At 36.8% G+C, this 144,179-nt stretch overlaps 2 protein-coding genes across 6 annotated transcripts; one reads left to right on the top strand and one right to left on the bottom strand.

The window, feature by feature from the left end:
- Positions 1 to 66,662: 66,662 nt before the first annotated feature.
- On the bottom strand, positions 66,663 to 84,922 carry LOC117330560 (carbohydrate sulfotransferase 11-like). Of its 4 annotated transcripts, XM_033888957.1 has the most exons (5): positions 84,835 to 84,922; positions 81,691 to 81,840; positions 72,691 to 72,892; positions 68,635 to 68,690; positions 66,663 to 67,606 (listed from the first exon to the last, which is right to left on the bottom strand). In XM_033888957.1, the coding sequence occupies exons 3-5, from the start codon at positions 72,830 to 72,832 to the stop codon at positions 66,755 to 66,757; spliced, it is 1,050 nt and encodes a 349-aa protein (XP_033744848.1). In that variant the 5' UTR covers positions 72,833 to 72,892; positions 81,691 to 81,840; positions 84,835 to 84,922; the 3' UTR covers positions 66,663 to 66,754. The 4 variants fall into 4 exon arrangements, with proteins under 4 accessions (XP_033744848.1, XP_033744849.1, XP_033744847.1 ...); XM_033888958.1 differs by lacking the exon at positions 81,691 to 81,840 and having other exon boundaries at positions 84,835 to 84,894; XM_033888956.1 differs by lacking the exons at positions 81,691 to 81,840; positions 84,835 to 84,922 and adding an exon at positions 81,095 to 81,192.
- A 4,309-nt stretch (positions 84,923 to 89,231) lies between these two features.
- On the top strand, positions 89,232 to 137,240 carry LOC117330558 (molybdate-anion transporter-like). 2 transcript variants are annotated; one of them, XM_033888955.1, is made up of 14 exons: positions 89,232 to 89,451; positions 111,256 to 111,400; positions 111,883 to 111,943; positions 116,913 to 117,020; positions 118,465 to 118,583; positions 124,214 to 124,350; positions 125,442 to 125,626; positions 127,497 to 127,567; positions 127,992 to 128,046; positions 128,163 to 128,265; positions 128,701 to 128,768; positions 129,227 to 129,306; positions 131,780 to 131,836; positions 135,283 to 135,396. In XM_033888955.1, the coding sequence occupies exons 1-13, from the start codon at positions 89,304 to 89,306 to the stop codon at positions 131,820 to 131,822; spliced, it is 1,323 nt and encodes a 440-aa protein (XP_033744846.1). In that variant the 5' UTR covers positions 89,232 to 89,303; the 3' UTR covers positions 131,823 to 131,836; positions 135,283 to 135,396. The 2 variants fall into 2 exon arrangements, with proteins under 2 accessions (XP_033744846.1, XP_033744845.1); XM_033888954.1 differs by lacking the exon at positions 131,780 to 131,836 and having other exon boundaries at positions 135,283 to 137,240.
- Positions 137,241 to 144,179: the final 6,939 nt, after the last annotated feature.

Genomic DNA, 144,179 nt, shown 5'->3' with positions numbered 1-144,179 from the left:
CTAAATCATCATACAACACTAAATCATACAACAAACAACACTAAATCATCATACAACATACAACACTAAATCATCATACAACACTTAATCATCATACAACACTAAATCATCATACAACACTTAATCATCATACAACACTAAATCATACAACATACAACACTAAATCATCATACAACACTAAATCATACAACAAACAACACTAAATCATCATACAACATACAACACTAAATCATACAACAAACAACACTAAATCATCATACAACATACAACACTAAATCATTATACAACACTAAATCATCATACAACATACAACGCTAAATCATTATACAACATACAACACTAAATCATTATACAACACTTAATCATGATACAACATACAACACTAAATCATTATACAACATACAACACTAAATCATTATACAACACTAAATCATGATACAACATACAACACTAAATCATTATACAACACTAAATCATTATACAACACTAAATCATTATACAACACTAAATCATGATACAACATACAACACTAAATCATTATACAACACTAAATCATTATACAACACTAAATCATTATACAACATACAACACTAAATCATCATACAACACTAAATCATTATACAACACTAAATCATTATACAACATACAACACTAAATCATTATACAACACTTAATCATGATACAACATACAACACTAAATCATCATACAACATACAACACTAAATCATACAACAAACAACACTAAATCATGATACAACATACAACACTAAATCATTATACAACACTAAATCATCATACAACACTAAATCATCATACAACATACAACACTAAATCATCATACAACATACAGCACTAAATCATTATACAACACTAAATCATGATACAACATACAACACTAAATCATCATACAACATACAACACTAAACCATTCTACAACACTAAATCATCATACAACATACAACACTAAATCATCATACAACATACAACACTAAATCATCATACAACACTAAATCATCATACAACATACAACACTAAATCATACAACAAACAACACTAAATCATGATACAACATACAACACTAAATCATTATACAACACTAAATCATCATACAACACTAAATCATCATACAACATACAACACTAAAGCATCATACAACACTAAATCATACAACAAACAACACTAAATCATACAACATACAACACTAAATCATTATACAACACTAAATCATTATACAACACTAAATCATCATACAACACTAAATCATCATACAACATACAACACTAAATCATCATACAACACTAAATCATCATACAACACTTAATCATCATACAACACTAAATCATACAACATACAACACTTAATCATCATACAACACTAAATCATACAACAAACAAGACTAAATCATCATACAACACTAAATCATTATACAACACTAAATCATCATACAACATGCAACACTAAATCATACAACAAACAACACTAAATCATGATACAACATACAACACTAAATCATTATACAACACTAAATCATTATACAACACTAAATCATGATACAACATACAACACTAAATCATTATACAACACTAAATCATGATACAACATACAACACTAAATCATACAACAACATACAACACTAAATCATCATACAACACTAAATCATCATACAACATACAACACTAAATCATTATACAACACTAAATCATTATACAACACTTAATCATTATACAACACTAAATCATTATACAACATCCAACACTAAATCATCATACAACACTAAATCATCATACAACATACAACACTAAATCATTATCCAACACTAAATCATCATACAACACTAAATCAACATCCAACACTAAATCATTATACAACACTAAATCATATAACACTAAATCATCATACAACATACAACACTAAATCATACAACAACATGCAACAATAAATCATCATACAACACTAAATCATCATACAACACTAAATCATCATACAACACTAAATCATCATACAACACTAAATCATACAACACTAAATCATCATACAACACTAAATCATCATACAACACTAAATCATCATACAACATACAACACTAAATCATCATACAACACTAAATCATCATACATTATACAACACTAGATCATCATACAACACTAAATCATCATACAACAATTCTCATACGAAACATAACACTAAATTGTCACTCAATACTAAATGGTCAAAATACATGGAATACATGACTCAATATAGAACATAGCGATGGCCATTGATCATTGGAGAATTAAGCCTAAAACATCTTTAAATAATAAACAACAGGTGAAATACAGTGTCCTTGGTATTTTGGAAAGTCAGAGCCTGAGTCACAGACAAACCATTTATCCAGTGGGGATGTTGTACACTGATCGTTAACAGCATCCTTACATAACTAAACATGACAGATTAGATGAGAGCACTCTCGGGCTAACTAGTTATTATGAAGATAAATTGAAATTTCAGATATAGTTTGACATGGCTGCTAGTATGGGTTTCAGGCTTTCCTTGGTCGCACTGGGATTGGACAAGCTTTTGATGAAGCTACTGATATGTCCAGCATCTCCAGACATTGAGAGTGCCAGTCAATTCCAACACTGGAATTGCCTTCAGTAGTATTTCCATACAAATTTATCAGATATCCCATCGCATTTATACAATTGTTTTTGATGGGATTTGCCAATACTAGAGTACAAAGGCAATACATCTTACAACAAACTCTTCAAGGTTAAGTGGTCCACATGTATTCCATAGGGAAGGTTAAATATTGTTTTGTCCTGTATAATGGCGTCAGGGTCAAACTTTTATACCTGGTCAGAATCAGACTCATTAATCAAGCTACAGTATCCTACTAAGGTATTATAGGAGACAGTGTGAAGCTTCCCTATGCAAATCTACCAAAACAGTCCAGCTGAAAGACAATCCAGTCCTCAGACGATACAGCCCACACACACCCCAAACACAATTCAGCCCCTACTCAATCTACCCCTCGGATAATCCACCCATCACATAATCCACCCCTTATATGATCCATCCCTTACACAATCTATTCCTTATATTATCCAATCCTTGCTCAGATAGCCCTTTCACAGTCCAACCCTCACACAACCCACCACTCACACAATCCACCTCACACAATCCACCCTCACATAATCCACCCTCACACCATCCACCCCTCACACCATCTACCCCTCACACAATCCACCTCTCACATAATCTACCCTCACACAATCCACCCCTTACACAATCCACCCCTCACACAACCAACCCCTCACACAATCCATCCCTCACACCATCCATCCCTCACACAATCCACCCTCACACAATCCACCCCTCACACAATCAAACCCCCACACAATCCATCCCTCACACAATCCACCCCTCACACAATCCATCCCTCACACAATCCATCCCTCACACAATCCACCCCTCACACAATCACCCTCACACAATCCACTCCTCACACAATCCACCCCTCACACAATCCACCCTCACACAATCCATCCCTCACACAATCCACCCCTCACACAATCACCCCTCACACAATCCACACCTCCACAATCCCTCCCTCACACAATCCACCCCTCACACAATCCATCCTCACACAATCCACCCCTCACACAATCTGTCCCCCACCCAATCCATCCCTCACACAATCCACCCCTCACACAATCCATCCCTCACACAATCCATCCCTCACACAATCTGTCCCCCACACAATCCACCCCACACAATCCATCCCTCACACAATCCATCCCTCACACAATCTGTCCCTCACACAATCCATCCCCCACACAATCCACCCCTCACACAATCCACCCTCACACAATCCACCCCTCACACAATCCACCCTCACACAATCCCCAACTCCCCCACACACCCCCCCTCACACATCCACCCCACAACCCACCCCCCCCACACAATCCATCCCTCACACAATCCACCCCTCACACAATCCACCCTCACACAATCCACCCCACACAATCCACCCCTCACACAATCCACCCCTCACACAATCCACCCCTCACACAATCCCTCCCTCACACAATCACCCCTCACACAATCCACCCCTCACACAATCCACCCCTCACACAATCCACCCCTCACACAATCCACCCCTCACACAATCCATCCCCCACACAATCCATCCCCTCCACAATCCACCCCTCACACAATCCACCCTTCACACAACCAACCCCTCACCAATCGCCCCCCCTCTCCCCACACCACCCTCCTCCCCCACACCATCCCCCTCCACACAATCCACCCTCACACAATCCACCCCTCACACAATCCACCCTCACACAATCCTCCCTCACACAATCCCACCCCCACAATCCATCCCTCACACAATCCACCCCTCACACAATCAACCCTCACACAATCCACCCTCACCACCATCCACCCCTCACCCCAATCCCCCTCACCAACATCCACCCTCACTACAAACCATCCCCCACCACCCCTCCACTCCCCCTCCACACATCCCCAACCCTCACACAACCACCCCTCCCACCCATCCCTGCCAATCCACCCCACCAATCCCAGCCCCTCACACAATCCACCCCCTCCAACCACCTCACCTCCACCACAGCATCCATCCCCTCACCACGCCCCCCACACAATCCACCCTCACACAATCCACCCCTCACACAATCCGTCCCCCACACAATCCATCCCTCACAATCCACCCCTCACACAATCCACCCTCACACAATCCCCCCACACAATCCAACCCTCACACAAACCCACCCTCACACAATCCACCCCTCACACAATCCACCCTCACAATCCACCCTCACACAATCCACCCCTCACACAATCCAACCCTCACACAATCCACCTCTCACACAATCCACCCCTCACACAATCAACCCCTCACACAACCCCCTCACCAATCCATCCAATCCCCTCACCCTCACCCCTCACACATCCACCCCTCAACAATCCAACCCACATCACACACTCAAACATCGACTCCCACACATCCACTACACAATCCCCCTCCGAGAATACCTTACACAATCAATTCCCTCCTGACAATCCTCCTCCAAAACAATCAACCCCATCATCACAATCACAACTCACTTCTAAGACCATCCCTCCCTCACCAATCCCATCCCCCGTTCACCACACAATCCCAACTCCCTCATCCACCATGGCACCCTCACCAATTTTCCCCCCACCCCTCACCACAATCAAAGCTCACACAGATCCGATCAGCCTCACAACATCAACTCACAGCATTACAAACCCTCACAATCCCCTCACACATTCTCCCTCCCGAATACCTAGCCACTATCCATAAACAACACCTCACACAACCACCTCACAACTTCTAAAGCCTCACCAATCAACCCCTCCCTCCCCCCTCAACAAATCCATACGCTTTCACACAATCCACCCCTCACATCCACCCTCCACAATCCTCTCTCCCTCACATCCCTCATCACTACATCCCTCTCCTCTCCATCCACCCCTCACACATCCATCCCTCACACCTCATTCCCTCCACCACCAATCAATTGCCTACACATTATAGATTTTATCCCCCATCATTAAAAATAAAACAACCCTCACATCCACTACTATCTCTCTTACACATCTTACTTCTTCACAAATCCCTTCACAAAATGCACATTACACATATATCGGCCTTCAACACAATCATTCCACATGAAAATTCTATACATTTGCATTCTACTTCCCTATCCATACACAATCCTCTTCTACATCCTCTCGTCCTTCTAACATCCATCCTCCTTCATCACACACAATCATCTGATTTCCTAATCCATTCTCTCCAATCAATCAACAAGCCCTCATTTCCCCTCCCGTTCCCTACACAATCCTCCCTCATCATCACCCCTCACTTCCACCCTACGCAATCGAATCCCTTCGACATTACACCTACTACACATGCCCCCCTTACATCAATGGCCTTACCTTTCCTCACACAAATCACATTCTATGACATTAACTTCCCTATTAGCAACAAACAAACAAACAACAACAGAAACTCCTAGCCTCTCTTCACCAATCACATCCTAGTCCCGCGAAACAAACATGTAACTGCTTAAAACTCTTCTCTAATTCCATATCTGCCATTGTCCTGCTTGCTCCTCCAAAATCCACCTCATCATTCATTTCATAACCTCAATCCTATCCTGGGCTAGTCCTTTCCAATCCAACAATTTACTGATCCATTTGATCAACTATCTTTCCGCTCATTCAACAACCTCCAGTTCAACTATAATATCTTCACAATTCTTTCCTGGTTTTTCCACACTATTAACAATGAACTTCTTGAATTCCTCCATTTCCTTCAGAATTAAAAAAAATTCAAATATCAACAAAAACATTTATACGTTTCATTTCTATTCTGTTCTCCTCCATCAAATAACCGCTTATCTTTTCGAATCTGTTCCTTTCATTCCTCCTGTTGTACATACATTAAATGATTTTTTTTGTCTTGCTTCTTCTCTGATTGTATTTCAATTGTCAGCCATGCGTTGTCCCACAGGTTTGGTAATGAATTTTTACCTATGATTCTATGCTCTATCCACAAACCTGTCGAAAAGAATTTTTTATTAAACTGCATCAAAACAATTCTAAATTCTATTCTGCTCTCGATTTTATAACTTTATTTCTACCATTGTTGAAAAACAACAAAATAAGCTCTTGTTATTCCTCTCTGCCCTCGCTCCTGTCCCCTCAACAGCTATAAACGAATATGATACATTCACGCTGCAATTGTCTTCTCTCCTCGCCTCCCCTCCTCCTCCCCTCCACATGCTCATCTTCCATTCCTCGTCCTGTGTCCTTTTTCCAGTTTTCTCATCCTCCCCCTCTTCCCCCTCTCATTGTTCTTTTTCCTCTTTTTTCAAAAGAAATTGGGAAAACTTTTTTTTCTCCTTTTTTAAATAAGAACATTTTTTCTTCATCATCTTATGTTTCCGTTTCAATTACACTGCTTTTTCCTTTTTGTAATTTCATGTAAGATTTGCTCCATAGTATTGTATTCCAGTCCACTGTGTACAGTTTTAAAGTCTTTATCTAATCTTCAACAACTACAAACCAACGATGCCTTAGATTTTTATCTAAAACATTCAGTACACTGATGTATTTTTCAACTTTTTGCTGAAAACCACATTATAACTTCAACAAAAAAAATCAAAAATCTTACAACGCAGAAAGTAATTGGGGGTTTGGAACTGGTTAGGGTTTTTGTTAAAAAAAAAACAAACATTCGGCCTTTTCCTATTGTTTCTTCCCTTTTCCTTTCCCCCCCCCCTTCCCTACAAACACTCCCACCCCCTCATCCCCACCCCCATTCCCCCTTGTTGTACATGTTGCTATGTACCCTTGGGACATGGTTTGTTTTTGATCAGCCTACTTCACTCTGCCGGCCCCCAGTCTCTCCCTCCCAGAATACTGCAGCTAGGGCCATTTCCTGTCGACCTGATCAAGTCCATGTATTTGATAATGACATTATATTCCTCTTGATTAGCAGTCACGAACAGCACATAAACGCATGACAAAGCAGAACCCTCTCTTGTTCTTAATTTCCAATCAAATTTTGAGTTTCAAAAGACAACTTTGACAGAGAAATAAACTATTCTGTTCTCTCAGCGTTTTGAATTAAGAACTTTTTTCTCTATTTTTAGTTTCCGATGCTTGCATTGATCACTAGCGTGTATATGGGCAGAAAAAGACAGGCTTGAATGATGAAACATTTCATGTTAAAGACCTTTGAGCAACACATAAGGATAACAGGGGGCTCAATAGTAGTTAAACCAGAATCCACACAATTGGGGCGAATAGGATTCAGGAGCCATGTTATTGACAAGTTGTACTTTATCTCAAATGCATTTTCAACAAAACACAACCCAGATTGCCAACTAATGTAAAATAATCTTAAACACAATCTCCAGTCTTAAACAACTGGAATGGTTTCTATTTTTTCACACTTCTGCTGAAAACCTCCACTTCCTTAGCTCCTGTTTAAATTTTCCATCAACAAAACATTCTCATTTACAGAGTGATCTGTCACCAACTCCAGCAAAGTAACTGGCCTGGCGATGTATAGGGGAGAAACTTGGTTGTGTGTTATGTATGGAGAAGGAAACAGCAACATCTCGGGCCAAATAGGTCCTGATTACAGTATCAACTGATATGTATTTCAATTCACAGCCGATTGATATGTGTTTGTGTGAATTTTCTGGAATGTGTTTGTCCACAGAATTTAGTAATCATTCAGAATCACTGATACAAGAAAGGAGGAAATCCAATGGAGAAAAAAGGCTAACAAACAGGCAGCTTAATTTACGACTAGTTCACAGGCAAAATTGGGGGTTTGGGTAAAAAAAAAAAAAAAAGGAGAAATATCAAAGATATAATAATTCCTAACCATAACCACCCTCTAATCAAAAACATTCATGCTCTTTTCCTTACATCAAAGCAATCAATGAAGTTTTAACTTTCAATCAAATGCTCAAAAACCATTTGTTACAGGATACTCATCATAGCTGTGTTTGACTGACAATTGGTCTTTATGGACCAGAAATAATAAAACATCTTTAGATATAATCAATACAATATGTTAACTTTATTTAGACTACAAAACCAGACTTTTAAGAGACTGTTTCTACTGTCATAGGTGAAAATATCAGACTAACAGCTGAAAATTCTGCATGTACTGACAGTAAGCAAAATTATCACTAACAAAGACTGTTATCACCAATCACCAATCACCAATCACCAATCACCTATCACCAATCACCTATCACCTATCACCAATCACCAATCACCTATCACCAATCACCAATCACCTATCACCAATCACCAATCACCATTCACCAATCACCATTCACCAATCACCAATCACCAATCACCTATCACCAATCACCTATCACCAATCACCAATCACCTATCACCAATCACCTATCACCAATCACCAATCACCTATCACCTATCACCAATCACCAATCACCTATCACCAATCACCTATCACCTATCACCTATCACAAATCACCTATCACCTATCACCAATCACCTATCACAATCACAATCAACCTATCACCAATCACCAAAAAATCAACCTATCACCTATCACCTATCACCATTCACCATTCACCACAATCACCAATCACCAATCACCTATCACCTATCACCTATCACCAATCACCTATCACCCAATCACCTATCACCAATCAACTATCACCATTCACCTATCACCTATCACCAATCACCAATCACCAATCACCATTCACCAATCACCAATCACCTATCACCAATCACCTATCACCAATCACCTATCACCAATCACCTATCACCATCACCAATCACCAATCACCTATCACCAATCACCTCAATCATCCTATCACCAATCACCTATCACCTATCACCAATCACCTATCACCAATCACCTATCACCAATCCACTATCACCATTCACCATTCACCAATCACCAATCACCTATCACCAATCACCTATCACCAATCACCTATCACCAATCACCTATCACCTATCACCTATCACCAATCACCTATCATCTATCACCAATCACCTATCACCTATATCACCAATCACCAATCACCAATCACCTATCACCAATCACCTATCACCTATCAACTATCACCAATCACCTATCACCTATCACCAATCACCTATCACCTATCACCTATATCACCTATCACCAATCACCAATCACCTAAGGCAACCTGTGTAAACACACCACCTGTGTAAACACACCACCTGTGTAAACACATCACCTGTGTAAAAGAGGCCACTAATGTAAGACACCACCTGTTTAAAAGAGACTATTTGTGTAAAAGACACCACCTGTGTAAAAGACACCACTTGTGTAAAAGAGTCCATGTGTGTAAAAGATATCACATGACGTATTGTGTAAAAGACACCACCTGTGTAAAAGAGACTTTTGTGTAAAAGACACCCCTGTTTAAAATAGTTCACCAGAGTAAAAGATATCACCTGTGTAAAAGAGGCCACTTATGTAAAAGGGGTCATCTGTGTAAAAGAGACCCTGGTGTAAAGTAGTCCATCTGTGTAAAAGAGACCCTTGTGTAAAGTAGTCCATCTGTGTAAAAGAGACCCTTGTGTAAAGTAGTCCATCTGTGTAAAGTAGTCCATCTGTGTAAAGTAGTCCATCTGTGTAAAGTAGTCCATCTGTGTAAAAGAGACCCTGGTGTAAAGTCGTCCATCTGTGTAAAAGGGACCCTTGTGTAAAGTAGTCCATCTGTGTAAAAGAGACCCTTGTGTAAAGAAGTCCATCTGTGTAAAAGACCCTTGTGTAAAGTAGTCCATCTGTGTAAAAGGGACCCTTGTGTAAAGTAGTCCATCTGTGTAAAAGGGACCCCTTGTGTAAAGTAGTCCTTCTGTGTAAAAGAGACCCTTGTGTAAAGTAGTCCATCTGTGTAAAAGGAACCCTTGTGTAAAGTAGTCCATCTGTGTAAAAGAGACCCTTGTGTAAAGTAATCCATCTGTGTAAAAGGGACCCTTGTGTAAAGTAGTCCATCTGTGTAAAAGGGACCCTTGTGTAAAGTAGTCCATCTGTGTAAAAGGGACCCTGTGTAAAGTAGTCAATCTGTGTAAAAGGGACCCTTGTGTAAAGTAGTCCATCTGTGTAAAGGGACCCCTTGTGTAAAGTAGTCCATCTGTGTAAAAGGGACCCTGTGTAAAGTAGTCCATCTGTGTAAAAGAGACCCTTGTGTAAAGTAGTCCATCTGTGTAAGAGACCCTTGTGTAAAGTAGTCCATCTGTGTAAGAGACCCTGGTGTAAAGTAGTCCATCTGTGTAAAAGAGACCCTTGTGTAAAGTAGTCCATCTGTGTAAAGGGACCCCTTGTGTAAAGTAGTCCATCTGTGTAAAAGGGACCCTGTGTAAAGCAGTCCATCTGTGTAAAAGGGACCCTGGTGTAAAGTAGTCCATCTGTGTAAAAGAGACCCTTGTGTAAAGTAGTCCATCTGTGTAAAGGGACCCCTTGTGTAAAGTAGTCCATCTGTGTAAAAGGGACCCTGTGTAAAGTAGTCCATCTGTGTAAAAGAGACCCTGGTGTAAAGTAGTCCATCTGTGTAAAAGAGACCCTTGTGTAAAGTAGTCCATCTGTGTAAAAGGAACCCTTGTGTAAAGTAGTCCATCTGTGTAAAAGAGACCCTTGTGTAAAGTAGTCCATCTATGTAAAAGGAACCCTTGTGTAAAGTAGTCCATCTGTGTAAAAGGAACCCTTGTGTAAAGTAGTCCATCTGTGTAAAAGAGACCCTTGTGTAAAGTAGTCCATCTGTGTAAAAGAGACCCTTGTGTAAAGTAGTCCATCTGTGTGAAGTAGTCCATCTGTGTAAAGAGACCCTGGTGTAAAGTAGTCCATCTGTATAAAAGAGACCCTTGTGTAAAGTAGTCCATCTGTGTAAAGTAGTCCATCTGTGTAAAGAGACCCTTGTGTAAAGTAGTCCATCTGTATAAAAGAGACCCTTGTGTAAAGTAGTCCATCTGTGTAAAAGGAACCCTTGTGTAAAGTAGTCCATCTGTGTAAAAGAGACCCTTGTGTAAAGTAGTCCATCGGTGTAAAAGAGACCCTTGTGTAAAGTAGTCCATCGGTGTAAAAGAGACCCTTGTGTAAAGTAGTCCATCGGTGTAAAAGAGACCCTTGTGTAAAGTAGTCCATCTGTGTAAAAGAGACCCTTGTGTAAAGTAGTCCATCTGTGTAAAAGAGACCCTTGTGTAAAGTAGTCCATCGGTGTAAAAGATACCCTTGTGTAAAGTAGTCCATCTGTGTAAAAGAGACCCTTGTGTAAAGTAGTCCATCTGTGTAAAAGAGACCCTTGTGTAAAGTAGTCCATCGGTGTAAAAGAAACCCTTGTGTAAAGCAGTCCATCTGTGTAAAAGGAACCCTTGTGTAAAGTAGTCCATCTGTGTAAAAGAGACCCTTGTGAAAAGTAGTCCATCTGTGTAAAGAGACCCTTGTGTAAAGCAGTCCATCTGTGTAAAAGGAACCCTTGTGTAAAGTAGTCCATCTGTGTAAAGAGACCCTTGTGTAAAGCAGTCCATCTGTGTAAAAGGAACCCTTGTGTAAAGTAGTCCATCTGTGTAAAGAGACCCTTGTGTAAAGTAGTCCATCGGTGTAAAAGAGACCCCTTGTGTTAAGTAGTCCATCGGTGTAAAAGGGACCCTTGTGTAAAGCAGTCCATCTGTGTAAAAGGGACCCTTGTGTAAAGTAGTCCATCTGTGTAAGACCCTTGTGTAAAGTAGTCCATCTGTGTAAAAGAGACCCTTGTGTAAAGTAGTCCATCTGTGTAAAAGAGACCATTGTGTAAAGTAGTCCATCTGTGTAAAAGAGACCCTTGTGTAAAGTAGTCCATCTGTGTAAAAGAGACCCTTGTGTAAAGTAGTCCATCTGTGTTAAAGAGACCCTGTGTAAAGTAGTCCATCTGTGTTAAAGAGACCCTTGTGTAAAGTAGTCCATCTGTGTAAAAGAGACCCTTGTGTAAAGTAGTCCATCGGTGTAAAAGGGACCCTTGTGTAAAGTAGTCCATCTGTGTAAAAGGAACCCTTGTGTAAAGTAGTCCATCTGTGTAAAAGAGACCCTTGTGTAAAGTAGTCCATCTGTGTAAAAGAGACCCTTCTGTAAAGTAGTCCATCGGTGTAAAAGAGACCCTTGTGTAAAGTAATCCATCTGTGTAAAAGAGACCCTTGTGTAAAGTAGTCCATCTGTGTAAAAGAGACCCTCGTGTAAAGTAGTCCATCGGTGTAAAAGGGACCTTGTGTAAAGTAGTCCATCGGTGTAAAAGAGACCCTTGTGTAAAGTAGTCCATCTGTGTAAAAGAGACCCTTGTGTAAAGTAGTCCATCTGTGTAAAAGAGACCCTGTGTAAAGTAGTCCATCTGTGTAAAGTAGTCCATCTGTGTAAAAGAGACCCTGGTGTAAAGTAGTCCATCTGTGTAAAAGAGACCCTCGTGTAAAGTAGTCCATCGGTGTAAAAGGGACCTTGTGTAAAGTAGTCCATCGGTGTAAAAGAGACCCTTGTGTAAAGTAGTCCATCTGTGTAAAGAGACCCTGGTGTAAAGTAGTCCATCTGTATAAAAGAGACCCTTGTGTAAAGTAGTCCATCTGTGTAAAAGAGACCCTTGTGTAAAGTAGTCCATCTGTGTAAAAGAGACCCTTGTGTTAAGTAGTCCATCTGTGTTAAAGAGACCCTTGTGTAAAGTAGTCCATCTGTGTAAAAGAGACCCTTGTGTAAAGTAGTCCATTTGTGTAAAAGAGACCCTGTGTAAAGTAGTCCATCTGTGTAAAAGAGACCCTTGTGTAAAGTAGTCCATCTGTGTAAAAGGGACCACTAAATGTGTAGAAGGGACCACTTGTGTCAAAAATATCCACATGTGTAAGAGAGAGCACTTTTTAGACTTCACAAAGCTCAGCATCCCATAATACAGTGACTATTCTATATCCACTAACAATATTTCAAACTGTTGTCTACCCTTCCTCGTAAACTACCTTTGTATACTACCACATACATCTTGTAAATGACCACAGCTCATCACTGGTCAATGAAAACTACACTGTAGATACTGTCCAAAGCATGGACACAGATTTATCAGCTGACAGACCTGGCTGGACAAATGAGATGTGTTTTGTGTCTGTGTTTGGCAACAAATGATACTACAGAGACATAAGTGATAAGGAATTGTCAGACAGGGTGGAAACAAACTGTGGGTTAGTCTATCCAAGAGTGGTGTCTTTGAAGGATGTCCTTGTCTGTGAGGGACACCATCCTTGGAGGATATCTGTGTATGTGAAGGTCACCAACATCCTTGAACTATGTTCCTGTATGTGAAGGTCACCAACATCCTTGAACTATGTACCTGTATGCGAGGGATACCCCAATTTTTAAGGAATATGTATTTGTATGGAAGGGATACACCAATTTTGAGGGATAATTCTCTGTTTGGAGAGATACCCCCAATTTTGAGGAATGGCTCTATGTGAGGGATACACAACTCTCTGTATGTAAGTGACATCCTAATCCTTCAGGGATCCTTTAGTGATGTCCCTGTATGAGAGGGATAACCCCATCCTTTAGTGATGTCCCTGTATGAGAGGGATAACCCCATCCTTTAGGGATGTCCCTGTATGAGAGGGATAACCCCATCCTTTAGGGATGTCCCTGTATGAGAGGGATAACCCCATCCTTTAGGGATGTCCCCGAATGTGAGGAATACCCCATCCTTTAGTGATGTCCCTGTATGAGAGGGATAACCCCATCCTTTAGTGATGTCCCTGTATGAGAGGGATAACCCCATCCTTTAGTGATGTCCCTGTATGGGAGGGATACCCCCATCCTTTAGTGATTTCCCAGTATGAGAGGGATAATCCCATCCTTTAGTGATGTCCCTGTATGAGAGGGATAACCCCATCCTTTAGTGATGTCCCTGTATGAGAGGGATAATCCCATCCTTTAGTGATGTCCCTGTATGAGAGGGATAACCCCATCCTTTAGTGATGTCCCTGTATGAGAGGGATAACCCCATCCTTTAGGGATGTCCTTGTCTGAGAGGGATAATCCCATCCTTTAGTGATGTCCCTGTATGAGAGGGACAACCCCATCCTTTAGTGATGTCCCTGTATGAGAGGGATAACCCCATCCTTTAGTGATGTCCCTGTATGAGAGGGATAATCCCATCCTTTAGTGATGTCCCTGTATGAGAGGGATAACCCCATCCTTTAGGGATGTCCCTGTATGAGAGGGATAACCCCATCCTTTAGTGATGTCCCTGTATGAGAGGGATAACCCCATCCTTTAGGGATGTCCCTGTCTGAGAGGGATAATCCCATCCTTTAGTGATGTCCCTGTATGAGAGGGATAACCCCATCCTTTAGTGATGTCCCTGTATGAGAGGGATAACCCCATCCTTTAGGGATGTCCCTGTCTGAGAGGGATAATCCCATCCTTTAGTGATGTCCCTGTATGAGAGGGATAACCCCATCCTTTAGGGATGTCCCTGTATGAGAGGGATAACCCCATCCTTTAGTGATATCCCTGTATGAGGGATAATCCCATCCTTTAGTGATGTCCCTGTATGGGAGGGATAACCCCATCCTTTAGTGATGTCCCTGTATGAGAGGGATAACCCCATCCTTTAGGGATGTCCCTGTATGAGAGGGATAACCCCATCCTTTAGTGATATCCCTGTATGAGGGATAATCCCATCCTTTAGTGATGTCCCTGTATGGGAGGGATAACCCAATCCTTTAGTGATGTCCCTGTATGAGAGGGATAACCCCATCCTTTAGGGATGTCCCTGTATGAGAGGGATAACCCCATCCTTTAGGGATGTCCCTGTATGAGAGGGATAACCCCGCATCCTTTAGTGATGTCCCTGTATGAGAGGGATAACCCCATCCTTTAGTGATGTCCCTGTATGAGAGGGATAACCCCATCCTTTAGGGATGTCCCTGTCTGAGAGGGATAATCCCATCCTTTAGTGATGTCCCTGTATGAGAGGGATAACCCCATCCTTTAGGGATGTCCCTGTATGAGAGGGATAACCCCATCCTTTAGTGATATCCCTGTATGAGGGATAATCCCATCCTTTAGTGATGTCCCTGTATGGGAGGGATAACCCCATCCTTTAGTGATGTCCCTGTATGAGAGGGATAACCCCATCCTTTAGGGATGTCCCTGTATGAGAGGGATAACCCCATCCTTTAGGGATGTCCCTGTATGAGAGGGATAACCCGGCATCCTTTAGTGATGTCCCTGTATGAGAGGGACAACCCCATCCTTTAGTGATGTCCCTGTATGAGAGGGACAACCCCATCCTTTAGTGATGTCCCTGTATGAGAGGGATAACCCCATCCTTTAGTGATGTCCCTGTATGAGAGGGATAATCCCATCCTTTAGTGATGTCCCTGTATGAGAGGGATAACCCCTTCCTTTAGTGATGTCCCTGTATGAGAGGGATAACCCCATCCTTTAGGGATGTCCTTGTCTGAGAGGGATAATCCCATCCTTTAGTGATGTCCCTGTATGAGAGGGACAACCCCATCCTTTAGTGATGTCCCTGTATGAGAGGGATAACCCCATCCTTTAGTGATGTCCCTGTATGAGAGGGATAATCCCATCCTTTAGTGATGTCCCTGTATGAGAGGGATAACCCCATCCTTTAGGGATGTCCCTGTATGAGAGGGATAACCCCATCCTTTAGTGATGTCCCTGTATGAGAGGGATAACCCCATCCTTTAGGGATGTCCCTGTCTGAGAGGGATAATCCCATCCTTTAGTGATGTCCCTGTATGAGAGGGATAACCCCATCCTTTAGTGATGTCCCTGTATGAGAGGGATAACCCCATCCTTTAGGGATGTCCCTGTCTGAGAGGGATAATCCCATCCTTTAGTGATGTCCCTGTATGAGAGGGATAACCCCATCCTTTAGGGATGTCCCTGTATGAGAGGGATAACCCCATCCTTTAGTGATATCCCTGTATGAGGGATAATCCCATCCTTTAGTGATGTCCCTGTATGGGAGGGATAACCCCATCCTTTAGTGATGTCCCTGTATGAGAGGGATAACCCCATCCTTTAGGGATGTCCCTGTATGAGAGGGATAACCCCATCCTTTAGTGATATCCCTGTATGAGGGATAATCCCATCCTTTAGTGATGTCCCTGTATGGGAGGGATAACCCCATCCTTTAGTGATGTCCCTGTATGAGAGGGATAACCCCATCCTTTAGGGATGTCCCTGTATGAGAGGGATAACCCCATCCTTTAGGGATGTCCCTGTATGAGAGGGATAACCCCGCATCCTTTAGTGATGTCCCTGTATGAGAGGGACAACCCCATCCTTTAGTGATGTCCCTGTATGAGAGGGATAACCCCATCCTTTAATGATGTCCCTGTATGAGAGGGATAATCCCATCCTTTAGTGATGTCCCTGTATGAGAGGGATAACCCCATCCTTTAGGGATGTCCCTGTATGAGAGGGATAACCCCATCCTTTAGTGATGTCCCTGTATGAGAGGGATAACCCCATCCTTTAGGGATGTCCTTGTCTGAGAGGGATAATCCCATCCTTTAGTGATGTCCCTGTATGAGAGGGATAACCCCATCCTTTAGTGATGTCCCTGTATGAGAGGGATAACCCCATCCTTTAGGGATGTCCCTGTCTGAGAGGGATAATCCCATCCTTTAGTGATGTCCCTGTATGAGAGGGATAACCCCATCCTTTAGGGATGTCCCTGTATGAGAGGGATAACCCCATCCTTTAGTGATATCCCTGTATGAGGGATAATCCCATCCTTTAGTGATGTCCCTGTATGGGAGGGATAACCCCATCCTTTAGTGATGTCCCTGTATGAGAGGGATAACCCCATCCTTTAGGGATGTCCCTGTATGAGAGGGATAACCCCATCCTTTAGGGATGTCCCTGTATGAGAGGGATAACCCCGCATCCTTTAGTGATGTCCCTGTATGAGAGGGACAACCCCATCCTTTAGTGATGTCCCTGTATGAGAGGGACAACCCCATCCTTTAGTGATGTCCCTGTATGAGAGGGATAACCCCATCCTTTAGTGATGTCCCCGAATATAATGATGTCCCAGCAATATTTGATGGCTGCTGTTTTTGTATGGGAGCGATAACTTCATCCTTGAGGGGTGTCCCTGTCTCTCAGGTTTGTCCTTGTCCTTAAAGGATGTCCCAGCAATATTTAGAATGCAAATTTTACAACAGGACACATGATAGCTTGCGTCCACAAGCAGGAAACCAAACATACCCAGACAACATACGTACAACTTAAGACAGACTCAAACTGACAAGAACTGACCGAGGTAGGGATGTAAAAATGCAGTCAAGTTTGACAATAGGCTTATAACAGAGCCTCCATTTGACACTGGAGTTTTACCAATTTCAGAAGTCAAATCACTATTTCTTAGATATCTGAAGGGTCAAAACATATTTCAAATAGCTATTTGCTTTCAAATCCATGAGTCCAATATTATTTTAGGAAGTCATAAACACACTCTCAAGGGTCTACTAGATGGCCTGTTATAATCGACTGTTAGTAATTAATCAATGTCCAGGGACGAAATCTTAGATCACATTAGTAACTAGGTATTAGTGTCCATTTTCTGAATGAATCATAGAGATAGGCTGACTGACAATACAAACACTTATACTCAACTTCACATCACGTCACCTTTAAGACGTAATTTTCTCTCAGCTTCGTACATCAATTAGAGATATATTGTTAACTACTGTAGGTGCTGCTTCTAGTATTTCCATTTCCTGACAAAGTGTGAGTGTTTTGTCTTCATTTTTCACTGATTAAACCAAGAATCAATGTCTCGAGCTACGACCACGTTATTGTTGGCAGTTAAAGTTCCTGTATGTTGTGACCATTTCAGAATTGTGATGTTATCAGAGGCATCAAATATGTAAGTGTCAACAACTTCTTTTTTTCCAAAAGAAAGAAATATTGCTGGCAATCTGATATCAGCATTTTGTCATGCAGCCATTGTACATTTGCTATTTTGAATCTAACGATCTACAATCAGAAAAACACCATTACAAACACAGTTACACAACATTTTCTGTAGGTTCTTTTCCAGTTTCTTATGATACAATGTCAAAAATTTAAATTTTCTTCATCAAAGATCTTAAAATTGTCCGTCTCTGTATAGATTCTTATAATTGATCAAGTGTCAAGAATGTTTTTCATCTTTTTTATCAAAGAAGGTTTTCTTCAATGGTGATCTCTTGTAAAACATGGTCAAGAGAATTGATTTTTTTTTAATCAAAAAGCTTCAATTTTTTCTGTCCATATACATATATATATATCCTCTCTTATGATTGTCAAGAATTCAAGGTTTTCTTCATCAAAAATCTTAAAACTTTCTGTCAATTTTCCATCACCAAAGAACAACTTGAGTGCTTTATCATAATTTCAATGACGTGACGCAGAACAAAAAACAACTTGAATGCTTTATTATAACAGTGTACTGACCATGTAAATAGCCAACTAAGCCATGGACAACGCACTACTCTAGTCGACCATGTCGAGATATCGATAGATCCTCAGTCCGGGACGTGTCAGTCTGGCTGTCCAGTCGGTTTGATGTTTGCTGATAGTTCTGTCCATTACTCTGCAGCACATCGAAACAACTTCCCAACCATAAAATCATTTTCAAGAGCTATATACCCAATTTCTATTTTTTCTTGCCATTTTTAGCTCACCTGCCCGAAGCGCAAGTGAGCTTATGCCGTGGCGCGGCGTCCGTCGTCCGTCCGTCGTCCGTCCGTCCGGCCGTCCGGCCGGCGTAAACTTTTCCATTCAAGCAACTTCTTCTCAATAACCAAAAGGCCCAGAGACCTAATATTGGGCCTGTAGCATGCTGGGGTGAAGGGCTACCAAGTTTGTTCAAATGAATAATGTTGACCTTCATTCAAGGTCACAGGGGTCAAAAAGGCTAAAATCTTTAAACGACTTCTTCTAAATAGCCAAAAGACTCAGGGACTTGATATTGGGTCTGAAGCATGCTGGGGTGAAGGGCTACCAAGTTTGTTCAAATGAATGACCTTGACCTTCATTCAAGGTCACAGGAGTCAAAAAGGCTAAAATCTTTGAACGACTTCTTCTCAATAACCAAGAGGCCCAGGGAGTTGATATTTGGCCTGTAGCATGCTGGGGTGAAGGGCTACCAAGTTTGTTCAAATGAATGACCTTGACCTTCATTCAAGGTCACAGGAGTCAAAAAGGCTAAAATCTTTAAACGACTTCTTCTCAATAACCAACAGATCCAGAGACCTAATATTTGGCCTGCAGCATGCTGGGGTAAAGGGCTACCAAGTTTGTTCAAATGAATGACCTTGACCTTCATTCAAGGTCACAGGAGTCAAAAAGGCTAAAATCTTTAAATGACTTAAAGTCTTCTCAATAACCAAGAGGCCCAGGGAGTTGATATTGGGTCTGTAGCATGCTGGGGTAAAGGGCTACCAAGTTTGTTGAAATGAATGACCTTGACCTTCATTCAAGGTCACAGGAGTCAAAAAGGCTAAAATCTTTAAACAACTTCTTCTCAATAACCAAGAGTCCCAGAGACCTAATATTTGGCCTGTAGCATGCTGGGGTGAAGGGTTCCCAAGTTTGTTAAAATGAATGACCTTGATCTTCATTCAAGGTCACAGGAGTCAAAAAGGCTGAAATCTTTAAACGACTTCTTCTCAATAACCAAGAGGCCCAGGGAGTTGATATTGGGTCTGTAGCATGCTGGGGTAAAGGGCTACCAAGTTTGTTCAAATGAATGACCTTGATCTTTATTCAAGGTCACAGGAGTCAAAAAGGCTAAAATCTTTAAACGACTTCTTCTCAATAACCAACAGTCCCAGGGAGTTGATGTTGGGTCTGTAGCATGCTGGGGTGAAGGGCTACCTAGTTTGTTCAAATGAATGACCTTGACCTTCATTCAATGTCACAGGGACCAAACAGGCTAAAATCTTTAAACGACTTCTTCTCAATAACCAACAGTCCCAGGGAGTTGATATTGGGTTTGTAGCATGCTGCGGTAAAGGGCTACCAAATTTGTTCAAATGAATGACCTTGACCTTCATTCAAGGTCACAGGAGTCAAAAAGGCTAAAATATTTAAACGACTTCTTCTCAATAACCAACAGTCCCAGAGACCTAATATTTGGCCTGTAGCATGCTGGGGTAAAGGGCTACCAAGTTTGTTCAAATGAATGACCTTGACCTTCATTCAAGGTCACTGGAGTCAAAAAGGCTAACATTTTAAAATGACTTCTTCTCAATAACCAAGAGTCCCAGGGAGTTTATATTGGGTCTGTAGCATGCTGCTGTAAAGGGTACCCAAGTTTGTTCAATTGAATGACCTTGACCTTCATTCAAGGTCACAGCGGTCAAAAAGGCTAAAAATTTTAACAACTTCTTCTCAATTACCAACAGTCCCAGAGACCTAATATTTGGCCCGTAGCATGCTGGGGTGAAGGGCTCGCAAGTTTGTTCAAATGAATGACCTTGATCTTCATTCAATGTCACAGGGACCAAACAGGCTAAAATCTTTAAACGACTTCTTCTCAATAACCAAGAGTCCCAGGGAGTTGATATTGGGTTTGTAGCATGCTGCGGTAAAGGGCTACCAAATTTGTTCAAATGAATGACCTTGACCTTCATTCAAGGTCACAGGAGTCAAAAAGGCTAAAATATTTAAACGACTTCTTCTCAATAACCAACAGTCCCAGAGACCTAATATTTGGCCTGTAGCATGCTGCGGTAAAGGGCTACTAAATTTGTTCAAATGAATGACCTTGACCTTCATTCAAGGTCACAGGAGTCAAAAAGGCTAAAATATTTAAACGACTTCTTCTCAATAACCAACAGTCCCAGAGACCTAATATTTGGCCTGTAGCATGCTGGGGTAAAGGGCTACCAAGTTTGTTCAAATGAATGACCTTGACCTTCATTCAAGGTCACTGGAGTCAAAAAGGCTAACATTTTAAAATGACTTCTTCTCAATAACCAAGAGTCCCAGGGAGTTAATATTGGGTCTGTAGCATGCTGCTGTAAAGGGTTACCAAGTTTGTTCAATTGAATGACCTTGACCTTCATTCAAGGTCACAGCGGTCAAAAAGGCTAAAAATTTTAACAACTTCTTCTCAATTACCAACAGTCCCAGAGACCTAATATTTGGCCCGTAGCATGCTGGGGTGAAGGGCTCGCAAGTTTGTTCAAATGAATGACCTTGATCTTCATTCAAGGTCACAGGAGTCAAAAAGGCTAAAATCTTTAAACGACTTCTTCTCAATAACCAAGAGTCCCAGGGAGTTGATATTAGGTCTGTAGCATGCTTGGGTAAAGGGCTACCAAGTTTGTTGAAATGAATGACCTTGACCTTCATTCAAGGTCACAGGAGTCAAAAAGGCTAAAATCTTTAAACGACTTCTTCTCAATAACCAAGAGTCCCATGGAGTTAATATTGGGTCTGTAGCATGCTGGGGTAAAGGGCTACCAAGTTTGTTCAAATGAATGACCCTGACTCGCATTCAAGGTCACGTCGATCAAGTATGCTTAAATCTTTGAATGACTTTTAGTGAAAAGCCAAAGTGCAGAGAGACATTATTATATTGGTCCTGTAGCATGCTTTCAAATAACTGCAGGATCCATATATGAAAAGATCACTGCATTGCAGGTGAGCGATTTGGGCCCATTGGGCCCTTGTTATGTCTTGAAACCTAACTTACAAATTATAATATATTATAGTTTTATTGGTGAGAGCAGAGCAAGAAATTTTCCTACAGACAATGTAAGACCAATATGATAAACAATTTCTCTCTCCTCTGACCATTGTCTGTCCAGTCTTCCTCAGTATAGGGACCATTGTCTGTCCACTGTCCTCCTCAGTATAGAGACCAGTGTCTGTCCACTGTCCTCAGTAAAGAGACCAGTGTCTGTCTACTGTCCTCCTCAGTATAGAGACCAGTGTCTGTCCAGTCTTCCTCAGTATAGGGACCATTGTCTGTCCACTGTCCTCCTCAGTATGGAGACCAGTGTCTGTCCACTGTCCTCCTCAGTATAGAGACCAGTGTCTGTCCACTGTCCTCCTCAGTATAGAGACCAGTGTCTGTCCACTGTCCTCCTCAGTATAGAGACCAGTGTATGTCCACTGTCCTCAGTAAAGAGACCAGTGTCTGTCTACTGTCCTCCTCAGTAGAGACCAGTGTCTGTCCACTGTCCTCAGTATAGAGACCAGTGTCTGCCCACTGTCCTCCTCAGTATAGAGACCAGTGTCTGTCCACTGTCCTCCTCAGTATAGAGACCAGTGTCTGTCCACTGTCCTCCTCAGTATAGAGACCAGTGTCTGTCCACTGTCCTCCTCAGTATAGAGACCAGTGTCTGTCCACTGTCCTCCTCAGTATAGAGACCAGTGTATGTCCACTGTCCTCCTCAGTATAGAGACCAGTGTCTGTCCACTGTCCTCCTCAGTATAGAGACCAGTGTCTGTCCACTGTCCTCCTCAGTATAGAGACCAGTGTATGTCCACTGTCCTCCTCAGTATAGAGACCAGTGTATGTCCACTGTCCTCCTCAGTATAGAGACCAGTGTCTGTCCACTGTCCTCCTCAGTATAGAGACCAGTGTATGTCCACTGTCCTCCTCAGTATAGAGACCAGTGTATGTCCACTGTCCTCCTCAGTATAGAGACCAGTGTCTGTCCACTGTCCTCCTCAGTATAGAGACCAGTGTCTGTCTAATGTCCTGTTTTCAAGTGGTATTTATGGAACAATTAAAAAAAAATTATTTAACCCTATTTCTTTGGAGAGGAAAAAAAACTTTCATGATGATTTTCATACCGGACTCTATACAGTGTTGCTCTGTGGTGAATTTTACAACTAAATATATCTGTGAAAATATTTAATACGATTGTATATATGTTTATTTAACACTGCATCAATACTCATTTTTCAAAATATCAACATGACCTCAGCCTTTCCCGAAATTGAAGATGGATATATACAGCATCCACAGGGGCATCTCATCGCACTGCACGGCACAACGGACATGAAAGTCAATATCATAAATAAAGATACATGATGATATAAATCTTTACCAAATCGACAGTGTGTCAACAATAGTTTGTTCGACTCGTAGAACCCATGGTGCCACCAATATGTGTTAGCACTGATTAATATTACAAATGATCCTTAGTCTGAGGCTGGAGCTAAGAGGTCTTGATTAAAGAGGAGAAACCAATACATCACCGATGACACGGCCATTTCTCTTGGATCACATAATAAGAATAGATGATTCAAGCCCCAGCGTTTGGACCAAGGGTCCGCACAACTCCAAAAGAGTCTGTAACTAATCACGGTATTTATAGTCGTGTGGAAATACCACCGCACAAAGAATTATTTCATTTCTAAATGGGAGCCCTATTCATCTTGTAGTATTTTAGGTTGAAAAAAAAAATCAATTTTCCTTTCAGCCACATCAAAGAGATAATGTCACCACTCCTTAAAAGAATTTCCCATTTTGTCTGTTTGTCTTCATAAAGAAATAAGTCGCGAGGTCAACAGCCTGGAGACAGTATAGAGTTTGATGGGGGATATGATGAATGGAGGCACAAAAGGTTTGTTCACTGGAATCACTCGAGATGTATCATCTTCACTTGCATCCTCATCTCATCCTCAGCTTCATCAACCACCCGCACAAATGTTCTGGACTGAACAGGATATCCCAGGATCACAAACGGCTGCATCAATAGGTAGCAAACCTTCATATCAGTTGTGTTTTTATTGGATTTAAAGTGGTATTCATGCAGCATCGTTGAATAAACATTATATCCTATGAAGTGTGTGTATATATAGATCAGGACTGATCATGTGTGTTCATGTTATATTGAACTTTCTTATAGATGATTTTTTTTTAATTGAGTCTTTTTTATCAGTTTTATGACAATTATATAAACTGAACCTTTTTGATCAGTTTTATGATAAATCTATATGAACTGAACATTTTTGATCAGTTTTACAATAAATTCATATGAATGGAGCCTTTTTGATCAATTTTACCTTAAATTTGTATGATTTGAACTTTTTTTGATCAGTTTTATGATAAATTTATATGAATTGAGCCTTTTTCATCAATTTTTCATTTCATAAAATGAAAGTGAATAATTTCATTATTTAATGACCATGAGTGTTAAATTCTATCTTTATAGAACCTGAGAATCATGCTTACAAATTGAGTTTTAGCGCTTTTTTCTACCAAGTGACGATTGACGGTAGATACATTTCTTTGTAATGAGACAATATTCCAATGGGAGCTAAAATCACATGATATTTCTTTGAAAACAATATAATACATATTGTTTTATAAGCACATATTGACTGCCCAAAATATAAAAGCTAATGTACAGTTCACTTGAATTGTGAATGTTATCGTATCATAGTCCATCTCTATACATACATATAATTTGCTCCCTCTCACAATAAATCCTGTCTTCAATAGTACACATGTATATTTATATATTCATAACAAGCATGCTGTGTATTGCTGAAGCAATACATGTCAATACCAGCCCTCATTAAACTTAAGTAACACTGACCTGGACCTTGACCTTAACCCGGACACCCTAAAACTCGAACTTGAGTTACATACCAACTTTCACCAACTGAAGCATGGCTGAGAAAAAAGCTGGAAACCTAAACATTAAAGGTCCGGGTTCAAATCCCAGTCCGTCTATTTCCCTCTCCTTTCATAGTAGATTCCAAATTAAATCAACCCACAGAGGCCAAATTAGGCTCTTGTGCATGTTTCGAAGGTCAAACAATTTTGTTGAAGGTGGGAGAAATGTAGTGGAATCAATTTGGGATAAATAACATTGACTCAAGGTTATAAGCATCTACCTTGAGTTCAGATGGCCGAGATTAGAATCTTTGTCATGCATTCTATTTTTCTCTCTTCAGCTACTCTTACAATAGATATACTTGATTTTCATTGAAATTCGTCAAAACTCGTATCAGCAAAGGTAAAAACAAGAAAGTGGAATTGGCAATGAATAATATCAGAGCTTTCACATTAGTATTGAAGTACATGTATTTGCAACAGAAGCTATGCCAATGTCTTGTATGGAACCTAGCAGAGACTGTGGCCTAATTGTTGCTTCTTTCAACAATCACCTCTGGTTGCAAAAAATCTCTAAGCCACTCAAAATTAACAGCTAACTCACCATTAGGTGCAAAACTGTTTGTGTACATTAACAGGGAATAGCAATGCTTGTGTTTACACAATTAGATGATTTTCTGTGGTTTAATCAAAATGGTTTAGTTTTGCAAATGAGGATTTGCTGCAACAGGAATGGTTGCACAGATGAGTGATATAACTTTGGGTAAAACAGCATGAAATTGGTTCTGAAGCTATTAAACATATTGACAACACTGAAGTAACATCCTCTATTAATTCAGCAAAATTTTCCTTGGTTACAAACTAAACTGTCACCAATGTTTCACAGAAATCTTAATTTACAGAGGAGAACATGAAAAGAACATTAAATTTCAAATCTCTGATGATCCTTTTTATAGCTAGACAGAATCTTAGAAACAAAATTGGTTCCATACAATCCTGATAATGAATATTCTAAACTATAAGGTTCAAATCTCATTGTTCTGCACTTTTGTGGAGTTAATAGGGAAGTTAAAATTCTGTAAATTCCACCACATACTGAATTTTTTGTTCAATAAATTTAAATTTTTAATGATATGTGTCAATTGAAGCATAATTTGTGGGATTTTCATAATCAAAAAGTTATAAAATTGAAAGTTACATGTCGTAAAATATCACTAGAGACCCTACAGGCTTAGTTCAAAACACTTTCAAAGATGTTGACATCCACAAGTTTTCATTAACTTTTTCTAGGCTGAACATTAAATAAAGCCTCTTTTTGATTGGCAGAAATGACAAACAACATCATAAACACTGTAGAATAATCCTTCAGCACGGGTCCCTACCAAAGTCATAACTGCCTGAAAATGGTCGTTCACGACTCGCACTCTAACAATACTGTATGGTCATCACACGAAGAGTATCTATTTTGTTCTACTGAACTAAAGGAACAACAGAGCTAGCCATGACCGTGCGTCCAGTTTAGCCTCTTTGTGCAAAGTTTTTTTAACAGTCACACCAAACCTTGACCTAAACATGTCACATATCGTATGTCTGTCATACAATCAATTCCAGTTACGTTATTACAAACATGCTCTATGAATTTATTTCCATTAATATCCATAAACTTCATTGGTCGATTCCCTGACAATGATATATGTAATATTTGACAATTAGAAATGTACTAAAAAAGTGTCAATTTTATTCCCACCGAAAATGTAAACTTTTCAATGACCTTCAACCTGTAGCTTTTATAACAACCTTTAGTGACCTTTTTAGTGACCTTGGGCATTCAACCTTAATTCTATTCCACAGTGAGCAATCATAGAAATTTGGTCCTAATATTCTACTTTACTTTGCAGAAAATAGATTTGAACCGTGAGACAGATGGAGAGAAAAGCGATATCATTAGTAAAAAGGCATTCCTTATTCTAACTTACTGTCAGACACCCAGCATCCCACACAATTTACCGACCATTTATCCTGGACCAATGACAAACGTCCAAGCCAGACAAAGCCCATGTGATAATACATACAATCCCTTAATTTTCGAAGACTTTAAAATGTCTTGGAGATATGCTACTACACTCGGCCAGATGGACAAGGCCTATCAATTACTGGAATATTTTCAATGCCACCATTAAGCATAATGCTTGATTACTCCCCACACTTCAATAGCCAATTCTCTGATTCATCAATTGAAGAAATTCAAAACTTTTTTTTCCGTACTTGTCAAAATAAAGTGTTATACTTTTTCAACCAACTACCAAGGGAATATCAGAAACAGAAACAGACCATTGAAGTAACCAATCTTTTTAGTCATAAGGTACTTTGTGAGAAAAAAAAAAAACAGTGAAAAATAAAACCAAAGAAATTGAAAGTAAAAAAATAAAGAATTGCTTTTCTAGTACGAAAGAATATAATTATATAGAACTAATAATGAAATAAGAATACTTAAGTACACTCAAGTTGAACAAATGGCTCCTGAACGGCACTTAGACATGAAATCATTTTAACAAAAAGGAAATTATTTTGTTGATGATGAAAATAAAAGAAATTCTTCCTTTTTAGAAAAGTCACTGAGATCTCCAAAGCTTAGATATCGGATTTCGTGCACTTTGCATGTGCATGAGTCACATTGCGCGGTATGTAAATGAAATATATATGCCATGCATCGCCTGATCTGTATAAGCACCAAGGCAACACGTACACTGTGCTTCGTTGGGAGACTTTATCATGCATGTTTCTGCGGAGTTTAAGATTCCAACTCGTTAGTTTTCACACTACGATCAAATCAAACAGAATATTTTTATTTGATTTTTTTTCTTCTTTAATTCAGAGATAAAAAAAAAATACCATGAATTCATCAGACCCCATTAAATTGCAGAAGATACATGATATCCAGTCAATATACTCCAATAGGATGTCATGAAAACCTTACACAGCACGGTAATGACGATTATTTTACTACAGTCTGCAAATATGGTTCTTTAACAGAGACAATCGCTAACGATGAATGGAAGGAAACAGTTAGTAAACACAATCATGAAAGCATCCTTATTTGACAGTTTTTTGTCCAAGCTAGAATTCCCTCGATCATAACATTGTGTTCGATAAAAATATTAAAACGAAACACACATTAATCTATCGACGAATTAAAACGAGACGTGCAGAGGGCCTGTATCATTTACCTGAATATTTAGAATATTTCATCAATAGTTCTATTACAAATGTTTCCCAATTTTGTGCTCTACTGAATCAATACCAGTAGCACAATGTATGTTTGATCGTCTGTTTGTATATATGGAACTTTGCTGATGTTAATGTCATGTTTATGATTTTAATTTTGTGTTCATACAAGAAAACCTAAAATTACACTGTCATTGTTACTGAATAGCAATACCTGTATGGTCCATGACTACTTTTACAAAGTTATTGCTCAAAAGTGTACTTGGCAAATTCCCAGAATATCTGAATGTATATATTGTAATATTTGATTTTTTTTCACTAAGCTCTGTATGAAAGGGGGTGGGGGTGGGGGGGGATTTGGAAAAAAAAATTAAAATGTAGCACAATGTCAAATCTTGTTTCCAGTGGTTTCTTGGATGCTCCATAACAAATCCAATGGGAAAAACACACTAATGAGATAAGATAAATTAAGACTAGATTTTGGAGCTATACCGTTCCTTTAAACAACACTCATCTTGGCATAAATTCCTTCCACTGTTCAGAATGAGTAATACTTTAAAGTTACACCTATATATCTTTCTTCTAAGCTCCTACCCTTAATTTAAGCCCCAGAATTAAGGGTCCCCTACAGACCCCCACCCTATGGAGTGAATGATGATCCATTTTCTGTAAAATATGTTGTTTTTAGTATTGTAATCTTGACCTTGGATCAATACATATGAATAATTTTACATTAAAACGGCAAACAGCTTTGTCAAGTCTCATGAATAATCTGCCAAGACGGGCCCACTGGCCACTTTAGTAATATCACAAGCCATTTTCTCAAACATATGATTCTTTAGTCACAATGAACTTGACCTTGGACAGATAACAAATGCTAAGTTATATCATGAGCTAGCAAATCTCATGGAAAGTACAGGTGGAATTCTATTTTTAGTAACAGTGTCCTTGACCTTGAACCCATCACTTTGACATTACCTTTTTCTTTTTTAAGATTGTTCTGTTAATCAAAGAGTTTGTAATTATTAACACCTGTACCCACCTGGCAGGTGAAATACACATTACCACACCAGGTGTTTAAATAAGATATTAACATTCCAACATTCTATCCTAATTAAGAACCCACTGTCTGAAATTATCCCCTATCAGCAAAGGTAATGTACTTGTTTAAAACTGTTAGCAATGTTACTTGTAACACTAAGTGTTAAATAGGATTTCTATAATTCTTCTGACAACCTTCCCAGCCAATTCGTCTTAGTAATCCGCTAAATTCCACACAGGAATACAGCTAGTAATAATTGCAGCTGGATGCAAAATGAAATTCATATTTTCTTTTTGTAATTTGGTAGAATTTCATGTTCTACATTAGGATCCGTACACCATGATTTGTAATAACTACAAGCTGCCAGTTACCTAGAGTGAGCAACTTGTGACATGAAGACATAAAAGTTTTTATCTGTAAGTTTACCAATTCACTGCCATCAATTGCCAGGACCTGACTCACAGTTTATCTACATCCCGTTATATAAGCCAACAAGTCTACTAACTTTACCATGGCAACCAAATGTATGGCAACTTCTACTCCACTTTGCATTGATGCTGAATTACTTAAATTGTTTCAAATGTACTCAAATGCTTTAAAAATGCTCAGAGATCGATGAAGCGCGGCACTGAATGAAGACAGAACACGCTTTAGTTTCCCATAGAATTCGACTTGGTGGTTATGTGGCCATATCCTGTTTAAGCCCTGTAATCAAGCCTAACAAAGGTCGTGGCTGTACACCACTGAAGCCTTGGTTAAGGTCAAGGTTATCCTAATGACAATACACACAATGACATGTCCCTTCCTACAGACAGTCAAACACTGATATGTCTTAGGAACAGGAACATTTATCTATCCAATACTTTCAATACTAACGCATTTATATTGGGCCTTAGTTGGCACACCTCTTCTCTATCCATTCTTCTACGACTTCTGTTTCATTGTTTTAGTAAAAAACTGCTTTGTTTATGTTCAGAAAATCCATACAAATTGAACTAACCTTTGAGCTTGAAACCTTGATATCTGACCTTTAACCTCTTATGCATTCAAAAACTTCTTTTTTATTTTTTTGGTGAAAAACTGTATTGATGTTAATTTACATTCATTTCAAAATTAAGCAAGAAAATGTGTAAGTGAATTATCATTTGACCTTGGGACTTAGATATTGACCATTATTAATAAGACCATCTATTGGAAGCTTCATGCAATCTTTATTGTCCATGGAGAGCAATTGTACTCAATTCCTTATATCAATTAAGAGAAATTATATATATACAAAGCAGATTTTAAAATTCATCTGACATTTTAATCATTAAAATACTATAAATGTTTTATTCTAGTCCTATAGTTCTAATTGAAATGAGAATTCTACCGAACTGCTGATAATACATGCATATTTAACAATCTTTAGTGAAACCTTCAGAAATATTCCTGATGTTTCATTCATAGCTCTGAGTAAAAATGAAGGTATATCTACATGTATTTATACCCTACACCAGGCCAATCATATCTTACATATGTCTGTTTCTGATAATACATTTAACATAATTGTACCTCAAGCTCAACCCAACACACCCTTGGAGACCGACACTGAAAGAATAGATTTGACAGGGGCACTGTTTCACCAATTAACAAAACCTTTTTCAAGGATGAAGTATGTAAAAGTTGAATTGTCCTGTTAAGACAATTAGCCCCAATAATGGATTTCCTCTGTTGTTCAGCATGGTTATGCTGCCCACCATAGTAGTTTCCTTATTGCCTGTCGACAGATATCTCGTTAAAAAAAAATATGCCAACATCTGTTGTTTGGTAAACCATAACCTCCATTTAGCTGGAATGTTACTTTCCTGAAAGAGGTTAGATAAAAATTGGACCTGGTGCGACATCTGACCCTACAAGGTCAGATTAAAGGTCACAGTATACCCCCAATTAGAGACTCTTCTGCAAGAGGCCCCACCTAGGTATCATTATACATATCTTATCTTAGCAGGGCCTAGGTCAGAGCTCAGATGACACTTCAACTGGTTAGTGGAGTAAAGTGCGGGACTTCGTATGAGATTTCTATGTCACACAGTGCCTGGGGGATAGAATTATTATACCACGATCCTCATATCTTAGTATCTGCTAGTTCATTAAGTCTTCACAAATTCAGGAAATGGAATACTGTGTCAGTTTTTATCATTGTTAGAGTCAATAAACAGTAATAGAATGCCAGGCGTTCATTTTTAAATGTCACCGGATTGCCAGTTCATTAAAAGAAATCAAGTGTGTTTGTGTTAAAGTTCCTGGAGGAAACAAGTGAATTGAGGAACAAAGGTACATTTTAACAGTGTGAATTAATTTAAACAACTGATATCATGACTTTGTTTGTTTTTAGGTTCTTAAGAAATCAAACAACAAAATGCCATGGTCACTCAATTGCCAGTAAATGACCTTCGGGCCTGGCATTCCTTGATTTCAAACTTCATGGTTACAACATCATTATGTGAAATGACTTATTTAAATTTCTTAATAATAACTTAATGATATATTGCTAACCTTACGTGAATAGATTTGATAATGAGACTAATGCATTGTCACTGCAGTGCTATTGTCTGAGACTCTTAAGTGAATTCATGTAAATCACCAGCTTTGGTAATTTAATCTTAAAGCATTATGATTTATTCATAAAGTAATTCCCTAACCCCTATTACAGAGCCCTGTTTACAATTAAAACTAGCAATACTACACAAAATTGATTGTCAAATGCTGACATCTCTTGATTCCCAGCGTAAGAGAAACCGTTTTCTCTGTATAAAAACTTAACCATGCAAAGGATATGAAATTATAAAGCTTGACCAGTACTCTGTCATGTATATGAAATTATAGAGCTTGACCACTGTCCATTTCCCCAATGACCCGATGCAAGTGTGGAAGCAACTTGATTACCTCCTATTAAATGAGAGGATTCTGATCTTGGAAAGCATACCAAAGGGCCAAGAGGGAAATTGTCCATTTTGATGCAACCTGAAGCGAAGACAATGAGATAGATCCCACAAGGACAGGGCTGACGATTCAATAATGTCCTCGCACAAGGCGTCCACACTGCCACATGATTCAATTCATCAAAGGGCGTGAGCAAAGGGTGTGAGGAATCGTCTGTATAATTCATTTACTCCCTACGACTTGACCTCCTCGTCAGAATGGTCCAAACATTTCTGCAGCACTCATGGAAGGAATTCACATCCGATTTATCCAAACAAACTCGGACGTGGAAAAAAAAGCAGGTTATCGATGGGTCAGGAATAAGCTCTGAGCTGGACAACGCTACACTTGGGCACATTTCATGTGGAAATACAACTTCTCCTTGACATTTAATTACAGTGACTAAATTAATACGCATTATCTATGAAATGAAACCAGACAGTATGGGATATGAACGACATCAATGAACATCAAACCAATCTTCCGCTCCACAACATCAACATGATATACATGTTTGATATCTATGAAGTACTAGTGCAGTTTCTGTATGACCTCACTCATTACAGATGAAATAATCAGCAAAATACTGATAATTCAGTTTAACCAGATATATATTTCACTGAAGTGTAAAGTAATTTTCATTTGACAATGGAGCAACAAGGATAAAATTTATTGCGATTTATATTTGTAAAATGCCCTATAAATTTATTGCAATTTGTTTTTGTAAAATGCCCTATAAATTTATTGCAATTGATATTGTAAGATGCCCCATAAAATTTATTGAGATTTATTTTTATAAGATGCCCCATAAAATTTATTGCGATTTATTTTTATTATTATGCCCTATAAAATTTATTGAGATTTATCTTTATAAGATGCCCCATAAAATTTATTGAGATTTATTTTTATAAGATGCCCCATAAAATTTATTGAGATTTATTTTTATAAGATGCCCCATAAAATTTATTGAGATTTATCTTTATAAGATGCCCCATAAAATTTATTGAGATTTATTTTTATAAGATGCCCCATAAAATATATTGAGATTTATATTTATAAGATGCCCTATAAAATTTATTGAGATTTATTTTTATAAGATGCCCCATAAAATTTCATTTGGTGGTATTTTCATGGAAACATATATTCTAAGGTGCCAATATCATTCATCAGATGATATTCTCAGAGCGGAAAAGTATTTTCTATGTAAATTTTCCCTAAGGTATTTATTTCATGTAGTGCATTGTTTCATTAGATATGACTTGTCATTAAACTCGGTTTTAAGCATAAGTCATGAAATTTGGTTTTATGTTAAGGATGTTTTGCGAAATGATATCATTTTCATGGTTATGTATTTTAATGAGAGCTAAGTATTTAAATAGGTCAATGTGTTTTGACAGGTTTCAACTTTCAAAAGGCAGTGATTTCGCTACTGAACATTTTTTAAATGTAAATATGGAAAATAATTCAGAACCAACTCCAGATAATTGCAGACGCATATCCACAATTATTTCTTGGTAATTTGATCTAGTTACGTCAATATGATCGGTCTATAAACTACCCTTGTAAGGAGGCAGACGTTCCTACCTATCCTTGCAAGACTTAGCCACCTGCGGTATCCTTAAGGTGAGAAATCCCTCAAGCATCTATCCTCAAGCCCAACATTAGCTAGACTAATTTGATAACGCTGTCTTTTTCATCTCATATTCACTTGGTGTTTAATCATCGCACCCACGGCCAGTATCAATCAAAGGCCTATTTACTGGGCAAAATTGTTTAAGCATCAGACCAGTTCTCCTGCAGTTTCAACAATCCTAACACTTCAATTTCACCACGGAGTCTGGTGAAGAAATATCTCTCTGTGTTCTAGTGTATTAACATTTATCGTGACTTAACATGTACAGTGCAAGAAGGATTTACGAATCAAATACAGGCAGTTCCAATTAAGATGGATAATCGAACCATCCTCTCAATACAGTCAAATCTCCCCTCTGTGTCAGCGTCCAGTTTAATCACATGTTAACATTCAATTACGGAAATAGCAAGTTGTTCTAAAATTACCAAGATATTGAGCTTGACGTAAGATGATTTTAAACCATTGCATTATTGGTTGTGATTTAAATAAACTAGGCTCTTAAACAGTTCACAGAGATCTGGCGCAAAGTTGTTATAATCATCCTGTTTTCTGCCTCATGATTCAAGACCCCTTGTTAAACAAGCGACTTAATTACTTGTGGCCAGCCAGCCAAAAGCTTGCCAAATTTTATGTCAGATTTTCTCTTTGAAAACTGAAACATTTCATAATACAAAATGTCTGATATTGTGAATTACGATGCGATCTCCATGGAAAAGCTTGCATTTTGTAATGACCTTCGGTGTCTTAATGTTCGGGCTGCAGGCACAATTCCAGAACGATATGTCAAACCGTTTCACAGTGAATTTGTTCATGAAGAAATAAAAAAGTACCAATGGGTAAGACTTATGAGAAATCCTACAATTTGTGATGTAAATGGCAGTGAAGTGTAAAATTGAAGCTATTCAATTTGATAAAAAAACTTCACAAATTCCTGGCAAAATAAACAATCAATCCAGTGAATTAAATAGGCTTCTTCGTTTACAGGCCTGTACAGATACCCGTTCACTCCAAATAACAATCAAGAGCTAAAATCATCAAAAACCACTAACGAGACAAATGTTACAAAATCCTTGAAGCTTTAAGTTAGATAACACCAAGATAACCCAGCACAAACGAAGCAAGAGTCCATCAAAGAGCATCAAGTCATCAACGGCCCTTGTGTCGGAGAAACACTTTGACAATTTTTTTTAGATTTTCAGCGTATCCAATGACAGGGCTAACCTGATCTCTGTGTCTTTAAGATAAAACATGCAGGTTTTCCAATAGCTTCCTGAGTTCTATATTTCCATGTTACGTGCTGTATTTTTTTTTTATTAAAACCTATATAACTGGCTTTTTACCAGAGCACTTTTGCCTAATGGATTAGGAGACTTGTGCAACAAATCTCTAAGTGATCCTCAAAAGCTACAATCCGTAAGTGAACATTTTTTAACCTGTTTAAGTCACAAGAACCACACTGAGTGAGTGTAAACACTACCTCAAGCAACACCATGACCATTTAAATCTTCAAACCATAGTGTACTGAAGTCACACTCCATGAACCAACAAACAGTGCAGCTACACTCCATGACCTACTTAACTCTTAAAGGGGATAAATGTCATGACCTAGATAATTCTAGAGACAGTGTTCTGAAGTAACACTGAAGTCATACTCCATGACCTAATTAACAGTGAAGCTACACTCCTTGACCTAGTTAATTCTAGAAACAATGTTCTGAAGTAACATTGAAGTCATACTCCATGACCTAGTTAATTCTAGAAACAATGTTCTGAAGTAATTTGAAGCTAGACTCCTTGACCTAGTTGATTCTAGACAGTGTTTTGAAGTTATTCTGAAGCTACACTCCATGACCTAGTTAACTCTTAAAGGGGATAAATGTCATGACCTAGTTAATTCTAGAAACAATGTTCTGAAGTGATTTGAAGCCATATCCCATGACCTAGTTAATTCTAGACAGTGTTTTGAAGTTATTCTAAAGCTACACTCCATGATCTAGGTAATTTGAAGTGATACTCTATGACCTAATTAATTCTAGAAACAATGTTCTGAAGTTACACTGAAGTAATACTCCATGACCTAGTTAATTCTAGAAACATTGTTCTGAAGTAATTTGAAGCTATACTCCATGACCTAGTTAATTCTATAAACAATGTTCTGAAGTAATTTGAAGTCATACTCCATGACATAGTTAATTCTAGAAAGTGTTTTGAAGTTATTCTGAAGCTACACTCCATGATCTGGGCAATTCTAGACAAAGCATTCTGAAGTCACACTTTGATCCCACTCCATGACCTAGTTTATTCTAGAAACAGTGTTCTGAAGTAATTTGAAGTCATACTCCACTAGTCAATACTAGAAACAGTGTTCTGGAAATAACACTGGTGTGCCCATTGAATTCCATAGATACCAGCTAATATTGAGTACGATAACAATATAGTCGTGATCTACAATCACCAAGAGACCTCTGGGTACGGGTCTGCTAATCCAGGGAGTCCCAAAAATGATAATGCCATTTGTTTTGTGTTCTTTATCTCATTACTGACATGAATGTGACATATATAGGCAATAAATATGTCATTATACATGCACGTATCCATCTGGTGGAGCCAAGAGCCAATCTATGGCATTATATCCAAAAGTGACCATGGTTCAGGCCTCTCCCACATGGACATGTTTTGTTTTCTTGTTACCGTATTTATACTGTAATCAGCCCTTGCCTTGTAATAAGCCCACTCATTTATTTCACAGTTCAGTAAAATCACTAACAACATCATTTTATTCTCTGTAACAAGCACATCCCCATCTTTGAGATGTTGGATCCCTGGGCTTGTTAAGCGGTCATAATAGCTCTGTCGGTTAAAGTGTCAGCCACGTAACCTCAGGGTGAAGATCCGAGGTGTGGGGTTTGACAATCCCTACCCATGGCAGTTTGTGTTTCTTGGGAATCTGAGAATAGGCTGTCATGGTTGTGTCCTTGGGCAAGACACTACACCCTTATTGCTCTGGATGGCATGCAACAGGACTCCTATATGTAGTTCAGTGAGGTAGTCACCAAATGTAGTTCAGTGAGGTAGTCACCAACTGCTACAAGGAGACCCTGCCTCTAAATGAACCTTGGCAGTTTATGAGGCGAAAAATACAGCAAACAAATAAGCAAACCCTTGGCTTATCATAGGATATATATGGTAAATAAGATACTGGAAGTGACTACTTACAAGTTTGATCCAGCTTGGGTTTTTCACTTCAACCATGGAGTCTGTAAAAATACATAAAAAAGGTTTTATAGAAAAGAGTTTACTCTATCAATACATGCCTTTTAAAGGAGTATACAAAAACATTGGTTTACGTGGTAAACATGAACATGTTATCAGTTCTGATGTTTGTCACTTTTATAGTGCAATCACACTGAAACCCCATACCTTGACACAGAAACACACTATACCAGGTGACATTATACTGTCAAAAGGGCAAACCATTTCTAATACCGCCAACTTAAAAACTGAAAGTCAAAGGACAGCAATGAAAAACCTCTATGTTAAAGACTTTTGGTTTGTCTTGGTCAGGACTCAGAAAGTCAGAACCAATAATCTGCCTCACCTCAGTGAAACCTAAATACTATAAAGACAAAAGAAAGATATTTTAAAGGGGAGGCATTAGGAAAGTAAAAAGGATTTAGGAAACAGAGAGAAAATACAGATATCGAATACTATATCGCGGGAAATTTAAGCAGTCATAAAATGGCGATTTGGTCATGAAAACTGAAAGTAAAATTTTGGCAGGTTAAAATTTTGCGATTTCCCTTAAATCTAAGGTTTGATTTGGTGTTGAGCATCTATATTACCTACCTGTATATATAGATAATTATATTATGCCCATACAAACTGACCAATTATATGATATTGGAGGCGAGTCAATGGTAGATGTACATACAGGGAACGCAGGTAAATCAGGGACTTATTACAACAGGTAAGGTATTGGATTATATATGCATGCCTGATTGGATCATCCTTGTCTACTTATGTTTGCTCGTGAAATTAAGTGCGGCATCAGTGCTTTTGTTTGGCCCATTTTACCACTGATTAGGTGTTTCCAAATTAATGAAGTGGAAAAAATAGAAAATTTTGTGTCTTTTACCTACTTTCTGACATTTAGTAAATGATAACATCGTGATTTCCGAAGCCATAAAGTATTTTCCGAACCTAACTAATATGAACGTTATCATTTCAAACATGTTACATCATCTTGTAGGCCTAGAGGCGTGTGATCTTTATTCTTTTCGATCTTGATTATTAAAACGTTTTGTAATAGATGTCAGTGATTTCAAGCACTAACATGATGCCGACATTGTAAAACCAAATACTACACAAACGACTGACTGCAAACAACACGAAGGTCTTGTTAGAATTAGTGATACATTAGGATACAGATAGTAATTATCAAAATCATATATTGATTTGTAAATTCTACTCAAAAATATTTGGACATACAACCGCCCGGTGCAGGGCTTGCTACACGGGAGGCTGTAGGCCACGGGAGGCTGACAAATAATGGGAACAAAAACACTTGGTATATGTCATACTAGTATAGCTATACATGTATCATAGTTCTTCACTAGCTATTGGTATATGCCAATCAGCATTGCGGCCGACATTTGCCAGGCAACAACCAACAATATGCACCACTCGTTACTATCGTGAGTTATCGGAGGTGAATGGCGTCAAAACAAAAACTATCGCTGAAAGTGAACTTTTCATGTCTTTTTAATTGGGGGTGTTAAAATTTGACAGGTTAAATTTTAGTGATCTACATACAGGCCCGCCAAATAACCAAATTAAAGCCCAACTAAAATTTCCTGCTATAAGGTACATTTACAAACATATATATTAATGTGTCACCAAACAGGTTCTGGGTACAAATGCAAATCCCTGCATAGGATTCCCAAATTAGTTGCCAGTGTAAAAGAAGAGAGTATATAAGGTTGTCTTTTGCCCTGAGAGTGAATGGTCGCGTTTTTCGAAGCCAGGTGTCACCGGCACTGGCAGGGTATTTTTCATTACTCCTTCCTATTGCACCTCTTACACACATGGTGCTGTGGATAACAGCAAATGCATCCTTTTCTCAATGCCTGCATGACCTGCAGGGGTGGAAATATGAAGGTTGAAATACTGATGACTAAATCTGGTCGTGCATAAAGCTGACATGTAGGGGAAGAAATACAAATGAGGTTTGTTATCGTCATGCATAAACTAAAGTTGTACTAGGCACTCCTTAAAATTTCTTAGGTTCTTAGATTTTTCTAAGAATTGATCTGTGACCTCTTTATTATAACCTTGACCTTGGAGTAGTGAGCATACAGAATTGCAGATCCAGCAGAGACTTTAGTGTATTAGGACGTTTCCCCTATTCATATCATTGCATATTTCTCTTAATAATGATATACATTTAAGCATTGAACTGCTTTCATTTGGAAGTTATGGGCTGATGAATGCCAACTGGACAAAGGCAAATTCAACATGAAGCGCTAGTGCGATTAATTAAATTTGCCTTTGCCCAGTGGGCATTCATCAGCCCATAACTTCCAACTGAAAGCAGTTCAATGCTTATATTTACATTTGACAATGATTTTTAAAGACTATATCCAGAAATTTTGCTCCAACGATGAGTGAACAAATGATTATCGTCCAAGACGGAACAGCCTTTTCAACATCCATCTTTCGCCATCGCCAACGTGACAATTATGACGTCACTATAATAATGACGTCATAATAAAGATTTGGAAGTTATGGACTCCTAACCTTCAAGTGAGTGTGGTAAAGTTATATAGTGGGGCTGCAGTGTAAATGTAAATATTATGTTTAAACAAACATATCCAATCCGAATTCCAAATTTTTATTCTCAGGCAAGCATCTTTAAGATTTGAACCAGGAAGCATTGGCTTAACAAGCATCTTTAAAACTTCAAAATAATCTCTGTAAAGATCCTGAAAAATGAAAGTCTTACAATCATAAAATTGTTATCACATACCAAATATATCAGCAGTTCATCTAAAGAGTCTGTTGCATTTTAAAATGTTAAAAAGTACAACACCCATTGCAGTATCACATATTACCCCGATTCTTATCAATGTCAAAACACGCCTATTTATATTATGAAAATTCTGTTTGAATGAGTCACCATGACAATGTTTGACAGGCATCAACCAAATTTATCAATAAGAATTCAAAAGGGTTGAAATTGTTATTGAGATAATTTCATGTGATGAAAAGAGGAAATCTTTTGTTTTAATTACTTTCAATTTGTACTGGAGATCTCCGAACCACTATGGATTTGTTAATTTCTTGGTTGGAGACCGTTCTGGTCTGATAAATCTTCTGTCAATCATGTGACAGTCTTAAATGCCCCCTCTCTAATTCAATGTAATGGATTACAAAACAAGGGAGGCAATCTTTTGTCGACCAATCAAATCTCCATTACAGTATTCAGATTTGTCCATGATCCCTTACGCCAGAGAAAGAAAGTGACAGAGAGATAAAAACCAAACTCCGTACTTCAATCAAAATGAAAATATTTTGTTCTTATCTGTCAAGAGTTTCAAAAAGACAAGGCTCTGTGACAAGTGATTTGATCCGAAGAGTCAAGGAAGTGGGGTCTCCACGAACGATAAAAGGCTTACAATGTAGGAGCAAGCATATCTTAAACTATCCCAGGCCTTTTGGTTATCAATCCCTAGCTCATGCCTGCCTTTTTACCGTGTTTGTATTTTGATCATGTGCTGATAAAGATTTCTACGGTTGTTATGATAGGGCAGGAATGCATTTTCAATGACGGAAACACTCTCAGCGCCATCTTTTGGAGAAACATTGTCCGTCATCCCTTTATATAACAACATTACGAGTGACATACAATGGAACGATCAATCACTTGTGAAAAAAAAAAAAAAAAATTTATCTGAATTCTGTAAAGGTCCAAGACAGCGTATTATGTGATACATATTTGATGACTATGGCACCATTACCAATTCTGTCAACAACTCACATCTGTAACCATTAGTGGATCCCATACTACATGTATTTAAAAGTACAAGCCACAAGAAGGTTGGACTTCTAAACAGACATTTGAAAAGTAGATACAGATTTTGTTGTATATATATATATATATATATATAATAGATATATACAATGTATATGCAAATGAAAACTTATGCAAATGAAAACTTTCAGAATTTCATCAAAGTTGATAAGCAAATTCAAAATTTCTTATATGAATTCAACAAATAAGGTAAAATAGGATTTAACATGAACTGACGTCTTACAATATTCTTCCTTTGGGAGCTCTCATTCGTTTACTTTTTTTTTTCTCTTTCTCATATGTAACCTCTTTCGATTTGGACTTCGGGGAATGTCTTGCCCATAATTCATTATATTATGTTGAGTGTATTTATTTCTTATGCAGATGATAAGCTTGGAATCGCTCAAGCTCGGGGGTCGTCCCCTTCTAAAAAGTCTTAGCAGAGCCGTCTGCTATAGCTACCAGCTGCTTACTCTGTGGCTTGAGATGGCTCAAGTTAAGGAGATCTCTCCTTTCTTTATTCAGTCACAGCTAGCTAAGCTTGTGAGGGGCTGCATGCCCACTAGTATCACTATTCTTTTAATTGTTAAGGTGTATCTTTTCTAGTAGGGAGTTAGATTTAATTATGTTATATTGTAAGTTGTGTTGATGTAATTTAGTGTAAGAATGAGCAGCCCCTAAGAATGCTATAATTGCCAAAAGTTTAAGTAATTAATATGAGCCTGAACAAGTTATTGGTTCCATTCAGTATTTTTTTGAACTTCCATACTGTTTGTTGTCTTGTGTATAAACTTAAGCAAAAGACTTCATAATTTAAGGAATACATTGAATTTCTTGAAAAATAAAATAAATTTTTTGGTTTAGACCTTTTTTTGTTGCAGCATGAGGTCAACTGGGGCTAACAGGCAGTAATCATATGCAGTCATCATCAATCTTTCTCCAGCAGTTTGAGAAATATGTATATGTATGGTGTTATGCTATGTATTTTTACCAATCTAATCTCTTATATTATGTGCGACAATATCATAAAAACTAACCCACTTTATTGTGACCATTGTAGAGAAATATGACATGTATCATGTTTCTATCCATTTCACAGCTGACTAAACACCAAATTAACCAAAATCTAAATGTCTGAACAAAAAAAAAAAAAACATTGTAACATATCTCAGATTTGATGAAGATTGAAATTTTCTTTCAATTTTGATACTGATTAATATTTTGAGCAGATGCCGAGGATTAAAATAGAAAAATTATTTTTTCTGAAGCACAGCTTATAAGTAAGAAGGGAGATAACTTCTACAACTCATACCAGACAGTGGGAAGGTCTAAACACATACTGCTAGATCTGAATCCTGTGAACTTTACTAAATCAATTAACAATCAGTAGTCAGAATTAAATAGATATTATACTGTTAGAAAATAAATTAAATGTAATAAAAAATATATACTTTAAACCAATAATCTTTTATTATAAAGAGATGTGTGTCCATTTCTAAAACTGAATTGCAGTATAACTACAGTTACATGTACAAGAATTCAGCAGAATACATAGTGTTGATCATTTCTGAATTTTTATCACAGATTTTCAAATTCTGCAGAACTTTAAATACTAAACTGGAAAATATGCACCTGTGCACCTCTAAAAATCAATATCAAAACCAATTTTGAAATTTGAAAACAAGAATCTCATGTTTATGTGTGTATCTCAACTTGAAAGTGTCTTTGAATGTGGCACCTAACTCAGGGAACATCTTAATTGACATCCAAGTATGAGATCTTGACAAAGATCTTTCACTGGGATTATCTTTATCATTATCTTTGGTCTTTGGGATGTCAGTAGTACATTTGTACGACAATTTCTCTAACATAAGATAAATTTATGTTGTTGTTTTTCTTTCTTTCTTTTTTTTTTTTTTAAATTTTGACATGAATCTGGCCAATCGCCCAAGCGCTCTTACTTACACCTGTAACACTAAGAAAGAATTAGAGCATGAAATCCAATCTAATGATATTGATAATTCAATATACATATGTATGTATCCATGTAAACTTGTTACACAATGTCACCAATGCATGCCTATTCTGCACGTGTTGTGAATGATAGTTGTGCTGTCCGCTAACCCCATATATCTGTTCAGTCCCCTCACTCCGCACCTGACCAGCTCCCAGCATGCACCTGGTTTCCCGGTCACTGTTCTATATCATTCATATACTTTGAAATTACATTATAAAGTAAGGCATGCTAAGCTATAAGTTGGTTATAACTATGTACCATTAAAAGTGTGGATGAACCTCCTGTCTTATCTCATTTCTCGAAAAAGGCTACAAAATGGCACCCATGTTAGGACCAGTATATTCCACCCATGTTAGGACCCAGTATATTCAACCCATGTTAGGACCCAGTATATTCCACCAATGTTAGGACCCAGTATATTCCACCAATGTAAGGACCCAGTATATTCCACCCATGTTAGGACCAGTATATTCAACCCATGTTAGGACCCAGTATATTCCACCCATGTTAGGACCCAGTATATTCCACCCACGTAAGGACCCAGTATATTCCACCACTGTTAGGACCCAGTATATTCCACCCATGTTAGAACCAGTATATTCCACCCATGTTAGGACCCAGTATATTCCACCCATGTTAGGACCCAGTATATTCCACCCATGTAAGGACCCAGTATATTCCACCCATGTAAGGACCCAGTATATTCCACCCATGTTAGGACCCAGTATATTCCACCCATGTAAGGACCCAGTATATTCCACCCATGTTAGGACCCAGCATATTCCACCCATGTTAGGACCCAGCATATTCCACCCATGTTAGGACCTAGTATATTCCACACAAAGATCTAAGGTTAGTATGTCTGTTTGTCAGATTCGACGAGACTCACAACATGACAGCAGAATAGAGAGTTGACTACAGGGCGTATGATTGCATTAAACCAAACCAATCCATTAAATATCAACTACCAACATTAACAGTTTGAGAATAGTTTTTTGTGTTTCATGGATTTAGAACTCATCTCAGAATATAGTGGAGATTCAAGTTATACCCCAGATATATATTGTAGAAATGATGGCTGATTGGTGTAAGTCATTTATGGCTAATTTCTGTATCTTGCCCGTAAGCACGCTTGACCAGAATCACATTTCCAAGACACGTAATTAACATAGCTATCCATCAGGCGATAATCAAATCTTATAGAAAGACATTGCCAGTAATGAAGCGTGAAAGACTGCATTTTTTACGATGGGTTTTGCATAAATATCCCACCAAATTTCCTAAATATTTGCAGTGTTCATTAGCAATGATGATTTCAGCCCCATCATCATCCAAGTTATATGGCCAAATAACAGGAGTTTTATGTAAATATCCAAGGATATTGTTGAGTTAATAAAATACAAAGTGAGTTAAGGGTCGCTAAGGTATAACCTCTATACCCATTCCTCTCACAAGTCAGGCTTTCAATTCCAACCGTGATAAATCTATTATCCAGGTCAAGATGTGTATAAATCTGTAACTACTAAACTGAGAAAGAGAAGGATGCTAAGACAAATTAAATGCTAAAAGTGATCATCTATAAGATAACAAACGACTCGATCCCTATCAACAAATTTGACATCTAGAATAACATGGATATGGACTATTCCATCGAAGTTACATCGTCAGAAATATTTATATTTATTTGAACAACATTTAAACTTCTGACTGACTTTGGTACAAAAGTGCTCATAATAAAGACCCCTAGACAGAATCAAGTACATGAATTAGAGCGGATGTTGTCAAAAATTAGGACAGCCGAACTGTGTTGTAAGTAACTATACTAGGGTCAACATGCCGTTGATTCGCGTACTACTAATCACCGAAACACAATTATTCTCTACGATATGGCTTATTTATGATGCAAAATAGAATCAGCGCAGCACAGGAAGCCGCTGTACCAAGCTTCGTTGCAGCAATACACCATACTTGATAGCAGAGCTCTATTTAAATCAATCAATACTATGCACAGGAAACTCAGGACCTGATTATTTCACATGAATTGCCTACAGCCTATTGCAGATATATAGTTTTATACAATGAGAAACAGTGTACAGTGAACCCTAATCAGACCTTATCTAGATCTTTATCAATCCATTTTAATGAAGTTCAAAGACATTCAATCTTACGTAGCTTCCAAATTTCATTTTAGATGGGATTTTGAAAACATTGTTTTAATAAGCCTTCGGCAACGCTATATCATTGCTATTCAAGTAAAACTATTTTTTTTTTTAATGTGAAAAAAAAAAATTTACATTAGAACATTGGGTTTCATCAAGGTAAAAATTATTCTTTTTACCCTGTCAAACTGATAAATTTTTAGATCTCAACAAAATATTAATGTTTGTCAGTAAAATGAATGGGCTAGAAGCTCAGGTGGTAAAACATATCAGACACATACAACCTGATCAGATGAAGATCAGAGATGTGTACTAAAGTTCCTCTTGTCAGCCGAGATCACAGAATGCCCTAGGTAAGCTGTTGAGGTTGTGTCCTTTGGTGGAAAGACACCTTTCCCCAATTTCTCTTGATTAAATGTGACAGGCTTACATTATTTTTTTCAGTGAGGTAGCCACCAGCTACTACAAGAGCCTGCCTCAAAATGGCCCAAGCATCATGGCTGTTTATGGGGCAATAAACCCACCAAAACAAAAAAACAAATCACTGGAAAGACAATCAGGCAGTATATAACGACACTGTCTATTTTATACTGGATACTATGTATCTATTAAGTTGACATTTAATCTTAATCTCAATGGATCTCAATAAATATTTTATGACATTCCTGAAACTCATAGATCATAGAGCTTACAAGCATGGACATTGATTTTCATCACTCCTTCTCATTTTATATCTTTATGTACAGATGTATATCTAATCAATACCAATAATCATCAAACCATTTTTGTTGAAATGTATAAAGTCTCTAAAAGCACGTACATCATAACAATGAATGGTTGCTGAGGTTTTTTTTGTTTTTATTGTAAAAGTCACAAGCTACACTTTCTACATACACATCGTTGATATTTTGTAATGTTTTGAATCTAATTCTGCAAACCCATAAAATTTTTACACATCATTCATCAAATTTATGCATATATGCATTAATCAAACATCGCATGCATGCAACCATCCACACAGATGCATTATTGAATGTAAATTAAGAAATCTATATTCTGACAAACACATCATATCATAAATATTTGATAGAATGCACTAATGTTCAAATATCATCCATCAGGTTATATATTAAGTCGAAATGTCTTCTCCGAGGGTTTTTCCATGGTATCCATATATATCCATTCCAACCCTGTAAAAATAAATCTTTGACATGTACACATGCATATGAGATCATTAGGATGCTCAAGTACAGAATCTGTATTACAACCAATTTCTGTACCTCATCGTTGAGGCCTTATTTTTGAGGAGGACAATTTACATTTTTTATCAATGAGTTGCTAACATGTAACATTTTAAAAAGTAGGTCACCACTTTGACTCCAATGCAAAGTCATAAGCCTCAAATGACCGTTTTCTACCCACCATTTGGATCCTTTTCCTACCATTTCTACCCCTTGGGGACGCACTCTGATACATTGTATGCATTACAATCCATTTTTTCTAATATATGTTCAATTAACTACATAATTACCGAGCGGTTTGGTAATAGGTGAACTTCAGCACAATCTTAAACAATAGACCCAGGGGATGTTCATTGATCAACTTTTTTAAATTTTTATTTTTAAGTACTTTTACTTTTGCCACGAAAAACTACATTTCTAAACATTGATTAAAGCTTAAAACCTAATTAATATATGCAATCAGGGCCCCTAATTAAAAGTTTTTTTCTAAATTACAATTTAATGTTTTTAAAAATATTGAATACTCAAAGTACCTTATCACTGTTATGAAAGATATTTTCCTGTATTAATACACATTTAAATTGATAATGATAACGTAAAACTTTCATCAATGGTTAATACTTCATTTTTTTGTATTCATTTTCCAAATTAAATGGCAATTAAAAATTCGCTGTTTTAGTGTTATGTATAGGCATATTGAAGCAATTTGGTAAAATCTGAACTTCTCATTTATACAGTTTAATCTGGTCTGGTATCATACAGGGTATCGCCTGACGTATGTCAAGATTGTCGAAAGTAGGGCATGTCATACACCATGATGTTAAAACTGTCACAGAAATATCTAAAGTTACTTGAAATTCCCCCATAAAAAATAATGAATGCCATCACAATGCAATATTTCTCATCACAGTTTGTTCATATTTGAGACAAAAGGTCAGTTGAGAACGGTAAACAACCAGTAAGTTTGAATTGGCATACTGTATACTTCAAACATGTGACTTTTAAAATGAAAACGATAATTTTCTAGCTAGTCATAGTTCAAATTGTTTATAATTCACAATGTTTTGGATAGTCTGAACACGTCAAATGAAGAACGTAAAGCAAGAAAGTATTTTGCCATTCACGTGTGTGTTCCTACAAAGTCATCCATCTAATTTTGAATAAAAATCGTCAATACTCAACAATACTGTATAAAGAAAAAATTCAATCAGAAAAAGGGAAATCTAGAAAACTTCATTTCCAGAATTCATTAATGGTAAATCTTTGGGGATTTCCCCTGCACTTAAGATGACATCCACACCACAAGGATAACTGTGGAATTCCGACTGAATCCTGTTGAGTCATGTTGCATGGCTGCTTCACTGCTTGCCATGATGGACAAAAAAAGGCCAACGGCACAACGCCGTCCTCTCTGAGGGGAAATAAAACCCGTCAACCACTCTCTACTGTGATTGTATTTGTCAGGCATGCCTCTCCACAGGGCAGGTGTCAGCAAAGTTGTGTCGCTCTATGATAGCCACCAGTACAGCTCCCGACTGACTCTGCCTGTCTACGAGAGAAAATCCAGGCAGAGGACTGGACAAGACATGACGGAAGAAATATCATAATTGACACATGGGTTACCCTTCATTATACACCCATCAGTCTTCATTTCTCAATGCCAAACTAATTAAAACCGACATTCTGTTGCTCATTTTAAAGTTCTAAGACAAACCTCAGCCATTCTTTAACCCTGTTGAACAAAACCAATTTGCAAAATGTCTTTGCAGGACTCCCCATACTTGTTCTGATGAAACACCAATAGATTATTTTAATCTTGTGTTTAAATTGTAAGATATAGGCAAGTGATTCAGTATACATCATGATCACAAATAAGAATAAATAATCTGCAACTTTGAAATAAAATTTCAAATGGTTACATATGTACTAATATGAATTCATATATTAGCTTATGCCCAATCAGATATTATGGAGACATGCTCCCTTGATAGCACAAAGTCTTTTTTTGCAATTCATTTTGCATGTAATACTAGCTGTGTACCGATAAGAATTTTTGAAAATGCATCTCACAAATTCGTTACCATTTCTTTAGTTAAAATCTCACATGTCAAGTTTCCATATGATAAAGGATTTATCAAGCAAAGTATAAGTTGTTGCTTTTTTTGTGAACAAGCTTCTGTGGAGTTAAAATGAAAAATTTCTCGACAAGTTTGAGAAATTTCATAAATTGGTTAATATTTTTATCAAATAATCATGAAATATTGTATAACTTGTGAAAAAACATGTTTAACCTTTCAAGACAACATACTGTTAAGATATAAATTCTGATTCTTGAAACAGAACCATGAAATTGTACTGCAGATATGCTGTAACTTAACAGCGATTTTATCAGTTGGATTTTTATCTTTCTGGCTTTTTTTAACTATTTTATATTGACTTGCCACCAGCCAGTCTGTAATATTTTGACTTTATGTGTTGCAAATACATAAAAACTTCATACAAAAACATACCTTATAGACTGAAAATATGAAAATCGGTGTGATAAGAAAATGAATTTTAGCAGGTTCCGGTGGTATCAAGTGTTTATAGCTTCATGTTGTAATCAGTAAGCACTCTGCACTTTCATTTAACAATTTGGAATGTCAAAATAGCTCGAGGGAAAAGCTAGTAGTTTGATGGCTGTGGTGTCAACATTTGCCATTTGAAGACATGAGGGACAGATTTCAGCAGTGACAGAGGTATAATGGTACTGCTGGTACCAGTTGACTTTTATTTATTGGCATTTTGTTCTGAACTTCACTTTTTTCTTTATTTTGTGGAGAAGAATTGGTACAGAATTGACAAATAATGTCTTCCATTGTAATTTACTGCTCAGAGTTTTGCACCGTTCTGTGTAAAATATCAGCCATGTTAAATATGAATCATTCTTGGTCATCTTTAAACATGGTAATCCTACACCTGACTTCAGAGCATCACTTTAATTAAATAATCCAGGAGGCTTCACTAATAATGCAGTATAGAGACTCTAATGTACAGAATGAAAACAAATGGAAAAGAGCTCAGAAGTTAAATAACTTGCTTCTCATCCATTTGTAAATTTTGACAATAAGATATGTTTGAATCAACAGCCAGAGTTACTATGAGGCGGGGTCTCCTTGTAGTAGTTGGTGACTACCTCAACAAACATACAGGAAGCCTGTCGCATGCCATCCAGAGAAATAAGGGTAAAGTGTCTTGGCCAAGGATACAACCACAACTGCACAGACAGACACGGTTCTCAGCTTTCGGAGAAACACAAACCAACTTGGGTAGGGAGCGTTGAATCAAGCACGTTTGACTTTCACCTGAGATTATGTGGTTGGCGCTCTAACCAACAGAGCTAGATTGACATACAACACTGTATACACAAACAATCTTCTGTCAGTGAACGTTGATTATATGAATCAGGTTTGTAAACTTCTTTAAAGAAACCAAACAGTCAAAGTATTAAGTATAGTGTTTATTACAATTTCTCAGATGTGACCCTTCCAAAAAGAGTCAACCGTACAGAGATTTCCCAGTACAAAGACTTCTATCTACATGGACTGCCTCCCTAAAGACTCCCTTCTATAACAACTCCCTCCAACAACTCGGTCTAATAACTCTTGCCGTAGACATCCTTCCTATGACTCCCTAATCTAAAGACTCCCTTCTATAACAACTCCCTCCAACAACTCGGTCTATGACTCTTGCCGTAGACATCCTTCCTACGACTCCCTAATCTAAAGACTCCCTTCTATAACAACTCCCTCCAACAACTCGGTCTATGACTCTTGCCGTAGACATCCTTCCTACGACTCTCTAATCTAAAGACTCCCTTCTATAACAACTCCCTCCAACAACTCGGTCTATGACTCTTGCCGTAGACATCCTTCCTACGACTCCCTAATCTAAAGACTCCCTTCTATAACAACTCCCTCCAACAACTCGGTCTTTGACTCTTGCCTTAGACATCCTTCCTACGACTCCCTAATCTAAAGACTCCCTTCTATAACAACTCCCTCCAACAACTCGGTCTATGACTCTTGCCGTAGACATCCTTTCTACGACTCCCGAATCTAAAGACTCCCTTCTATAACAACTCCCTCCAACAACTCGGTCTATGACTCTTGCCTTAGACATCCTTCCTACGACATTCTAATCTAAAGACTCCCTTCTATAACAACTCCCTCCAACAACTCGGTCTATGACTCTTGCCTTAGACATTCTTCCTACGACTCCCGAACCTAAAGACTCCCCCTAAAATAATGACCTTCCCTCCAACTTTTAGGGGGAGGAGTCTTTAGATTAGGGAGTCGTAGGAAGGATGTCAAAGGCAAGAGTTATAGCAACAACAACAACAACTCAGTCTCGCCTTCAAAGACATCCTCCCACTATAACTCCTTCCTACCAAGGGTTCCTCTTCAGGACAATAAAAACCATACTTAATTGTCCATGTAGGACACAACCAAGTTACATCGTCAGGATTTACATACAGAGCACTTGCTGCTGCGCTGCCCTCTTTGACACTTCAAATGCAGTCCGATACCTAGGGTGAGGTCGCGATCGCTTCCTATGAGTCATATCATGACACCCGTCCCAGACACTTTGAGATAGCATACAGAGTACTTTTACATCAGCATGGAATGCAATTGTTTAGGGAAAACAATGCACTACACAGCAGGCTGCTTCAAACAACTATCGCTTTAAGTCTCAATTTTCTTACTCAATGGTCCTGGGAAAACACACGTTAAAGGGAGATAACTCAATAACGGCATCCTATTACAATAACGATCTGTTGAGTTAATCTCCCATAAAAGCAAGTCATATTTGATATTTCAATTCAGCTTTGAAAATTAAATAAAGGGATGATTTACGTCACACCCTGATAAAGTCCTAAATCCTTTTTACATTTTCCAGCTCCTTCGGTGCAGATCCCTAATGGGTTCCAAGTTTTCATTGAATCCCATTTGTAAGCCAACACACCAGCAAATTTGTCGTGGTGTTCCAAAGTGTTAAAAACCTTGCACTGAGCCAGATGGAACGAGTGTTGATATGGCTGTGTTTACTCAACAAAATTCCGATTTTGACAAAATAATCTCCCTATGGAGGCATAGAAGTGACCTCAATTTCTGATCAAATCATATCGCAGCCACACCACCATGAATCATATCTCTATTAGGACCATCTCTTAATATCCTCTTGGGCCAACGAAGGCAGATTCCATCCCAAACTGACCTCTTCTATTTTCGTTTGACATGTTACAATATTCGATCAATTCTGAATGTCAGCGGAAGTCTGAAAGACCAACATTATTCATGTATTTTAATTTCTTCCTCATTCTCATACGTCGACAAGATAGCACACACAAAGCTGATCAATCTATACAGAAAACAAGAATACCAATGAAAGATTGCTTCCACCGGTCCGCAGTGATGTATCATTTCAATCCTGGTTGAATTCAATAAACACTTTTACAATAATGTTCTCTAATTAAACCATCCATTATACTTGTATCAATTTCAATAGCCTACAGCTTGGAGGCTTTAATGCATCAGGGGGAAAAAAATGGCCGCTATAAACTATTGGACTCTTTAAGGTCTGATGTATATGGCAGCTAGCTGATAACAAACGGCAAATTTAAATTCCTGGCTGACAATCACAGGTACAGTACATTAATATACATGTTATGTCTGATTTATCTAAAACACAGTTATGATCTCTGAATCTACAACATATATAAATGTAATAACGCTTTAGTTAACAGTTAGATTTATGTAGAGAAGATTTCTAAAAGTACAAATTTACAGCTACTGTTTTATGACCAAGCACTTAACAACCAACATCTGATAAAGTCTATTTCAAATATATTCAGGATCCCGATTTGTACTTATGGCTCTACTAAGGAATATGTATGCTGTGGGCCGATATCACAATCTAAGATCCAGAATACACATATTATAGCTTTCATATGCAAAGATCTATATCAGACTTGAATATGCAAACCATATACTGTACTTTGGGATATTTTGGATGTGGTTATATTTTGGTTTATTTGACGCCTGGGGTGAATGAGCCAAAATTAAACACACCAAAATTTCAGGAAAAAATCTTCGAAACAATATCCGGATTATAGCAACCGTCTTTCCATTCATTTACTACATACCCGTTACTAGCTTCCGCTATCTGTGTTGATGTGTGTTGGAATATTGTTTTTGGATAAAAACGCATCAATAAAGGTATGTTTTCATCTAAATGAGTCATAAATTTTATTCACGTTGTTTTCATATTAATTGTTGTATTAGCTGTGTTCAAGGATAAGTCGCGTCTCGATCGATCGATTAACTTGTGTAACTTACAAAGCAAAGACTGCATGTTTTCCTGTGCAACCAGGTGAGAAGAAATTCAAAAAGGCTTATATATATGTTCTCAGAAAATACCTATTCCAACAAAGGCTATATCTCAGGTAGGTGATCATCCTGTCACTTAGCCACATAGCTTTTAATTCCTGTGTACATGTGTCCACGCGACGTGGCTTCTAAACATTTAGACTTTCGTAGCGTAATGAACAAACATATCAATTACATAACTACAGCTAAGTGCCAAAATTTAACACACATGATGGTAAACGCCAAAATTTGAACACCAATATTTAACCAACTTATTTTGAGCAAAAAACGTCAAAATATCCCAAAATATGGTACAGCCTTGTTCCAGCTTTTATAAATCCTGATGGTGAAATTTGAATCAATTATAAAGCTTACTGAACATAACTCTAACAGTGTCATAGAAAGAGAGTTCAGCACAAATCTGATCAAACAGTTGAAGAGATGGACAGACAGATAGATGGATGGACAGGTGGATGGACAGAAAAGTGGATGGACAGTCAGGTGGATGGACACACAGATTTATGGCCGGACAGGTGGATGGACACACAAATGGATGGGAAAAGCATATGGATGGACAGATGGATCAACAAATTGATAGACAGACAGATGAATGGACAGACAGATTGATCAACAGACAGATGGATGGACAGATTGACCAACAGATTGATCAACGGACAGATGGATGGGCAGATGGACCAACAGACAGGTGGATGGACAGACAGATGGATCAACAGACAGATGGATGGACAGACAGGTGGATTGACAGACAGATTGATCAACAGACAGAGGGAGGAGCAGACATGTGAATGGACAGACAGGTGGATCAACAGACACATGGATGGACAGACACATAGATAGACAGACAGATGAATGGACAGACACATGGATGGAAAGACAGATGAATGGACAGATACATGGATGGACAGACACATGGATGGACAGACACGTGGACGGACGAACACATGAGTGGACTGACAGACTGATGGATAGACAGATATATCTAATACAGACAGGGGTAGAATAAGTTAACAAAGCAATAGGGCTAGCTGTAGAATTCAAATAAATTGTGAAAAATCCTAACAAGGTTGATGGATTGATGTTTGGAACTGTGCTGGAAATTCTTGTAACTAACAGATGCAGGGACTTTTTTTCATTCAGCTTAATGAATTTGCTTCCCTCTTCTAACTATGATGGTAAAAAACGCAACCATAACTGATTTGACATATTGAGGAATTTGTGAACTAACATATGTACTGTAACTGCATAGATAAAAGTACACAATTCAATCTATAGCTGGGGGCCTGAACAACAGCCAGAAGTAATAAATCGCCAATAAATATCAGTTGTGAGGGCCAGTAAATTAGAACATGCATTGAGGTTTTGTGGACACAATTTAACATCCCTGTCAGATTGGTGAAGAACATGTCACACATCGGAATGTTTATCCCTGTCAAAGAGTGCTTCCCCTTTGTTTTGTTTGGCAACATAGCCCGATTCCTCAGCTGATGAACAGACTCTATAACTAACTTCTACCACATAAACCTATACACTCGTCAACGCCTGTGTTTATCCTGTAACTAACAGCCATTTTGAGTATGAATTAGAACTGCTAACGAGTCTCCACCACCATTCCACAAACCGCAATCTCTACTTCATCTTCACGTTTCCCTTCCCACCAATTTTTTAACATCAAATTACAGTTATTAGGAATACAATTACTAGCAGTCATCCTTCTTAGCTCTCTAGTTGTATCAAACTATCTTCTACACAAATAAAAAAAAAACAAAGGAATTAAAACTAGAATATTTATGTTTTGAGATTCAAAATTCCCACCAGCATATAAAAATATTATCAGACCATAGATATTTTTTTCAGTTTAATGTGAAAAATGAATCATTATGCAAATAAAGCACGATACTAGGAGGTTTGGTCTGTAGCTAGGGTCCGATATCAATGACATGAACTAGCTCGTAAATATCACCTCTAACATCTCGGACAGTGTGTTTTTGTTGATTTTTTTTTTTTTTTTCAAATTCACCGATAACAGGTGCGCTTTGAATTCTCTGAAAGGTATATGTGCCCAAAACAGATAAATTCTCAACCTAGCTAGCACCATAAAAAAATATATTGTAAACTTTCTCAGACACTGAAGTAACAATTAATGACTACATAGCAGACATGAGAGTACATATGTACATATAACCTGATTTTTTTAGGCAGTCAATTGTTGTACCGTCCATCTTAATTCTATTTACTAGTATAATAAAAAAAAAATGCAATGGTCTTAATCAGATATTATTTTGATCAATTGCCATGTCTTATTTGTGAATTAATCTGATTCTCATCAGGCAGAACATTAACTGTTCTAATTGTGATAGAATTACAGAAATTACTCCAATTACAAATTCAATTATCACTTTATCCAATCAACTCATGTAATTGTATCTGTACCAGTATCAGTGTACAGGCGGTGTGGTATTCTGTGTCCAAATCACTTTACTAAGTCTGTACTAGACGGTCTCTACCTCAGCCCAGTGTACTGGTATCAGTGTACAGGAGGTGTGGTATCACTTTACTAAGTCTCTCCCTCAGCCCAGTGTACTGGTATCAGTGTACAGGAGGTGTGGTATCACTTTACTAAGTCTGTACTAGTCGGTCTCTCCCTCAGCCCAGTGTACTGGTATCAGTGTACAGGAGGTATGGTATCACTTTACTAAGTCTGTACTAGACGGTCTCTCCCTCAGCCCAGTGTACTGGTATCAGTGTACAGGAGGTGTGGTATCACTTTACTAAGTCTCTACTAGCCAGTCTCTCCCTCAGCCTAGTGTACTGGTATCAGTGTACAGGAGGTGTGGTATTCTGTGTCCAAATCACTTTACTAAGTCTCTACTAGACGGTCTCTCCCTCAGCCTAGTGTACTGGTATCAGTGTACAGGAGGTGTGGTATCACTTTACTAAGTCTCTACTAGCTGGTCTCTCCCTCAGCCCAGTGTACTGGTATCAGTGTACAGGAGGTGTGGTATCACTTTACTAAGTCTCTACTAGACGGTCTCTCCCTCAGCCCAGTGTACTGGTATCAGTGTATAATTAAAAGGAATTAAGTTTCCTTCCAGAATACCTTTTTGACTGCATTAGCAAATTTGAGCTGATCAACAAAAATATCAATTAAATATAGAGATTCAACAAATTCCAAAATCAATTCTTAATATGCAAATATTCTTAATTGATCCATTGACTTCAGTGGGCAATGACAATCATGCCATACAAGTACATTATTGTAAAACCAGAAAACAGGTGTCCTTTTTTCTAATACATGTATAGGTTGGTTCGTAGTTTCAAATTCCCACACACTGCAAAAAAACCCTGCATATCATATTTCATTGATTTCTTCAAAATCAACCAATTAATTTCTACTTAAAAGCACTTTTCAGTTCAAAACTAGCGATACACAATTAAACTGTCATGCCAGTTTCTAAAACAACAAAAGCACTTTAGATGGTGCAAAAGGTGAAAACCAGCAACCATGGTTACAGTACACTGAACAGAATTTATCAGTATCACCAACAAATGTTCCAGAAATGAGAATGTGTTAGGTAATAGAATTTCACAAGCCCAGCTCTTACAAATAATAGGAGAAAATGGCCACAAATGTAATTGTCCTCAAACGAATGGTAGATGATAAAAATCGGGATGTCTTATTAATGGGGTATATGATTCTGTGTTGTGATAGAACATGGCAATAGGCCTCTTTATTGGCAGTTTGAAATCGTCTGTACTTGTGTTAATCATTTGACAAGGATTCAATATATGTGCTTTAAGTGTTATTTATCTTATCACATTACAAACATAACTGAGTACCGATGATAACGGAGAGCTCTGGTGACAAGGAATCAGCTCTATCCAAACTGTGTGTATATATTTTGATTCTGGCCCTGTGTAACTGTTGATATATGTAACAGGAAATGGTCCATGAGGCTTGTATAGTGTTCAATACAGTCTCTCATGTCAGCTGACGGAGCGTGCTTCTTTGGCTCAGGAAGTAGATCCATGGATCATCACACTGGAGACCTGGTTTTAATTCTTTTCAGGGCTCTTGTCTTTTCTTGGCCTAGTATATATATCACAACAATGGCTACATTTACATACAGTCAAACTTTGATGTTTCGAAGTTCAAGGGACTAACAGAAAAACTTCGAAACAGCGGGACTTCGAATTATTCATGGTTGACAATAGATCGATGTTTTCTTGATAATGACCATATCTGTTAACGTTACATGTCCTCAGTGTCTTCGTGTTGATCGTCGCCTGTCAGGCTCACATCGAAAAGTTTAGTTAATGTATACCTCAAACAAAACAAAATAAAAATTCTTTTCATTAATTATACCTAAGCATTTTATTAATTAAACAAAATATGTATTGGTTACAAAACACTTATATCGCGTTTAACAGATAAAGCAAAAGAAGTACAATGCACACTTACGTAAGTCGTTAGGCTTTTCTGCTAAAGACACGTGTGTTTACGTTATGTGCATATAAAATACGGAATGCCGATCGGTTGGAGAATGCATGATTGAATGACAAATAATCGATTTACTTGGATATTTATGTATAAGTTTGAAACGTGACACTTTGAATATGAGTGAAGCCATCGCTAACTGTTTGTGTTTAAAATTGGTCCGGTTGTTTTACAGTTCCGTAAAATTTACTCACCGACCGCTGATTTCAATGGCGGCGGAGATTATCAGAGGCGACTATCGAAATGTTTTACCGGAGTGATTAAATGTCATGGCTTCTAAATACACCTTTTATCTATCAATTTGGTCTGATTATTAATTAACCCCATGACCGGGAGTGACAACACACACTATCGTTATCCCTATTGTCAGTCAGGGCATTTGGGGGAGAGGTGTGAAATCTTGCCGCAGGGGTCACGACAAACACCTGTCCAGTGGTCAGTACAGGTGAATTTTTTGTTCGAATCATGAGATGTCAATTACCTATAATATCATAGCTAACGGGTCACGAAAAAAGTTCGATACATCGAAAACTTCGATTTATAAAAATTCGAATCATACATAGTTTCGTTAGTAGTGTTATATAGTGAGAAAATTCGGGACCAAGCAAAAAGTTCGATACAGCGAGAAATTCGAATCAACGAAGTTTGAATCATCGAGGTTTGACTGTATCTAGTTCAGTTAACAATATGGTGTGCAAGGTTTGATCCTTGTATGTATTTCTCAGATGAGAGTACAGACCATCCTGTGTCATCATGGTTGTGTCTTCAGCTTAATTAGTAGCTCTGGATAGCATACAGAGTGTGAAATGCAAGGAGGTAGCCACCAACTACTACAAGAACCTTCCTCAAAATGACCATGGGATCATTCATTGGGCAATAAACCCTGCAAACTAACAAACTCTATTCTGCATCCATTGCAGTTCAGTAAAATCTGTAACAAATTCTTTTTCAAGTTTTTGAATTATAACCTACCCCGTCCCTTACTCTGACTAGCTGAATCAAAGTTGATGTGTAATTTGCCTCCTGGAATAGTACAGTACAACACAATTTAAGATATGCTTAACTAATATCAAATGGAAAGGAAGTATTTTCCAACTGGCATATCAAAGTAAGTTCTTCTCACTGTGGCACACATGCAGCTCATAATAACCATATTAAATTTGGGCTCAGACTTCAATATCACAGAACAAATCTATAACAATTATTGAAGATTTATCAGAAAAATCTTCAAAACATGCATAATGCTATAAATTTATTTTATTTTTTCAGTCTAATTCTGTCTGAGGACGGAATTAGAGGATTAAAGGTTGAAAATAATCCCCATTGGTGATGAAAATAATGCTAATTCACTTGTCAAGTGTGCATGTCAGATCTGACTCTGCCACCATGTGTCAAGCTTCTACATGACCCAGACATCGGAAGTCAAGCCTCCCGGAGACACAAATCTTCTTGGCTATTTCTTCTCCGGGAAATAACTAATTACTCTTATTTCAACACATTCCACTAAATTGACAATTTTACATAAATTTATTTCCTAACAAATGGGCTAGTTTGAGTTTCAGACAAAAAGCTAGCCCAGGACAATTTTAAAGAGTATGACTCATTCAATGATATCTGCAATACAATTCAATCATTTGTCAGTAATTTTTACACAGTAATAAGGCATAAATTTGATGATAAAATCTCAAAAAAATTGAAATGCTAAACTGTCAAGTTCAGACAACTACATGTAATGGTTTAAACTAAGCTGCATTCAACACAAATTAAAATAGAAATTTTCTTCAAAGCAATTATCACCAGAAATTTAGAAAAACAGAAATTCTATAACCTTTGAATTACGATAAGCAGCAAAGACAAAGAAAGTTGTGCAGAGAGAGAAGAGGAAGGGGAACGCTCACAGCCATCTTGATGAGGATCAAACTAAACATAAAAATAGGGCCCCTATCCGACTCACTACCCTATATATTCGTCCTCCATATTAACCATTAGACGCACAACTAAATCTTGTATGTGATTATGGTAATTCACCATCAGTCAAAAAGATCAACATATTTATGGACAATTATGAACGAAGTGGAAGACGTAACATAAACTCAATAACGAGTTTTTATCTCTAAAAGCACACCAATGCAGTCGCCTTCTTTCAGCATGGCAAGGCACAATTACAAGCCACTCTTGTACATAATTTCAATATTGGCGGCAGCGGAAAATTTGATTACGGAATGAGCACATGACAATCTATTTCATAATGTAATACTTTAGATCAACTACAGGACACCAATTCCCGTAAATTTAGGTTGTAAAATGCAGTTTGGCATATAATCTAGGCCCCATAATGTGCATTTTACGGGAGAGTGCTTCAGCCATACCTAAATGGCATTTCACCATTACGTATCACAGGCAAGCAAGTTCTAGTCACACACCCATCCAAGATAAAAATGTTAATTACAATTTTTATCGCAGGAAAATGGTCAGAACCCACAAAGAACTGTAGGGATAAACATCCACAGGGGGACTCTCATTCCAATCATCAACATCATTATCAGTCATTAATGGATACAAACAAGGTTGAATTCTGGGTATAATCAGAGTTATATGGAGGATAATTCTGCCATGTTTTGAAATCTGCAGTTGTATATTATGATTCAGACTAGAATTTCAGCGGAAGAAAAATTATTTTTATTTATCTTTTGAATCGATGGAACATAGTCCGATGAATCAGTGAAATACAATGGAAATTTCTGATATTATCAACGGGTAAAATCTGAAAAATAATCTATTTCACTGGTACACACACGATTTACCTGTATCAGGGTAAATGATAAAATCCCCACTCACTTTACTTTTTTGTGGCCCCATCTTGTGTAGCTAGCAATCTTAAATACTTTTTAACGATGTTTTTTGAGCCAATTGATGCCTCTTGATTTTTAAAGACTACCCTTAATCTCTACCATTTTTACTTTCTCAAACATATCACCTTGCAGTACGAGACTTACAATGTATGTCCGTTCTCCTAAACAGACCAAGAATCAGGGGTTCACATGGGCGACTTTAGCCTGATCTTTAAAATAGATTATTAATCAGGGGTTCACATGGGCTACTTTAGCCTGATCTTTTAAATAGATTATTGATCAGGGGTTCACATGGGCTACTTTAGCCTGATCTTTTAAACAGATTATTAATCAGGGGTTCATACAATGGGCTGCTTTAGCCTTTTTCTTGAATTGATCATGAATCAGGGGTTTTATACCCCTAGCTACGTTCACAACACAAAATGCTTACCATGATGGCACAACACACTGTCACAGCCATAACTGAATAAAAACACCATTCCAAATTACTTTACAAATTGAAAATTATTCTTCATTATTGAGGTGGACTTAACGCTGATATTTCCACAAACTATCAATTTGGAATAAATGAGTATTATGAAATCTAATGAGTCTTGATGTCTGCAGAGGCTGCCATGGCTAATCGATTACTAAGTTACGATATAGAATAACAAACTGGCTTATTTCCCTATAAAATACAAGAAGAGTAAAGTTTACACTAGTTGAACAAAGCTAAGATCACAGTAGTCAGCACTTGGTGATACACCTTACTTGATTACATGTGTGTTAGTGCTTATACCATTTCTAGGAGATAATTTCATGATAATACTGTAGTGATTGAAGATTAGGTAATTTTCTACAGGAAATTGTAGAATTTATTCAGCAAATGTAATACTATAACACATTATTGAATTCCTGCACCTCGGTGTGATTCAGATAGAAACCTAATGTATTGAAGCAGCTGGGATTCCAAATTGTTCACAACTAGAGCTGTGTATCGCAAGGTGGGTAGTGATACGATTTGTATCGCGATACAGGGGTCACAATACGATATGTATCACGATATATGAGAACCTGATGACCTATCAGATATCTGGTATTCCATCATACAGTAGTCATGTTTTGTTTGTGGTATTTCCAGAATATTAAGAGTCTTTGTCGACATTTGTTTTGAAAAACATATGTTTTGTCCGTTTCCCACAAAGTGTTCTTGAATTTAGATATTTGGATTTAAAAGAACTCCATGGTGTTTACTACAAAACATAAGCTAACCTTGGTCAAGGGAGATAACTACACATTTTCAAGTATTGCGATACAAATCAAGGATACACGATGCATCGATGCACCACTCTGCGATTCAATACATTAATGCATCGGTGAATCGTTACACTTATCACAACACCTGGATACATAACTTATCACAACACCTGGATACACAACTTATCACAACACCTGGATACACAACTTATCACAACACCTGGATATATAACTTATCACAACACCTGGATACACAACTTATCACAACACCTGGATGCACAACTTATCACAACACCTGGATACACAACTTATCACCACACCTGGATACACAACTTATCACAACACCTGGATACACAACTTATCACAACACCTGGATACACAACTTATCACAACACCTGGATACACAACTTATCACAACACCTGGATATACAACTTATCACAACACCTAGATACACAACTTATCACAACACCTGGATGCACAACTTATCACAACACCTGGATACACAACTTATCACAACACCTGGATATACAACTTATCACAACACCTGGATGCACAACTTATCACAACACCTGGATGCACAACTTATCACAACACCTGGATACACAACTTATCACCACACATGGATGCACAACTTATCACCACACCTGGACACACAACTTATCACCACACCTGGATACACAACTTATCACCACACCTGGATACACAACTTATCACAACACCTGGATATACAACTTATCACAACACCTGGATACACAACTTACCACAACACCTGGATACACAACTTACCACAACACCTGGATACACAACTTATCACAACACCTGGATATACAACTTATCACAATACCTGGATGCACAACTTATCACAACACCTGGATACACAACTTATCACAACACCTGGATACACAACTTATCACCACACCTGGATGCACAACTTATCACCACACCTGGATACACAACTTATCACAACACCTGGATACACAACTTATCACAACACCTGGATGTATAACTTATCACCACACCTGGATACCCAACTTACCACAACACCTGGATACACAACTTACCACAACACCTGGATACACAACTTATCACAACACCTGGATTCATAACTTATCACAACACCTGGATACACAACTTATCACAACACCTGGATACACAACTTACCACAACACCTGGATACACAACTTATCACAACAACTAGATACACAACTTATCATAATACCTGGATACACAACTAATTATAACACCTATCCACACTACCTATCACAACACCTGAACTTACCTTGACACAGTTCCGGTAACTAGACATGCCCCTGTGGTTTCGGTAGAACAGCTTAGCAGCCAATCACTTTCTCGTTAGACAATGTATGGCTGTATAAAAGTTGCGGGATTATACATTCAAATGCAGAGGCAAGAAAACTATCGTGTCTGAGCAGATATTCATCTCAATTGCAACTTACGACTAAAATTCATCTGACAGCATACCCACGTTTTCACTTCGTTCCGGTAGTATCTAAACCGTCATACGGATGCAATTCCGGACAATTACGTAACCTCAGAAGCCGTGTGCACTTTCTCGGTCGTGAATTACTAGCCTATGGGATTATTTTAAGGTTTTGAAGAAAGACAGTTGGATGGGACTTTTTTTTATAGGAGTCCAAACTGACCCCTTTCGACTGATATTTCTTTTTTTTTAGACAATCATCGGAGTTTTTTCAACGAATCATCATCTAGCTCACCTTCGCTAGTACGACGTTATGAGACCTTGGCCAGCGACGTTGCATTAAGTTTATGGAGTTATGACATTCATTAAATGACACTACCGAAAGGTTCAGACCAGTTACATTAAAAACCCAACTCCCCTGCGATCCTAGAGCTTAGATTATTGGTGCAGTATGTATGTTAATCCATTTGGAAACTTCCGAGTCTTTATTTCTGGCTTTTCACATAGGCGTATAAAAGTTACCTGTGGTTAAACGCAAGCTTGATTATTGATTACGCATTTAAGTTCCAGTTTCAACAGTGAGTAATTCTTATCACTTGAAAACAAGATCATGCTGTTTATTAAAGCAAAAAAACTTGACATCATTTACGCCCTCCAAAAGATGGATATTCTCGATCAGCGATCATTTTCAGGATGATGTTTATTCATTTATTTATTTATTTATCTATTTTCATAATTAAATTTTGGTGTTTCGACACATTCGATGTCATGTTATGCATTTTTGTGACAAGCGGTGTCTACGCTGAAAGCGGGTGTATCATATGCGTTGTTTATATGTAATCATATAACTAGAATCGATAAATGAATCGCGGCCGCTACACAAACTATTTTGACGATCAAGAAAAACAAAAAAAATATCAGTATTCGCGTAAAATACATCCATAGCTAATGTGTAATAAAGGTCAAAAATCGCAATATGTAATTTTTTTTTCATTCTGTATCCAAATACCATTTGCTATCTCCTTCCGTCAAAGAAGGGAGAGAACTTGTATAATATCATGAACAAGGGTAAGCAAAACGAGTTAGCTCCCTTTGACCACTAATGTTTAAGCTAATCATAACTTGCAATCCTCGACATCGTTCGGTTCGCCAATCGTTCTTTGATATCAAAGAAAGTCGGTAATTAAACTCTATCGATATTCTATAAAGATCGTTTCAAAATCATCAAAATTTATCAAATCAAAATACATATTTACCTCTATTTCCCTAATTAAATATCAAATTCCAGGAGTTGCGTTACAGAGAACTTTAAACTGTACTCAAAACTCATATTTTGGAGGATAAAGGATTGGGCTGACACGTAATGATAAGGATTACAATATATAATCATAAATTTATCTATCTGAAAGGGTTTTGTACTGAATTATCAATATTGACGTATACGTTCAATTTCTGGATTGTTTTTTTAATGTGTGCCATACCTGTACCATTTAGAACCGATAGGAAATTCGCCGTTCTTGATTGACCAATTTCTTATTGCAGTCATATGTCTTGTTTTTAAGGGATGCACGTCCATAGACACTATGAAGAAATGGTCGTCAACCTAAGTGATATAACGTTCCGCGTGCTCGACGCTCGTTCATATCATTGGTGGCGGATGAAGCAGAGACGCTTCCGCTTCCAGCTCGCCTGGTCTTATCATAAGGTCTCCATGTAAACCTATATTTGTTAATATTTCCTCCTGTATTATCGATTTAGAGTTTGAATTAAGATCTCGTTAATGTCGATATTCTCTTGTATAGTTTAATAGTCATGTCTATATGCTCTGATTGCGTGGATTTTTAAAACTACCTGTGTCATTGGATTTCCTTCTATCCAAAATCCGGAGATGATATACTGCTCTATTTAACTCAGTTTATTGGTAAGTCCAATTCAAAATCGGAGTTAAGTGCTGTCCAACATAGATTCTATTTAGTTTATAAGACCAATATTAAAGAGAAACAGAAAGATAAAGCGTTGCTATGGGGACAGCAATTTTGGTCTTTCTAATGTTATGTTCCATAAATACACAAGACACAAGAAAATCCTCGATTCTACAAGATGACAGGAACAATTCATCATTATAAATTTTGAGCTGGCATGATCAGATAATACCTCAGATAATTGGTCATAATTCCTCGGTCCAATTAATAGCAATATACACTAGCTCGACTTAAGTCCAATTACATGTATTGGTATATTCTACTGTGTTCATATATGCATGTTAATTTACCAATAGAATCAATTCGATTGTTTAATACGTAACGATATTATGCATAGTAGTGTAAAAGTGGAGAATATAAGGTCATCTTACTATCTCAGGAATTCCCCCCTTCCGCCAGCTAGTGAAAGGATGTTTGCCTTGCACGAGAGTGAAAGGTCGATAGTTCAAACCCGGCATGGATAGGGAAGTTTTCATCACTCGACCCTTCCTGTAACCGATTTGGTGACGTTGACCACTCCAAGTGAAAGGAGACTGAAGCTTCCTTGATTCTAGAGACCCTGGGTTGTGGTTGTCTTCGGGAGCGAAGACTTCGTGGAGGAGGGAAAAGGGTAACGGTGGAGAGCATAAGGTCACCTTATTAACTCTGGCTAGTGTGAATTTCCCTTTAGCCTAGTGGTAGGATGCTTGCCTTGAAAGCGAAAAGTCGTTAGTTCGAAACCCGGCATGGGTAGAGTAGTTATCATTAATCCTTCCTATTAATTAGCAGTACGTTAACTTCCATTATTTCATTTGAAGCTTGCTTGTTAATTAAGGCTTTCAGTCGGTAGGGATCAACTTGTTCCCTTCCTTAGTTCTCTACTATCCACCAGGGCTGCGCTCCACTCACAAAGGATCGGTCGTAACCATGTTTATTTATTTAATTACCTATTTATTTTCATTGGTTGATTTAGATACTCTATGTGTAGTGTACGTAAGGGAGGTAACTGAGGAGGCTGACGAAGGGGCTGATACTTTTTCTATTAATACCAACCAGAAGCAGACGCCTGTGGTGATTGGATTCCTGCTGTTTGGGGGGAATTATTTGCAGACAAAATATTATTGATAAAATCAGAGAGATCCTAATGTTTATACAGGATTGTCGGACATTGTTCTGTTATTGCACACACGATGGCGCTGTTGATTGGTGATTGGTTATGATAGGATATCGATAAAATCAGAGAGATATGAGTATGAGAGCTAGACTGGATTACCTGCCTTAGTACCATTTCTCTCCGCTAGGCTGCGCTCATGAATATACGAAGCCTAACGGAGAGTAGAAAAACTACGGCAGGTAATCCAGTCTACATGAGAGCTAAAAGGTTCACGCACATAACATCAACTGACATCTCTCATTAATAAATTCTTAACATAAAGTTCTACGCAAACTTCAACATAACCATCTATCTCAAACTTAAGTATAACTGCTTAATGATTATTAATGTTGTTGGTAGGTGTTACGTTAGATAAGGTCAAAAGATCATGAGTTATTTCCCTTGAATGTTGTGTGTACTTTATATGTGACGTCATAAGTTGCTGAGTAGATGATTCCAAAACTGATTAAACACGTGTAACCATTATCAGAGACTCTCTGATGTTGTTTGTCTGAAAGAGTAGCCCTCTTATAGCTTTTTTTGGAAGCTTTGACATGAAATATAACACAAGTGTAAAATGTGTGAAAGTTTATTAAACGATATATTTTAACAGAGACATATATATGTCTCTGATTATAACTATGGTATTTAGTTCGTGTAAACTGTCATAAATCTAAAGGGAACTTATAACCAAACAGCTGATAATCAGTCTTATACAGTTTCTGTAAACGTTTTCGGTAAAAACTTGGTATTTCCGAAAAATAATTTCCGAGTTTATCGTTTGTTTTTGAGGCGTTATAGAAGACCGACCTCTTTGGAAATGTATACTTGGAAAGACCGGTATGTTTAAGAATATAATTAGCATCCTCCTCAAGTGTAGTATATTTACCAATAAATCCATAGTTCACTTGACACGGATAACAAAGCCTGCTTTGTCTCTCCCAATGTTCGTTATACTCAAAACTGTCATCGTAAAAAGTCTTTCCGTGTACCAAATATTTCACAAAATCTAGAAATGTGACATCACCTTTTTTAACATTTTCCTTTATTGGAGAATCCGGGTAAAAGCGTTTCAAAATCTCCTTAGCTATCTTCTGGAAAGTTTTGTCCTCGAAACCAACTCCCGCAAATTTATCGCGATATGCCGAAAGCAGTCTTTCCATTGGTTCACGAACAAACATGAACTTCCGGTAGTTCCGTAATCGATGATAAATACCGGAAATGGAATAACCCGACAAGATACGAAGACGTTTAACATATTTAAAATGAACTTCATTGTGTTCAATATCCTCTGGACCTTTCCTTGTTTTGTTAAACATTCCCGTCATATGTAAGAAGATTCTTTTCCAGTTGGAGCATCCGACCTTGGGAACGTAACAGTACATAACTCGATATTTATCGTCCACGATGACGTTAGATAATCTGGAAACGTTTAACGTCATATTCATAGCACCGCTAGCAATCATGGCGTCACACTGAATGTCCAAATATGCCTTCCTCTGTCGTACTGAATTAATCTGAAATGAAAAATTCTTTATGGATTTCTACTGTCTTTGTATTTCGTATTAAGCATGTGAAATAATTTCGATGTTATACGTAACACATTTATGGTATGACTATGTACATGTATCTTGTTCCGATTTCGTTAGAATTCTTGAACCCCCACAAAGCAATGCCATAGATTCATTTAACGGATATTAACATAATATTATGGTGACCGTTAAGATAATACAATATGTTTACACAAATTCATTTCTCATTAATAGTTTACCATGAAGTGAAATAGAAGTCCTTTCAATGACAGTAACTATTTGTAAATATACATGTAAATACATGTCTACATGAAAAAAGACGTTGGTTAAGACAGAAAGTTCATGCTTTCGAACAATGGCTTAAATATTTGCACCGATAATTTACAAACAAATGCACATAGTTTGTTACATTGTTTTGGCGAAATGAAATACAGATTGTCCTTAAAGCCACATTTGTCTGGGAACATAAAGAACTATTCACTCTACTGAAAGGCCAATATCACCTCCCACTTACCCAACCAGAACTGACAGATAGGAATGTCACTGTCAAGATTTGACAGTGAAAACACCTTTTACTTGATAATTAAAGAAAATGTTAACTCCCGACCAATATTTATTTAAAACACACAAACACACCATCACCCTCTTCACACACTCAGAAATACACACCCTCGCCCTCATACACACACTCACACATACACACCCTCACCTCGCCCTCATACACACACTCACACATACACAACCTCACCCTCATACACACTCACACATACACACCCTCACCCTCGCCCTCATACACACACTCACACATACACACACTCACCCTCATACACACACTCACACATACACACCCTCACCCTCGCCCTCATACACATCCTCACCCTCGCCCTCATACTCACACTCAGACATACACACCCTCACCCTCGCCCTCCTACACACACTCACACATACACACCCTCGCCCTCATACACACACTCACACATACACACACCCTCACACAAAACAGCCTACTTTACCTGATTAGATAACGAAAACCGTTGGGATTTTCTCACTGGTTGGCTAGAATCTGAAACTAAATCAAAATAATATCAATTGCATCGTTTGTATTGATATTGTGTCAAGTTATTTTCACCAAGTATATGTGCAGCTGTTTATGGTATTGAGACATATACAAATGTATGCAGAGGAAAAGAAAAAAAAGAAATAAGTCTGATTTCCTAAAGTCGGAGATACTAACAACTATGTTTTAAGAACTAACAACAATTACATAATCCCATGCATATTTCTCACTCTTCTTTCATACCTTCCTCTCTATAGATATGGAATGAATTGGACGAATCCACTAAACATTCACCTTTACTAACGACTTTTAAAAGAAACATCCAATTTATTATAATTTGGGGATAGAAAGACTAGAAATACTCTAGAAAGACTATATATAATTTAGAAACACTATACATGTATATACATTAGAAAAGCTATAAATATCTTAGGAAAATTATAAATACTTTAGACATCGATGTACCCAATCAAATTATGACTTTGTTTGTGCTAACCTTACCAACAGTCGAGTTACAGCTATGGAAATCGCTGTGAGAGTGCGTATTATTTGTTTTAATGTAAAACAATTAAGGATTGAATCTTGATTTGGTCGATTTCATGGGGTCATGAATTGAGTTGCTCTTGAGACAAATTTAATGAACTGCGAAAATTGAGTTGCTCTTGAGACAAATTTAATGAACTGCGAAGCAGTTCATGTTGAATTTGTCTCAAGGGCAACTCAATTCATGACCCCATGAAATCGACCAAATCAAGATTCAATCCTTATATTTCAATTGGTTGTTTTTTTTCGTTATATACGTCTCTGTAGATATTAATGTCTCGAAGCTTGTGCAAGTCCAAATGCGGAAAAGCCCGAGGAGTTCCGGATTGTGCATGTCTAGTCGGTCGAGTAAAATAGTCTGCAATTTTAGGATTAAAAGCAGCATTATTTTGTCAAAATAGAAGTATCTAGCATATCTGGTCTTTCATAAAATGCAAGAATACATTATAAATTTGATAATTTTAATAATTAATCCATGTTTATGACAACAATGTAGAAAAAGTGAAATCGTTCCGCGGAAAGATTTTAACCATGTATTCATACGCACTGATCAGTGTTAATCTGGTCAAATTCATGAGCGAATGAAACAGATTAAGTTTGGTAGTTTCATTGAGTCAAACTTGAGTAGAAATTGAAATATTATGTTTAATAATAGTCTTACTTGGAAACTTGAACGTTATCTTTAATCTTAAAATGTTACTGTCTGGGTACATTTTGAAATGTTATTGTATGGTAGTGATCTATATACCGAAAATATCGACTAGTATTTTGAGACAAGAGCGTCACTATACATCAAAACGTGTTTAATAGAATATCGGAAGAGATCAACTAATGTTTCATTTATTTGAATGATCTCGTCCTTGGGTTTATATGTTTTAATCATACTCCACAAGAGATAGTCTGTGTGGTTCTATCCCACAGGGACTTGACGCGAGTTCCCAATCCATGGTCCATATATATATATATATTTATAGTATTAAGGTCAAGCTCCCCGAACGAGAAATTGGACAAGTATACTATTATATATATATATATATGACCCGTGCGTTGGAAATCCGTGCCAAGTCCCTGTTTTATTCCATATTAGATATCGGGCATAATTTCATGTGGCAATCACAGGGGTTTGTTAATAAATGATATGATAAATGAGATGGGTTGTATATGTGTAGGGATATATATATGTACGACCCACCCCTATATAATATCATTTGTAACGAACCCCTGTGTGACAATATAGTCATGTATGAACTATTTAACAACTTGCATTCAGAGTACTCCATGCAGATTCCTCGTTTAAAGGTTTATACAAAAGAAACGCAAGATTAAACACCATGCCTACATTCAATGTGATAGCTGATAATATGATATACATAATAAATATGCATCGCCTTTAGACTTCCTTTTATGACAACGAACTACATTATGTTACGCGGACTCATTCAAACGTGTCTTCTGTGGTACAGCGGCTTTGCTTTATGTATGAATTTAACGACTGTGCGGGGTTCGTGTAATTTTTAATGTAAAATGAAATATGTGTTTTGGAATGAATAAAAGATAAGATGACAATAAACCTGTATTCATGTAATCAAGCAAGAACTGTTTACTACGTTTTTGTTTCATTCCAACCTTTGGTTTGGATTTTCATATAGAGCTTTGACATTTTCATTTTTATTTTTTCTTTCGCGCCTATCTTTCCTATTCTACAAATGTATTTCTTCTGTCGACGACATCCTATAGTCACCAATCTTCAGTTTTGTATGTCAGATGGCAGAAAGTCGAAATAGTCAGAAAGAAATGTCAAAATCTTGATTTTAAAATTCGTCATTTTCAAGATTGGATATCAAAAGTCAAATACACGTGCATATCATAAACCACGTCACTATGTAAACGATTCAAAACGCGACATGCACATTGCGGCAAACCTCGAAGTGAAGTCCACCGGCTTTGATGTCCATACAGATAGGGTTAGAATAAAGTCGAGCCAAAAATTAACAAGAGGCCCAATGGGCCTGTATCGCTCACCTGCCTCTACACAAAATTGCAGTTGATTGAGGTCATTTCTACAGATACTATGCTGATAACAACTTTATTTAAATATCAGTGTAAGCCAGGTTAATTCATGTCAATATATTTTCCAGTCCTTCATTCCAGCATACTATTGGCCTAAGATCGGTTCTTGGCGACTCTTGGCTCTAAGCATGCTACAGACAGGCCCAATATCAAGTCCCTGGGCCTCTTGATTATTGAGAAGAAATTGTTTGAATATTATAGCCTATTTGACCCATGTGACCTTGAATGAAGGTCAAGGTCATCTATTTGAACAAACTTGGTAGCCCTTCACCCCAGCATGCTACAGGCCCAATATCAAGTCCCTGGGCCTCTTGGTTATTGAGAAGAAGTCGTTTGAAGATTATAGCCTATTTGACCCATGTGACCTTGAATGTAGGTCAAGGTCATTTATTTGAACAAACTTGGTAGCCCTTCATCCCAGCATGCTACAGGCCCAATATGAAGTCCCTGGGCCTCTTGGTTATTGAGAAGAAGTTGTTTGAATATTATAGCCTATTTGACCCATGTGACCTTGAATGAAGGTCAAGGTCATTTATTTGAACAAACTTGGTAGCCCTTCATCCCAGCATGCTACAGGCCCAATACCAAGTCCCTGTGCCTCTTGGTTATTGAGAAGAAGTTGTTTGAAGATTATAGCCTATTTGACCCATGTGACCTTGAATGAAGGTCAAGGTCATTCATTTGAACAAACTTGGTAGCCTTTCACCCCAGCATGCTACAGGCCCAATATCAAGTCCCTGGGCTTCTTGGTTATTGAGAAGAAGTCGTTTGAATATTATAGCCTATTTGACCCATGTGACCTTGAATGAGGGTCAATGTCATTTATTTGAACAAACTTGGTAGCCCTTTACCCCAGCATGCTACAGGCCCAATATCAAGTCCCTGGGCCTCTTGGTTATTGAGAAGAAGTTGTTTGAAGATTTTAGCTTATTTGACCCATGTGACCTTGAATGAAGGTCAATGTCATTCATTTGAACAAACTTGGTAGCCCTTCACCCCAGCATGCTACAGGCCCAATATCAAGTCCCTGGGCTTCTTGGTTATTGAGAAGAAGTCGTTCGAAGATTATAGCTTATTTGACCCCTGTGACCTTGAATGAAGGTCAAGGTCAATTATTTGAACAAACTTGGTAGCCCTTCACCCCAGCATGCTACAGGCCCAATATGAAGTTCCTGGGCCTCTTGGTTATTGAGAAGAAGTTGTTTAAATGAAAAAGTTGACGCCGGACGGACGGACGGACGGCCGGACAGACGGACGGACGACGGACGCCGCACCATGGCATAAGCTCACTTGCCCTTTGGGCAGGTGAGCTAATAAAACTGCATCACACAGCCGGTCCGTCCTTCGGGTTGAATTAAGAACTAAGACATTTTCGTGAAACTAATGTCATTTTACTTACCTGTACGTATATCATGTGATGACGTCATTGTCCATACTAAGCAATATATGGTCATCACCGCCCCAGCAACAACTACAAACATCAACAGCTTAGCCTTGGAAGCAGGCCTGTCCCACAGTCTGCGGAGGTATTCGTTGAACATACTGAGAGTGATTTCTCGTGGAGGTCAAGGACGATCTGTTTTCACGAATTTCTTGTCATTCTAGATATGAAAATGAGAAGAAATATTACAAGTCGTTATCTTAAAGAAATACATATATGTATAAAAAATAATAAAGTGAGTTTATTCAGAATATACAAACCAATTGATAATGTAATGCGATGATTTTATATTTATCAGTGTGACTTATTCTGGTGGTATACTTATTCGGGAAGTTGGTGATCAATATTCTGCTTTTAACTTTTCCTTATTTATTATTTTCTAACGTCAATTGCGGAACAGGTTGCATTAGCTTATATTAATCACTATCGTTGGCCCGGATAGGAGCGAAAGAATCGAACCCCGGTCACCTTGGCGAGAGTCTTGCTGTGCCATAGACGAAATTGAACTACCATTCTTACCCTAAATTAAAATGTTTTACCAACAATAAATCGTTACTGGCATTAGCCTGTACGAGCAATACAAACCACACCTATACCGTTTATATGGTGCAGTGGTGTGAGCTGCAGGTATTTCTGGTTAGTTTAGGTGCCGTACATCGTGAGTTCGAGGCCCGGTCAGGGCATGAGACATAAAATTGTCTAAGACCTTCGTCATTTATGTTACTATGTTAAATATTATATATACTAGTACTTATAAATTACCTATAATATTGTCGTTAGGGCTCTATTCTGTACTCATAAATACCTTGTAGTAGACAAAATCAACGGTACTTATAAACGACATATAATATTGTCGGTAGGGCCCTATTCTGTACTCATGAATACCTTTTAGTAGACAAAACCAATATGGCTGGGAATTATATATACGATTTCACTCAGAGGTAATTTAAAGTGCAGAGAACTTAATCGACAATAAAGTTAAATACTAAAAGAAGGTCTCTGTAAAGTATATGGACAAATATTAGCGCTGGAGTTCTTGCTACGTTCACACATAACACAATATAGAATGATTCGTATGTTTGCTTTTCAACTTAGCAAAATTTTCTTCAATTCAATACCGGGCAGCTATTGATTAAAGATCCATGTTATCTTAATATGAGAATAACCTCGTTCAGGAACTCTGCTTAGAAGTTATTTGAAACCTTTGTGCTATGCAGACAGCTATGTAACTGAATTAGGGTTTATACATTTTCAAGTACACATGAACTGATGACACAGTTGAAAGATACACACAATTTGATGACAATTAAAATGTTCATAAGTGAACATGTTGAAATAAAAATTTACATGTAACTTGTAAAATTGCTAATGGATGATTCACTTTAACTAAACAGTACAGACACAAATGGTGATGAACTGAATTTCATTTTAAGAACGACAATAAAGCTTCAGTTAGGATAGGAATTAATATAAGCTTATAGCTTGTTTTCCAATCCTACCGATAGCTGTGATCGTATTGTGATATAGTGCGTAAGTGTATTTGAATAAAATATCGCTTAAACAAAAGACGCTATATCAACTAATCAAGAAATGTCTCCAAGACCACTAATCTCGTTAAATCTTGTATATATTTGTAATTGTTTGAAAAGAAGGGGGTGCCAATTTAGGCCTTTCCTCGGCCAATCAGTGATAAGGCGAATTAATATATTGCAGGAAGATACTGTGACCTACTTTCACATTTTCTGAAAACAATGTGTTTCTAAACCCGACACCTGTTTAACAGAAACTTCAAAAAAATCATTTTTACTCCAATATTGAATTTGTATCTACACCCTGTGACATTTGACCCCCGAAATTTCTATGAGCAAAGGGAAAAAAATCCGACGTTTTTATATAGCATACCATATGTAGCTGACTTTAAAGTATCTTCCTGCAAAATATTAGCCTTATCACTGATTCGCCTCAGAAAGGCCCAAATTGGCACCCCTCCTTTCTATTCATCAATGACGACGGCCTTAGGAGCCCGTGATATCTATCATATATCATAAAACTGATATAAATGTAGGCACCTCTCAGGTACCATGAAATATCTTACACAGACTTAAAAGGGATGCTCGTGTGCACAATGTACAGTAAGCAACAACCTATTTAGTATTTACCCAGGGGTTTGGTTTGGTTTGGTTTATTTCGTTTAACGTCCTATTAACAGCTGAGGTCATCCCAATAGGAAAATAATTGTAACGGGTAGAGGATTGTCTTCTAATCGGGAACCTTCGGCAATTTCCGAAAATGAGAATCGTTACGGAAAGTGTCGAAGGTTCCCGATTGAATTATCTCCAAAACTAAATACCGGAAATGTTAGCAAGGCATTCGACATCATGCTCCAAAACTATGGGAATGTTTTGTGAGTACTCTTGTTCCTAATTTATGTAAATGACATTCCTGAAATAACCAGTTCAATGTGCAATGCAGACAAGCTCGATATACCATGGGTTACAAACACATACGCTCACTTCACGGATTATCGAAGTTGCTTTGCAGGTTGATGATGACATTGGGATAACTTTGTGGTCGGCATCATTATCTCATCGGGAAATCATATTTCCAACCAGGCTTGTTCGATGTAAGGCCAGGCGTGTTCGATGTAAGGTCAGGCTTGTTCGATGTAAGGTCAGGCGTGTTCGATGTAAGGTCAGGCGTGTTCGATGTAAGGTCAGACGTGTTCGATGTAAGGTCAGGCGTGTTCGATGTAAGGTCAGGCGTGTTCGATGTAAGGCCAGGCGTGTTCGATGTAAGGTCAGGCGTGTTCGATGCAAGGTCAGGCGTGTTCGATGTAAGGTCAGACGTGTTCGATGTAAGGTCAGGCGTGTTCGATGTAAGGTTAGACGTGTTCGATGTAAGGTCAGGCCCTTGCTCGTAGTTGGGCCGACATTTCCCACGGAATCAATATCAATGTCGCTTAATTAATCATCGGATTGAATGGTTTGGTTTGTTTTTGTTTAACGTCCTATTAACAGCCAGGGTCATTTAAGGACGTGCCAGGTTTTGGAGGTGGAGGAAAGCCGGAGTACCCGGAGAAAAACCACTTGCCTACAGTCAGTACCTGGCAACTGCCCCACGTAGGTTTCGAACTCGCAACCCAGTGGTGGAGGGCTAGTGATAAAGTGTCGGTACACCTTAACCACTCGGCCACCGCGGCGATTGAATAGATCGTTTATATATATATATTAGTAACAGAGATATTAGCATTGACCTCTGAACCCTAAAACACAAACTCATTCGGGGACTTTTCATACATGGCCTTAGCATATATGCATGCATACAGTCTGATCAAAATTCTTGTTAAAAGGAAATGAAGTCGCTAGAGTGATGTACCTTTATTATTGATGATATTTCACAAAATAGTAACGACGACCTTGACCGTGGAACTCTGAAAGTCGAAGTCCGAAGGCAATCAAAGTCGTTCATGGGGACATCGAGTTTTCAAAGTAATGACATAAAATCGGGTCATAGAGTACGCATAAGAGTTACACATTATGTCCCCAGCCATGCATTCATGTGGGCATAACAACACCAATGACAAAAATATATATGTTTGATATTAAACTTGCATGTTACAAAGTAGTAATGGCCCTTCTTGGTGAATTCGTTTTTTAGGTTAAGTGAACACAAGCTACCGTATGGCTCATTGTCAACTGTTACACTTACTAAATACAAGACATACTTACCGTAAGTATTAAAGTAAATAAAGTTTAAAAACTCAACCGCTTCTATTTATGTATAACTGCTACTTTTTCAAGCTTTCAACTGAACACTTATAGGTACATGTGGACGTGCGCACCGATCTGAGTCGCCCCACGGACTATAGGCCATGTGAAATGTCACCATTAGATGGCGCTTGTTAGTACCGAGGTCAAATAAAGACCCACGACAATACGAACAAACCGGACCTGAAATGACTGAGTGAACAATAGGCCAGTTGGACTGAAAGTCAACAATAGTAATTCTCTGTCATTAGAGAACTTGCAAGTTGGAATCATTAGCACCTTTGGTTTAGGTTTATTATTGTTTAAAGTCCTGTCAACAGCTATGGCCATTTAAGGACGGCTATTGACGTTCGGTAAGAAACGGAACAATGATATTAATACAACCTCCAAAATTTTACCTACCATATTTATACAAACTGCCTGAAGAACGAACAAACTACACAATACGATCAATTTTCAAAACCTTGCCGAAAATTATGTGATGCAGGTATCAGCATGCTTTGGAACTCTTATGAAAGGAGGTTCATATTATTTTAATGACAGCATACAGCCTTAATTTATTGTCAGAAGTACAATAATAAACTACACTCTGTTCCGTGAATTGGCTCTATAATATAGTATTGGTTACCACAAGACAATGCGTAAGTGATAACAGTTACTTGTGTTATTTTCAATGTTGATATAATGATATTTGAACTCATGTTCTTACCAAGTTACATGTATTTGCTTCTATAACAAGTCAAATTATATCTCTTTGTACAAACATTTTCTTGTCTACTTAAGTAGATGGCCTGCCCTGCTTAGGTTTAAATCACCCGTGAATTGGTGAAGTCCTAACGGATTATTTCTACACACAAGTACGTAATCATCATGTATATATCTACTAGATCGGCCGTTTACTTCAAGAAGATACTCAGGGACAGCATAGTCTTATCGATAGTGAATCGTAATACTCTGTCATAGACTTATAAACAACTCTAGTCTCTGATCCATCAATATTCCTTGACTTGGAAATTTCTTAGCACATTTGTCCAATAGGAAAGCATAACAGAATTTAAGGAGATTACATTGAAGTTGTGTTTGGCAAAATTTTAGCTAATCAAAGAAACCGGGGCTTGGTGTCGTTTTCACCCAATAATGATCTAGCTTTTTATGTAGCGTCGAAAATTATTCAGAGAGGTCAAAATACCGATTTATAAAACTAGACATGGAACAGATCCAATAAACTGAAAACTGATATAAATGTAGTCACCTCTGTACCATGAAATATCTTACACAGACTTAAAAGGGATGCTCGTGTGCAAATGTACAGTAAGCAACAACCTACTTAGTATTTACCCAGGGTTAATACGGATTCCGAAAAGGAAAATAATTGTAACGGGTAGAGGATTAGTCTTCTAATCGGGAACCTTCGGCAATTTCCGAAAATGAGAATCGTTACGGAAAGTGTCGAAGGTTCCCGATTGAATGATCTCCATAACTAAATACCGGAAATGTTAGCAAGGCATTCGACACCATGCTGCAAAACGATGGGAATGTTTTGTGAGTACTCTTGTTCCTAATGTATGTAAATGACATTCCTGAAATAACCAGTTCAATGTGCAATGCAGACAAGCTCGATATACCATGGGTTACAACAACATACGCTTACTTCACGGATTATCGAAGTTACTTTGCAGGTTGATGATGACATTGGGATAATTTTGTGGTCGGCATCATTATCTCTTTCGATGTAAGGTCAGGCGTGTTCGATGTAGCCTAAGGTCAGACGTGTTCGATGTAAGGTCAGGCGTGTTCGATATAAGGTCATGCGTGTTCGATGTAAGGTCATGCGTGTTCGATGTAAGGTCATGCGTGTTCGATGTAAGGTCAGGCGTGTTCGATGTAAGGTCATGCGTGTTCGATGTAAGGTCATGCGTGTTCGATGTAAGGTCAGGCGTGTTCGATGTAAGGTCAGGCGTGTTCGATGTAAGGTCATGCGTGTTCGATGTAAGGTCAGGCGTGTTCGATGTAAGGTCAGGCGTGTTCGATGTAAGGTCAGGCGTGTTCGATGTAAGGTCAGGCGTGTTCGATGTAAGGTCAGGCGTGTTCGATGCAAGGTCAGACGTGTTCGATGTAAAGTCAGACGTAGGTCAGGCGTGTTCGATGCAAGGTCAGACGTGTTCGATGTAAAGTCAGACGTAGGTCAGGCGTGTTCGATGCAAGGTCAGGCGTGTTCGATGTAAGGTTAGACGTGTTCGATGTAAGGTCAGGCGTGTTCGATGTTAGGTCAGGCGTGTTCGATATAAGGTCAGGCGTGTTCGATATAAGGTCAGGCGTGTTCGATGTAAGGTCAGGCGTGTTCGATGTAAGGTCAGGCGTGTTCGATGTAAGGTCAGGTGTGTTCGATGTAAGGTCAGGCGTGTTCGATGTAAGGTCAGGCGTGTTCGATGTAAGATCAGGCGTGTTCGATGTAAGGTCAGGCGTGTTCGATATAAGGTCAGGCAGGTTCGATGTAAGGTCAAGCGTGTTTGATGTAAGGTCAGGCGTGTTCGATATAAGGTCAAGCGTGTTCGATGCTTGTTTTAATGTCTGATGGTTCCGTTGGCACCACCCAAGTTCCCGCGTGAGAATATAATTTAAGCTGGATTTGACAATGATTTGCATGGCTTACCTTCCTGAAACGCTTATTCTTATTCTACTTATACGTTTTGCTATCATATATGTTTGCTCATATTTGCCCTCGTGTTATTGATTGTGTTGGTGTTATGATTTCGTATTAATGTTGATATTCTATATAGAGGTATATTAACACTTTCTGATGCAGACCACATACACGAGGAGATATAGTATGACAGTAGATATGGGATTGGATGATAAATACCTCCACTGGAAGAGGTGCAAGCCAATGACTAATATTTAAGCCATTTTGATAGCACTAGTACACCACAAAGACGAGCCACAAGTCAGCAATAACAGGCAGCTGGGACTGATAGCGGACAGAATTATAGAAATCAGTTTCCACATAAACATTGTAGTTCAGAACAAACAGGATAGTTGATTTAATATTTCAAATTTCCTATATTGTCAAATGCAATGGTCCTGAACTTATATAGAACATTCACAGGCTGCAAATAAGGTCTGAGACCTGTATGTGGAATCTGTCCAAAAAGACACACTACAAATTAAGTCTGAGACCTGTAGGTGAAATATGTCCAAAAAAACACACTACAAATTAAGTCCGAGACCTGTAGGTGAAATATGTAAAAAAAAACACCACAAATAAAGTCCGAGACCTGTTTGTGGAATCTATCCAAAGACAGACCACAAATAAAGTTTGAGACCTGTATAAGGAATCTGTCCAAAACCAGACCACAAAAAAAAAGTGGAATCTGTCCAAAGACAGTCTATATATAGACAAATTTAGACAACGAAGATCGAGCTGGAATGACAGTTCCTATAGAGCAAAATCATTGTTGATATGTACAAGTTTTTACGTGCTTGCACAACCAGGAACCCTCGTGGAAATTATCAAAAAGGAACATTTGCAGACATTCTCAAAAGGGAAAACTCGTGGACATTCTCAAAAAAACCTTATTCAAGCAAGATCTAGGTTAATGTCAGTTGAAAAATATTGAGTTATTGTTGTATATATCGGCACATGGAACTCCGTGGTTTTAACACTTTCGACATCACCAAGCAAGCCATTTACCAGGACGACACGAACGACACTACAAATGTATGTACTGGTCGTCAGCTCACCACGGCGTCGATTCCGGGTACTAGTAACTTAAACACTCGATACATGCATCACTAGTTCTAGCTATACGGGGATTTTATCTGTCAAGGTGCATAGCTTGTGAGAAAAAAATAATGCTCAGGGTCATATAACACTATGTAGACATCTCTGCATGGACGATGTACTTTTCAAAGTTGGCCATGGTAAAGGACAACATGTTGGACGAAAGGGCTTTACTGATCAGTAAATATTACAAAAATGAATAGCATCGGTGTATGAAAGGTGGAAGTTGTAAACAATTAATTTTACGCCAAACTAACATATCAAGAGGCGTGATGGTCAGCTTTAAGTTCACTCGAGGGTCATACAATAATGGATGCAATTTCGGCAGGGTTCTATTGATACATGTAAAAATAACTTACTGTTGTTTACTAAGTACGCTAAGATAAGGTGACAGCGCGGAACGAATTTTATAGAATTTTAAAAAAAAAAATACCGAATTTTGCAGAATTTTTACCAAAGCTAGTGAAATTTAAGCCAGCCATACAGTTCACTCCTAGTGATTTTTGTACAGAAGACATGCATAGCCGCTTGTATCTGGTAATTAATACCCAGAGTTGGAATCCATTATCGACGATATATATCGAGGATATTGGATTTTAACTCTAGGTTTAATTTACAGAGTGCCTATGTACACAGGATATTCTATATGGATTAGTATATATTCTTATTGATAGACCGTCAAACTCATGTGCTAACATCAAATATATAAGCACGGACTGATATTGATATACATGTCCGTGGTATAAGTCCGTGGAATAAGTCCATGGCTATAGTAGTCCCCTGGGAGTATGTATGTATATATGTACGTACTTACCTGTAGTCACTGAACTTCCAGACCATACCACATACTGCTAGGAACTACACCGCTATCACACTGTCACAATCGTGAAACCTTTCACAAAATTTAAACCCAGTAAACAAACTCTAATCACGGTGGTGAATCTATAACATCATATAATGGTATGTCCTATGGATATGTACTGAAAAGGGATAGTAACACTTGCAGATGACTGCGTTCTTTACAGAGAAATAAACCAATATAGCGACCACCAACAGCTGCAAGAGAACCTATATAATCTAGGACATTGGGCAGACAATTGGGGAATGAAATCATTTAAGAAAACAGTTCTACACATTAAATGGTGACATTTTAGAAAAAGTGAAACTAACTCATATCTTGGACTGACAATTTCTGGTGACTCACATTTGAAACATCACAAAAAGGGCTAGTTCGACATAAGGCTTTTTTAAACGAAACTTGAAATACTACCTACCGTCTTGCAAGAAAACCGCATATATATCCCTAGTACGATCCATTCTTAAATACGGCGCCATCATATAGGACCCATACACCAAAGAAGAAATTGACCAAATTGAAAGAGTACAGAGACTGACAGCCAGATTTATTACCAACAACCACAATAGTAGGGAGGAGGGGTGTGGTACACGGAGGCTGGACGATCTGAAGCTACCATCACTTCAAACCAGGCGGGCACAACAGTCACCTTCATGTATACAGTGGTGGAGGGAATGCTACCATCTATACCCCCTGATGAACACCTAAAAAAAAGCAACCAAAAAGAACCAACAAAACTAAGTATTTCGATAATTACATCACATCCAATATTATTGAGAAAAATGTCACCAAAAAATCAAAGCCTCTCGCAGTGTCTGCGTACAACTGTGAGCAATATAAGAATTCCTTCTTCGTGCGTACAGTCGTTGTATTAAAACCCGAAACGGATACTTCAACGAATCGTATATAGATGAATATAGAAATTCGGATTCAAATAAAAAGATGTTATATAATGTAATAATGATGTAATCAAAGCGGACCACTATCGTCTGTGAAAAGTTCATCGATATATCTTTAGTACGAGGGATAATTGATATGTTATGAGCCTCGAATTGAAGGAGGTATTCAAGGATGTTCTTTTTAAGTCCCACTATTCTCTGACTATAAAGGAGCCGTGTACCCAAGGACTGGTCTCATTTGATTAGTTTATATCGACGAGGTAGATAGGCGGCTTTTGCAAAATGGACAAAATCTGTGAAAGAGCAGTGATCCAATATTTGCATAAAAAGGTTTAACACCTAAGAATATCCATAATGATAAGGCAGCAACACTAGGGAAAGATGCCGCTTCATATGATACAGTAAAAAGGTGGGTGGCGGAATTTAAGCGCGGCCTGTCAATGTTGCAACCCCAGAAATGGTCAATAAAATTCATGATATTGTTATGACTGACAGACGAGTCACAGAAAGATGTATAGCCAGTAGAGTTGGTATTTCACAGAAAAGAGTACATTCCATTCTGACGGAGGTATCTTGCAATGAGAAAGCTTTCGGCCCGATGGGTACCAAGACTTCTGACAGATTGATCTTAAGCACTCAAGGCGTACATTATCGCGTGCTAATCTTAATCTTTTTGAAGAAGATGCTGCCAATTTTCTTCAGAGATTTGTCACCCCCGCCAAAGAAGGCACAGACTGTTCCATCAGCAGGGAAGGTCATGACCTCGGTTATCTGGGATGCAGATGGTATTCTGCTGACGGATTATCTCTAAAAGGGACAAACAATCACTTATTAGGCAGTTACGGGAAAATATTAAACTTAAGCGCAACAGAAAGCTCACTAAAAATATGTTATTTCATCAGGACAATGCTCCTGTTCACAAGTCTGCCATTGCCATGGTTGCCATTCACGATTCAAGATGTCTTCACCGTTCGATTTTACCTACATCCCAGGTTCATTTGACTTTTAAGACACCATGCAATGAAGACAGGGAGTATTTGATATAAAACATGACTTACTTTATTCAATGAGAGTACAACAACTACAACATGTATAACACTACAGAGTAAAACATCCACACTACATACACTTAAACTTCTACTATCGACACTACATACACTAAAACTTCTACTGTCCACACTACATACACTAAAACTTCTACTATCCACACTACATACACTAAAACTTCTACTATCCACACTACATACACTAAAACTTCTACTATCCACACTACATACACTAAAACTTCTACTATCCACACTACATACACTAAAACCTCTACTATCCACACTACATACACTAAAACTTCTACTATCCACACTACATACACTAAAGCTTCTACTATCCACACTACAACACTAAAACTTCTACTACAACACTACATACACTAACACTTCTACTATCCACATTACATACACTAAAACTTCTACTATCCACACTACATACACTAAAACTTCTACTATCCACACTACACACACAAAAACTTCTACTACAACACTACATACACTAAAACTTCTACTATCCACACTACATACACTAAAACTTCTACTATCCACACTACATACACTAACACTTCTACTATCCACACTGCATACACAAAAACTTCTACTGTCCACACTACAACACTAAAACTTCTACTGTCCACACTACATACACTAAAACTTATACTATCCACACTACATACACTAAAACTTCTACTATCCACACTACATACACTAAAACTTCTACTATCCATACTACATACACTAAAACTTCTACTATCCACACTACATACACTAAAACTTCTACTATCCACACTACATACACAAAAACTTCTACTATCCACACTACATACACTAAAACGTCTACTATCCACACTACATACACTAAAACTTCTACTATCCACACTACATACACTAAAACTTCTATTGTCCACACTACATACACTAAAACCTCTACTATCCACACTACATACACTAAAACTTCTACTATCCACACTACATACACTAAAACTTCTACTATCCACACTACATACACTAAAACTTCTACTATCCACACTACATACACTAAAACCTCTACTATCCAAACTACATACACTAAAACTTCTACTATCCACACTACATACACTAAAACGTCTACTATCCACACTACATACACTAAAACTTCTACTATCCACACTACATACACTAAAACTTCTACTATCCACACTACATACACAAAAACTTCTACTATCCACACTACATACACTAAAACCTCTACTATCCAAACTACATACACTAAAACTTCTACTATCCACACTACATACACTAAAACGTCTACTATCCACACTACATACACTAAAACTTCTACTATCCACACTACATACACTAAAACTTCTATTGTCCACACTACATACACTAAAACCTCTACTATCCACACTACATACACTAAAACTTCTATTGTCCACACTACATACACAAAAACCTCTACTATCCACACTACATACACTAAAACTTCTACTGTCCACACTAAATACACTAAAACTTCTACTATCAGGATTGGTCTTTCGTCTCTTGAACATGTATTGTTTCTATTGCGGGGCGCTGATGGTAGTGTATTGACGATTGTTCTTCTACCCTCAAATAGACAGAATTACAACACAGAATACAATGACTTTACAAATCCGAAACCATTGTGGCAAATTTGTGTCATTTGATGCAACAACAACAACTACAACAACAAGGAAAATTGTAAAAATTATCGCCCGTGCATGCCTGCTAAAATCGTACATTGTCTTCTCACCTTCACGACATCACGACTCTATCAATCTAAATAGTGGGACGTGTATTCGAGTCTCAACAGTTTGCCGAATTGGCTACTTTCCGAGGTTCTGTGGATCACTATACTCAGTGACGTACAGTACAATCTGCTATACCTGGCGTTTTATACACGGAAACGTTAGAAGATATATATCCTCATTGTTTACGGGTGTTTGGCTTGTTGAGAAGACCCTGCAGGTTGAGGTGGGGAACAAAATGACAGAAACGAGATCTTGACAGTTAGTGGTCTTTGATTAATAGACAATAAAATGGTATTGTAAAGTTATTGAATTGTCTGTTGTTAGGCTTTCACTTTCTCCCCAGTGACAATACCCAAAGTGACGTCACGGTCAAGTGACTCCGAAGGTAAACTGCATTCTGGTTAGAGCATGTAGGTGAGCTCATTGTATCCACTCAGCTGAAAGGATATTCTATACACCCCGATAAGTGATACTCCCGATTAGAATATTTTACTTCTGTAAATAGGATTTTTAAGGTAGAGCATGACACCATGATCTCCATATTCTATCACAGGTACTGGTAATAGTCTACACGGACCTTCCCGGATGTGTATATCACATTTTGAGACGTTTTGGGGGACTAGATTGAAATTATTATGAAATAAATTAATATTACACAAGGGGGATGTCATTTTTACAGAATTGGCTCAGGCGATAATTTTTTTGTTAGAAATAATGAACAGACAGAACTACGAGAGAGAAAGAAAGAAAGAAAGAAAGAAAGAAAGAAAGAACGAACACTGACATCTCAGCAAGGATCCCTTGTTGTGGCAATATATCCTCCATTATCATCAATCTGCCCATATACTAGCTGAAGCCAATGTTTGACATTTGAACTTAAAACATAAGCGTTGTAAAGAAAAATATACATTTTACATTTACTATAATGTGACTCAATGTGATTAAAACCTCCCCCATCCAGAACAAGGTTCATAGTCAGTGATCCACTTTGTCTTTGAACTTCGGACCCAAATGACCTTGACCTTTATTCCAGTGAGGGACTGCGATATCTCAGTTGGCTTGAGTGTTGGCCAAATAACATCAGATGAAGATCCCAGGTGAGTTGTTCGATACTCCCTTTCCTTGGCGGTTTGTGTTTCTCGAGTAGCTAAGAAACAGACACTTCAGAAAGACACTTAATCCTAATTACCCTAGATGGCCTCCCCTATGTTGTTTAGCGAGCTAGTTACTCTCTACTACAAGGAGTCCCCGCCTCAACACAACTCAATATATTAACGGGATGATAAACACGACAAAATATATCCCAGTGACCTCGACTTTAAATAAGTTTATTTCTTGTAAAATTCAACCAACATTGCTTCATAGTAATATTACAAAATGTCCATCGGTAAAAGTACATGTATACAAAACTGGACTGGACCTTGAGTCAGTGACCTTGACCTTAAGTCAGGTGGTTCCTTGTTAAATTCCAACCAACATTGCTTCAAAGTATCATAAGAAAATTTTCATCAGTGAAAAGCTACAAAAAGTGGCATTGCCCTTTGACCCAGTGGCCTAGACCTCTGACCCAATGATCTTTTCCTTTGGTCAGTTGGATTCCTTGTTTAATTCTGAACATCTTTGATTCATCATGTCATGACAACATGTTCATCAAAATTTGATCTTGACCTTGAACTTTAACCCTGTGACTTTGACGTTTAGTCCGTTGACTCTTCCTTTAATTCTAACCAACATTTCCTCAAAGTATCATGACAAAATATTCATCAGTGGAAAGATGAATCAAAACAACATTGCTTCACCATGTCGTAAAAGGTTCCTCGGTGAAAAACTTCAAAATTGAATCTTTACCTTTGACCCCCTGACCTTGACATTATGTCAGTTGTTTAATTCTAACAAACACTGCTTCAAAGTGTCACTACAAAATGTTCACTAGTAAAAAAAAAAAATACTTTTTTTATCTGGACCTCTGACCCGATGACCTTGACCTTTAATCAGTAAAATCTTTGATCTTATTTTATTATTATTATTTTTTTGACTGGGTATGCATTTTGGTAAACTAAACACATTGAATAAGCTTCATGTGAATCGGTCAATAAATACCAAAGTTATACGCAGGAGTAAAATTTATAGATGGTCAGACAGACGACGGCCGGCCGGACCGCAGAACGGACGGCCTGACGTCACATTATGTTGTAGAGTTCGAGATGAACTTTTCTAAATCACACTAGAGTTCCGCACCTTGTTGTGTAATGAAAACACCAGACGAAAGTGATAAAAATACTTATTAATGAGATTTATTCGATAATAAATAAATCTGTTTATCAAAGTAGATAAGTTTGGTCTTTTGGTTTCTTGTTACTAGACTACGATTTATCACTCCTTTGTCAATAGAATGACGTTAGAAAGATCTCCTTATTATAGCACTTGGAAATTTCAGACTGCAGGGACGCTGTGTTTGAGTGGTTGAATATAACCGTAAACCCACTCACCCTTCTTCAAATAATGTCATTTTGATGTTTTTTTGTTTGTTTTTGTTTTAAATCTTTTTGTAATGTCAGGTGATTGTATCGTCAACTGTTCAGATCGTCCATATCATGAAAAGATTTCCCCTGGAAGTTTCCAGTGATAGGCGAATAAGTGGTTGTCACCAGGAATAATAAGTATTTAGTTAATATTTCCCCATTATAGCTATTCGATATGACGGCTGACCACAGAGTCATTTCTGTATATAAGACAGATCTTGTCACATATTTATCTATCTATTTGAGGTGACCCCAAGCCCAATTTTGGTTGGTAGCCTCTTGGTTACGAAGCCATGTCCACAATGCCAAATATAACAGAGCTAAACATAAGATATTCAGTTTCTTGAACTTATGTATCTGCAAATGAATAATGGTTTTAAGTATATGTGAACTTAACTCTTGATTGCTTATCAAATCAATGTGATTTTGAGTATTGTTTGTTTGTTATCTCTTATAAGCGCTCCCGACCTCCAAGTGTAACAGTTAATTACTCTGCAAATAAGATCATTTAATATTGAATTCATGACAAGATTTACAGATATTGCAAGTGTGTGTGTTTGTTTGTTTGTTTTTTGTTTTCGTTGGAAAAGCATGTCAATTTTCATGACAATCGTTCCATCCTGCAGACGTGTCAGTGTATGAAGGGAGGTAACTCGTCAAAACTTGGCCTCTTAACCATCCTCGATACTATATAGATATGAAAACTGAAGAGAGCGGGCTTGTTCAAATATAAATATGTTTATTTGCTTTCCACTACATCGCACATTTTCTAAGAGCATACCACTTACAGAGGTAAATACGTAAAGTTCTCTTCACTAGGAGGGAAAAACCTTACTTGAAAGCATGATTCATTTATCATATTTAAAAAGAATTTCACTGAAGTTGAACAGTTGACGACAATAATGCATTTCTTTTCTTATTTTAATTTTATCATGTTTATCCACATGGACACATTTATTGAATGTGAACATAAAAATTTCATTGTATATTGAAGATTCCCAATTTTATTTCCAGCAATTTGATAATATTACTTCTTTTTTAAACAAAAGTAGAATAAGTATAACGCACTGTATTTGGAAAGTAAACGTTATGATATTCTACAACGATTAAATACTGATGTTACACACCATGTCTACATGTATTATTGTGGTAATAATTGAACAATAAAAGAGTCTTTGTTTATATCACCGCTATCCAGTAGAATAATTTTCTGAATATAATCAGAGCTCTACATATTTATGATATTATTTAGATCTTTAATACAATGCAAAACTGCTTAGTTGTTCATAGTGATCTTTAGGTCTGAGACGTGTATATCACATACAAGTCTCTGATTCAGCCAATCGGCTGGTGTTTCGCCTGAACCAAGTTCCTGAAGAAAATGTGTTTCTTAGGGTTGTAGCTATTTCCTGAGTAAATATTAACACATGGAATGAGTAATTTTTATATACGAGAATAAAGAGTGGGTTTTGGAGATTTTAAAAATCAAAAATATACACTCCTGGTATAGATAGAAAGACGTAGGATTCCAGGTGTAAAAGGGCGTGAATTCCCCAGGTATCAGGGTTACTGTCTTCCAAGTACTGGTGTGCTCTGATATGCTGTCAAAACTATCCAAATACATTGTTTTTCTGGTAGGAAAATCTTCAAACTTTGATTTGATATAAATTTCACAACATCTGAACTTCAAATAAGCCGTTTAGGGGATGTAGTCATTGGTAATGACAGAGACATATCAGAGACGTATATATTTGATCTCTGGACATAGATATATGTCTCTGGTAATAACATACAGTGAAATAATTAGTTGTGTCAGACCTTGGTTTTCATTCGCAGTTACTTCCCCTTACAACGGCCGACTTCCGGGATACGTTCAACACATTCAACTCGCACGATTTGCAAATGACAGCTTGAGAGAGTGGACGTGTTCGGGAATAACTTCTTATATAATGAATATATTTATATCAGGATTCGCTTTATTGAGTGTGCTATGTTTATCTCTATTTGTTTACACGCGCACATCCCTACCGTCTGTGGGAGATGCCAGCTTCAAGCAGTTTCAGAGAATCTACCTTGTGGTTTACATGTTGGCCATGGGTGAGTGCACAATTTGCAACTTATCAAGTTAATTCTTATTTACGCATGATATAATTTGTGGAAACGAGACTGACCGGGACAGCGACGATAGATATAGATTGAAATGTGTATTATACATTCATTGTTTTTCTCCAATGTGAATGAGAAAACTTTAAAATATTTTGTCAAACGATGTTTGTTGGTTTTCTCAATATTATTACAATTTCTACATGATATAGATTCTATATTGGCCTTGGGTTTTTACACAGACATGCACGTACGTATATGTAATCTACCATGCTGTTTACGTACATACCCAGTTGATGTAATCATTGTAATGGTGATAATTTTTATTTTTGAAAGTTTTTAAAAAATTTTTCTCACTGATAACATGTAAGGTTATCCAACGACAAATGTTAAAGGTCCTTTTCATCACACAGAGATGGCTGTTACATGTATTAGTTCTAAAGATGAGTGTACACAAACCTTTGCACTAGAGCCAACTAGGCGTGATCATGACCACTTAAACCCCCACCCAGGCCGTAATGGGACTGCCTTTACCTGCTGTAAAAAGCTACAGTTATCTGTAGATTGTATACGTAATTAATCTTATTTTGACCTTTAAAATTTGATGTTATATTTTCTGTTAAAATGAAGTTGTACTTAGGAAATATTGCCTGCTATTATCAGTCCAATTGTAAACATGGAGAAAATAACTTTGTCAGTGTATTTTGCTTTCATGGAACATATTTAACATTCAGTTTTGAATAATTCGGATTCTTGTGGATGCTATTTTCCTACAAGTAACATTTTGGGTTTGCAAAATTTAGTTATGAGTAAATGCATTTTATCATTGTGGATGCATGGTCGGAGTAATTCATACGTTATATTCAGATGGATGCATGTGTATTTTAAAAATATGAATTATACAATTGTTAGCTATTAAAGACATGATTATTCCCAGGTACATGTATTTGTTTCTCTGGGGCTTTTTAATTAACCCTTTCAACCCTAATAGAAAATTCAGTGAACTCTGTGCCATTCTTTCATAATTTGAAGTCCATTATGGCCAGTAGATCTAGAGGTGAAAGAGTTAAGACTCTTAAATCTCTTTCACTTTTCTCTCGATTATAAATGTATTTTAAAGTGACAGCAGTACTAGTATACCATTGCCTCATTGGTATTTTTTGTCGAAGGTAACTTGCAGTTAATTGGACAGACTCTGTAATGCATCTTTACCCAACTATGGACAGGACTCAACAGAAGACCCTAGTTAGCTCAACTGGCTTTTGTGCCAAGTGAGTTTAATTTATACTGGCATATATATATATGTTATGCCATGTTGCAGCATTGCCTGTCCATATGTGGCATCAACTTTTTTCATTTAAACAACTTCTCCAAGGATCCCTTGATAAGGACTGACAAAGTTTGCATAAAGAAATAACCTTGACTGATATTCAAGGTCACTGGATGGGTCAAATTTGTTTGAACTTTTCTGTTTCAATTTCAATTTTTCTATTTCCAATTTTTAAATTTCCAAATGCAACAAACATATATGAATTACAATATATACAAGTGAATATTGAAGCCATGTATGTATGATTGATGGTAGAGAACATAAAGTAAAATACAAAGTGACATTGTAGCAATGCATGTTGTTAACATACAAAAGAAATAGATCATCATTGTCACTGGCACAAAGCTGGAACATAGACTTTCCTTTAGAAGTAGCCTGAATTAAATACTATCTAAATACATATACTATAATAGCTAATTGTTTTGCAGGCAAATAATTGTAAATGTTTATAGACAGATGACGAAAATATAAGGGTTTAATGTATAAGGTCTGTGTAAACTGAACACAACAAAATAAAATGTGTTTCACCCTCTTGGCAAAGTCAGCAAAAGATTTTTCATTAGTGTAAAGTACATGATCTATATACGTCTTATTGTGTACCAACTTGACCTTTAACAGCAGCTGGGCCTCTTTATTTCCTTCATAATGGGATAAAGTTTCTTTTGAGCATTTTCAATGACAGCTGGCAATTGTTCATTTACACCGAAAGGTGTACCTTTGAGTTTAAAAGCATTCTCAAAAACCATATCATGCTAATGTTTATATATATAAATCCTGTAAAGTGTAATGATTGGGTGCTGTTTGCTTTCTCGATACCTCCTGAAGCAAAGTAAATTCCCAGACTATAATGTCAGTCAGCAATGCCCACAGCTATAGATTGATCCCCTTAGGAGGTGGTCTGTATTTCACCCAGAACCTATTGCAGAACCAAAACTAATGAATTAAAATTATATTTCATTGATCTGCATCTTCTGACAAACTAAAAGGCTATAAGAACATGATATTTGGCTGATAGCTGTATACATTGCTATGTTAACCTAGAATCAAGTCTCACAAAGTTTGTATATGTCTGAATGAGCCTAGAATCAAGTCTGACAAAGTTTGTACATGTCACAGTGGGCCTAGAATCAAGTCTGACAAAGTTTGTACATGTCACAGTGGGCCTAGGATCAAGTCTGACAAAGTTTGTACATGTCTGAGTGAGCCTAGGATCAAGTCTGACAAAGTGTGTACATGTCACAGTGGGACTAGGATCAAGTCTGACAAATTTTGTATGTGTCACAGTGGGCCTAGGATCAAGTCTGACAAAGTTTGTACATGTCTGAGTGAGCCTAGGATCAAGTCTGACAAAGTGTGTACATGTCACAGTGGGACTAGAATCAAGTCTGACAAAGTTCGTACATGTCACAGTGGGCCTAGGATCAAGTCTGACAAAGTTTGTACATGTCACAGTGGGCCTAGGATCAAGTCTGACAAAGTTTGTACATGTCACAGTGGGCCTAGGATCAAGTCTGACAAAGTTTGTACATGTCACAGTGGGCGTAGGATCAAGTCTGACAAAGTTTGTACATGTCACAGTGGGCCTAGGATCAAGTCTGACAAAGTTTGTACGTGTCACAGTGGGCCTAGGATCAAGTCTGACAAAGTTTGTACATGTCACAGTGGGCCTAGGATATCAAGTCTGACAAAGATTGTACATGTCACAGTGGGTTTAGGATCAAGTCTGAAAAAGATTGTACATGTCACAGTGGGCGTAGGATCTCAAGTCTGACAAAGTTTATATATGTCGCAGTGGGCCTAGGATATCAAGTCTGACAAAGTTTATACATGTCACAGTGGGCCTAGGATCAAGTCGGACAAAGTTTGTACTTGTCACAGTGGGCGTAGGATCAAGTCTTACAAAGTTTGTACTTGTCACAGTGAGTCTAGGATCAAGTCTGACAAAGTTTGTACATGTCACAGTGCGCCTAGGATATCAAGTCTGACAAAGATTGTACATGTAACAGTGGGTTTAGGATCAAGTCTGACAAAGATTGTACATGTAACAGTGGGTTTAGGATCAAGTCTGACAAAGTTTGTACATGTCACAGTGGGCCTAGGATCAAGTCTGACAAAGTTTGTACATGTCTGAGTGAGCCTAGGATCAAGTCTGACAAAGTGTGTACATGTCACAGTGGGACTAGGATCAAGTCTGACAAATTTTGTATGTGTCACAGTGGGCCTAGGATCAAGTCTGACAAAGTTTGTACATGTCTGAGTGAGCCTAGGATCAAGTCTGACAAAGTGTGTACATGTCACAGTGGGACTAGAATCAAGTCTGACAAAGTTCGTACATGTCACAGCGGGCCTAGGATCAAGTCTGACAAAGTTTGTACATGTCACAGTGGGCCTAGGATCAAGTCTGACAAAGTTTGTACATGTCTGAGTGGGCCCAGGATCAAGTCTGACAAAGTTTGTACATGTCACAGTGGGCGTAGGATCAAGTCTGACAAAGTTTGTACATGTCACAGTGGGCCTAGGATCAAGTCTGACAAAGTTTGTACGTGTCACAGTGGGCCTAGGATCAAGTCTGACAAAGTTTGTACATGTCACAGTGGGCCTAGGATATCAAGTCTGACAAAGATTGTACATGTCACAGTGGGTTTAGGATCAAGTCTGAAAAAGATTGTACATGTCACAGTGGGCGTAGGATCTCAAGTCTGACAAAGTTTATATATGTCGCAGTGGGCCTAGGATATCAAGTCTGACAAAGTTTATACATGTCACAGTGGGCCTAGGATCAAGTCGGACAAAGTTTGTACTTGTCACAGTGGGCGTAGGATCAAGTCTTACAAAATTTGTACTTGTCACAGTGAGTCTAGGATCAAGTCTGACAAAGTTTGTACATGTCACAGTGCGCCTAGGATATCAAGTCTGACAAAGATTGTACATGTAACAGTGGGTTTAGGATCAAGTCTGACAAAGATTGTACATGTAACAGTGGGTTTAGGATCAAGTCTGACAAAGATTGTACATGTCACAGTGGGCGTAGGATCAAGTCTTACAAAGTTTGTACTTGTCACAGTGGGCCTAGGATCAAGTCGGACAAAGTTTGTACTTGTCACAGTGGGCGTAGGATCAAGTCTGACAAAGTTTGTACTTGTCACAGTGGGTGTAGGATCAAGTCTGACAAAGTTTCTACATGTCACAGCGGGCCTAGGATCAAGTCTGACAAAGTTTGTACGTGTCACAGTGGGCCTAGGATCAAGTCTGACAAAGTTTGTACATGTCACAGTGGGCCTAGGATCAAGTTTGACAAAGTTTGTACATGTCACAGTGGGCCTATAGCTAGGATCAAGTCTGACAAAGTTTGTACATGTCACAGTGGGCGTAGGATCAAGTCTGACAAAGTTGATATATATGTCACAGTGGGTTTAGGATCAAGTCTGACAAAGTTTGTACTTGTCACAGTGGGTATAGGATCAAGTCTGACAAAGTTTGTACTTGTCACAGTGGGCCTAGGATCAAGTCTGACAAAGTTCGTCCTTGTCACAGTGGGCCTAGGATCAAGTCTGACAAAGTTTATACTTGTCACAGTGGGTGTAGGATCAAGTCTGACAAAGTTTATATATGTCACAGTGGGTTTAGGATATCAAGTCTGACAAAGTTGATATATATGTCACAGTGGGTTTAGGATCAAGTCTGACAAAGTTTGTACTTGTCACAGTGGGCCTAGGATCAAGTCTGACAAAGTTTGTACTTGTCACAGTGCGCCTAGGATCAAGTCTGACAAAGTTTGTAAATGTCGGAGTGAGTCTAGGATCAAGTCTGACAAAGTTTGTACATGTCACAGTGAGCCTAGGATATCAAGTCTGACAAAGATTGTACATGTCACAGTGGGTTTAGGATCAAGTCTGACAAAGTTTATACTTGTCACAGTGGGCCTAGGATCAAGTCTGACAAAGTTTGTCCTTGTCACAGTGGGCCTAGGATCAAGTCTGACAAAGTTTATACTTGTCACAGTGGGTGTAGGATCAAGTCTGACAAAGTTTATATATGTCACAGTGGGTTTAGGATCAAGTCTGACAAAGATTGTACTTGTCACAGTGGGCCTAGGATCAAGTCTGACAAAGTTTTCTACATGTCACAGTGGGTGTAGGATCAAGTCTGACAAAGTTTATACTTGTCACAGTGAGCCTAGGATCAAGTCTGACAAAGTTTATATATGTCACAGTGGGCCCAGGATCAAGTCTGACAAAGTTTGTACATGTCACAGTGGGCCTAGGATCAAGTCTGACAAAGTTTGTACATGTCTGAGTGGGCCCAGGATCAAGTCTGACAAAGTTTGTACATGTCACAGTGGGCGTAGGATCAAGTCTGACAAAGTTTCTACATGTCACAGCGGGCCTAGGATCAAGTCTGACAAAGTTTGTACGTGTCACAGTGGGCCTAGGATCAAGTCTGACAAAGTTTGTACATGTCACAGTGGGCCTAGGATATCAAGTCTGACAAAGATTGTACATGTCACAGTGGGTTTAGGATCAAGTCTGAAAAAGATTGTACATGTCACAGTGGGCGTAGGATCTCAAGTCTGACAAAGTTTATATATGTCGCAGTGGGCCTAGGATATCAAGTCTGACAAAGTTTATACATGTCACAGTGGGCCTAGGATCAAGTCGGACAAAGTTTGTACTTGTCACAGTGGGCGTAGGATCAAGTCTTACAAAGTTTGTACTTGTCACAGTGAGTCTAGGATCAAGTCTGACAAAGTTTGTACATGTCACAGTGCGCCTAGGATATCAAGTCTGACAAAGATTGTACATGTAACAGTGGGTTTAGGATCAAGTCTGACAAAGATTGTACATGTAACAGTGGGTTTAGGATCAAGTCTGACAAAGATTGTACATGTCACAGTGGGCGTAGGATCAAGTCTTACAAAGTTTGTACTTGTCACAGTGGGCGTAGGATCAAGTCTGACAAAGTTTATATATGTCGCAGTGGGCCCAGGATATCAAGTCTGACAAAGATTGTACATGTCACAGTGGGTTAAGGATCAAGTCTGAGAAAGTTTATACATGTCACAGTGGGCCTAGGATCAAGTTTGACAAAGTTTGTACATGTCACAGTGGGCCTATAGCTAGGATCAAGTCTGACAAAGTTTGTACATGTCACAGTGGGCGTAGGATCAAGTCTGACAAAGTTGATATATATGTCACAGTGGGTTTAGGATCAAGTCTGACAAAGTTTGTACTTGTCACAGTGGGTATAGGATCAAGTCTGACAAAGTTTGTACTTGTCACAGTGGGCCTAGGATCAAGTCTGACAAAGTTCGTCCTTGTCACAGTGGGCCTAGGATCAAGTCTGACAAAGTTTATACTTGTCACAGTGGGTGTAGGATCAAGTCTGACAAAGTTTATATATGTCACAGTGGGTTTAGGATATCAAGTCTGACAAAGTTGATATATATGTCACAGTGGGTTTAGGATCAAGTCTGACAAAGTTTGTACTTGTCACAGTGGGCCTAGGATCAAGTCTGACAAAGTTTTCTACATGTCACAGTGGGTGTAGGATCAAGTCTGACAAAGTTTATACTTGTCACAGTGAGCCTAGGATCAAGTCTGACAAAGTTTATATATGTCACAGTGGGCCCAGGATATCAAGTCTGACAAAGATTGTACATGTCACAGTGGGTTTAGGATCAAGTCTGACAAAGTTTATACATGTCACAGTGGGCCTAGGATCAAGTCTGACAAAGTTTGTACTTGTCACAGTGCGCCTAGGATCAAGTCTGACAAAGTTTGTAAATGTCGGAGTGAGTCTAGGATCAAGTCTGACAAAGTTTGTACATGTCACAGTGAGCCTAGGATATCAAGTCTGACAAAGATTGTACATGTCACAGTGGGTTTAGGATCAAGTCTGACAAAGTTTATATATGTCACAGTGGGTTTAGGATCAAGTCTGACAAAGTTTGTACTTGTCACAGTGGGCCTAGGATCAAGTCTGACAAAGTTTTCTACATGTCACAGTGGGTGTAGGATCAAGTCTGACAAAGTTTATACTTGTCACAGTGAGCCTAGGATCAAGTCTGACAAAGTTTATATATGTCACAGTGGGCCCAGGATATCAAGTCTGACAAAGATTGTACATGTCACAGTGGGTTTAGGATCAAGTCTGACAAAGTTTATACATGTCACAGTGGGCCTAGGATCAAGTCTGACAAAGTTTGTAAATGTCGGAGTGAGTCTAGGATCAAGTCTGACAAAGTTTATACTTGTCACAGTGAGCCTAGGATCAAGTCTGACAAAGTTTATATATGTCACAGTGGGCCCAGGATATCAAGTCTGACAAAGATTGTACATGTCACAGCGGGTTTAGGATCAAGTCTGACAAAGTTTATACATGTCACAGTGGGCCTAGGATCAAGTCTGACAAAGTTTGTACTTGTCACAGTGCGCCTAGGATCAAGTCTGACAAAGTTTGTAAATGTCGGAGTGAGTCTAGGATCAAGTCTGACAAAGTTTGTACATGTCACAGTGAGCCTAGGATATCAAGTCTGACAAAGATTGTACATGTCACAGTGGGTTTAGGATCAAGTCTGACAAAGTTTGTACTTGTCACAGTGGGCCTAGGATCAAGTCTGACAAAGTTTGTCCTTGTCACAGTGGGCCTAGGATCAAGTCTGACAAAGTTTATACTTGTCACAGTGGGTGTAGGATCAAGTCTGACAAAGTTTATATATGTCACAGTGGGTTTAGGATCAAGTCTGACAAAGTTTGTACTTGTCACAGTGGGCCTAGGATCAAGTCTGACAAAGTTTTCTACATGTCACAGTGGGTGTAGGATCAAGTCTGACAAAGTTTATACTTGTCACAGTGAGCCTAGGATCAAGTCTGACAAAGTTTATATATGTCACAGTGGGCCCAGGATATCAAGTCTGACAAAGATTGTACATGTCACAGTGGGTTTAGGATCAAGTCTGACAAAGTTTATACATGTCACAGTGGGCCTAGGATCAAGTCTGACAAAGTTTGTAAATGTCGGAGTGAGTCTAGGATCAAGTCTGACAAAGTTTGTACATGTCACAGTGAGCCTAGGATATCAAGTCTGACAAAGTTTTCTACATGTCACAGTGGGTGTAGGATCAAGTCTGACAAAGTTTTTATATGTCACAGTGGGCCCAGGATATCAAGTCTGACAAAGTTTGTACTTGTCACAGTGGGCGTAGGATCTCAAGTCTGACAAAGTTTATATATGTCGCAGTGGGCCTAGGATATCAAGTCTGACAAAGTTTGTACTTGTCACAGTGGGCGTAGGATCAAGTCTGACAAAGTTTATATATGTCGCAGTGGGCCCAGGATATCAAGTCTGACAAAGATTGTACATGTCACAGTGGGTTAAGGATCAAGTCTGAGAAAGTTTATACATGTCACAGTGGGCCTAGGATCAAGTTTGACAAAGTTTGTACATGTCACAGTGGGCCTATAGCTAGGATCAAGTCTGACAAAGTTTGTACATGTCACAGTGGGCGTAGGATCAAGTCTGACAAAGTTGATATATATGTCACAGTGGGTTTAGGATCAAGTCTGACAAAGTTTGTACTTGTCACAGTGGGTATAGGATCAAGTCTGACAAAGTTTGTACTTGTCACAGTGGGCCTAGGATCAAGTCTGACAAAGTTTGTCCTTGTCACAGTGGGCCTAGGATCAAGTCTGACAAAGTTTATACTTGTCACAGTGGGTGTAGGATCAAGTCTGACAAAGTTTATATATGTCGCAGTGGGCCCAGGATATCAAGTCTGACAAAGTTGATATATATGTCACAGTGGGTTTAGGATCAAGTCTGACAAAGTTTATACTTGTCACAGTGGGTTTAGGATATCAAGTCTGACAAAGTTGATATATATGTCACAGTGGGTTTAGGATCAAGTCTGACAAAGTTTGTACTTGTCACAGTGGGCCTAGGATCAAGTCTGACAAAGTTTTCTACATGTCACAGTGGGTGTAGGATCAAGTCTGACAAAGTTTATACTTGTCACAGTGAGCCTAGGATCAAGTCTGACAAAGTTTATATATGTCACAGTGGGCCCAGGATATCAAGTCTGACAAAGATTGTACATGTCACAGTGGGTTTAGGATCAAGTCTGACAAAGTTTATACATGTCACAGTGGGCCTAGGATCAAGTCTGACAAAGTTTGTACTTGTCACAGTGCGCCTAGGATCAAGTCTGACAAAGTTTGTAAATGTCGGAGTGAGTCTAGGATCAAGTCTGACAAAGTTTGTACATGTCACAGTGAGCCTAGGATATCAAGTCTGACAAAGATTGTACATGTCACAGTGGGTTTAGGATCAAGTCTGACAAAGTTTGTACTTGTCACAGTGGGCCTAGGATCAAGTCTGACAAAGTTTGTCCTTGTCACAGTGGGCCTAGGATCAAGTCTGACAAAGTTTATACTTGTCACAGTGGGTGTAGGATCAAGTCTGACAAAGTTTATATATGTCACAGTGGGTTTAGGATCAAGTCTGACAAAGTTTGTACTTGTCACAGTGGGCCTAGGATCAAGTCTGACAAAGTTTTCTACATGTCACAGTGGGTGTAGGATCAAGTCTGACAAAGTTTATACTTGTCACAGTGAGCCTAGGATCAAGTCTGACAAAGTTTATATATGTCACAGTGGGCCCAGGATATCAAGTCTGACAAAGATTGTACATGTCACAGTGGGTTTAGGATCAAGTCTGACAAAGTTTATACATGTCACAGTGGGCCTAGGATCAAGTCTGACAAAGTTTGTACTTGTCACAGTGCGCCTAGGATCAAGTCTGACAAAGTTTGTAAATGTCGGAGTGAGTCTAGGATCAAGTCTGACAAAGTTTGTACATGTCACAGTGAGCCTAGGATCAAGTCTGACAAAGTTTTCTACATGTCACAGTGGGTGTAGGATCAAGTCTGACAAAGTTTGTCCTTGTCACAGTGAGCCTAGGATCAAGTCTGACAAAGTTTATATATGTCACAGTGGGCACAGGATATCAAGTCTGACAAAGTTTGTACATGTCACAGTGGGTTTAGGATCAAGTCTGACAAAGTTCGTCCTTGTCACAGTGGGCCTAGGATCAAGTCTGACAAAGTTTGTACTTGTCACAGTGGGTGTAGGATCAAGTCTGACAAAGTTTATATATGTCACAGTGGACGTAGGATCAAGTCTGACAAAGTTTATATATGTCACAGTGGGCCTAGGATCAAGTCTGACAAAGTTTGTACTTGTCACAGTGGGCCTAGGATCAAGTCTGACAAAGTTTGTACATAAGCCCTCAGTGAGCCTAAGATCAAATTTAACAAAGTTTGTACATATCTCAGTGAGTTTTAAAGCAAAACACTGAAAAGAATGCCATTATTTGCAGCCCAGTAGAGCTTGAGAGTATCTTTTCAAGTGCAAACATGATTTTAATTGAAACTAAGTTCTAATATGCTGCACAAAATACAAGGTTGGGCATTAGTGTTACTGTTCTTTATACAGGTCACAGACATATGTGAGCAGATATCTTCTATCATATAACGTTGTATCCGACAACAAAATGGCGGCATGTGGCATACCTTCTTCTACTACTAAAAATCAGGCTGGTTTGAACAGACCATGATGTTTACAGCAAATATTGTTTGTCAATTAGATTTGAAAGAAGAGTTGTAATTATCATATTAAGTATTGGTGTTTTTTGTTATATATGTTGCACACTACTACTCCTTGAACTTTTACATTAGAAACCCAAATTATAATATATGATATTGTTCTGCAATTTACAGTGATTCCATCTCAGTGTTGAAATATAGCTCCCACAACATATATGGCTGCCAGTAACTTTCCTTATCAATAGGCCTAGATAGAGAGCTTTCTTAATCTGTTACTATATATATTCATATAGGTCATCATAAAAATATACTCAGCTTTATGATTTATAACATTAAAGAATCATTAAAAGAATTGTAATGGCTATAAAATTATTATGAATGACTGCATTCTAGATACAAAATTTACATTGTCAGAGGCTTGGCTTCAGAATTTTAATGTGTAGATATATAGATGGCTGAGTAAGGTGTTACTATGTATCAAACAATTATGTTTACCTGTTAATGGTTATTTATCAGAGTCTAAAATTAAAAAGGCGGTTAAAATAATTAAGTTTAAAACAGTTAAAACATCTGTCAGTAAATTTTTAAACAGTTTATTCCAGAAATATCGGTCTAATGTGTAGATCGATATGTTATATTTGAAGAGCATTAATTATTATAAATGCAGCACCATGCACATGTAGTTATTCTATTGCTTTTCATTTCCTACATGATAGGGCAGGTACCAGGGTATATAAATATAACTTTACATTTTGTATATCCACCTTCTGAAATTCTTTTGTAAATTTTTTCAGCATTACTATATATGCAGACATTATGATATAAATCAATATTTAGAAGAAACTTCAAAGGTAATTCCACAGATGAAAAAAGCTGTTGGACTTCATTTTCCATTACACCTTAATTGGTTGATGGTTAGACTGTGATTAGGTTCATTTCTATAATGCCATAATTCCTACAGTCTTGTAATACAGATACACATTACATGATAAGTAGGTCGCTGTGACCGTAATATTACTATACACTGAACAAAACACTTACAAGGTATCATTGTCTGTTCTATTTTACTGTTTTTAACTATCGACTGTCATGCTGCTGACAAAAACATCATTTTTGATGGAGCAGTATAGCTAATTTATATTTGTGTAATTATATTTCCATACTTGAAGTACTTAGCTCAGGATCTAGATCTATATAAGTAGAGAATTAAGGAGAAGTGCTTCGCTATTTCTAGTACTGTACTACTTGAGTTTGAATGTAATTGATATTTACCAGGCTAAGATTATTTCTAATTAAAACATAACTTTTGACATGTAATTCTGGATTAATCTAAATTTTAAATGTGACCTTACTTGGAAACAAAGCTCGACTGGTATAGTTCATATCTGCATCTCTACAGCTTCCGGCCTACTCCTAAACATAAATACACAATAGCATTTTAATCAGGTTTTGGATATAATTACTTTACTATATATATGTATGTCATGACTTGTTGGACAAAGAACGGATACTTTATCAAGTGTACAGTGTGAATTTCCTTCCTTGGAATGATTGAATTGAATGGACTAGACCGTCCGTACTAATAAAATTGATATTTTTTATTGTAAACAAGTCATATTGAATTGGTAGTATATGATTAAATATTCGGATTAAGAAGAATTTGTTGAGCATTGGATCTCAGGGCCTCCATAAACTTGTGTTAAAGGATAAGATTATAACCTTTTTACAAAAATTTAAGTGGGGAAATCCCCAAATTTTAAAGAACCAACGGCCATTCAGTGTAGTTTAGAAAAGTTACAGCAATCCCGAGATACTCAGCTTTATAAACCCTTTCATTGAAATGCCACATATAGTGTTGCATTATATATATTGGTGACAACAATTTAAAGTAAACAGGCCTTGGTGTAGATATGAGTGTTAACCAGGTAAGGGATCTGTTTGGGACGTTGAGGACATACTGGGTGGAGTCTCTTAGTGATTATAATGGCAGACTGATTTCAAAGCAAGACATTTATTTAAACCAGTAAGCAAAAAAGGAAAATAAATTTTCCTCTTAAAGTAGATCAAAACACTTTTCAAATAGATATATTAGTGTCTTTCAAAGGGTAATCTACAAATTTGATGTTTCAAGGCATATGATCATGAGAGCAAGCTGACTTTGAGAAGTCAAGGACATACGTATATATATATTCTAAAATATTTACTGATAGCCTTATTTTTGGCTGTTGATATGGTACAATCATTGTGTTTAAATGGATATATAACAGATAAGGAAGACAGAGTTTCGTAATGAAATTTGAACCAGGCCAGCTGGTAAATTTACAGAGGCTGTCATCCTAATTGGTCAACTATCACAAGGAGACAAAAACCAACATGGAACACTGATACTGCAGCCTCCTTAAAACACATCAACTACACACATGTTCCTTACACATAAGATAAAGGGAGGCAGTCCTTCAATTCAATGAGCACAGTTAATTATAACCAAACCAATACATGTCTTGTTCTGATATGTCACGAGTATGCCCCTTAAATTAACTAAGTCAATAACACTAAAAAGTTCTAAACTTCCTTTTAGTTACTGGGGTGGGGGCACACATGTCACTTTGACATAAACCTGCTGTAAGTTTTTTCTTGACATTTCTGTGTTGATGCATATTTAATTTTTTAGAGCATATAAATTCAAAATATCGGCAGTTAATGCAACCAGCTTTCTCCATTAAACTTCAAAATTATGTTATGAAAACAATATCCACTTTGATATCCTGGTTCCTGTTAGGTAAGTGACATTGCCATTGCTGGAATCTTTGATGGATTATTGCCTCAAGCAAATGTTTACACTTCCTGAATATTTTAATGTGTGGTCTTTCATCTTTCATCTTGGTTTGTTATGCCCCTGTCTTGAAATAGAGGGGGGGGGGGGGGGGGGGGGGGGGGGGGGGGGGGGCATATAGTGTTACCCATGTCCATGTCCATCCTGTCCCATCCTGTCCCGTCCTGATGCAATGTAACTAGCTAACCACAGGAACTGCTGATGTGATCCTCACCAAACTGTGTTTCGGGCACAGACATTTTCTAGTTCATATAGCTGATCTCTTTAATTTGACATTGGTGTGATTTTTAGCCCACCATCATGAGATGGTGGGCTATTCAAATTGCCATGCGTCCGTGGTCCTCCGTCTGTCCGTCCCTCCAGCTGTCTCTCCATCCGTCCGTCCGTAAACAATTCTTGGTTATCGCTAAACCTCAGAAAGTACTGAAGGGATCTTTCTCAAATTTCATATGTAGGTTCCCCTTGATGCCTCGTTATGCATATTGCATTTTGAGACCAATCGGAAAATAACATGGCCGACAGGCAGCCATCTTGGATTTTGACAATTGAAGTTTGTTATCGCTATTTCTCAGAAAGTACTGAAGTGATCTTTCTCAAATTTCATATGTAGGTTCCCCTTGGTGCCTAGTTATGCATATTTCATTTTGAGACCAATTGGAAAACAACATGGCCAACAGGCAGCCATCTTGGATTTTGACAATTGAAGTTTGTTATCGCTATTTCTCAGAAAGTACTAAAGGGATTTTTCTCAAATTTCATATGTAGGTTCCCCTTGGTGCCTAGTTATGCATATTGCATTTTGAGACCAATCAGAAAACAACATGGCCGACAGGCGGCCGTCTTGGATTTTGACAATTGAAGTTTGTTCTGCTATTTCTTAGAAAGTACTAAAGGGATCTTTCTCAAATTTCATATATAGCTTCCCCTTGTTTGAAAAGTACTAGAGGGATGTTTCTCAATTTACACAGATTAGTAAGAGGAAGGGAAAAATAGAGAAAAGATCAATCTGACATGGAACCTATAAAAATCGTTTTATGGTGGGCGCCAAGATCCCTCTGGGATCTCTTGTGTTGGATTTGTTTTGGCATGGAACCGCAATAGCTCAGTCACTCTTAGCATTGAAAAATGTAACCACAGGTGTTTCTCATGGAAGTTAGGATCACAGACCATCTTTATCCCAATCATTCTGGATAGTCTGTGATTGGCCTACCAGGTGTTGTTTGATGATGTAGCCACAAGCTACTACGAGAAGTCTCAGCATCAAAATGTCCATGGGTGGTCAAGGGGTGATCATGAGCATACCAGTTTTTTTTTTTATCAAAATCGTGAATTTCATGACCCTGGGGTGTCATGTTTTACCCTAGGGGAGAGAGTAAAATATACTGTTGTTTATATTGTGAAATCACATTTTTGAGCAATATTTCTAGAATTGCCATTGGATATAATTTGAATTTCTTAGTATGGGGTGGCAATGACATATTGACACTGACTTTACGGGGCTCAGAACCCAGGTACCTTAAGGACCATGCATATGCCTCTTGTACACAGGCAATATTCCTTCAGGTGAAATTCACATGAAAAAAATTCATGTGAATTTCACGTGAAAAAAATTCATGTGAAATTCACGTGAAGAAATATTGCCTGTGTATTATTTTATTGTGATTATTCTGGTTCCATCGAATATTGATCATTTTGTACATTCTAGCTGGAGGTCATACAATTTTCATGATAGTTTCGGCCATGTATACAAATGTACCCTGTGAAAAAAGGTGAATGTCTTCATAAACAACATCAATGTCAGATAGATATATGTGTGTACAGACTGATATATTAAGTGACAGTTTTAGTTCACATTGATGCCACCAAATGCTATTTTTGAATAAAGTTGGTCTGTCAAACATTCATGGTGTAGAATTCTCACATACTTCATAGGGTTATCCCGCGGTTGCTTGGGAAAAGATAAATCGATCTTACACGGGGTGGGTAAAGACACGCGCTATATGACGCTGCTCACAATAACGAAACGTCATCATTTTACGTTGAGTAACCAAGTCGTAAATGATGATGTCATTAATTTTGACGCACAATCCAAGGAGCATTGAAGATGGCGGGATGAAAAACTTTCATTAAAACTTACTTTGTTTGCAAGCATGCGCGAAAAATAATAAAACACGGGTCTTTTCCGCGAACAAGGATATCTCAACCCTCGTGTAAGAGTTTGGCTGACCACTAGCACTCGGCAAGCCTCGTGCTGACTGGCCAAACTCTTACACTCGGGTTGAGATATCCCTGTCCACGTAACAGACCCATGTTAGATTCTACTATTCCTACACAAATGCATCATCTGTGCATTCTTGGCATATGTTTTCACATCGGGTGGGAGATTGTTAATCATTGATGCGAGAATGTCTTGTTAAAGATGGCTCTCAGCCTCTGTACTAGACACTCTTATCAATTTACCTGTTGTAAAATATGGTGGAATGTGGTGAGTAATAAAGATGACAAGCATTGTGGGAGAAATATACATCTTAATGGAAAATCAATTTGTGTAAACCAGTACTAGCAGCTCATTGATATGTACATTAATTAAGGTTTATGGAAATAAACCAGGTTTATATTCAACAATAACCATACCCTCTCAGTTACATGATTATTTTAGTATTATGTGCGATACGTATACTGGTATATTAATCCAGTTTCCCAGATCGTTTGTTGTGACTGTGGTCAGTTTGATATATACAGAACCGGGGCCATAGACGAAATACATAATTAGGGATCAGAATGCTGACCGCTGATTGGCTGAAGATAGCAGTGGTCAGTCAGTCCAAGTTCAGCAGCAGTAGCCATTTTGTATGCAGTAGAATTGTGAATTGAAATACTTGATTGGACTAAAACAACATTTAATCGTTATCAATTGAAGTTCAACCTTCCGCTACACTTTTCGGTGGGCTCGTGTAAGTCTAGATTCTACTGTTTACACCAGACATCGTCGTTCAAGTTTGGTTAACTTCACGACAAGGTATGGCTGCACGACGAGGCCGAGCTGCACAAAGGAATGTACCTTGGGACAGTTCAAATCCAGCAAATTGGACGATTCAACAACTAAGGGACGAGTTAGAATCCAAATTCGAAATTTACGTGCCAACGTCTATGAGTAAATCTACCCTGAGAGCGCTATATCTGGAAACGGCAGGAAGACGGCGGGAAGCAGCACCTGTTTCGTCTCGTCGCAGTGCCACATTATGGGGCACTCAGCTTAATAATTTCTTATCAATCTGAGTTATGGCTATTCGCTCATTAACATAAAAAAAATGTGGTAATTTGATGACTATTCGCTTTACCCCATAATTGATTACATTGAATTCTCAAATATAGGCGTTCCAGATCTTCTTCCGGCTCTTGTAGTTTACAGCTACACCGAGTTGAAGATGCTGTGTCTTGGCATAAGCCCTCTTCCGGCTCTTGTGTACGTATACAGCTACACCGAGTTGAGGTCACGTCACCAAATACTGGTACCCCTCTTCCGGCTCTTGTAGTTTCGGCAACACACCGAGTTGAGGGCTAGCATATCATTTGAAGACTTGTTCCATACCCTCTTCCGGCTCTTGTAGTAATGCTTACATACAGCTTGCCTACACCGAGTTGAGGGTTATGAACAAGTTTCATATTATCTGCCCCTCGTCCGGCTCTTGTAGCTATTATACCACCATATATATATACACAAACTATGCTACACCGAGTCAGGGGTTAATAATATTTTTAGGTTAGTGTAAATAAGCTGAGTCTGCCCCATTCGCCAATTTATGTTTAAATTGTTTATGATTGGTCATATATTATGTTGGATCGAGTGATGGAATGAGTGTGTGTATATTGTACGTGTTAACATGTTGTAACACTTATATGTCATTTGTATGTAGTATACAGTACTCTTGACTTATCCATGCATATGATTGATATGTGATATGTTCTTATTATCATTAATAAATGTAGAATTAGTATCTGTCGTACAGTTATTTGTTTGAATATAAATCATATTATATACATTTTCATGTAATTACATGTACATTTTATAGTGATCATCGATATCCTCTATGATAGAGCTCAGTTATATATATCATTGGTGTAACATGTGTTTCTGAACAGCAGGGTTTCATTTTTTTTATGTGTAGAATATTGTCATGGTTTAATCAGAAGGCAATTTTATCACGTTTGAATGCACTGTTTATAATTAGATATGTATTACTAAGGAAAATGATACGTAAAAAACATAAAAATTGATTCGAGTCTGGGAACACAACCCTGTCTAGACAATCTCATGGGAAAAATAGACAAAACTGAAAATTAATAATTGATGACATGTCCATGTTTATTTCAGTTCAACAAAAGTCCTACATATGTTATTTAATTGTCCTTTAGTAAGCAGATTCTATATCAGTAATATACAGGTGTTCACATGTACAGTAACTAGACTCAGTATCAGTAATAAAGAGGTGCTCAAAGTTACTAGACTCAGTGCCAGTAATATACAGGTGTTCACAGTAACCAGACTCGGTGTCAGTAGTATACAGGTGTTCACAGTAACCAGACTCAGTGTCAGTAATATACCGGTGTTCACAGTAACTAGACTCAGTGTCAGTAATATACAGGTGTTCACAAAACTAGACTTAGTGTCAGTAATATACAGGTGTTCACAGTAACCAGACTCAGTGTCAGTAATATACAGGTGTTCACAGAAACTAGACTCAGTGTCAGTAATATACAGGTGTTCACAGTAACCAGACTTAGTGTCAGTAATATACAGGTGTTCACAGTAACCAGACTCCGTGTCAGTAATATACAGGTGTTCACAGTAACTAGACTCAGTGTCAGTAATATACAGGTGTTCACAGTAACTAGACTCAGTGTCAGTAATATACAGGTGTTCACAGTAACCAGACTCGGTGTCAGTAATATACAGGTGTTCACAGTAACTAGACTCAGTGACAGTAATATACAGGTGTCACAGTAACCAGACACAGTATCAGTAATATACAGGTGTTCACATGTACAGTAACCAGACTCAGTGTCAGTAATATACAGGTGTTCACAGTAACCAGACTCAGTGTCAGTAATATACAGGTGTTCACAGTAACTAGACTCAGTGTCAGTAATATACAGGTGTTCACAGTAACCAGACTCAGTGTCAGTAATATACAGGTGTTCACAGTAACCAGACTCAGTGTCAGTAATATACAGGTGTTCACAGTAACTAGACTCAGTGTCAGTAATATACAGGTGTTCACAGTAACCAGACTCAGTGTCAGTAATATACAGGTGTTCACAGTAACCAGACTCAGTTACAGTAATATACAGGTGTTCACAGTGACTAGACTCAGTGTCAGTAATATACAGGTGTTCACAGTAACTAGACTCAGTGTCAGTAATATACAGTTGTTCACAGTAACCAGGCTCAGTTACAGTAATATACAGGTGTTCACAGTAACCAGACTCAGTGTCAGTAATATACAGGTGTTCACAGTAACCAGACTCAGTGTCAGTAATATACAGGTGTTCACAGTAACCAGACTCAGTATCAGTAATATGCAGGTGTTCACAGTAAATAGACTTAGTGTCAGTAATATACAGGTGTTCACAGTAACCAGACTCAGTGACAATAATATACAGGTGTTCACAGTAACCAGACTCAGTGTCAGTAATATACAGGTGTTCACAGTAACCAGACTCGGTGTCAGTAATATACAGGTGTTCACAGTAACCAGACTCAGTGTCAGTAATATGCAGGTGTTCACAGTAACCAGACTCAGTGTCAGTAATATGCAGGTGTTCACAGTAACCAGACTCAGTGTCAGTAATATACAGGTGTTCACAGTAACCAGACTCAGTGTCAGTAATATACAGGTGTTCACAGTAACTAGACTCAGTGTCAGTAATATACAGGTGTTCACAGTAACCAGACTCAGTGTCAGTAATATACAGGTGTTCACAGTAACTTGACTCAGTATCAGTAATATACAGGTGTTCACAGTAACTAGACTTAGTGTCAGTAATATACAGGTGTTCACAGTAACCAGACTCAGTGTCAGTAATATACAGGTGTTCACAGTAACCAGACTCCGTGTCAGTAATATACAGGTGTTCACAGTAACTAGACTCAGTGTCAGTAATATACAGGTGTTCACAGTAACTAGACTCGGTGTCAGTAATATACAGGTGTTCACAGTAACCAGACTCGGTGTCAGTAATATACAGGTGTTCACAGTAACTAGACTCAGTGACAGTAATATACAGGTGTCACAGTAACCAGACACAGTATCAGTAATATACAGGTGTTCACATGTACAGTAACCAGACTCAGTGTCAGTAATATACAGGTGTTCACAGTAACTAGACTCAGTGTCAGTAATATACAGGTGTTCACAGTAACCAGACTCCGTGACAGTAATATACAGGTGTTCACAGTAACCAGACTCCGTGTCAGTAATATACAGGTGTTCACAGTAACCAGACTCAGTGTCAGTAATATGCAGGTGTTCACAGTAACCAGACTTAGTGTCAGTAATATACAGGTGTTCACAGTAACCAGACTCCGTGTCAGTAATATACAGGTGTTCACAGTAACCAGACTCAGTGTCAGTAATATACAGGTGTTCACAGTAACTAGACTCGGTGTCAGTAATATACAGGTGTTCACAGTAACTAGACTCGGTGTCAGTAATATACAGGTGTTCACAGTAACTAGACTCGGTGAAAGTAATATACAGGTGTTCACAGTAACTAGACTCAGTGTCAGTAATATACAGGTGTTCACATGTACAGTAACTAGACTCAGTGTCAGTAATATACAGGTGTTCACAGTAACCAGACTCCGTGTCAGTAATATACAGGTGTTCACAGTAACCTGAGACTCAGTGTCAGTAATATACAGGTGTTCACAGTAACCAGACTCAGTGTCAGTAATATACAGGTGTTCACAGTAACTAGACTCAGTGACAGTAATATACAGGTGTTCACAGTAACCTGAGACTCAGTGTCAGTAATATACAGGTGTTCACAGTAACCAGACTCAGTGTCAGTAATATACAGGTGTTCACAGTAACTAGACTCAGTGTCAGTAATATACAGGTGTTCACAGTAACCAGACTCAGTGTCAGTAATATACAGGTGTTCACAGTAACCTGAGACTCCGTGTCAGTAATATACAGGTGTTCACAGTAACCAGACTCAGTGTCAGTAATATACAGGTGTTCACAGTAACCAGACTTAGTGTCAGTAATATACAGGTGTTCACAGTAACCAGATTCGGTGACAGTAATATACAGGTGTTCACAGTAACCAGACTCCGTGTCAGTAATATACAGGTGTTCACAGTAACCAGACTCCGTGTCAGTAATATACAGGTGTTCACAGTAACCAGACTCCGTGTCAGTAATATACAGGTGTTCACAGTAACTAGACTCAGTGTCAGTAATATACAGGTGTTCACAGTAACCAGACTCAGTGTCAGTAATATAAAGGTGTTCACAGTAACCAGACTCAGTGTCAGTAATATACAGGTGTTCACAGTAACCAGACTCAGTGACAGTAATATACAGGTAAATGATTTGGTGTTGAGCCAGTTCCAGCTGGTGTTTCAATCATGATCATGTTCCATTGTGTTTCATCTATTGGCTTTAGTGAGTTTAAGGATTTATAACACAACACTAGTGATGTTTTTTTTGGCTCACAACGCATGATACATGCTGATAAATTAAAGAAATTTGTTTAAAGATTTTAGTTAACATTATTTTCATTCTAAAGTTCAAAATATAACAAAAAAAAAGCCTGTCCCTATCGAAATCCAATGCAATAACATTTGACTGAAGCAGGGATGATCTTTCTGCAAGCTTACTGAACTGCAGAAGACATTAATTGCTGATACTAATATGGTAAAATTATTTAAATGTTATCATCAAAGTAAATACATTTGTATTACTCTATGATGATATACTTGTCATGATTTTAGCTTTTACAAGTCTGATTTACTCTCTGTTGTAGCTGGTGACTGGCTCCAGGGGCCACATGTATATGCCCTCTACGACAGCTATGGTATGTCTGCCCATGACATTGAGGTCCTGTTCGTGGCTGGCTTTGGCTCCAGTATGGTATTTGGTACCATTGTTGGATCTATTGCAGACAAATAGTAAGTAGTACTACTTATATTATTTTGTTGTGTACATTTTACTTATCATCAGTTACATGCTAACTCTTGAGACATTTGTCTCATTATCGGACTTATAAAAGTAACATAATAACGTTGATTGAAGAAAATATATACGACTGAGTTAGTTGAAATGTTAGAACTTAGACTACTTGTTTTTTTAGTTTTTTATCAATAGCTTGAAAACACAAAAGAAAATATCTACAAATATTCCAGTTATATTGTACACTACTTACACTGTTGAATGGCCAGGAAACAATTTAAAAACAAAATAAAGATTTAAACTGTTCAGTCTATGACTTAACTAGAATGCTCAGTTTATTGTTTTCATTAAACTTAAAAAAAACACATCCAGCTATATGTTAATGTGCTCAATGTTAAATAATTTATAATGCTTTTGATGCATTCAGCAGTGCCATTTTATCATTCTTTTTGTACATTGATTTTGATTGTTTGTTGTAAAGTGGTCGCCGTGCCAACTGTATCCTGTATGGGATCCTGTATAGCGGAGCCTGTATCACCAAGGTCAGTAACGCTCCGGAACACTCATTGTGTATAGAGTCACTGAAGTGTTTGCTGTGATTTATTATTGTTATTGAAATGCTCTCATTTCACATTATTGAGGGTACAGGACACCTTTCATCTCGGGGAAAGAATCTATATTGCTTATGATGCATGACTGGATTTACCATATTTGATCTAATCATTAAATGAAGTTTTATTTCCATGTGAAAAAAAGGAATTTTGATTTGACTTATTTTTGCATTTGTGTCCGTAGATCTCCTACATTTTTTCAACCAATTTCATTAAAACTTGGATAGTTTTGTAATCATGATAAGAAGTTGTGTTTCCTTTGAAAGAATTTTGATTTTTGCTGTTTTGCAAAAGTGATTGCCCTTTGTTTATTTCAGTATTTGACATTTTGTTCGGAGGTCTCCTCCTACATTTTTTTAACAATTTCTTTGAAACTTAGTAGGCTTAATGATCATAATATGAAGTTGTGCTTGCCAGAAAAGAAACTTGATTCAATTATTTTTGCAAAAATGATTGGCCTTTGTTTATTTCAATATTTGGTTTTTGTCTGGAGATCTTCTTCATAATTTCACTGGTTTCTTGAAAGTTGGAATCATTTTCATGATATAAAACTATGTTACCCTGAAAAAAATTTGATTCAACTGGTTTTACAGAAGTTATTGCCCTTTGTTTATTTCTAGTACTTGAATCTTGTCTGGAGATCACTTTGTACAGTTTTCTGTTGATTTCCTTGAAACATGGTAGACTTTATAGTCATGATATTAAGTTGTGTTTAGTGCTGGAGTCTTTTGAGTACTTATTTTCCTCAAACTGTTAGAAAATTGAACATTGACTTATAAAAGAAAGGTGAGATTTATAGTATGCCAGGTAGCCACTCTCAAAGCGATGCAAGTCTTACTTCTATGTAAGATAATGGCATTCGATCGATGGGTGTTTATTGTACCTCGATCCCTGCAGTATTCATGTTTAGGTAAAGAGTAAGGGTGCTCTTTTGGAATATATATAATGTTTCTTATCTCACTGATCTGAAAGTATAAACTTCAGTATTTTAACCAAAGACTCCAGATTGTTTTCACTAGATAATGTACAATGTATGTACAGTACATTCCAGTTAATCGGGTAACGCTTAATCGGGTATTTCGTTTAATTGTGTAAAATTTGAAAATCCAAAACCATTTTCTCTTAAATCATGTTAAAGAAATTTGTTTAATTGAAACAAAATTATATGAATTATTGATATTTTTCACATAAATGCAATGTGCGCACTGGATCAAAAGACGATTTACAGGATCGGGCAGAATCAGGCTGCTCACACACAAGATGGGACCTTTAAATTATTTGTGATGTATTAAGTTTGGTTTTAAACTGGCACATTTAAAACATTATTGCTTAATTATAATAAAATGATATCAATTATTGAGTATTTTCCACATAAACATACTGCGCGCACCGAACCAAAAGACGATTTGCAGGATAGGAAGGATTTACGTACAGGATCGACCTTTTAATTATTAGTGATGTATTTAGTTTGATTTTAAACGAGCATATTTGGAACATTATTGACTAATTATAACAAAATAATATGAATTATTGAGTATTTTTCACATAAATGCACTGCGAGCACTGGACCAAAAGACGATTAACAGGATCGGGCGGCTCACATATTTTGTTACTATAACTAGTCAAATTGATAAAAAAAAAAAAAATGAACTGATTCCAACAAAGTGATACCAAATACTGACACATTTTCACATAATTGTACTTGGTCACGCTGGACGATTTACATGATCGGGCAGAATCCGACGGCTTACCGATGCATTGAAATTAGAAATACTCCAAAATTACAAACCAAACATCATTTACTAATTTTCTCTGCTCATGTTTACAATATTCAATCATCTTTTTTTCTAATGTTTCAGCACAAAACACATATGTTTTAACCTGAAAGCCATCTGCTACGATAATACATTGGTGTTGTTAGAACCGCATTGCCCAGGTCTCGGGATCGTGGACCCTGCTTTCTTGGAGACCCCCTTTTTTTTTTCTTCTTCTAATGACTACTTATTTTTGAATTGATCAATAATTAATTGATAATTTTCAGTACAAATTTATACACATTTTTAACTTTAACTGAATATCTTTTTATAAAGTAAACTCAAAACATTCACTTATCATACATACATACATACATACAGACATACAGACATACAGACATAACGTAACGTAACATAACGATATATGATCATTTTATCTTTATAAAGTGTATTTTCACGGATAATCTCAGGTAATATAAAAAGGTTCTATACAATACAATCTTTTGTATTTACGTGTCACATGTCAATATAACAAGTACGTACAATACGTAATCAATGAAATTTCCTAATTGTTTTAAGACGTTTTGACACCAGTCAGTTTGACAATTGAGAAAATGATTCAGATTCACATATGTATATTAAGTGTCACATTGAAAAGATTAATGACTTCGAACATATCATTTCATAATAAACATATATTGAGTGTATTTTTGTAAACATTAATATATCTATTAATGTAAAAATATTAACTACAGAAGTACACAAAGAAATATTCATAATTTTCGGTATGTCTTGACTTTCGAAATACATAATTCATCATTTACCTGATATATATATGTATATAACCTACTAAAGTTATAAGAAACACAATATATATAACATCTAACAAAGTAATTAATAATTAATTTTGAGATAGGCGATATATATATTTATATTACTTCCAAAGAATTGTACACGTAATAACAAAAGATTAAAATATATATCTATATATAATATACCAAAGCAGTTTACCAGAAATATCAAGTTAGGCGATATTTAAATATTAACTACAAAAGTATGCAAAGAATGGTTCATAATTTAATTTTGACTCCCTACTAAAGTTATAAGAAGCACGATATATATAGCATCTAACAAAGTAATTAATAATTAATTTCGAGTTGGGCGATATATATATTTATTACTTCCAACGATTTGAACACGTAATAATAAAATATTTAATATATATATATAACTGCAGCGCGTGCTATGTCGTGACATAGCATGCGCTGCCGTCACATCGTATTAACCCGCGATGTTAATTTGTTAAACCTTTAAGTTATATTATTTATTAATACATAACTGATAAGTAAAAGGTCCGATCCTATACGTAATCCCTCGGATTCTGCCCGATCCTTTAAATCGTCTTTTTAAGTCCCGCGCGAGCGAGTTCATTTTTGAGAAAAATGGCTATATTTTGTTTAATTTTGTAACCAATTTGTTAAAATTTGGTTATAATATGTTTGATATGACCATATATAATCCAACTAAATACAGAACTGATAATTAAAAGGTCCGATCCTGTACGTAATCCCTCCGATTCTGCCCGATCCTGCAAATCGTCTTTTTAAGTCCGGGCGAGCCTGTTAATTCATTTTTGAGAAAAATGACTATATTTTGTATAATTTTGTAATCACTTTGTTAAAATTTGGTTATAATATGTTTGATATGACCATATATAATCCAACTAAATACATAACTAATAATTAAAAGGTCCGATCCTATACGTAATCCCTCCGATCCTGTAAATCGTCTTTTGGTTCGGTGTGCGCAGTGCGTTTATGTGGAAAATGCTCAATAATACATATTAATTTGTTAAAATTATGTAATAATTTTTTTATATATGCCAGTTTAAAACTAAAATAAATGCATTGGCATAACATAAACAGTCCGATTCTACTCCGTTCCTGCCCAATTCTGCCCGATTCTGCCCGATTCTGCCCGATCCTGTAAATCGTCTAACCCCTTAACCATTACGGACCAAATCTAAGATGACGACGTGCATTTCGGCTTATTGCATAAGTCGGTTAATCGGGTAAAAAGTTCCCGCAAATAGGCAACCCAATTAAGCGGAATGCACTGTAAATGAAAAATAATTTCTGCCCAGAAAAGTGTTCCCTGTACTTGAATTTATCAAACACACCCCTTTTGTAATTTTGTAAGTGCACAATGTGCTTATTAGGTTAGATACAGTATATAATTCCCTCCAATTTTGTAAAGGGGAGGGGGGGGGGGGGGGGGGGGGGGGTGTTACAAAAATGTGTAGAGTACAATGTTAACACTTTGTCTGTGCTTCCATGCATGCATTCTTCCAATTGTACGTTCTACATCCTTCCAGGGTAACCTTGTGTACATGATATCTCATCTACCCCTGGACAGATTTAGTTCATATTCACACCATGACATCACAGCATGAAATTCTACACCTGATTAGATTTTCATGGACTGGTAAAGGTCAAAGGTCAAAGGCCAAAGGCTGCACTTGACCACTTTCAAAAAAGCTGGTGCATGAAATCTCTTCCGAACTATACAGAAGAAATGTTTTGGATTTATGAGCTAGGGAAGTTGGTGATATACCATCTTTACTTTGATTCTATTAGACTGAAAATGTTGTAAAGTTCAGAGGGCCGATAATTCAGCCTGTGTACATTAAACTGCAGATTAGACTGTCTTGACTTGTAGGACAATCAAAATCTAATTTACTCATACATCTGATAGTTTATGGTATACTACTATAAACTGTTTAAGGTTTGACATTTTTAAATTTATTTTATTGATATGCTCAGACTTTTAATTGTTAACGGTCATATTTTCCCGTGCTAAATACGAGCCTCATTGCCTTGTAAAACGAATTTGACCACTTTTGAATTTTCTTAAGGGTACCTAAAGGTACAGCCAACTGTATACATCAGTTACACATGTTTTGGGTCCCTTGCTGAAATCCTACTCTCCTTCAAATCTGAATGAAATTGAAATAAAACAGATTAATATTTATTGATTTACAGTAACTAACTCAAACCTCTTACTTTCTTTGACCTAAAATTTGAATTTTTTGAAAAGGTATTATTATTTCAATTTATTAACGTTAATATATTTGATCTATTTTGTAGCATTTTAACAACTTCCACATCCTGATGGTGGGCCGACTGTTGGGCGGTGTGGCTACTTCCATCCTATACAGTGCCTTTGAGTCCTGGATGGTGTACGAACATCATAAAGTAAGGAATTTCAGCCTCATGTGATACCCTGAAATCTTGATGATAAGCAGCGGCTATATGGAGTAGTTTCCTTGAAATCATGAAACAATTTTATCTTGCCTTTAACAGTATAAACAGTATACATCATTAACATAATAACTGAAGTTGTCTAGTGAAAGCTTTGTTCTATTTTAAACCTTGTCAGATAAGGAGGCATTTTGAACATGTTGCTGTTTGAAATTATTGTGTGATAATGTAATCTTGGTTCCATAAAGCTTATGTTATTGTAATAAGTTTATTTTATTTTACATTTTGTAAGTTCAGTATTCTAAGTAAAGTTGACTTCTTCAGTTTTGGTAAGTTAATGGTTTACCACCTACATGACTCCATCTATCACTAGGTTTGGTCCTACTGACTAAAGTCAGTGTTCTGACGGCTTTAATTGGTTACTGGTTTACCACCTACATGACTCCATCTATCACTAGGTTTTGTCCTACTGTCCAAAGTCAGTGTTATGTCGGCTTTAGTTAATTATTGGTTTACCACCTACATGACTCCATCTATAGCTAGGTCTGGTCCTACTGACTAAAGTCAGTGTTGTGTCGGCTTTAGTTAGTTACTGGTTTACCACCTACATGACTCCATCTATAGCTAGGTCTGGTCCTACTGACTAAAGTCAGTGTTATGTCGGCTTTAATTGGTTACTGGTTTACCACCTACATGACTCCACCTCACTAGGTCTGGTCCTACTGACTAGAGTCAGTGTTATGTCGGCTTTAGTTAGTTACTGGTTTACCACCTACATGACACCACCTATAGCTAGGTTTGGTCCTACTGACTAAAGTCAGTGTTCTGACGGCTTTAATTGGTTACTGGTTTACCACCTACATGACTCCACCTCACTAGGTTTGGTCCTACTGACTAAAGTCAGTGTTGTGTCGGCTTTAGTTAGTTACTGGTTTACCACCTACATGACTCCATCTATCACTAGGTTTGGTCCTACTGACTAAAGTCAGTGTTATGTCGGCTTTAGTTAGTTACTGGTTTATCACCTACATGACTCCACCTCACTAGGTCTGGTCCTACTGACTAAAGTCACTGTTATGTCGGCTTTAGTTAGGTACTGGTTTACCACCTACATGACTCCACCTCACTAGGTCTCGTCCTTCTGACTAAAGTCATTGTTATGTCGGCTTTAGTTAGTTACTGGTTTACCACCTACATGACTCCACCTCACTGTTTGGTCTCACCGACTATAGTCAGTAAGATAATTCATTAAGTGGCACATAATGTAGAAAATTGATCACCAATAGTTTATAGATGTTGTTACTTTAAAATAATCAAGTTATCAGAATGTTTAGTCTTCAAGCCTAAGACTTTCTTTAAACAAAATCTAATTCTCAATGAAATTTTCTTTCTTCATACACAGGGATTTTGATAACCTTTGCTTTGTACTTGAATACAGCGTGGCTTCAGTCAAGATTCCCTTGGAAATCTGTTCAGTCACGCAGTCCTTGGAAACTCTGTGGTAGCTATATTTGCTGGGCTCATTGCTCAGTTCTTTGCTGACAGATTTGGATTTGTGTAAGTATTGAATTAAATAAAAAATTTATCATAGTGTGTAACATATCACCGTTAAGAACATGTGTCTATGTACAATGATATCAGCTATTGAAATATATAACCGAAAAACTCTTTATATATAACAATTAGATATCACATATATATAAAACTCTGTATATCTAACAGTATGATATCACATATATATATATATATATATAAAAAACTATATATCTAACAGTTAATATCATCACGTATATATAAAACTCTGTATATCTAACAGTTTGATATCACATATATATAAAACTCTATCTAACAATTTGATATCACATATATATATATATATAACTCTGTTTATCTAACAGTATGATATCACATATATATATATATAAAACTATATATCTAACAGTTAATATCATCACGTATATATAAAACTCTATCTAACAATTTGATATCACATATATATATATATATAACTCTGTTTATCTAACAGTATGATATCACATATATATATATATAAAACTATATATCTAACAGTTAATATCATCACGTATATATAAAACTCTGTATATCTAATGGTTTGATATCACATACAGTCAAACCTGCTCTAACGACGCCCTGTATATAACGACTGCCTGTCTATAACGACCGGTTTTAAGATTCCCAGTGAGATTTTACTATATAACGACCCTCTGTATAGCGACTACCTGTCTAATGTGGCTAACGACCGGTGATTTCGGAACGGCGGTCGCTAATTTGTTTTCTATAGCGACCGATTTCTGTCAGCCATCTTCTGCTCTCGGCAGTCATCCCTCATAAAATCCCCGGAAAATTCAGACACATCGACTCTGGCTTGATTATACAAACAAAGGACCACCACAACCCTGGCCTGAGTATACAAACAAAAGACCCCTACCACCTGTTAGCCTATAATTACTGTAGCTGCCCTGGCCTGGGGCTCGGTAAGAGAGGAGTCGGGTCACCATGCGTGTCGGTATTACATTCCAACTGTGCACAGGTGGCTTCATTTGACACGGTCAGTTAGTTTTGTGATTACAACTAGGATACATCATTTCAATAACAAACACTGGTCATATCTGTCAACAAGATTTACTCACATGAAAGCCAATAATACCTTTCTTAATCGTAGCTGTCGGTACTAGCGTTTGTACTGCCGCCATCTTTAATTAGTCCATACTAATAAAAAGTCGTAAACTGACACAAATATCCGGATTTCAATTTGGGTCAGAAAAAAAAATATTTTGGTTTTAAGAGGTAAGACTATAACACAAAATAATTAGTAGTAACACAAATATAATTAATTTATTAATTATTGTGTATTCTTTTTCTTTATTTATGAAAGAAAGGGAGATAATTTGATAGATACATATAGCATTATTTCAGAACAAAATATTAAAAAAAAAATTATCCATAAGACCATTTTGAGTTATATTTTGTGTTTGGGTCCACAAATCATTAAATATCAAACCCTTCAGATTTATAAAGTTTATGCATTTATTTAACTTCTGACTGGTCTTCTGAATGCCCTGTTCAATGACAATTTATTTATGGCAGGTTTAAGTAAATTGGTTGGTGCAATAATTTTGACCTGTCTATAAAGGCAACCTGTCTATAGTGACCGTTTTTCTGCCTCCCCTTGGGCGGTCGCTATAGACCGGTTTGACTGTATATATAAATAAAACTATATATCTAACAGTTTGATATCACATATATATAAAACTCTATATATCTAACAATTTGATATCACATATGTATATAAAACTCTGTATATCTAACAGTAATATATATAATTAGATATCGCGGAAATATAAAACTCTGTATATCTAACAGTTTAATGTCACATATATATAAAACGCCGTATATCTAACAGTTTAATGTCACATATATATAAAACTCTGTATATCTAACAGTTTAATGTCACATATATATAAAACTCTGTATATCTAACAGTTTAATGTCACATATATAGAAAACTCTGTATATCTAACAGTATGATATCACATATATATATAAAACTCTGTATATCTAACAGTTTAATGTCACATATATATAAAACTCTGTATATCTAACAGTTTAATGTCACATATATATAAAACTCTGTATATCTAACAGTTTAATGTCACATATATATAAAACTCTGTATATCTAACAGTTTAATGTCACATATATAGAAAACTCTGTATATCTAACAGTTTAATGTCACATATATATATATAACTCTGTATATCTAACAGTTTAATGTCACATATATATAAAACTCTGTATATCTAACAGTTTAATGTCACATATATATATAACTCTGTGTATATAACAGTTTAATGTCACATATATATAAAACTCTGTATATCTAACAGTTTAATGTCACATATATATATATAACTCTGTATATCTAACAGTTTAATGTCACATATATATAAAACTCTGTATATCTAACAGTTTAATGTCACATATATATATAACTCTGTGTATATAACAGTTTAATGTCACATATATAGAAAACTCTGTATATCTAACAGTTTAATGTCACATATATATAAAACTCTGTATATCTAACAGTTTAATGTCACATATATAGAAAACTCTGTATATCTAACAGTTTAATGTCACATATATATATAACTCTGTATATCTAACAGTTTAATGTCACATATATATAAAACTCTGTATATCTAACAGTTTAATGTCACATATATAGATAACTCTGTGTATATAACAGTTTAATGTCACATATATATAAAACTCTGTATATCTAACAGTTTAATGTCACATATATAGAAAACTCTGTATATCTAACAGTTTAATGTCACATATATATATATAACTCTGTATATCTAACAGTTTAATGTCACATATATATAAAACTCTGTATATCTAACAGTTTAATGTCACATATATATATAACTCTGTGTATATAACAGTTTAATGTCACATATATATAAAACTCTGTATATCTAACAGTTTAATGTCACATATATAGAAAACTCTGTATATCTAACAGTTTAATGTCACATATATATATATAACTCTGTATATCTAACAGTTTAATGTCACATATATATAAAACTCTGTATATCTAACAGTTTAATGTCACATATATATAAAACTCTGTATATCTAACAGTTTAATGTCACATATATATATAACTCTGTATATCTAACAGTTTAATGTCACATATATATAAAACTCTGTATATCTAACAGTTTAATGTCACATATATATATAACTCTGTATATCTAACAGTTTAATGTCACATATATATATAACTCTGTATATCTAACAGTTTAATGTCACATATATATATATAACTCTGTATATCTAACAGTTTAATGTCACATATATATATAAAACTCTGTATATCTAACAGTTTAATGTCACATATATATATATAACTCTGTATATCTAACAGTTTAATGTCACATATATATAAAACTCTGTATATCTAACAGTTTAATGTCACATATATATATATAACTCTGTATATCTAACAGTTTAATGTCACATATATATATATAACTCTGTATATCTAACAGTTTAATGTCACACATATATATATAACTCTGTATATCTAACAGTTTAATGTCACATATATATATATAACTCTGTATATCTAACAGTTTAATGTCACATATATATAAAACTCTGTATATCTAACAGTTTAATGTCACATATATATAAAACTCTGTATATCTAACAGTTTAATGTCACACATATATATAAAACTCTGTATATCTAACAGTTTAATGTCACATATATATAAAACTCTGTATATCTAACAGTTTAATGTCACATATATAGATAACTCTGTGTATATAACAGTTTAATGTCACATATATATAAAACTCTGTATATCTAACAGTTTAATGTCACATATATAGAAAACTCTGTATATCTAACAGTTTAATGTCACATATATATATATAACTCTGTATATCTAACAGTTTAATGTCACATATATATAAAACTCTGTATATCTAACAGTTTAATGTCACATATATATATAACTCTGTGTATCTAACAGTTTAATGTCACATATATATATATAACTCTGTATATCTAACAGTTTAATGTCACATATATATAAAACTCTGTATATCTAACAGTTTAATGTCACATATATATATATAACTCTGTATATCTAACAGTTTAATGTCACATATATATATATAACTCTGTATATCTAACAGTTTAATGTCACACATATATATATAACTCTGTATATCTAACAGTTTAATGTCACATATATATATATAACTCTGTATATCTAACAGTTTAATGTCACATATATATAAAACTCTGTATATCTAACAGTTTAATGTCACATATATATAAAACTCTGTATATCTAACAGTTTAATGTCACACATATATATAAAACTCTGTATATCTAACAGTTTAATGTCACATATATATAAAACTCTGTATATCTAACAGTTTAATGTCACATATATAGATAACTCTGTGTATATAACAGTTTAATGTCACATATATATAAAACTCTGTATATCTAACAGTTTAATGTCACATATATAGAAAACTCTGTATATCTAACAGTTTAATGTCACATATATATATATAACTCTGTATATCTAACAGTTTAATGTCACATATATATAAAACTCTGTATATCTAACAGTTTAATGTCACATATATATATAACTCTGTGTATATAACAGTTTAATGTCACATATATATAAAACTCTGTATATCTAACAGTTTAATGTCACATATATAGAAAACTCTGTATATCTAACAGTTTAATGTCACATATATATATATAACTCTGTATATCTAACAGTTTAATGTCACATATATATAAAACTCTGTATATCTAACAGTTTAATGTCACATATATATAAAACTCTGTATATCTAACAGTTTAATGTCACATATATATATAACTCTGTATATCTAACAGTTTAATGTCACATATATATAAAACTCTGTATATCTAACAGTTTAATGTCACATATATATATAACTCTGTATATCTAACAGTTTAATGTCACATATATATATAACTCTGTATATCTAACAGTTTGATATCACATATATATATATAACTCTGTATATCTAACAGTTTGATATCACATATATATATAAAACTCTGTATATCTAACAGTTTGATATCACATATATATATATAACTCTGTATATCTAACAGTTTAATGTCACATATATATAAAACTCTGTATATCTAACAGTTTAATGTCACATATATATATATAACTCTGTATATCTAACAGTTTAATGTCACATATATATATATAACTCTGTATATCTAACAGTTTAATGTCACACATATATATATAACTCTGTATATCTAACAGTTTAATGTCACATATATATATATAACTCTGTATATCTAACAGTTTAATGTCACATATATATAAAACTCTGTATATCTAACAGTTTAATGTCACATATATATAAAACTCTGTATATCTAACAGTTTAATGTCACACATATATATAAAACTCTGTGTATATAACAGTTTAATGTCACATATATAGAAAACTCTGTATATCTAACAGTATGATATCACATATATATATAAAACTCTGTTTATCTAACAGTTTAATGTCACATATATATACAACTCTAACAGTTTGATATGTGATATATAATTTGTTGCAGCGCTCCTTTCGATGTATCCCTTACCGTCCTCACACTGATGACCGTGGTCATCGTGTTTACCTGGAATGAAAACTTCGGTGACAAGACCAGCGACCTTTCTGACAGCTTCAGCAATGCCTTAAAGTCAATAAAAACAGGTGAGTCCTATGTCTGTTGTGTTTGATTATCATAACAACTATCTATATAAATTGATCCCTATTCTTGTCTGTTCCAGATCACATGATCTATATAAATTGATCCCTATTCCTTTTTGTTCCAGATCACATGATCTATATAAATTGATCCCTATTCTTGGTTGTTCCAGATCACAGGATCTATATAAATTGATCCCGTTTCTTGTTTGTTCCAGATCACATGATCTATATAAATTGATCCCTATTCTTGTCTGTTCCAGATCACATGTTCTATATTAATAAAATCTATTACCTGTAACCCAATCTCGATCACTTACAGGTAATAGATTTTTTTTCTCGCACCTCTTACATATATCTAGTTGTATAATAACAACCCATCTATATATGCGTTTAGAGTGTAAGAGTATCCCGTCTGGGGCCTCCCGGTTCAAAGCCGATTAACCACTTCATCTGCGCTTCGAATCCAGTCCTTTCGCGTAAAAATATAGTTCGGTTATATCAAAGAAGAAAAACAATGATCAATCGGTACATATTATTTTAATAATAAACAACAACCAACCAAACAATGCATAGTAATTAAATACATGACAAAAACAGTTTGAATGCACATATTTCTAATAAGATTGGTTAACTTGCGCGGATGAATACATGAATGGGTTAAAATTCCGCCAAAATTCACGTAAAGGTACCAGACAGATCGGACGAGATAGAAAAATCTAGCACGGGCTATCACGTGAGATTTCCCTGTCCGAGGTGCGAGAAAAATTGATCCCTATTCCTCTTTGTTCCAGATCACATGATCTATATAAATTGATCCTGTTTCTTGTTGGTTACAGATCACATGATCTATATAAATTGATCCTGTTTCTTGTTGGTTACAGATCACATGATCTATATAAATTGATCCCGTTTCTTGTTCCAGATCACATGATCTATATAAATTGATCCCTATTCTTCTTTGTTCCAGATCACATGATCTTTATAAATTGATCCTGTTTCTTGTTGGTTACAGATCACATGATCTATATAAATTGATCCCGTTTCTTGTTCCAGATCACATGATCTATATAAATTGATCCTGTTTTTTGTTCCAGATCATAAGATCCTTTGTCTAGGCCTGATCCAGTCATTGTTCGAAGGATCTATGTATATATTTGTGTTAGAATGGACCCCAGCCTTGACCCCAGAAACCCATCACCCTGCCACAGGCACAGAACGCCATTTATTGTCCTCCGGCGACACCAGTATTCCTCATGGACACATATTTGCTGGTTTCATGGTAATGAAAATTTTGAAAAATTGTTTTGATTCATAAACAGCAATGGCGATTTCCAGTACTATTAACATTATTCCAGTACTGTTATGGACTTACAGGTTTGACAACACAATATATAAACAATGTTTAAACACAATTTAAGAGATTACTATTATATGAATAACATTACCTTATTTATCCAACATGAGTCCTGCCTGATAATAAGCATACAATATCCAACAAATGGTATTTTTAGCTCACCTGCCCGTCGTCCATCCTCCGTCCGTCCGGCCGGCCGGCCGCCTGTCCGGCGTCAACTTTTCCATTTAAACAACTTCTTCTTAATAACCAAGAGGCCCAGATACCTAATATTGGGCCTGTAGCATGCTAGGGTGAAGGGCTACCAAGTTTGTTCAAATGAATAAAGTTGACCTTCATTCAAGGTCACGGGGGTCAAAAAGACTAAAATCTTTAAACAACTTCTTCTCAATAACCAAGAGTCCCAGGGAGTTCATATTGGGTCTGTAGCATGCTGGGGTGAAGTGCTACCAAGTTTGTTCAAATGAATTACTTTGACCTTCATTCAAGGTTACAGGGGACAACAAGGCTAAAACTTTTAAACGACTTCTTCACAATAACCAAGGCCCCCAGGGAGTTGATATTGGGTCTGTAGCATGCTGGGATGAAGGGCTACCAAGTTTGTTCAAATGAATGACCTTGACCTTCATTCAAGGTCACAGGGATCAAATAGGCTGAAATCTTTAAACGACCTCTTCTTCTAACCAAGAGCCCCAGGGAGTTGATATTGGGTCTGTAGCATGCTGGGGTGAAGTGCTACCAAGTTTGTTCAAATGAATGACCTTGTCCTTCATTCAAGGTCACAGGGATTGAATAGGCTGAAATCTTTAAAAGACTTCTTCTCAATAACCAAGAGTCCCAGGGAGTTGATATTGGATCTGTAGCATGCTCGGATGAAGGCCTACCAAGTTTGTTCAAATGAATTACTTTGACCTTTATTCAAGGTAACAAGGGGACAAAAAGGCTATAACCTTTAAACGACTTCTTCTCAATAACCAAGAGTCCCAGGGAGTTGATATTAGGTCGGAAGCATGCTGGGATAAAGGGCTACCAATTACAAGTTTGTTCAAATGAATGACCTGAACCTTCATTCAAGGTCACTGGGGTCAAAAAGGCTAAAACCTTTGAACGACTTATCCTCAATAACCAGGAGTCACAGAGACCTAATATTTGGCCTGTAGCATGCTGGGATGAAAGGATCCCAAGTTTGTTCAAATGAATGACCTTGGTCACATAGTTCAAAAATGCTAAAATCTTTGCACGACTTCTTCTCAATAACCAAGAGTCCCAGGAAGTTGATATTGGGTCTGTAGCATTCTGGGATGAAGGGCTACCAAGTTCAAATGAATGACCCTGACTCACATTAAAGGTCACGTCGGTCAAGTATGCTTAAATCTTTAAATGATTTCTTAATGGCCAAAGTGCCGAGAGACATTATATTGGCCCTGTAGCATGCTTTCAAATAACTGCAGGATCCATATATGAAAAGATCACTGCATTGCAGGTGAGCGATTCGGGCCCATTGGGCCCTTGTATTGTTAAAAGTCCTCCCCTTGAACCTACAAAGTACTGTAATGGCTCCTGGATTGTATTGTAAGTTAAACATTTACCGAATTAACCTTTCCTCCTTTCCTTAATAAGATGCCAAACCATAAAATAAACATATGTAATTTCACTATCCTGAATAAGCCTACTCCCAGAATCAGGTGAATTACTGGGCTAATACTTGTAGTAGATTAACTGTGGTACCTTTCTCTGTGGTAGAGCTATTATGTTATATAGATAGTATCTAATTGACGGTAATTTCTTGTTTCAGGTATCCATTATGATAGGATCATCATTGTTTAAAATCCTCTCTAACTATACTAATGTAGAGTCTTTCATGAGGTAAGTTACCAGTCTTGTTGATATGGAAAATATGGCCCCGGTAACGGTTTAAAACAAAATAATTAAGGAATAATATCCTTATAGGGTCCATGCCTATTATCGTGAGGAACATATTACCATGACTTCAAATGGTGCGAGATATTGAAAGGTCAATATTTATATGTGATCAGAAGCTTTAGTTTTTATCATGATCCAAATGAAATAAATGATGTACTATTTTTAAAAAAAATGTCATAGATCATTGATGTAGATTATGCTATCCTCTTTCATATTATAATACAAGATGGCAGCCAAAAATTTTCCATCTTGCATAGGGTCATATCTGGGGATAAGCCTACCCCCACTTTTCCTTATTTTCAGGGCACTAGCCCCATGGGCTTATACCTGGTTAAATTCGGTAAATAAACTTTTTGTTGTTTTTCAGATTTGTACTATTTGTAGCTGCTATTTCACTGTCTACACCAATCATTTTTAAAGGGGTAAGTATTCAAGAAAAAATTATCACTTCACATGGATATTTTGACAGGTTCAAATTTTTGTAGTTTTAATGATAATCTTTGAATTCAGAGATAAAACTTTGTAATTTCTTTTTCAGAACCAGCTGTTTGTATTTATAGGCTTCTTAGTATTTGAGACATGTGTAGGAATATTTTGGCCATCGTTGGGTCAGATGAGAGGAAAATATGTACCAGAAGCAAGTAAGTATACATATATGTACTTATCGATTTCTTTGGTTCCTTGTTATGCATGTTCAATTTTGAGACAGATGGGGGGGAAATGCCACGGCTGGCAGGCAGGCAGCCATTTTGATTGTTTGACATTTGAAGTCCGTCAACAGAAAGTATTGAATGGTTATATTTCTGAAATTTTATATTTACTTCCCCTAAGTTATAAATTATCAAATTTGAGATTGGTCGAATTAACCAAATCGCCAACAAACGACCAGCAATGTTGGATTCTGTCAGGTGAAGTTGGCTAGTATCATCATGTCTTTGGATAAAAAAGTCTATTGGACTGGTAATTATTGAGAGGAAAGAAGTTGGCTCCTTCTTTCTTGGATGGAAAAATGTTTATAATCTTTTGTAAAGATCTTATTAAAACAACGTATTATAACATAACGGTTTTTTTTTCAGCTAGAGCAACCATAATGAATTTTTTCCGAATACCACTGAACTTCATAGTCGTTGTGATACTCCTACAGGTAATTCTTATGAAATATCATTTAATATGATGTCTTTTATTATTACAAGTGATGATAATATGGAACACAAATTACCTAAAACATAAAGCTAACCATAAGATAATTAACATCCCTTTAGAAAGTGGCCAGGAACTTACTCTCTTGTTCAATTTTTGAGGATGCTGATACAGGGTAGCCATGAAGAATTATAATTGTATCTGTTAATATAACAAACACAAAACACATTGACTGCAACATACCTGGTAACACATATTTGATAAAATGAACACTGTTTAAAAAGGATTTACACTATTTAAAAGGGATTTACCAGTAAATAATGTCAATATATTCATTTGGAAAACCATCATTTTTATACGTCTACAATTGTGTGAATTTTACTGAGTTAAGTTACTGAAATTTTTGTACTAAATTGAAATAGTTGGAGCTTTATCTGTAAGTGTTGTCATCGTCTGTTTCAGGCCCTGCCAATGAAGACAATATTTCAGTGTTGTGTAGTGTTCCTCATCTTAGCCACGATGTGTCAGCAATGGTTGTACAGGTGAGAATCCTTACAAAATATCTTCTACACATAACACCAACAAACCTCATCAGACACTAAACAACCTCATCAGACACCAACCAACTTCATCAGACACCAACCAACTTCATCAGACACCAACAAACCTCATCAGACACCAAACAACCTCATCAGACACCAACAAACCTCATCAGACACCAAACAACCTCATCAGACACCAAACAACCTCATCAGACACCAAACAACCTCATCAGACACCAAACAACCTCATCAGACACCAAACAACCTCATCAGACACCAACAAACCTCATCAGACACCAAACAACCTCATCAGACACCAAACAACCTCATCAGACACCAAACAACCTCATCAGACACCACACAACCTCATCAGACACCAAACAACCTCATCAGACACCACACAACCTCATCAGACACCACACAACCTCATCAGACACCAACAAACCTCATCAGACACCAACCAACTTCATCAGACACCAACAAACCTCATCAGACACCAAACAACCTCACCAGACACTAACAAACATCATCAGACACCAAACAACCTCATCAGACACCAAACAACCTCATCAGACACCAAACAACCTCATCAGCCAACCTACTCTTAACCAAATACTTTGAACATCTGATATCAAACAACCTAATCAGACCAGTCCTGTGAACGCCTGACACCAAACAGCCCTACCTTAACATTACCTTCTTCAATGAAATGCTTTACTAGATACTCCATGGTTGTATAGAGGAAGAAAAATCTTGGGGAAATGATTTTATTTCATTTCAGTACTAAGCACTATTATATATGATAACTGAAAACTATATATTATTTCAATTGCACCATCACCTTCTATGTTAAATTAAAGTGAGGCCTCACCTAATTAATTTGTATTTCTTTGGATTTTATATTCTATTTCTTTTTGTATTATGATTATATAATGTTATTCTCCTGAAAGTTTTTTTTTCACAATGAAATAGAAATGCAAGTATGTGGCATTTTAGATTCTGTTGATTTTTAAAAACTATGATAATAGTTATATCCATTTTGAATTGTATGTCACCAAACACAACAATAGACTTTGAGACATTCATGAAAGATGTTTTCATTGCAGAGAAATGTCTTTGTTATTGCAGAACTGTGTAGGATAAGGGATTAAGACTATTATAACTCTATTACATTATGGATTTCAGTATTTAGGTGCAAATAAGTACAAATTAATTTTGTGTGGCCTAACTGCTGCTTTGCTTATTTTTAATGAAAAGTGGTCCATTAAGTAATGTGTAAATACATATATTCATTTTTTCTTTATTTCATGCATGCTCTTTATTAGTATTTTCCTAGTGTGTCGGGTGACAAATTTCTATCCGTATGTTATGTTTGTATCCCTTACTAAAGTATTACATGTAAAGGGGAATAACTCCTGGGGGTTTGTTCTCTAACAGCGTCATTACATCCCTTTACACAATCTTTAATTAGTACTGTAGTGACCATATTATGTGACTTTCAGTTGAAGTATATATATTGTACATAGTAAAACACACTTAAATCCTTCTCCTGAGTTGACTAACTCAGATTTAATGTTAGTACTGACTAACTCAGATTTAATGTTAGTTCTGACTAACTCAGATTTAATGTTAGTTCTGACTAACTCAGATTTAATGTCAGTACTGACTAGAGATCATTGTTAGAAGAAGGCTAGGTTAGTACTGACTAGTTCAGATTTAATGTTAGTACTGACTAGTTCAGATTTAATGTTAGTACTGACTAACTCAGATTTAATGTTAGTACTGACTAACTCAGATTTAATGTTAGTACTGACTAGTTCAGATTTAATGTTAGTTCTGACTAGTTCAGATTTAATGTTAGTACTGACTAGTTCAGATTTAATGTTAGTTCTGACTAGTTCAGATTTAATGTTAGTACTGACTAGTTCAGATTTAATGTTAGTACTGACTAGAGATCATTGTTAGAAGAAGGCTAGGTTAGTACTGACTGTATAAGACTTTGCAAATCAAAAAAGAAGGGGAGCAACTCCTGAAGCAAGGTCTCCAAATTAAATATTATCTACTCCTTTCGTCTGTAGCTGTTTGCAAATTGTGACATGTTTTGGCCTTTAAGGCAAGTCATCATCAGGGCACAGAAACAGATTTGCTTGCTTTTATTTAAGAGAGCTCTTTACACCACTCGGTATCATCTTGAAAGCAAGATGAACCATAACACACATATATTGATATATTGAAGTATATTTTTCATTTGGATATCAAAAAAGGATATGATTGAGCTGTAAATCTGCTGTACCTATATGTAGTTTTAATGAAATCTTGGTTACAATGCACACACCTAACCTTAACAAACAGGTACAATGCAATTTTGTCTGTGACATTATTAAATGAAATTTGCACAGAAAAGCACCTAATCCTTTCTTGACCTTTGACCCTATTGCATTACCATATAGCTTTTGTTATTACTATGTTTCAGTATGACAAAAATAAGGGAAACAAAGGATGTTTTCTTGGCTTGATCACCTCAACTTGGGTAATTCTACAGTCTTTATGTCTGTGACCTGTCCAATCCAGTTCCTACTGTCATCTCAAATTCCAAATTTTAAATATGGAAAATGTTAAGCAGCCAACTGTTAATGATTGATTTCTGATTTAAATTGTTTGCATGTTTAATGATGTCAAAATATTTAAAAGAATCCCAAATATGTAATTAGTAACCCAGAAAAAAATGTAATACTGTTGAATATGTTTTCTTTGAACTTAAAACATCAGCTTAAAAGGCACCAGAAACAAATCTGTGAATGTGATACAGGCCTTTCGGACATTTTCTTTGAAATATAACATTCAATTCACTTGCAAAATTAAGTTTAACATTCAATTCACTTGCAAAATTAAGTTTTGGAAATCAATATTTTCATATATATTGCAGAAAATATATAGATTGGAAAATAAGAAGCTTAACTCTATTCATTTCTTCTATTGATAGGTTTTCCCCTAAAAATGTTCCACTTGTCAGCTGGCTAGCTCTGATTTCCTTCAGGATATTAGTTTTTCTTGCACATTAATTGAAATTTTTGTTGAAACTGAATTTGTATTAATAAGGCTTCACTCACATTGTACTTGCTTTTCCACTTAAACCTATTGCTGTAGATTGCACCTAGTAGTTAACAGTATAGACCCTTCATGTGATTTACTGTTATAACTGTGATGTAACTAGCAGTTACCAAGGTTTCCAGGGAGTTTATCTGTACCCATTACTGTCACAAGTTTTGGAATATTTCGATTATAAAAAATAGAACACACAAAAAAAAAAAAAACTTTGAACAAGTACATTTTGTATTAACAAGCAATCACTACTGACAATGGTGTTGAATTTTAATCTTGAATGTCATTATATAATCTTTGTAGTTATACTAACATAATCATGATCTTTTAACACTCAATATATATTGTTTGATGTAGTATTTTGATAACTTCTAAAAAATGCTTCAACTGACAAATTCTCAATGGTACTTTTCTGGATTTAGATATCGGATGTAACATTAAGTCTCCTCAGTCCGTGTCCATAGCTCTAGTTACTTTAGTTCTTAAAGATTTGTCATCAGGTTTTAAACAATTATTAAACAGGATGAGTTTTACAGTTTGTATACCCAGAAATGACCTATCCCATAATATTCCAATATAATCAGTATAGTGCAATTGACCTCGGATTCTGAGTAGATTTTCTTAACTTTTGTTGTATGGATTATTTTAGAAGAATTCCTGTTTCATTGTACAAAGAAAAAAAATGTTCCAAAATGTCTCCTTGATGATACAATACTTTAAAGGTTTAATTCATATTACAAGATGGCAAGGTCACATAACCAAAGTCACTATTACTATTCATATTGTCTGACAATGAAACATGAATTTTTCATACAAATGCATTATTTCTAGTTGATAGAAGTTTAATTCATTGTTAGCTCTACTGTACCTAATTCTTTGTTTGTTTAGAAGAGGGCTGATGTCTTATGTATTTGTACACTTTTCACAGAGGAAGTTTTAATGATAAATCTTGTTTATTTTTCATGAAATCCATCCCTAATGTATCTTTAATTCCCACCTTTTAACTTCCCAGTAATCCACTAAATGTTTGCTATCAATATAAAATCTAATATACTGTTATATAAGATTATGCCTGCAATGACAAAAAGTTATTCTGCTTTGTATGATGTATGCCCTCTCAAGTTTCTCTTTGTGTGCTGAGGTGTAGTAAAACTCTTGACAAACTGCCAACTTTTTGTTCCATAAAACTTTCTGATATAGCTCAATAATTCACACCAATATAATTGCCAGCTTGTCTGGCTTAAGGTAAGTGTGGAGCCTGTGGTCAGTTTCTTCTGTCTGACCATCAAAACATTTTTATTAAAAAAACTACTTCTCCCTAACAGCTGGAAAGATTGTAACCAAGATTTACATTAACTATCATAGGGCAAGGCAACCATTTCTTACATAAATGAAGTTAATTTCCCCATCATAGCTTCTTGGATTGTCATCATGTGCTGTGTGAATGAACACATTAAACAGACATTTGTACAATGAATTATGTTGAAATCTTCCTTATGGGATAGAAAGGTGGGCTCCACCTGGAAAGTAGGGGGTTCAAACTTCAAAATAAAGAGACATATGCAACCCTAGGGACATGAAGAATTTTGGGGCCCAATAAAGAAATAGCATGGAAAATAATTGATGGGTCATATTAATGATATTTGGATTTGTTTACATCTCGGCTCTAGACCATGTGGTGGGTGAGTAACAGCCTAGCAACCCAGGCTACAGATAAGCCCCGCCTCCCTCCTCCCCCTCTTTAATTGCTGTCCGGTGGGATATTAAACTAGGTCGTTCTTGGCCTTTAACCCTGTTACTATATGTACACATATAGTCACGTTACTAGAATTTCTGTTGTGTATTTGTATCTCCCACTTACACCGAAACAGGGATATCAATTTGGGTTTGTCTATCCCTCTGTCATGCTTTGTTTCCAAGCAACAAATGTTAAAGGATTTTTCTTCAAACTTGGTAACAATGTTTAAAGCCTTGAGGGCTTAGCCAAGTGCAATTGTCAGTTTTGCTAGACTTTGAGTTATATTGCTCCTTGGTAGATTAAAAACAACCTTTTTTTGCCATTTCTATGAAATAAGTCAAATAACTAGAAGAGTTATCGACAGATTTTCTTCAAACTTGATAATAAGGTTAAATGCATTAAGGGCTGGGTCAAGTTCAATTGCCATTATTGCCGAACATTATTTGGCAGAGTTATGGCCCCTTGATTAACAAACAATTTAGTTTTCTGCTGTTTCCATGCAATAACTCCCATAAATATTATCCGATGATCATCAAACTAAGTAACAGAGTTATCGTCCCTTGGTTCCATGAAATTTATCATTTTGTCGAGCTGACATGTTTACTCCTTAAATCAAAAATGTTTACCTACAATATGTCAGGAAAGCGGGGGATATAAATTTTGTTTTATTATTTTTTTCCCCCATTTTCTCTTTGTATATTGGTATGTTGTCACAAGGACTTGATACTAATGCTTATACTGGGCTATATACGGACTGGGGTATATATGGACTGGGGTATATGGACTGTGAAGTTTAGATTTTCCTCCAAGTCCTAGTAAATGTTTCCACCCAATCTTTATTTGAACATTTTACTGGACAAATTGTGATAGTATATTGGGGCTGTATAAGTATGGCAGTATAAAAATGGAGTTTTACTATATCGTCAGTCCAGAAGAATGGCAGTATAAAAATGGAGTTTTACTATATCGTCAGTCCAGAAGAATGGTCTGCTTATATATAACAAATCAATCAGTCACAAAAATGTCTCTTGAAGATAATGCTTTGCTTCAATTTGCATGTTCATTTGATGATGCCCTGCAATGATTTGATCAATCTGTAATATCAGTGTAACATTAACACTTCTTTATCTTTTCAGTTTGTACAGAAAATCACAAATGTCTGAAAATATTGAAAATGGCAGTCAGATGTCTAGTGAGAAGACCACAGATCGACCTTTGGTTGAGCACAAGACACCTCTTCTGGATGTGAAAGCAGAAATGGTGTGAAAGGTCAGGTGGCAGCCATGAGGTCACCATGGTTACCATACAGGAAATTGTACCTCATGTTGATGAGGAATGAATGGCGACATACTTGAGGAAGATTTCAAGAAAAACATAGCTGGTATTTGTGTCAGGTGTAGGGATAAAATTGTCTTATCTAAGAAAAGAGTCATCGACCATTTGACTAGGTAGAAATATTTACCTAGACTGTTTACAAATAGAAATATTTACTGAGACTGTTTACAGACAGAAATATTTACTGAGACTGTGTACAAGTAGAAATATTTACCGAGATTGTTTACAGACAGAAATATTTACTGAGACTGTTTACAGGTAGAAATATTTACTGAGACTGTTTACAGGTAGAAATATTTACTGAGACTGTGTACAAGTAGAAATATTTACTGAGATTGTTTACAGGTAGAAATATTTACTGAGACTGTTTACAGACAGAAATATTTACCGAGACTGTTTACAGACAGAAATATTTACTGAGACTGTTTACAGATAGAAATATTTACTGAGACTGTTTACCGACAGAAACATTTACCGAGACTGTTTACAGACAGAAATATTTACTGAGACTGTTTACAGGTAGAAATATTTACTGAGACTGTTTACCGACAGAAACATTTACCGAGACTGTTTACAGACAGAAATATTTACTGAGACTGTTTACAGGTAGAAATATTTACTGAGACTGTTTACAGACAGAAATATTTACTGAGACTGTTTACAGACAGAAATATTTACTGAGACTGTTTACAGACAGAAATATTTACTGAGACTGTTTACAGACAGAAATATTTACTGAGACTGTTTACAGACAGAAATATTTACCGAGACTGTTTACAGACAGAAATATTTACTGAGACTGTTTACAGATAGAAATATTTACTGAGACTGTTTACCGACAGAAACATTTACCGAGACTGTTTACAGACAGAAATATTTACTGAGACTGTTTACAGGTAGAAATATTTACTGAGACTGTTTACAGACAGAAATATTTACTGAGACTGTTTACAGACAGAAATATTTACCGAGACTGTTTACAGATAGAAATATTTACTGAGACTGTGCACAGACAGAAATATTTACCGAGACTGTTTACAGACAGAAATATTTACTGAGACTGTTAACAGATAGATATATTTACTGAGAATGTTTACAGGTAGATATATTTACTGAGACTGTTTACAGACAGAAATATTTACTGAGACTGTTTACAGATAGAAATATTTACTGAGACTGTTTACAGACAGAAATATTTACTGAGACTGTTTACAGTTAGAAATATTTACTGAGACTGTTTACAGACAGAAATATTTACTGAGACTGTTTACAGATAGAAATATTTACTGAGACTGTGTACAGACAGAAATATTTACCGAGACTGTTTACAGACAGAAATATTTACTGAGACTGTTAACAGATAGATATATTTACTGAGAATGTTTACAGGTAGATATATTTACTGAGACTGTTTACAGACAGAAATATTTACTGAGACTGTTTACAGATAGAAATATGTACTGAGACTGTTTACAGACAGAAGTATTTACTGACTGTTTACAGGTAGAAATATTTACAGAGACTGTTTACAGGTAGAAATATTTACTGAGACTGTTTACAGGTAGAAATATTTACAGAGACTGTTTACAGGTAGAAATATTTACTGAGACTGTTTACAGGTAGAAATATTTACTGAGATTGTTTACATGTAGAAATATTTACTGAGACTGTTTACAGGTAGAAATATTTACTGAGACTGTTTACAGATAGAAATATTTACTGAGACTGTTTACAGATAGAAATATTTACTGAGACTGTTTACAGGTAGAAATATTTACTGAGACTGTTTACAGACAGAAATATTTCTGAGATTGTTTACAGACAGAAATATTTACTGAGACTGTTTACCGACAGAAACATTTACCGAGACTGTTTACAGACAGAAATATTTACTGAGACTGTTTACAGGTAGAAATATTTACTGAGACTGTTTACAGACAGAAATATTTACTGAGACTGTTTACAGACAGAAATATTTACTGAGACTGTTTACAGACAGAAATATTTACTGAGACTGTTTACAGACAGAAATATTTACTGAGACTGTTTACAGACAGAAATATTTACTGAGACTGTTTACAGACAGAAATATTTACTGAGACTGTTTACAGACAGAAATATTTACTGAGACTGTTTACAGGTAGAAATATTTACTGAGACTGTTTACAGGTAGAAATATTTACTGAGGTGGTATACAGACATTGCCCTCTTCTGTACAAATCTAAATTTCTAACTTTTCAGGGACCATCCTGTTGTAACTGTTTAAGGTTCTGATTTGTTTTGATGTTTAAAGTGTTAAAACTGACAGTAGAATGACTGTTAAGAGATTGTGTGTAATTATATGTGACAAACAATTATTGAAGCTGTTAGAATTTTTACATTTGTGGATGTGAGAAGACTTGGTAGCATTGTTTGATAGTAAGTGTTAGGGAGTATTTACAGAATCTGTGATGTTGATAGAATTTTCTTAAAGTACTAGAATATGTGCCTTGACAAGGTTTAAAAATGTCCACCGGATAATAGGCTATTTTACTCAAGATATAACAGATCTTCTCCGCCGAAACTATGTGGAATATTGAAAAAAATATTCATTGCTTGTTTTAAAGTTGAAAGAACTTATCATAGGAAACAGTGATCTTTGGTATGTAAATCATTGTCATTTTTTCATAGTTTGTTCCTGGAGTATCATAGATATGGTAGGTACCTAGTTAACTACAGTGAATTATTCCTGGAGTATCATAAATATGGTAGGTACCTAGTTAACTACAGTGAATTATTCCTGGAGTATCATAGATATGGTAGGTACATAGTTAGCTTCAGCAAAATCTGCACTAGACCTGCTGTGGTGTCATAGGGATCAATTTTATAATAGAATTTTCATTAGTAATTCTTGAAATCAGTTATAATTTACGTGTATTAGTTAATATTAAAGTGTTTTCTTAACAGATGTCTTTTCATCTCAATTTATTACAAAGTATTTTTAAAAAAATTCAAAAGTATTAGAGACTTTATCACTATTTATGTGATATCAATATAAAATGTAAACTTTATTCTCTCATACTTACAATGGGTTTCATCAAAAATCTATTAACCAGCATGTGGCATGATGTATTGGAGAATTTAAATACCGATATCCTGATGGTTGACAATGATTTGTCTCCCTTGGAGTAGAGAATTTACCTTATCGGATAGATTTCTAAATTGATTTTTATCGTATTTATCCACAAATAAGCCCTTGTCCACAAATAAGACCCCTTCATTTTTGCAGAATAGTGTTAAGATATTAAGCTCAATGTGGTTCACAAATAAGGCTTACTCGGAGGCTTCATTGGGGATAAATACAGTACTAAAATTTTACTCTAGGGGAGGGGGCTTCATTAGGGATAAATACAGTACAAAAGTTTTACTGTAGGGGAGGGGGCTTCATTGAGGATAAATACAGTACAAAAGTTTTACTGTAGGGGAGGGGGCTTCATTGGGGATAAATACAGTACAAAAGTTTTACTGTAGGGGAGGGGGCTTCATTGAGGATAAATACTGTACTAAACTTTTACTGTAGGGGAGGGGGCTTCATTGAGGATAAATACTGTACTAAACTTTTACTGTAGGGGAGGGGGCTTCATTGAGGATAAATACTGTACTAAACTTTTACTGTAGGGGAGGGGGCTTCATTGAGGATAAATACTGTACTAAACTTTTACTGTAGGGGAGGGGGCTTCATTGAGGATAAATACTGTACTAAACTTTTACTGTAGGGGAGGGGGCTTCATTGAGGATAAATACAGTACTAAACTTTTATTCTAGGGTAGGGGGCTTCATTGAGGATAAATACATTGCTAAACTTTTACTCTAAGGGAGGGGGCTTCATTGAGGATAAATACATTGCTAAACTTTTACTCTAAGGGAGGGGCTCCAGGCTTCATTGAGGATAAATACAGTACAAAGGCCATGTAAAATTAATTAGTTGGTTCTCAGGCAAATTTAAAAAAAAATTAGATGAGGGAGGGAGGTATTTTTTTTAGCATTTAATTGAGTACAAACATTTTCTTTTTTATTATTTTTCATTCACATCAAAATGAGGAATTTTAATAAATGCTTTGAAGCAACTTCTGTGTTCATTGATTTCAACAAAAAACAACAAAATTTTCACCAAAACACCCAAGTATATTCCATGGCAATATTATTGTTGATCCTTTCCGAATCTGCCCTGATATCAAAGACATCGTCCACGTGGAGACGTTAGCCATTTGCTTCAACCAGGTCTCTTAAGCGCTTGTAACCGCTTTTTGTTCAAACGCTTGAAATATTGACAAGACTAAAGAGTGGACTTGAATGTGGAACAATTTTTCCAGATTTTTTCCCCTGAGTTTACAGGTGCATTAGGGCAATTTCATTTTTTTTGGGGGGGATGCGGGTGGGCCTAAGAACCATTTAGTTAATTTTTTATGGCCTAATTTTTTTTTACAAAAAGGGAAGGGGCTATATTGGGGATAAATACAGTACTCATCTCCATTGTTGTGAAAAGATGAAAATCTACTTTATCAAACGGATTTATAAATTGATCGATATTTATTTCATTGTTGTGAAGCTTTGGAAATGAATTTTTTAAATTTGATTTTTATATGGATACAGGATGTATCAGTTCCCTGGCAGGAGACTAGATTTATAATTTATCCATTTGTTTAACTTGATAGGGGTATGTCACATACACATATGTATACTTACAGGTGCTAAATTTTGTTTGTCAGTATCTTTTGGGTGACAATATTGCATAATAAAGTCGGGTCTCCTGCTCGATTTAATACAGAGTTATAGCCCCTTGTTTGAGGCCTTATGCTCCGTTTCATACAGAGTTATAGCCCCTTGTTTGAGGCCTCATGCTCCGTTTCATACAGAGTTATAGCCCCTTGTTTGAGGTCTCGTGCTCCTTTTTATACAGATTTATAGCCCCTTGTTTGAGGCCTCATGCTCCGTTTCATACAGAGTTATAGCCCCTTGTTTGAGGTCTCGTGCTCCTTTTTATACAGAGTTATAGCCCCTTGTTTGAGGTCCCATGCTCCATTTCATACAGAGTTATAGCCCTTTGTTTGAGGTCCCATACTCCATTTCATACAGAGTTATAGCCCTTTGTTTGAGGTCTCTTGCTCCGTTTCATACAGAGTTATAGCCCTTTGAGGTCCCATGCTCCATTTCATACAGAGTTATAGCCCTTTGTTTGAGGTCTCCTGCTCTATTTCATAGAGTTATAGCCATTTGAGGTCCCATGCTCCATTTCATACAGAGATTATAGCCCCTTGTTTGAGGCCTCATGCTCTGTTTCATAGAGTTATAGCCATTTGAGGTCCCATGCTCCATTTCATACAGAGATTTAGCCATTTGTTTGCCAAAACCTTGTACAGAGTGTACAGATATAAAAATATTCGGAATATATTGGTACTTTATACATCTTTGTTTTCACATCATGATTTGTTGTGGTCATTGTGTTTATTGATTTAAATATTATTTATTAATTCAAAGTGCTCTACTTAAAAACATTTTAAATGATTATTTGTTAAATTTTCTTAATTTCATACATAACTATTTTTCAATGCATTTGTACATATGTAAAATTGCTTGTTATGTATTAAATTTAAGTTTTTATCAATAATACAATGTGGTACGTCTGTGAAATGAAATTTTCCTGACAAATGGCTTACCTGTACAATTTACATCCTGTATGTAAACATTTCCTTGGTCATTGGTTCTAAGCCATCGTCTGTGTTCCTCCAAATCTGTTGTCAGATTTAACAATCTCTTCATTTAAACAAAACTGTCTAACTTATACACATAAAACTGTATCAAATCTAACCGAAGTATTATTTTTCATTTTGTTTATATAACTTTGCTAACAGGAAATCAAGTCCCATATGCAAAATCAAGTTATTATATTTTATTTCATATATAAATTACTGTATAATAGTATTAATAATTCAATTAAGACCTGAACCTTTTAAAAAATTGCTGTTACTGTTCTGAAACTTTCGTGTGTAATATTTTTGGGGGGTTTGGAGCTTTCAAATTATTTTGTGGATGCAAACTTTATCAGTTAGCCCATGCACCAATAATATAACAAAATTGCATTAAAAAAATGTGCATTGTATTTATATTTGTGGTTCCATATAGCAACCACATAAACAAAAGTTTAAACACAATTCATATTATAACAGTACATGTACATTGAGTTATAAGTGAGAAGCATTTATTACTTTACAACAATTGTTTAACAAGTTCTATCAAATTAGAATAATCACACTTGTTGGCCCAAATAGAAAAGAGGGAGGGGTCTCTTATACTGTGGGAGGAAACCAGAGTAGCCACAGAAAAAAGCATGTGGTCGAGCACAAGACTCCGTACATTTTCATGTCTAATCAGGGAATTAAATATCAGTTTCTGAGATAAAAGGCGTATTACCACTGCGCCACCCGACCATCCATAATGTTGATATCGTCCTACTCCTAGGGATAGAACAGATTCTAAACGTATCTTGCCTTGGCTACATGTATGTAGTCAGTCCAATAATTAAAATGTACGTGGATATTGGTGAATTACTTACAAATATGTCCTGATCAGAGAGAAAACTATATCATGCATTATCAGGATATTCTATTATTGTGTTGTTTTGTAATGTGTTAATAGGCTTTGCTTACAAAACAGTATTTATCACATAGCACTTGGGTTTCACGAGTTCATTATGACATGTTGAGTACCGGGGTAAATTACATTCATATGCTACAAATATTTTGTTAATTTTGCTTTATTTCATAATGTGATTTTCACCGTACTTCATCCAAAATGGATATTGTGTTTCTCAGGGGGGAAAAAGGATTAAAAAAGCATAGTCACAAACACCAAATGATGTGCCAGTATTTAACCGGACAAATAGAAATTAGAAACCGGAGAAGAGCCAACGCTGTTCCTATCTAGGTATGGTGAAGGTCAGAGACTTGTACTATGTAATTGAAGGAAAAGTACATGATATAGATATCAAAATGACCGTAAAAATATGTTTTTTTGGCTTGTTTCATTATTGTTTTGATTAATCAGCTCGCTATTTTTCATTGAATGTCTTGACCATAAACATTTAAAACCACAATAATTACATAATTTATCAAAGGGAACAAACACAATAGAAAATTATCAACGTTTTTCATGAATAACTTGTTTAGTGAAAGCAAGTTTAGAAATATTGTCTTTAATGTGTTAAATATAAAAAAAAAAAAGTTGAATAAAATACATTGACTTGTATAATTGTGTTGCTTTGATCATCTCTTACTACAAATTGTCAAACTGTAAGCTGATGGCTAACTATTCCACCTGTTGCCATGCTGTCCATCATTTGTATGTGTGAGCTTGTACAAGAATTAGCTAATCTTAACCTTTTTGAGGAAGATCCTACAAATTTCTTCAGAGATTTGTCACTATGGATGAAACATGGGTCCATCATTTTACCCCAGATGCCAAACAACAATCAAAACAATTGTTATTCCATCAGGACAATGCTCCTGTTCACAAGTCTGTCATTGCCATGGCCACCATTAATGATTGTGGCTTTAAATTGATTGAGCATCCACCTTATTCACCTGATCTCGCTCCATCAGACTTTCATTTATTTCTTAACTGAAAACAGCTATTTCAGGCACCCACTTTCACTCCAATGATGACGTCATAATGCAGTGGATGACTTTCTGATCAGCCAAGAGAAGGAGTTCTATAAAAGTGACATTGAGGCCCTTAAAACACTGCTGGCAAAAGTGTATAGATACTGAAGGGGATTATGTTGAAAAGTAATACAATGTCTGGCAAAATTCAAATCTTTCGATACAAGGCTCAATCAGCCCTCGTATAATAGCTATTTCAGTATTTTGAGATTCTGGCATTTTCATCCATGCTGTCATGACCTTGAAATAAGGTCAAGGTCATTTATATACAGAATTTTTATAGCACTCCATCTTTAATGTACTTACCTCATGTACCTCCTTGTTAAACATCAGTACCCAGTTATTTAGTTTTCTAGATAACTTAGATTATTTTTCTGATTTCCAATAATAAATATTTCATGAAAGTTTATGAAAAAATGTTTCAGTTTTCACATACTCGTCTTATCAAAAAAATGTACAGTTGAACCTTGTTAATGTGGTCACCACTGATGACTCAAAATATTGGATCATGTAAAGAGATATAAATCAATACAACTGAGGTTGAGGATGATGGTGACTTGATTATTGTGGCATTGATCTATCATACAAGTATTTCAGAAAAACATAGATACATAGATTGGCCAAACATCAGTACCAACTTGTTTATGGTTTCCTCAGAAGCTTAAAGCTGACAGATGTCCAATCCAATTATCCTGCACTACCGACATTCCGTGCGAGGTAAAAACAACAGTATTCCTGTGTCAGCTGATTATCCTCCACTACCGACATTCCGTGCGAGGTAAAAACAACAGTATTCCTATGTCAGCTGATTATCCTGCACTACCGACATTCTGTGCGAGGTAAAAACAACAGTATACATGTGTCAGCTGATTATCCTCCACTACCGACATTCCGTGCGAGGTAAAAACAACAGTATACATGTGTCGGCTGATTATCCTCCACTACCGACATTCCGTGTGAGGTAAAAACAACAGTATTCCTGTGTCAGCTGATTATCCTCC

The sequence above is a fragment of the Pecten maximus genome, chromosome 7 (genome assembly GCF_902652985.1).
Source record: "Pecten maximus chromosome 7, xPecMax1.1, whole genome shotgun sequence".
Lineage (NCBI taxonomy): Eukaryota > Metazoa > Mollusca > Bivalvia > Pectinida > Pectinidae > Pecten > Pecten maximus.
The sequence above is the reverse complement of the archived record's forward strand: the minus strand, read 5'-3'. Positions and strand labels throughout refer to the sequence as shown.

Excerpts from the sequence above, each read along its gene's own strand:
- LOC117330560 (XM_033888957.1), bottom strand. The coding sequence starts at position 72,832 with ATGTTCAACGAATACCTCCGCAGACTGTGGGACAGGCCTGCTTCCAAG. Across the intron at positions 68,691-72,690 it reads ATCACATGATATACGTACAG|TTTCAGATTCTAGCCAACCA; the intron begins GTAAGTAAAATG and ends ATTTTGATTTAG. Across the intron at positions 67,607-68,634 it reads GGTTTTCGTTATCTAATCAG|ATTAATTCAGTACGACAGAG; the intron begins GTAAAGTAGGCT and ends TTTTCATTTCAG.
- LOC117330558 (XM_033888954.1), top strand. The coding sequence starts at position 89,304 with ATGAATATATTTATATCAGGATTCGCTTTATTGAGTGTGCTATGTTTA. Across the intron at positions 111,944-116,912 it reads GCGGAGCCTGTATCACCAAG|CATTTTAACAACTTCCACAT; the intron begins GTCAGTAACGCT and ends TCTATTTTGTAG. Across the intron at positions 128,047-128,162 it reads CACCAATCATTTTTAAAGGG|AACCAGCTGTTTGTATTTAT; the intron begins GTAAGTATTCAA and ends TTTCTTTTTCAG.